Below are 117650 nucleotides of genomic sequence, written 5' to 3'. Positions count from 1 at the left end.
TATCCTAGATTATCTGGATGGACCCTCAATGCAACCCCAATTGTCTTTAGGAGAGAGAGACAAGGGGGGACTTGACACAGAAGGCATGGTGACCGCTGACGTCAGATGCTATGCTGCTGGCTTTGAAGGTGGAAGAAGGGGCCTCATGGGCCAAGGAACACAGCTCTAGAAGCTGGAAAAGGCAAGGACACTGATTTCCCCCTAGAATCTCTGAAGCAGGGGTACAGTCCTGCAGCAACCTTGGTTCCAGACTGTTTTAGAACTTCTGATCTCCAGGGCTGTATGAGAATTAATTTGTGTCTTTTTTTTTTCTTCCATTTTTAAGGCCGCACCTGCAGCAGATGCAGGCTAGGGGTTGAATTGGAGCTACAGCTGCCGGCCTACACCACAGCCATAGGAACACGGGATCAGAGCCGTGTCTACGACCTACACCACAGCTCATGGCAACGTCAGATCCTTAACCTACTGAGCAGGGCCAGGGATCGAACCCTTGTCCTCATGGATACTAGTCGAGTTTGCTACTGCTGAGCCACAATGGGAACTCCTGATTTGCGTCATTTTAAGCCATGGAGTTTGTGGTAATTCGTTACAGCAGCCACAGGAAACAAAGACAGTATATTTGAGGCAAGTTAAGGAGAGAGTCCACCACAGGAATCTGCAGAGGTAGGTCGGGCCAGTTTGTGAAAGGCCTGGTAGGTCGTGGTCAAGAATCGTGGCAGGCCATCAGGGAGTTCTCAGCAGGGGCAAGGTGACCCAGTTACATTTGAAGAGTGTCTGATTCCTGGGTGAGGAAGCGATGGGCACCCACAGGAGTGAGTGGAAGAGGACGTAGAAAGACCACCTGGGAGCCATTGCAGGGGAGAGTCAGCTGGCCAGCCGAAGGGGGCATCAGTGGAAGTGGAGAGAAAAGGATGCATTTTCCAGGGACATTCTAGAGATCCAGTCCCAAAAGTTTACAAATGGATGAGTGAGGGGCGACACCTAGTTGTTGTGTTGTTTTTTTTTTTTTTTTGGTATTTTTAGGGCCACACCGGAAGCATATGGAGGTTCCCAGGCTCGGGGTCATATCGGAGCTATAGCTGCTGGCCTACGACACAGCCACAGCAATGCCAGATCAGAGCCATGTCTGCGACCCACACCACAGCTCACGGCAGTGCTGGATCCTTAACCCACTGAGCGAGGCCAGGGATGGAACCTGCAACCTCTCGGTTCCTAGTCAGATTTGTTTCCGCTGCAGCACAATGGGAACTCCTCACATTTTAATTATATTCACCATCATCCCAGAAGAAAAAATGTCAGTCGGTATGTTTTTCCCCCCTGTGGTGCCAAAGCCAGATGCTGAACAGAACACACCCCACGGAAGTGCCATTAAGACACAAGTCAGATGAGCTGTGGCTCTGCTCTCACCTCCCCAGAACTGCCCGTCTGGTAAAGAGTGAAAGTCAAGGTCTGGGGCTGGCCTGGACCGCCCCGGGCTTTCTCTGGCTGCAGCTTTGTCATGCAGAACCCCATTCTCTGCACCCAGCCTTGACAGTGCCAGGCCACTGCTGCTTCCAGACCTTGAGCTTGTCTATTTCCTCCTCCCATGGGAACAAGCTTCCCTAGACAGCAGGCATGGCTGGCTTCCTCCTCTCCCTCAGGTCTTTGCTCCCATGCTACCTCCTCAAGGGAGCTGTTCCCCGAACAATCTACCTAAAATAGCAGTCCCCAGCCACCTCTTGTCCCCTGCCCTGCTTACTTCGGTCTCGGCATGCACCAACCGATGTTTGCTTCTTTCTTCTTTCTTCTTTCTTCCTTCTAGAAAGTTGACTCCATGAGAATATGGAGTGTGCTCACCATAGCATCTTCAGAATCTAGGACAGTGCCTGGCACATAGTAGGTACCCAAATATCTGTTGAATGAATCGAGAATTCACTTACTTACAGGGGGCAGAAGCAGAAGTCAGGGCAGATTACATCAATGCGTCCCCCCCCCCCCAACCCCCGCGCCCCCTGCCCCAACACTGCTAGTGTCTCCTTCCTAAGGGACCCAGGATCCTTTATTCCTTTAATGTATCTGCTGCTCAAAAATGGAATTCCAGGAGTTCCCGCTGTGGCTCAATGGGATCAGCACATTCGATACAGTGCCCTGACTGGCACTGTGGGTGAGGGATCCGGAGTTGCTGCAGCTCTGGCTTAGGTGGTGACTGTAGCTTTGGATCTCCTGGCCTGGGAACACCGTATGCCGAGGGGCAGCCAAAGATAAAAGGGGAGGGGTGGGGATTCCAGATGTAGCACAAAGATCCCAACGGAGATCCGAAAACCCTTCTTCTTTTCTGTGTGTTTTCTAAATCACACAGAAATCATTTGTCATTGGTCAGAGCAAACAGCTCTAACAGGAGAGCATGGATTTATAATTCAGTTGGATTAGTTTAAAGATGATTAAAGTAATCTCTTTTATCTTATCAAAGAGATCTTTTGGGTGACCGGATAAAAGGCCTCAGACAGACTGTTCAGTTGCATCTAGAGCTTTGCTATCCCTAAAAGAGAAGCCTGGAGTTCCTGATGTGGTGCAGTGGCTAAGGAATCTGACTAGGAACCATGAGGTTATGGGTTCGATTCCCGGCCTTGTTCAGTGGTTAAGGATCTGGCGTTGCTGTGGCTCTGGTGTAGGCTGGTGGCTACAGCTCCGATTAGACCCCTAGCCTGGGAACCTCCATATGTCGTGGGGAGTGGCCCTAGAAAAGGCAAAAAAAGACCAAAAAAAAAAAAGAGAGAGAGAGAGAGAGAAGCCCATCCCACAGAGAGAGGGCTCTCGACTCATTGCTATTGATGGAAACACCGTACTGGCCTATCACGGGGAAAGCAAGTATGTAAGGTATCCTTGCCCATGGGAGCGCCCGGTCCACTTAGCCTCATGGTTTAAAGTTCTGGAAGGAGTGATGGGGAGAAGGCTGGACCCACGGGAGGCTGAGTGAAAAGCTGGCAGTTGTTACTTACTGAGATGGGAACGGCAGAAGGATCTCCCTGGGAGTGTGGAATATCAGGGGTTCCCCTTTGCCTGTGTGTTAGGTTACGAAATTAGCACTGAATTGGGTGAGGCTGGAAAGAGGGGGTGGCCTCAGGTGGCCACTTGGGAAGCCTAGGGCAGAATCTCACTCATAACCATGATGTGTGCTGCTGAGGTTTTGCTGAGTCCTGACTGGGTGTTACTCTAAGTCATAGGCCCCTCCCAGGCTACCTGGAGGTCCTAGCTTCTGGGGGCGGGGAGAGAGCTCCATTCAATTCAATGGCCTTTTGTTGGGGGTCCTGCTGTGTGCAGTAAGAGAAGTGTGCAATAGAGTAGAGAGTATAGAATTAGCTCCTACCCTGCTTAATACCCTCTAGAGGGCTCCCGCTGCTTCTTTCTCTCTCTCTCCCTTTTTTTTTTTTTTTTTTTGCTTTTTAGGGCCTCATCCGTGGTATATGGAAGTTCCCAGGCTAGGGGTCAAATCACAGCTACAGCTGCTGACCTATACCACAGCCACAGCCACATGGGATCCGAGCCGCATCTGCGACCTGCACCATAGCTTATGGCAACACCAGATCCTTAACCCACTGAGTGAGGCCAGGGATCAAACCCGCATCCTCATGGATACTAGTCACATTCATTTCCGCTGAGCCACAGTGGGAATTCCTCCCACTGCTCTTGGGAAAAGACCGCTGCTCGGTCCTGGCTCACTGGGTCACCTGACTCGACCCCTGAGCCCACACTTCCTGTGCTCTGCCTCTCCCAGTTCCTTTACCATGTCACGCAATGTGTTGGGTTCCCTTTCCCTGGAGTGCTCCCCTCACCCCAGCCACTCGCCACCTCTCCTACCTCATCTTAAAGGCGACTTCCTCAAACAGGCCGGACACCTTCCAATGCGCGCTGAGAACAGTTCTCCTTCTGAGGCTCCCTCTAACCTCTCTAACCAAGTGAGCCTGTGGATTCGATCGCAGTCTGCCTTCCTTGCCAGGGGCAAGAGCAACATTTCTCATCTGCCTTTGTGTTTCCTGCCGTGGTTGTAAAAAGCCAGGGCCAGGCTGAGTGGAAAAGGATTCGGGTGATGGATAGACAGAGGTGGTCGATGCGGCCTGGAGCCGCCTGCAGAGACCCCAGGAAGTGCGTGGACTCTGGCTGGGCCTTAAATGAAAGGAGGATTGAGAAGGCAAAGAGGATAGATGGGTCTGTCCTTTCTTTCTTCTCCTTCCTTCCTTCCTTCCTTCCTTTCTTTCTTTCTTTTTTCTTTTTTCAGGGTTGCACCTGCAGCATATGGAAGTTCCCAGGCTAGGCGTCAAATCACAGCTGCAGCTGCCGGCCTGCGCCACAGCCACAGCAACGCCAGATCCTTAACCCACTGAGCAAGGCCAGGGATCCAACCTGCATCGCATTCTCATGGATACTAGTTGGGTTTGTAACTCACTGAGCCACAGTGGGAACTCCGAAGAGGGGCATTTCAGTGGGAGACTTAGTTTAAAGAGAGGTGGAAAGAGCCTTGGTCTGCAGTTAGGAGAATCAGGGTCTTAGCTCATCTGCTAGGTGAGTGGGGACACGTCGTTTTCCCTTTCTAGACCTTAATCTCCCATGTGTAAAATGAGAGGCTGGCTTACCAAGGACTGCAAATAATAGCACCATGACACTGCCCCATTTCATCCCCTGGCAGGCCTCTCTCTTCCCTGAGAGCCTGAAAACAGCTTTAGAATTGTTTTCCACACAGTGTCTTGGGCAGTGATTACCAATAGATAGGAAATGGTAACTAGATAAGCCCTGCTTATCTGGCCCGGCTTGGAAGAATAGCTCTTGGATGAAGTTGGGCCCTAACACTATCTGATTCGGGGAACCTGTAACGGGAAGGCTGAGCAAGGGATCGGACCCGAGGCATGCAGAGGTTCCCAGGCCTGGGGTTGATTCAGTGCTGTTGCCGCCAGCCTACACCACAGCCATAGCAGCACCGGATCAGAGCCTCATCTGTGACCTACACCACGGCTCACGGCAATGCTGGATCCTTAACGCCCTGCGCGAGACCAGGGGTTGAATCTGCCTCCTCATGGATGCTAGACAGATTCGTTTCCACTGAGCCACGACAGAAACTCCAGAAAGCCCTTCTTAAGCACAGGGCTTAGCAGCACCAAAGACCATCAACGCAAGGGACGGGAAGCCCAGGCGTGGCAAACTCAAACGCCTTCAGGGGCCAGCAGATGACATAAATGAAAGAGGTGTGCCAGCAGGATAAAATTGGGATTGAGAGAGTGTGGCACACTGGAGGAGAACATGCTCTGTCTAAAAGGACTCCCAGGAGCTCCCATCATGGCTCAGTGGAAACAAACTCCCCTAGGATGAGGTCCCTGGCCTCACTCTGTGAGTTAAGGATCCAGTGTTGCCGTGAGCTGTGGTGTAGGTCACAGACGAGGCTTGGATCCCACATGGCTGTGGCTGTGGTGTAGGCCGGCAGCTGCAGCTCCTATGTGACCCCTGGCCTGGGAACCTCCATATGCTGAGGGTGTGGCCCTTAAAAAAAAAGGCAAAAAAAGAAAAATTAAAAAAAGAAAGGATTCACAATCTCTCCCACTCTCCTTTCTCCTTCTCACTGTGGGTCACGTAAACAGTCTTCAGGCTGGATGTTTCTTCCAGACAGCTTGATTGTCAATTCTGAGCCCACTGACTTTTTTGGGGGTGTGTAGTGGGGGAGAATCTAGGTCTAGAAGGGAACAGGGTTGCCTAAGGCCACACTTAGCGTAAGGTTGATTCCCAAGTTACTGTTTTCTCCTGCAGTGTGATCATAGACTTGGGGGTGAGGATGGATTAAGGAGGTGTCGACTAAAGAAATGCTCAACCTGAAAGTTGAGAGTTAAGTTTTATTGGGGGTGAAATTAGGACTTGAGCCCAGGAGACAGCATCTCCTGAGAAACCGACGCGAGGGAGCAAGGGGGGAAGCTAGGACATACGAGTTTTTGCAACAAAGGGAAGGCAGTAGGAACAACAGATTTAGAGAGAACCAGATTTACAGAAAATCTGTTTCTATGGGAAGATCTAATAAGGATCTGGGCTGACTGGAATCAGTCCTTTGACATGCACCTCGGCTGTGGGCTAGTCTTCTTTGTTTCTTTCCTGAGTTCCCTCAGGGCTCACTGGCCCATCCTTGAGGGTGGCTGTTCTCACAGATGACCTTGACATCTTTTGTCCACTGAACTACAGCCCAGGAGGCAGTATTTCAGATAGCTCTGAAATAATGCCTCAAAGAGGAAAGGAGGGGTATCAAGATACGTCATAAAGGTGAAGGGGGCAGTGCCTGCAGCCATGCACGCATTTTGTTAAAGTTGGCTGCGGTCTCGTGAAGGTTACAACTAGTCACAGACATCAGTCATCCTTGATGGATTTCAGTGTTTTTCTGGATATGAGGAGATGCAAGAATTGGGCTCAGAAAATCCTCTCCTAAAGATAGCTAAGTATCCGAGGACCCGTTCTTCCAGTTTTCCCAGAGCACAGAGGGCCTCAAGTCCTGGTCTCCACCCTGAGCTCTGGGGCTGCTTCGGTTTGGCAGCATTCAGTGGCTCATGTTTTACTCCACGTAGAGACAGATGGCAAGGGCCAAACTTCAGTTCACAGAGGAGCGAAGAGTGGATTGAGGCTGAGGGTTTCAAAAGATGTCCATTTCATTCTGGGTGTTTATGGTCATGGAGATGGGTGGCTTGTTTACTAGTACTGTTAGGTAATCATTCATGTGACTTCTTTTATGTACTCAATGGTTTAAATTCCCCAGATCTTCAGAAATGTCACTTTCCACTGGGGAAATTTTCCTTCTCATGATTAAACACACACACACACACACACACACACACACACACACACACCCCTACCTTCCTTCTTCAGTATTAATCACCTTCTCCTATAATTGGTACTTAAAATGTCAAAGGAGAAGGAATTAATTAACAGGAGTATCCAGTGCAGCAAGGCATGCTGCAAGGCTCTGGGACTGCTTATAAAAAGCACTTCCTTAAATATTTTGAGCACTTTTGGGAATCAGAAACCTCCCTTCTAATTGAAAGATCCTTAACTATACCCCAAGTGCTGGCTGAGGGCCAGGGGTGCAGAGCTGAGAGAGGAGGCCTATGGAAATTCCTTCTCCACCATTCTAGGGAAACCTGTCTCCAAACTGGGAAGAGGGGGCAACAGAGGTTCAGAAACACGGGTCCCAGACAGAATCCGAGGGCGAAGAAAAGACTTAATATTGCCGAGCTCCTGCTGTGTGTCAGGACCTTCACATACGATATTTCACAATGCTCCTGTAAGACAGGTGATACGGTTATCTCCATTTTACAGATGGGGAAACTGAGGCTCAGAGTAGTTGTGAGTTCCCCATGTCTTGCAGTTGCAAAGTCATAAAAGTTCAAAGTTGAAAGTTCAAAGGACTCAAACCTAGGTCTCGTTCTAAAGCTTTGCTTTTTCATGGAATCCTAAAAGCATTCCTACCTGGCTTCTGGGTTGCTCCCCACCCTAGCCCTAAACTCGCAACCAACAGGAGTTTTGACAGCTAAGCCTGAAGCCAAGACCTGGGCCTGGGAGGTGGAACCGGGAGCAGCACAGGGCCCCGCCCTGGCTCCGGTATCAGCCAATGGTGCTACGGCACCGACAATCTTTAGTCCAATCAGCCAGAGCTCCCCGCCCCCATCCCCCATTTCTCCTCCCCGCCCCTCCGCTTTCCCTTTGGCTCCACCGAGCTTGACCGAGCGGAAAGTCCCTTCAGTCCGCTCCGGGCTGGCAGCCATTGGAGGAAGGTCTGTCACAGGGAGGCCCAATCAGAGCGTGCGCAGGAACATAGTTCTGGCGGCGATTGGTTAGCGCGACGGTTGTCCCTACCGCCCCCGCTCCCTCCCTCCCTCCCTGGGCGGTTCGGAGGCGGGGCAGGTGGGGGCGGGCCCAGGTAGCAGGTTAGGCTGCGCGGGGCTCCGCGCGTCGGAGGTAAATACTAGGGCGGTGGGTGTGGGGCGCCAGGGCTGGTCCGGGACGCGGGCTAGCGAGGCTGGGGAAGGGGCGACGCCCCGCCACCCAAGGTGAGTGAGTGAGCCGGCGGCCGAGCGGGCGAGCGACGGGCGGCCCGGCCCCTTGGGCACCCCTCCCCGGCCTTTGGGCGCCTCGAGCTGCCGCTTCGGTCGTCGGGCCCTCGGCGCCGGCCCGTTACTTGCCCCGGCCCTTAGCAGGGCCAGGCCCGCGGGGTGCTGAGCCCACTGACGTCAGCCCGGGCTTCCCCACCACCAGGGCTTCCCCACCCCCCGGGGCCTTCCTGAGAGGGCTCCCGAGTCGTGGGACCGTGTCGTCGCCGCCGCCGGGACCTCCGGAGAAGAGAGGACTTTGGGGTGGGAGCAGCGCAGGAAACCGTCTCCCCTTGGGTCCCCCCCATTTACAGGTGGGGAAACCGAGGCACCGGCCGCTGGTCGGCTCCCGACGGCCAGGGTTGGCATCGAGAGCCTAGGCTGTAATATGTCACATCGGTGCTTTGGGGCGTATCGGTCGATCGGTTTTGGGGTGTTTGTGGCTCCCGTCCAGGAAGAGCAGTCGGGGTTCTGGCCTTCTTAATGGCGTGTTGTGCTTTTTCTTTCAGTTTCCCCCTTTCCAGGGTGAGGATGGTTTTATACAACAACCTGGAGTTTTTTAGTTGAAAGGTGCGCTCTGTTGAAGCAAGGTATTCATTCTTTTCTTTCTTTTTGTTTTTGTTTTTTCTTTATTGTCAAATTAACAGTCTGTGGGGGAAAGAGTGAGGTCTTGAGGGAAGATAGTGTTCCTGAGTTTGGTTCTCAGCCGGGTCAACTGCCCAGTTATTCGTGTACTTGGCATCTTTTCTGTTCAACCCCATGGCATTTGCATGTTTTAGGATGGTTGTCATCTTCCAGCCACCAAGCCTTTCAGTCTCTCAGCCCCCATCACTCCTGTCCCCTTCTTCTCCCCAGGGTCCCTGGAAAGTTGTGAGCTTAGCTCAGCTAAGGAGCATTCCCTGCCTTGCCTTTGCGTTCAGGTTAATAGGGATCTTGCTAAGATTGTGCCTTTTGCCACCTTTGGCTCCGGAGGAAATATCCAGGCCTTGAAAATGTGTGTTCATTCAAGTGTTGGATTTCTGCACACCCCCTCACGCCCCAAGTAGATTGAATGGCCTAAGAATTTAGCCTGCCAATTCCCTGCTGGGTGGTGGGTGGATTTGAACTAGCACAGTATTAGGAGAAAATGATTTGCTAGAAATTCTTGTTGAAGTTCCTGTACTGTGAATGTTGATAACACCCAGAACATTCTCTAATGTTCTGCTAGAAAATTTTACAATACTCTTTCGAAGAAGGCTTTTTTTGGAGGCTAACTTTTGCGAAGAGCTGATAAGACCAGGGCACTTGTTATGTAAAATAAACAACAGTAGGGCAGTGGAAACGATTTCTTGTGGTCTGGCCTGCCTAAATTGATTTTGTTTAAGGAAGTCTTTAACAGGAGAGACAAGAGTAATTATCCAGTTCATCACACTATTAGTGTTTTGTTCTTGATTTTCAGTGTGATCTTATAGGCATCAGACATGGTGTGAGACTCTGGGAAACGCAGTTTCAAGTGAACCTCAAAACGAGTTGTTTTCATAAATGTATAAATTTTCCTCAGTAAAGTGGTATAAAGATTGACCATCACTTCAGTGAGCCAGAGAATTAGAATTAGTGTTTATCTAGGGAATTAGGTAAAAATCATTAAATCCTCTCAACTCCTGTAAGTCTTCTCTCCTTTTTTTTTTTTTTTTAACCTAAAAGAAGCTTTTAATCACTTAAACAGTTAGGTCGAGGAAATGGAATTTTGCCTTTCACTGTTGTCACCTGAGTGAAGCAAGTCATTCACTGATTTTGCATGAACTGCAGGTCTGACACTGTCAGGCCCTTGTGTGGGCGGTGGAAATACAAAGATGAAGGACTTTTCGAATTTACAGTTGAGAAGTGTTGGTATGAGGAAAATGAAAACTGACGGTGTCTTTTCTGGTTGTGGAATCTCTGCTGTTTAGGAATATAAACACTTGAAAGTGAGAGATGTTCTTTCCTAAAATGGTAATAATTCCAGCAATCTGGAGGCATTTGGAAAAAGCCCTATCTTCTTTAGCATTCACGCTGACCTTCTCACCTCTTTGCCATCTATAACGATGGCAGCTTTTTAGTGTTGTAATTTTTATTCTGATTTACATAGCTTCCTGTGGTTTTTTTTTTTTAACAAGTCGGGATATCTCAGGGGATGCAAAATGTCATTCAACTGCATCTGGTTTTGTTTTCTCGAGTGATGTTCTTTGAACAATAACCCGATAACTTGAGCATCACCGTGACATTGTATCTTCCGGATAAGTTAACCTTTGTCAATTTTATGTAGCTAATGGTGTTCATTTGTACCAAATATTATCTTATAGAACTAAGTTGGACCTTTAATTTTTTTTGCACAGAACTTATTTCTTTTCTTTGTGCTCATAGGAAGCTGACATTCGTGTCTTCTCACCCTCGTCTTGGTTTAGTGACTTTATTTTAATACAATTAAATTTTCCTTTACTCAGAATCCAGATAACGACAACAAGCTTAGATTCCTAGATCTGTTTTCAAATCTGTGTGACCTTCATCTCAAATATTGTTAAAAAAAAAAAAAAAGATCTGTTTAGTACGGTTTTAGGGTTAAAAATGTTATGGTATTTTCTGGTGTGAAATAAGTACTGTGGTATTTAGTGCTTTTAGATAAAAGTACTTTAGTACTTTTAGATAAATCATTTGTGATACATTTGCACTCAGTGTGAAGTACAGTATATTGTTAGAGGTCATTTTTAAACAGACCTGGAAAGTAGTAACAGAACACAAGTGAGAGCAGCCGTCATATCTTAAATCATATGTATTTTTCAGCGTCTCACATTGTGCTGAGTGCCTAAAAATACCAAACTAACAAGCCTTCTTGGTTGTTAAAGAGCTCATTGACAACATGATGTAAGTCTTTCCTACTTGGTCTTGAGTCAATTTTTGGTGCTTGGGGTTCTTTTTTTTTTTTTTTTTTTCCGCTTTTTTTAGGAGTATGCTTATGGCATATGGAAGTTCCCAGGCTAGGGGTCGAATCAGAGCTACTGCTGCCAGCCTACACCACAGCTCCTGGCAATGCTGGATCCTTAACCCACTGAGGGAGGCCAGGGAATCCTCCTGAATACTAGTTGTGCTCCTTACCCCTGAGCCACAATAGGAACTTCCTGCTTGGGTTTCTTAAGACTTAAAAGATTTAACTGTTGGGCATATCCCACTGAGAGAAGAATGTTGGCATTATATTCATTCCTATAGTGGGAGGAAAGTTGCTATTAGTGTATTTTGCTGTAGTGTGAGCTGATTGAGATATTAATGATCATTAAATTTGTTGTCTTATAAACCTCTGGTAGAGCCATAAAGTTCCCCATGCAACTTGCTCTATCAGTTGCAATGAGGAGAATCAATTTTTAATATGGTATTCCAAATCTATTCTTTTTTATTTTCATTTTTTCTTTTTTAATGTATTCTTTCCAAAAGAGGAAAGACCACATCCTTTTTATTTTTGGATAATGCTTTTTAAATATTTTGTAACTTTTGCTTTGGCTGTTCTAGTTGTCTAACATGACCTATCCTGTTAATGAGTTTAAGCTCACTCCTACTTGTGCTAAGGCAAGTTAGAAAAAAGTTACTGCTCCTTATGTAGTTCACTTTAAAATACAATTCTTAAATAACTTATTTTTTTATTTTTATTTTTTTGTCTTTTGCCATTTCTTGGGCCGCTTCTGCAGCATATGGAGGTTCCCAGGCTAGGGGTCGAATCGGAGCTGTGGCCACCGGCCTTCACCAGAGCCACAGCAACGCAGGATCCGAGCTACATCTGCGATCAACACCACAGCTCACGGCAACGCCGAATCGTTAACCCGCTGAGCAAGGCCAGGGATCGAACCCGCAACCTCATCGTTCCTAGTCGGATTCGTTAGCCACTGAGCCACGACAGGAACTCCAACTTATTTTATCTATTTATTTATTTTTGTCCTTTTAGGGCCGCACCAGCGGCATGTGGAGGTTCCCAGGCTAGGGGTCTAATTAGAGCTACAGCTGCCAGCCTACACCACAGCCACAGCAACGCCAGATCTGAGCTGTGTCTGGACCTACACCACAGCTCAGGGCAATGCCAGATCCTCTCAACACACTGTGTGAGGCCAGGGATCGAACCCGCAACCTCATGGTTCCTAGTCGGGTTTGTTTCCGCTATGCCAGGACAGGAACTCCTTAAATAACTTATTAAATTGCCCCCAACTTTTATAAACTAAAGTGGTTATATCATATTTTGCTGTGGACCATCTCCTACATGATTTGCAAAAAACCACTTTTGTAATTAAATTCATTTAAAATAGCATGTCCTAATGCCTTACATATTATAATTTAGTTTTGTCTTGGTAATATTCCGTTAGCACTGGTTTTTATTTTAATTTTTGATGTGGATGGTCAAGCTAGAGAACCAATAGCACAGGAGTTGCTGGCAGGTAATTATTAAGATTCAGGGAATTTGTTAATATTTGAAGATATAATTTGTAGGAATTAAACATTTTTCTTTTCAAAATAGAATTGCCATACTTGAAAAACAGTTCTTGGCCAAAAGTATTTAAATATGTTTTAAAGAGAACAGGAGTTCCCGTCCTGGCTTAGTGGTAATGAACCCGACTAGTATCCATGAGGTCTCAGGTTTGATCCCTGGCCTTGCTCAGTGGGTTAAGGATTTGGCATTGCTGCCTGCAGCTACAGCTCTGATTCAGCCCCTAGCCTGGGACCCTCCATATGCGGAGGGTGTGGCCCTAAAAAGAGAACCAAAAAATAAATAAATAAAGAGAACAAAACACCTTCACTTGTTTAGGAGTTGCTTTTTTTCTTTTTTTAAGGACCGCACCTGCAGTATGTGGAAGTTCCCAGGCTAGGGGTCGAATTGGAGCTACAACTGCCGGCCTACATCACAGCCATACAGCAACGCCAGATCCGAGCTGTGTCTGTGACCTACGCCACAGCTCACGGCAATGCTGGATCCTTAGCCCACTGAGCGAGGCCAGGGATCAAACTCACGTCCTCATGGATACTACTAGTTGGGTTCGTTACCACTGAGCCACAATGGGAACTCCTAGGAGTTGCTTTTTGGCTATTTCATCCTTCTGGGAGCAACCAAAATAATGTCCGTGCAATAAGGCCTAATGGTACTCCTAAAAGACCCATTCAGAAGTTATGTACTCCTCTTTTTATTGTTTTTTTGTTTGTTTGTTTGTTTTTCTAACAAACATATTTTATCCCCTGGCTTCTCAGAACTGATTAGAAGTAGTAAGTTGGAAAGCAGAAAGGCCGTAAAAGAAGTCAAATGCCTGTTACAGGAAACCACAGGAAATGGCTGATGGAAAGGGAAAACTATAGTCTATATGTCTATGGAAGGCAGACGCAGGAACTCAGAAAGCACACATGTAAAGCCTCTTACCAAAGTAACAGACATCTTTGCATTCGGAAGGTCATATGTAATCATTTCTATTTGAGTTGATGATTCAATGATCAAGGTAAAAATGAGGCTGTTTCCTTGTTGAGAAATGCTGACATTTAGGAAGTATTTTGGTCAGCCATAACAAATACTTCCTTTGGGGATTTTTCAAGGAATAGAGCCAAATTAAGGTTTGGGTTGCCATTTGGGTAGCCTTCATAAGGGGTTTTGTTTATCTGCTGCCAAGATAGGAGTTCCCACAGGTGTCTTATGTAAGTGGCAAATATAAATTGATCCTGTTGCTGCCGAAGTAGACAGTGCCCTCAAGTGGAAATAAGACAAACGCGTTATAAAAAAAAGAGAAAAAGTATAGAGAGAGAACCACTTCATGCTGCCCGTGCCCACTAAATACTGTGCATATATTTCAGTACTGTTGGTTTGAGGTGGTGCCACGCCCCTTATCCTGTCTTGGGTAATCTTCATGTCTCATTCTGGCTTGGAAAGGCACAGACTTTAAAAAATGCTATCTTGGAGTTCCTGTCGTGGCACAGCAGAAATGAATCCGACTAGGAACCATGAGGTTGCATGTTGGATCCCTGGCCTCGCTTAGTGGGTTAAGGATCTGGTGTTGCTGTGAGCTATGGTGTAGATCGCAAACATGGCTTGGATCCTGTGTTGCTGTGGCCGGCAGCTATGGCTCCGATTAGACCCCTAGCCTGGGAACCTCCATACGCTGCCAGTGTGGCCTTAAAAAGCAAAAAAAAAAAAAAAAAAGCTATCTTTTTAGAGAACCTCATTATCTGCCAATGTGTTCTAAAATGTTATTCTGTGTATAGATTTGCCACATTACGTATTTAATCATTAAGTTAAGTGATTAAACTTAAAATTTGGCTCTTTAGTTTTAGGAGTATTTATAGGAGTATTTATTTTTTAATAACAAGAATAAAATAGGTAAATATGATAGTGCTATCATCTGCTGCTGTTACCCAGAATAATGGAAATGGATCTCTCTACCTCAAAGAGGGTGGAATAAGTGCCGTATTAAGAAACCAGATAGGCTCTTCATGTAACAGAGCATACGTAAGAGCTGTTGTTTTCAGTAAGATAATTAATTAACTTGATGAATTAAAGTAACTTGAATTGATGGAATTGTATAGTTTTAAACCAGTGATTCAGGTAGGGTTACAAAAGGGTATTTTAATTGTGAAAGATTAGTATTCTTGTAAACATTTTAAATGAACATTTGCAACTGAAAAAGAAATAATCTTTTGTGTATTCCTTTCTAGTATACATAGTTGAAATTGTGGCATTTGATACTGTATTGCAGTTCCATTGTTTTTTTTTTTTTCTTTTCTTTAGGGCTGCAGGTGCAGCATATGGAAGTTGCCAGGCTAGGGTTCGAATCGGAGCTGCATCTGCTGGCCTAAATCTGAGCTGTGTCTGTGACCTATACCATGGCTCACAGCAACACCAGATCCTTAACCCACTGAGCAAGGCCAGGGATTGAACTTGCATTCTCGTGGATACTAGTCGGATTTGTTTCCACTGAGCCGCAATAGGAACTCCAGTTCTATTTTTTTGTAGTCCATGTTTTGATGGCTACAAATTGATTTTTAAGATATCTTTAATATAATCAGATTTATAAGATCTGATATTTAGGATTGAGAAAAATTAAATGATAGCTGTGATTAATATGATTAACATTTGCCTGTCTAAGGACAAAATATACAAGATTAAGGACATGAAACTGAGTTAGATGAAATGTTCAGTTATCAAAATATGGCACACAGATAAATGAATTATGGCTGAACTTTCAGAATGTGATTTTATGATATTTTTATTGTTAAAAATGTTCAATATAATAGTTATGATGGATGATTTTTTGGCTAAACCACGCGTACAGAAACAATACCTTTCTAATTTGTGCATTTTGCCCCAATACAGCAGCTTATTCATTAGACAGGATCTATTAAAAATTCTACTTTTTGAAGTTTAAAAATGTCAATATATATATATGTATATGTATTGTTATCTTTTACCAGAATTTGAGTTCATAAATTTCAGTGCCTTGGAAACAAACATACTGTATTATCTTTGGAGGTAATTTACAGTTGAATCTCCTTAACTGAATATGTAAGATTACAGCAGATACAAGTAATATTGTGTGTCTTTTAACCTTTTAAGGTATTTTTGGAAGTATGTCACTAGTGTGTGTGTGTTTTATTAGTAGAAAGAATTTAAAAAGTCTTTAACCTTGATTTTAGCTCCTGTTGAGTGAAGTGTAAAGGTTCTTTTTGCTTGTCCTGCAGGCATTTTGATTTGCTGTTTTTTTACAGCATGGACACCAAATTGCTAAAAACATGCTTTGGGGCCGCCTGTGAATTTACCTTTTGCGGTTTTGCTACACACTTAGTAGTTCCCTTTCTTTTGAGTTAATGTTCTGGAGTTAATATCACAATGAGTTCGGGCTTATGGAGCCAAGAAAAAGTTACTTCACCCTACTGGGAAGAGCGGATTTTTTATTTGCTTCTTCAAGAATGCAGTGTTACAGACAAACAAACGCAAAAGCTCCTTAAAGTACCAAAGGGGAGTATAGGACAGTATATCCAAGACCGTTCTCTGGGGCATTCGAGGATTCCTTCTGCAAAAGGCAAGAAAAGTCAGATTGGATTAAAAATTTTAGAGCCACCACATGCAGTTCTGTTTGTTGATGAAAAGGATATTGTAGAAATAAATGAAAAATTCACAGAGTTACTTTTGGCAATTACCAATTGTGAAGAGAGGTTCAGCCTGTTTAAAAACAGAAACAGACTCAGTAAAGGCCTCCAAATAGATGTGGGCTGCCCTGTGAAAGTCCAGCTGAGATCTGGGGAAGAGAAATTTCCTGGAGTTGTGCGCTTCAGAGGACCCTTATTAGCAGAGAGGACAGTATCGGGAATATTCTTTGGAGTAGAATTACTGGTAAGTTTGATTACACCATTTTAGTGGGCACTGTGTGTGTTTATATGGGTCTGTGTGTGCATATATGTATTTTTTCCCTTTTTACTCATTTTTTAAATTTAATTTTATTGAAGTAAGTTGATTTACAATGTTGTGATGATTTCTGCTGTACAGCAAAGTGATTCAGCCATACATATACACATATCCGCTCCCACGTAGGTTATCACAGAACAGTGAATAGATTTCCCTGTGCTATACAGCAGGTCCCTGTTGACCGTCCACTGCATCTACAAAAAAATGTGCATTTGCCCATCCTCCCATGCATCCCTCCTCCCACCCCACCCTTTCCCTTTGGTAACCATAAATTTGTTTCCAAAGTCATGTGAGTCTGTTTTTGTTCTATAAATAAATTCATTTCTATCATTTTTAAAAACTCCACATGTAAGTGATTCTGTATGGTATTTGTCTTTCTCTATCAAACTTACTTCACTTAGTATGATAATCTTTAGGTCCACCCATGTTGCCGCAAATGGCATTTTTTCATTCTTTTTTATGGCCGAGTAATATTCCATTGTATATATGTACCACATCTTCTTCATCCATTCCTCTGTCGATGGGCATTTAGGTTGCTCCTATGTCTTGGCTATTGTAAATATGGTTGCAATGAACTATGATGTGCATGCATGTTTTCAAATTATAGTTTGCTCCAAATATATGCCTAGGAGTGGGATTTCTGGATCATATGGTTGTTCTAGTTTTAGTTTTTTGAGGAACCTCCATACTGTTTTCCATAGCAGTTGTACCAATTTACATTCTGAACAGTGTAGGAGGGTTCTTTTCTCTATGCCCTCTCCAGCATTTATTGTTTGATGGCCATTCTGACTTTTTTCCCCTTTTAAATACAAAATACATTTTCCAAGAAATCTTCTGTAATTTTTAATATTAATAATCCTAAGATTTACTTTCTAATGGTAAAATGAGATGATGCAAAAATTTTGCATTGAAAACTTTTAAAACTATCTACTACAGTAGGAAATAATGCAAAATAGATCATGTACTTACTGAAGATTTTCATGTCTTAGAAATTTTAACATTGAATGTTAAAAATGAACTCTACCAGAGTTCCCTGGTGGTCTAGAGGTAAAGGATCCAGTGTTGTCACTGCCGTGGTGCGGGTTCTATCCCTGGCCTGGGAATTTCCACATGCCTTGGGTATGTGGCCCCCAAAAAGAACTCTACCAATTGTAAATGAGTTAATCACTTAACAAAATTATTAATTTTCCAGGGACATTATCATCCTGTACACAGTTTTTCTTAATGTGTACTATTAAGTAATGAAATTTTCAACTTGCTGATAGTTGTCCTTGATAATATACATGAAAATCATCTTGCAATTTGTTTCTACTGAAAAAAGAAGCATGAACTCTGTGATATGTTTCCAAAATTAATATCAGTTTTCAGGAACTTAAATGTCACTTACATTTTGGCATTTTTGCAAATAGAATTTCATGCCTTGTTTGCTTTTTGATTTAATTTTTAAAGCAGCAATTGTAAAAACAATTGGAGGGTTGAGTCTCAGCTATGCCATTTACTAGCAGGGTTACCAGATTATTTAACCAAGCTCCTTGTCTAAATCTGCTTCTTCATCTGTAAAATAGTATTATTAGTACACAACTTGCAGTGTTTTTATGATACATTGCTTCAGGATATAGTATGGTGGCTGGCACATAGTTGGCACTCAATAAATGAAGCTATCATTAGTGTTATGTTAAATAAATCTTTTTTTAATGACACAATTTTTTGTTAAAATAACAATGTAGAATCCAGCCCAGCTCTCTCACAGTAGAGTTATGACTTGAAATTGTCTAGGAATTTATTTCAGCCTCAGATACAGTTTCTTCCTTATTTTTTAAACACCCTAAATTCAACAGCAGCTGCTAATAATTATGTTCCTTATATGTCATTTAGAATTTTTCTCTGAAGTCCCCAGAGTGGATCTCTTTTCTCAAGAGCTCATCTTTCTCTGTCTATCTGTTGGTCATTTTTTTTTCCTTTTATTTCAAAACTAGGAAGAAGGTCGTGGCCAAGGTTTCACTGATGGGATATATCAAGGGAAGCAGCTTTTTCAGTGCGATGAAGATTGTGGAGTATTTGTTGCGTTGGACAAGCTAGAAATCATAGACGACGATGACCCTGGACTGGAGAGTGATTTTGCAGGGCCAGTGGACACAATGCAGGTTGAACTTCCCCCTCTGGAAATAAACTCCAGAGTTTCTTTGAAGCTTGGAGAAACTATAGAATCTGGAACGGTTATCTTCTGTGATGTTTTGCCAGGCAAAGAAAGCTTAGGATATTTTGTTGGTGTGGATATGGTAAGAAACTTTTGGATGATAATATCTTTGTGACTGTATCTGTTAGTTTTATGACCAGTCTAGGTACAAACTAAACATTTGGGATATTTAAAATGGACTAATTTGTAGTAATTGAAAGAACAGGTTCTAATTTATCTTCGGTATAAAGGAAGAGTGATATGAGACAGGAGTCTAGCTGTAAAATTACACTTCCTGATTTTTCCAGTTGGAATAAATTGGAATAACGTTTTCAATCTTTAAATTTGCTCTGTGATGGCTGACCAATAAGCAGAAGAAAACCCCGCCCAAATATATCACGTGATACCTTATTTTTCTTTGTTTTTAAAAGGATTTTTTTTTTTTGGAATCTGTTTCTCTTTTTATAATACGTTGTCGGATTTTATTGGCTGATCTGATTTTAATGAGTCGTGTGTAAAAATCATTTACAGAGAAGCACATTCCTTTAGCGGAAAAGACAATTCGAATGTTTTCTTAGGATGTAAGTCACTCAACAGATTTTATATGGTGGTAAAATACATGTGACATAAAACTGACCATTTTACACCTTTCGAAGGGGACAGTGCAGACACTGAGCACATTTGCATTGCGGTGCATCCATCACCCCTTTCATCTCCAGAACTTTTACTTCACCCCAAACTGAAGCCCTGTACCCACCAAGCAGTAATGCTCCATCACTCACTCCTCTCAGCCAGTGTCCTGCTTCCTGTGTCTGTGCATTTGCTGATTCTAGGTGCCGCATAGATGTGGAATCGTACAGTCCTTGTCTGTTCATTTGTGTCACTCATTTTTAATGTGACCTATGGTCATATTTGTTAATAATGGATACATCCCCATAGGGCAGATTGAGCAGTACCCGTGGGATTAAGATGAGGAGGAGAACAAGGCTTGAGCCCATGGTAATCATAGACTGAAAACTGGACAGGATTCTGTTAGGTATAATGAAGGAAATTCGTAGGGAATTATTAAAGACTCGGATGAGGGAGGATGTGAGTAATAGACTCTTGAAGTTTTCAGTGATCACCCAGGCACACTTTTTGATAGGATATGCTTGTTCTCGCCTAAGTTTCTCTTCCCCTGTGCTTGGAAATTCTAGGAAATTCTATTTGATATCCATTCATTAGACAAACATTACTGGGTCATTTAGATAGGCATTTATAGCGCATCTACCATGCGTAAGAGTTAGAGCCAGAGTAAAACATGTGAGGCCCCGGGATAGCTAGAAATAGAGAATATTTAAATATTCTTTAGATGTTCAGAATTTGTTCAGAGAAGAGGCTGTGGGCTGGTGGGAGGGAGGGTTGGCAAAAGGGCTCTTGGTTACTGGGGTTAGTTTCCTGCGGCTTTGGGTCATTTGGGCCTCAAACTTGGCAAAAGCCCTTTAGGCCGTCCCCTCCTTAGTTGTGGGAGCATCTTGTTTACTTGGGGTGGGTGGCCTTGAGGTTACACCGCCAGTGTCTCCCCCTGCCTCTGTCTGTCCTCCAGCTGGCCGGTGCAAGCATTCATTCCAAACCCCTCTAGCGCACTCCTTGCAAGGAAAGTTCTGGCAAAGGCGATCGTCTTCATCTCCTCTTTCCAGTGACACTCGAACGTTTTGTGCGTTGGCGCTCAGGGCAGTCGTCTGAGTGGGCCGTCTCTTCGTCTCACTCCACGAACAGCACTGTACAAGTGGGTGCTGCTTTGGAAAATAGAATAATTAATATAAACCTCTCCATTTTGGAGGCAATTCTTAATTCTTCTTCTTCTTCTTCTTCTTTTTTTTTTTTTGGCTTTATAAAGCTGCCCCCGTGGCATATGGAAGTTCCCAGGCTAGGGGTCTACTTGGAGCTGTAGCTGCCAGCCTACACCACAGCCACGGCAACTCGGGATCCAAGCCGCATCTTCGACCTACACCATAGCTCATGGCAACGATGGATCCTTAACCCACTGAGCAAGGCCAGGGATTGAACCCACGTCCTCAGGTTTGTTAACTGCTGAGCCATGATGGGAACTCCTTGGAGGCAATTCTTGCATACCCATAACATGACAAAAGAACAATTGAAAAAAAAAAAAAAAGACTTTCTGTCTACACAAAGGCACAGAGGAGTTCAACTTGAGGGTTTAAGTGCACAGGGAATGGAAAGGAGTGATTAGAACAAACTAGGGTTAATTAGGGGCAGATTTCTGCACAAAACTGTATGGTTAATACATCTTTCTTTGCAAATGGATGTGATTATATAGGCTAGTACTTATTGTTCAGTAAAGTATGACAAATACTTTTAATCCCTTGCTCATCTGTGGGTTTACTGTGACTTAACTATTCTTAGATCTCATTTTTTTGAGGATCCCTTTATGGACAAAAAAGACTTTTCATATTTATATTTTATTGAGGGTTTTAAAGTTTATTATTTAATTTCTAGGATAATCCTATTGGCAACTGGGATGGAAGATTTGATGGAGTACAGCTTTGTAGTTTTGCAAGTGTTGAAAGTACAATTCTCTTGCATATCAATGATATCATCCCAGGTATGTTTCCTTTGTGTTTTATATATTATTAAGGCAGAGCTTCTAAGACCTAATATTTAGTCATGCAAATGTAAGCATAAGCTTCAGGATGTGTTTTTGAAACTTGACTTTTAAGTTATGGATTTGTTATTAAATGGAATATCCTTTCTTACCCCCAGATGAAAACCACTCTTAAAGATTTTTATTTCTAAAAGTATGTGGATGTGCGGCAGCATTTATTCGTTATTATCATTCACTTTTTCATTACCTGCCTATTCTAAGAGGGTTCGAAAGAAAAAAGAGTCCTTTCTGATGATTAGAAGGATCAGAAAATGTAAGCTCAGTGGTAATGAGCCTGACTAGCATCCATGAGGATTCGGGTTCAATCCCTGGCCCCGCTCAGTGGGTTAAAAGATCCCGAGTTGCTGTGAGCTGTGGTGTAGGTGGAAGATGCAGCTCGGATCTGGCATTGTTGTGGCTGTGGTGTAGGCCAGCAGCTGTAGCTTGGATTTGACCCCTAGCCTGGGAACCTCCATATGCAAGTGCAGCCCTAAAAAGCAAAAATAAATAAATAAATAAGATCAGAAAATGTAATAAACTGTTACCTGTTTGAGTGAGAGTCTAGTTTAAACTAGAAGCCTTTAAAGTAGAAGCTGGTCCTCTAATATGATCTCATATACTGAGGAGAGGATTCTTGCCCTACGAGATGCCCTATGAGATCCCTTCCAGGTTTGAGGAGGTGTAACTGAACAGGCTTCATGACTTTGTAGTCCGAAATAGATCACCCGTTTTTACATCTTAAAAGTAATCTTAAGCAACCTTTTATTTTACCTCAAACAAGTAGCACCTACTGGCTGCTGTCAACTGATGGATAAGTTTCTATCGGTAGCAAGGTCAACATCAATGTCCCTTTGTTCTTAGTAGAATTCTAGTTATAAGCTAGTCTGTTGGTAATACGTTAATTGTGAAACAGGGAGCAGAGGCAGTCAGTGGTGGCAATTCTTATTGCGCATTATGCAATTATGAATACATTGTCAGAAAGCCTGCATTCATTAGCCACAAATTATGAATCCCTTAAGCAGATGACTTCTGCATTATTGACAAACTTAGAAGGGAGGTCTTTTTTTTTTTTTTTTTTTGTCTTTTTAGGGCTGCACCTGCAGCATATGGAGGTTCCCAGGCTAGGGGTCTAATTGGAGCTGTAGTTGCCGGCCTATGCCACCACCACAGCAACGCGGGATCCAAGCTGCGTCTGCGACCTACACCACAGCTGACGGCAACGCCGGATTGTTAATCCACTGAACAAGGCCAGGGATTGAACCTGCAACCTCATGGTTCCTAGACGGATTCATTAACCACTGAGCCACAACAGGAGCTTCAGAAGGTAGGTCTTAATAATCCCCATTTCGGTGATAAAAACTGGGCTTGTGGGGTAAGATTGACTAGGATCAAGTAGGATCTTCCTTGTTTCAGGTAGAGCCAGAATCGGAATCCAGACTTGTCTAGTTGTCAAGCTCTGCCCTTTTCAGTACCTTCTCACCCCCAGTCCTCTGTGAAGACTTAGGGTCTGAAGACTGCGTAGAAGAACAGACTTCTCAGCCTCACTTGTATACTTGGGAATATTGTTTCCATGGAGATGTATTTTGTCTCTAATTCTATAAAAGCTGAATTCTGCTATAGCAAGGATCACAGCTGAACAAAGTTTTTTTTTTTTTTTTTTTTTGCTTCCAGTGTTACTTTGTTATTGCTGGTTTTGACACGGAGCACTTTTGAGTTCCCACAAGTCATTACAGGTCCTCAGTTTCTTTTTTTGCAAAAACGAAGGGGCTAATACCAGATGATCCTTGAGATTTCCTCCTAGCCTGCACTCTTTGCCCTTTGGTTTCCCTCTTGGCTTGGCAAGTAGTGAATGCTTGTTTTGCTGAGTTACGAAATGCTTTCTACTTTAGCTTTTAGCCTGACAGCAAGAGTACATTAATCTACTTGGCGGTATGGGATTCAAATGATAGCTTAATTTCAGTTTTGCTTTGTAAAAGTCTGACATACTTGGTTTTCCTTGATTCCTTTAATTTATTACAAATTGGATTCTTAGCTCTTTCTTTGCCTCCCTTTGGAATAAATGGTTTACATTTGGAGAAAGTGCTTGATATTTTATTTGATACAGGTACTTGATATATATTTTGATAATATTTAGTTTACCTTTTCATGCCTGCTTATGAAAAAACACAATCTATAATCTTATAAATCAAAATACTTTTTTTTTTGTCTTTTTAGGGCTGCACCTGCAGCATATGGAAGTTCCCAGGCTAGGGGTAGAATTGGAGCTTCAGCTGCTGGCCTACACCACAGCTACAGCAACTCAGGATCCAAGATGCAACTGTGGCCTACACCACAGATCATGGCAACGCCAGATCTTTAACCCACTGAGCAAGTCCAGGCATCGAACTCACGTCCTCATGGATAGTGGTTAGATTTGTTACCATTGAGCCATGTCAGGAACTCCCCAAAATATGTATCAGTGTTACAGCAAGTGCTTATTGTTTAAAGAGCAGTTTTGTAAAAAGTGTGTTATCAAATACTACGAAACTCTTACTCAGGTTTCTCTTAGATGCTGAGAGTATAATAGGAAGCAAAACAGGTAAAAATTCTTCCCACATGGAGCTTTTATTCTAGTGAGTGAGGACAGACAATAAGACAGATGGCGATTGCATGGAGAATGATATGAAGGTAAGGAGAAGGGGAGTTCTGAGAGATGAGGGGTGAGGCTTTCTACTTTCTATGGGGTAGTCCCAGTGAGCCTCTCTAGTGTGATGACATCTATGCTCTTGACATGAAGGAGATTTGAAAGCTTGGCCAGCTTAAGGAATAGCAAGGGTTCCTTGTGGCTTGAATGAGGGAGAATAATAGAGTGGCGAGAGCTGTGCCATGCAGGGCCCAGTGGGCTGGTTTATGGATTCTTTGCTTTACTCTGAGGGACAAGGGGGGCTAAGGTGGGTTTTGGGTGAAGGACAACCTACCCTAGCTTACATTTGAGAATGATCCCTCTGTCTGGGTGTTAGAAGGAGGAAGCAGGGAGATCAGGAGGAGGACTGTTGGATTTAGCTGTGTGAGAGATAGAGGGTGGTGGCTTGGATTGGGGTGATATCTTGGGGTGGTGTATGAGATATTGTTTAGTTGAGCCTGTTTTTTTTTTTTTTTTTGTCTTTTCTAGGGCCGCTCCCATGGCATATGGAGGTTCCCAGGCTAGGGGTCTAATTGGAGCTGTAGCCACTGGTCTATACCAGAGCCACAGCAACACGGGATCCGAGCTGCATCTGTGACCTACACCACAGCTCACGGCAACGCCGGATCCTTAACCCACTGAGCAAGGCCAGGGATCAAACCCGTAACTTCATGGTTCCTAGTCGGATTCGTTAACCCCTACGCCACAACGGGAACTCCGAGTTGAGCCTGTTTTTAAACTTATTATAAAGAGAATCATAGGTGGTATTCTTTAATTATCCTGTTGAAGGTGTATTTTGAGCTTCTTTCCTGCGGATGAAGTACTACTATTTGCCCTCACTGCTTCATATTATATTTCATTGTATGAATATTTCATGATTTAATAACCTGTTCTGACGTTAATGGGTGTTTGGATTTCGGGTATTTCCATATCCTCTTCAACATTTCATACTGATGAAAATTTTTGCCAATCTGGTGCCTGAGAAATGGTATCTCAAGGTGGTTTTAATTGGTAGTTCCCTGATAATAAGTAGAGTTGAATAACTTTTCATATGTTTATGGATCATTTGTTTCTTCTGTTAAATACCTATTCGTGGTGTCTTTGCTCAGTTTTCTGATAATTTGTTTATTATCTTTTGAGTTCTTTAACATTTTAATAAAATATTCTTTTATCATTTTATTATGAAATTTCAAACATATAGAAAAGTTGAAAGAATTTTATACTGAACATTCCTATTCCTACCACTAGATTCTACAGTTAGTGTTTTTGTACTTGCTTTATCATATAATCATACATCCTTCTTCCATGCGCTAATCCAGCTTTTTTTTTTTTTTTAAAGCCATTTCAACATAGGTTATAAGTATCAGTACACTTCCTCCTAAATATTTCAGCATGCACAGGAGTTCCTGTTGTGGCACAGAGGAAACGAATCCAACTAGTATCCATGAGGATGCGATTTCAATCCCTGGCCTCGCTCAGTGGGCTGGGGATCCGGTGTTGCCATGAGCTGTGGTGTAGGTCGCAGATGTGGCTTGGATCCTGCGTTGCCATAGCTGTGGTGTAGACCTGTGGCTACAGCTCCAATTCGATCCCTAGCCTGGGAACTTCCATATGCCACAGCTGCGGCCCTAAAAAAAGCCAAAAAAAAAAAAGCAAAAAAATTAATCAGCATGCATATAATTAACTAGAGATAAGTATTTAGGGTTTTTTTTTTCCTTTTGAGATAAAAGACATGTGTGTCATGAAATACGTATTACATCATTTGAGTTTTGACCAATGCAAATACCCTTGAGTTTAGTAACTATCAAGTTAACCAAATAATTTTTGATAAGAAATGTATTCACAGATCTCGAATCAAAATCACGAAACAGTGTGGTAGGGTATCTTGTTTCCCTGCCTATTTCCCCTCTGCTCCAGTCCCCCTCTCCATCCCTTGCTTCCCACTAGTAACTATTTTTGTTAGTTCCTTGTATTACTTTCCAGAGTTTCTTTATATAGCATAAACACATATTCTTTCTATTCTTTTTAAGCAAGAAGCATAGTATTTATACTATTCTGTGTGTGTTTTATTCTCTTCACTTTATATCTTGGAGTTCTTGTATATCTGAATAGAGAGGTTTTTCTCATCATTTACAGTGTGTAATTTTCCATTGTATTGTGGTTCCATAAGTTGTTGATTCTTACTGGTGGATATTTGAGTTGTCTCTAATTTTTTTTTTTTTTTACTGTTACAAATAATGCTGCAGTAACTTTGTACATATATATGTCCATATATATTTTCCGCAAGTGCTGGCTTATCTATAGAATAGATTCCCAGAAGTGGGACTGCTTGGTGAAAAGCTGCATGCATTTATATTGTTCTAGATGTTACAAAATTGCTTTCCATGGTGAATGTAACAATCGATACTCCTACCAGCAGGGCGTGAGGGTGATGTTTCTTAATAGCTTTGCCATGACAGTGTATTGTTAAATTTTTTTCCAATCTGCTAGGTAAAAGATGTATTTCAGTGTAGTTTTAATTTGCCTTTCTCTGATGAATGAGGTTGAACATCTTTTTGTATGATTAAGAGAAATTTATATTTCTGCGAACTGTTTATTCATATCTATTGTCTATTTTTTATTGGATTATTGTTGTCTTTTCCTACTAATTTTTCTTTATGTGTTTGGGTTGTAAACTCTTATGATACGAGGTGCAAATATTCCCTACTCATTTGTCCCCAGTCATTTGTCACTGGTCTTTTTTTTATTGTTTATCTGCTTGCCCTTATTTTTGAAAACTGTGGTAAAATATATATAATGAGATTGACCCTTCTAACCATTTTTAAATGTACAGTCAATGGCATTAAGTACATGTACAGTGATGTGCATTCGTCACTGCTGCTTCCAGACCACTGACCCTTTTCATAATCTCAAACAGAAACTCTATACCTATTGAGAAAGAACTCATTTCTCCCTTCCCTCAGCCCCTGGTAACTTCTGTTTTCTACTTTCCATCTGTAAATTTGCCTATTCTAGATGCCTCATAGAAGTGAAATCTGTACATGTACAATATTTGTTTTTTGTGTATAGCTTATTTCACTTAGTTTACTATCTTTTGTCTTTGCTTTAAATGATTTTTTTGTCAGGCAGGATTTTAAATGATTACATAGCTGAATTTATCACTTTTTTTCTTTCCTTTTTAAAAAGAGCCACACCTGCAGCATAAGTTCCTAGGCTATGGGTCAAATCAGAGCTGTAGCTGCAGGCCTATGCCACAGCCGCAGCAATGCAGGATCTGAGCCGTGTCTGCTCAGCTCGCAGGGATGCTGGATCCTTAATCCCACTGAGCGAGTTCAGGGATCGAACCCACATCCTCCTGGATACTAGTCAGGTTCTTAACCTGCTGAGCCACTGTGGCAACTCCCACATTTATTAATGGCATCCAGATTTTGAGTCACTCCAAAGTTGTCAAGGGATTTCTCCATGTTTCTTTCTAGCACTCGAATTTATTTCTTACATATGTATCTTTGATCCATTTTTATTTTATATGGTGTATGATATGTATCTTTGATCCATTTTTATTTTATATGGTGTATGACATAAAATAATAAATCTAATATAGTTTCCACCTCCCCAGCCCAGATAGTTAATCAGTTGTCTCAACACCATTTTTTAAAAAGCCCATCTTTTTCTTCCTCCTTTGAGAACCACTTTCCTCATTCTAAATTCCCATGTGTACTTTGGTGTATTTCTGGACTTTTTATTTTGTTTTTTCCATGCTTCAGCACCACATTATTTTTAATGATTCTTTATAAGATTTTTTATTAAGAACCCTAGTCCTGTCTCATTGCTCTTTTGAGTTTTACCTGTTATTCTGTACTGTCTTCTAAAAGTTTAGTTTCACATTTATGTCTGTAATACACCTAGATTTGATTTTGTGTAGAATATGAGGTACATGTATACCATGCTTGCTGTGTATAAATTAAGTTTCAACACATGTATATGAATTTCTTTTTGCACTCTATTCTTTGTCTACCTTAAGACCTCTAGGCCTTGGGAGTTCCTGTTGTGGCATAGCAGGTAAAGGATCTGGCATTGTCTCTGCAGCAGCTCAGGTTGCTGCTGAGGTATGGGTTTGATCCCCAGCCTGGTGCAGTGGGTTAAGGATCCAGTGTTGCTGCAGCTGTGACCTACACCACAGCTGTGCCAGGGATTCAATTCTTGGCCTGGAACTTCTGTTGCTTTGGGCAAGGCCAAACAAAGAAACAAAAACCTCTTAGCCTGGGAACTTCCATATGCCACAGGTGTGGCCATTAAAAAAAAAAATAGGTGATTTGTTACCTAGTGTCCTAGGTAGAACCTGTAGAGATAGTATTGCCTAGAATTGCTAATAGCAGGCATCTTGGTCTTGCTTCCGATCTTAACGTGAATGCTTTCATCATTTCTCTGTGAAGACTGATGTTCATCATAGGATTTTATTGTTGTAGCTGTCATTTATCAGGCTAAACAAGTTACCATCTGTTCCCCATTTTCAAAGAGTTTTATCATGAGTGGACATCGAATTTTGTTTGTTGTTTGTTTGTTCGTTTTTTAGAGCCTTACCCGAGGCATATGGAGGACCCCAGGCTAGGGGTGGAATCAAAGTTGTAGCTGCCAGCCCATGTCACAGCCACAGCAACTCGGGCTCCAGCCTGTCTGCCACCTACACTGCAGCTTCCGGTAACGCAGGATCCTTAACTGACTGAGTGAGACCAGGGATCAAACTTGCTTCCTCGTGGATCCTAGTCGGGTTTGTTAACAGCTGAGCCGTGACAGGAACTCCTGGACATTGAATTTTATCAAACTTTTTTCTCTATTGAGATAGTCCTATGTTTCTTTTCTTTTAATATGCTAATTTTATAATATTAAAATAACCTTACATTCCTGATATAAGTCCAGTTTTATCATGAGTCATACATTGTTTGGTCTAGTTTGCTAATTTTTGAATGTTTAAATTGTAGTGTATATTAGTACTTCCTTCTTTTTATACTGAATAACATCCCGTTGTGCTAACATGCCGCATTCTGTTTTTCCATTCATCTGTTGATGGGCACTTGGGTTTCCTCCATCTTTTGGCTGTGAGGTATAATGCTGCTACAGTCGTTCCTGTATGAGTTTTTGTGTGGACGTATGCTTTCATTTCTTCTGGGAGAAAGTCCATCTAGGAGTAGAATTGCTGCGTCAGGTGGTAACTCATGTTTAATCATTTATGGAGCTGCCAGACTGTTTTCCAAAGTGGCTGCACCATTTTACATGCCTACCAGCAATGCATGATGATCCCGTTAATTTGGCTTTTCCATACTAGTTGGTGTGAAGTAGTGTCTCAGATGACTGTGCATGCTGAATTTTGTTAACAATCTTATTATCTTTTATTGGAGTTCCTGTCATGGCTCAGTGGTTAACGAATCTGACTAGAAACCATGAGGTTGCAGGTTCGATCCCTGGCCTTGCTCAGTGGGTTAAGGATCCGGCGTTGCTGTGAGCTGTGGTGTAGGTCGCAGATGTGGCTCGGATCTGGCATTTCTGTGGCTGTGGTGTAGGCTGGCAGCTACAGCTCCAATTAGACCCCTAGCCTGGGAACCTCCATATGCTGCAGGTGCAGCCCTAGAAAAGACAAAAAGCCAAAACAAGCAAACAAAGAACCAATCTTATCTTTTTTCACAGTCTATCTGTAGATTACTTTTTTAGTAGCCAGTTGTTATCTTCTGCAAGTAGTAACTGTTTTTAATCTCTTCTTCCTAATCTTTGTATCTTTTATTATTAAAATATAGTTTGTAGAGGTCCCATTGTGATTCAGTGGGTTAAGAACCTGACATAGTATTCATAAGGATGCAGGTTTGATCCCTGACCTCATCTGGAGTTGCCACAAGCTACAGCATAGGTCGCAGATGTGGCTTGGATCCCATGTTACTAGGCCTCAGCTGCAGCTCCAATCTATTTATTTATTTATTTATTTATTGCCTTTTTTGCCATTTTCTTGGGCCGCTCTCGCTGCATATGGAGTTCCCAGGCTAGGGGTCCAATTGGAGCTATAGCCACTGGCCTACACCAGTGAATGGCCACATTCACGGCATGTGGAAGTTCCCGCACCAGAGACTGAATCTGAGCCTCAGCTATGCCCTGTGCCACAGCTACAGCAACACTGAATACTTTCACCCACTGCTCCTGGCCAGGGATCAAACCCACACTTCCTCAGTGACCTGGGCCACTGCAGTTGGATTCTTAACCCACAGTACCACAGCAGGAACTCCTCCTTTTTTTAAAAATTTGCGTTGCATATTTAAAAATTTTTTTACATGGTGCCTTGGAATGGGTTTGCCTCAGGAGATGGCCTGTGCCTTGGAAAATGTTGGGGTAAAATTAAAAAAAAATTTTTTTTAAATGAAAATTTTATTTTTTAAATTTTTATTTATTTATTTATTATTTATTTTTTGCCTTTTTTGCCATTTTCTTGGGCCGCTCTCGCTGCATATGGAGTTCCCAGGCTAGGGGTCCAATTGGAGCTATAGCCACTGGCCTACACCAGAGCCACAGCAACGCAGGATCCGAGCTGCGTCTGCAACCTACACCACAGCTCACGGCAACGCCGGATCATCAACCCACTGAGCAAGGGCAGGGACCGAACCCGCAACCTCATGGTTCCTAGTCGGATTCGTTAACCACTGCGCCACGACGGGAACTCCTAAATAAAAATTTTAAATACATGTGTTTAAATTAAAATTTTTTTGTTGTAGTAAAATATACATAACATAAATTTACCATCTTAACCATTTTTAAGTGAAAGTTCAGTGGTATTAAATGTATTCATAATTTTATATAACAGTCATCACCATCTACCTCTTTAACGCTTTTTATCTTGTAAAAAATCTATAGCTTCTAAGGCTACAGATTCTTGCTCTGTACCTAACTATGTACATTCTATAAAATTTGATATGTTATCATTAAATTTGAAGTATTTGTAATTTCCTTAATGATTTTTTAATGTAATGGATCTTCTGTTTTAAAATGTACTACAGAATTTTTTCAGGTGTCTCATTTTTTGTTTTTGTCATTATTAATTTTCAATTTGACTGCATATGGTTAGAGAACATGATACCAATTCTTTGATATTTGTTGAGGCTGGTTTTATGGCCTAATACGTGATCAATTTTCAGAAACGTTCTGTGTGTACTTGAAAAGAATGTTTCTTTCAATTGTAGTTGCATGGATTTCATGCATATTTTATATGTCCCTTAGATCAAGCTAATTTATTATGCTATTCAAATTTTATGTATCATTACTGAGTTTTAAATTGTGACATCTAACAGTTACTGAAAGAGGTATGTTAAAACATCCCAACATGATGGTGGATTTGTTAATTTCTTCTTCATTCTATAATTGTTTGCTTTAATTTTCAAATTATTTGCTGCAACCAAGTTTAGAATTTTTAGGTGCCTAGAATTTAGAATTGTATCTTCCAGGTGATTTGAGCACTTTCTCATTACATGATGACCGTCTCCATCTCTAGTTACACTTTTTTTGTCTTAAATCCTGTTTTGTATGATATTGATAGGTTTTCTTTTGGTTAGTACTTTCCATGTGTTTTTTTCCCATCATTTATATTTTAGTTATGTCTGATAACTGCATATGGTTGGCATTCGTTATTTCTCAATCTAGTTGGACAGTTTTTATATTTTAACTGAATTTTTTAGTCTATTATATTTATCATTACTAATAATTTGATTTATTTCTACCGTCTTGTGTGTTTTCCTGCCCTCTCCCCAGTGTGTCTTTTGGACGGAGATGTCCTCCAACTCTCCTTCTTGATTCTGTTTTCCCATTCTATCCCAATTGCTTTTTTTAAGACAACATGCAATTTTAAAAAATTTGTTCTGATGATCTCTGTCTTTTCAGTGTTGTGTTTAATCTATTAACACTTAAAATAATTATCACTGTTATGGGTTTTGAACCCAATAGTATTTTATTATCTCTTTTCCCTTTGTCCCTCTGTTTTTCACTCTTATAGTCATTTTCTACCTTTTTAGTAGATTACTTGAGAAATGTAAGGAATTATGTGTTAATTCACCCATTGGATTTTAAGCTGAATTTCATTGTAATACTGCTTTTAGTGATTTCTCCAAGGATTATAATATATATCCTCGTTTAAGTCTAGTTAGGGTTAATACTGTGCCACTTTATGTAAGATGTAGAAATCTTGTAACCATGGAAGTCTAGTTACATCTTCCCCATTCTTTATGCTATTAATTGTCATATATATTACATCTATATACTTTAAAAACTGCAAAGAAAATGTTATATTCTTTGAGGTAATCATTTACATTTTAAAGCTTTAAAAGATCTTTTTATCCACTACCATTTTCCTTCATCCTGAAGAACTTCTTGTGGTATTTGTTGAATTGAAATCTTCTAGAAATGAATTTCTCTTAGTTTTCTTTTATCTGAAAGTGCCTTTAACTTGCTTTCATATTTGAAAGTGTTTTGGGTATGTATAGAATTCTTCTCTAAGTTGGTTTTCTACTATTTTCGGGCCCCCATAGTTTCTGGTGAAAAGTCAGCAGTTTGAATCATTATGTAATGTAATATGTTGTTTTTCTCTGAGTGCTGTCAAGACTTTATATTTGGTTTACAACAGTTTAACTCTGATATATATGCCTAGCATGATTTTCTGCGTATTTATCCTGGTTGGCATTTGCTAAACTTCTTGGATTTGTGAATTTGTATTTTTTAACAAAGTAGGAAACATCTAGCCATTATTCCTTCAATTTTTTTTCTATTCCTTTTAATCCTTTGTCTTTCTGTGTTTTCAGTTAGATACATTTCCTAATTTTGATATTATTCCTTATCCTTGAGGTTCTGTTAAATTTTTTCAATTTTTCGTCCTTCTGTTCTTTAGATGATTCTGTTTGACCTTCAGTTTTATTCATTTCCCCTTCTTTTATCCCCATTGTGTTGCTTAGCATATCCAATAAATTATTTTTGTTATTACATTTTTATGTTTTTAAAAGTATTTTTAAGACTTTCCATCCAGTTCCCTTTATTTTTCTGATGAGATATTTCTCTCTTCTCCTTTACCGTAAGCATTATTTGTCTTTACTTCATTAAGCAAAATTATAATAGCCTCTTTAAAATTCTTTTTTGCCAGCTCCAACATCAGAATCATTTATGGACTGGCGTCCATTATGGTTTTCCTTTTGAGACTATCAGTTTCCTCTTTTTTTTCTGGTATGTTAAGCAATTTTGGATTATATTTTTATACTGTTTCCTTCTCCAAATTTTGAGTCTCCTCCATATGTCTATTTTTCTCTTTTTGCATTCTTTTCTTTCCTTCCTTTCTTTTTTGTTTTTCTTTTGTTTTGTCTTTTATCCTCCAGTGCCTTCAAATAGTTTTTTTTTTTTTTTTTGTATTTTGTCAAATACAAATTATTTAGGAGAAATGGTCTGGTATATGCATACTCCATCATAACAATTACATTTTTAAGCATATGTCTTATAATGTAGAGCACATTTATTCAAGAAAAAAGAGGGATTTCTCCAGGTAGTTGTGAAGGATTTTATACTTAAAATTTATTTTTTATAGTTTTTGATTGCTTGAAATACGATAGTTTCACGCTATAACTATTGTGTTTTTGTTTGTAGTTTTAGTTTTCATTTTCTTTTTGGGTTAAAACAGAACCTTTAAAGAAGGTCATTTTTGGTCTAAGCCAATAATTCTCAACCTGGGGGTGATTTTGCCCTTAGAAGACATTTTGCAGTGTCTGGGGACCTTTTTGATCATCACATCTGGGGTAGGAGTAAGTGCTCCTTGAATTTAGGGGATAGAGACAGAGATGCTTCTAAACAGCCTACAATGTAGAGAGCTGCCCTCCATAAAAAAGAACTGATCCAAAATGTCAGCATTGCTGAGACGAGACTGAGAAAGCCTGTCCTAAGCAAATTCTTGTGAATTGTGCTAATTTTATAATGTTAACTTGCCATAGTGAGAGGGAATACCTTGTAAAATCAATTTTCTTTCAGTATTTATTCTTATAGGGATAACCAATTCTGTGCTAATATTGATCCTCCAGAACCACATGGATAAATGTAATTTAACTTTTCTTACCAAATCAAATATCTCTGCGTGTTTTCTTTTTCTTTCTTCTTCCTCCCTCCCTCTCTTTTTTCCTTTTCTCTTTCTTTCTCTCTCTCCTTCCTTCTTTTTTTAATTTCTAACTGGTACTTGTGAAAACTCAAATTAGTATAACCATCCTTTTTACCCTCTTTAATTGAATTTCTCTGACTTTTGCATTTTACAACTAAATGTACTTCATTGTATTGAGTGAGCTGGGAGGATGGGGAGATCGTTAGTTTAAGAAAGAAAAAGATACCTGAAGTATGAAGTTGGCTTATGTATAATCGATTGTGTTTTTCTCAGTTTGCTGTAGAGTACAGATTTGAAATTCTCTCACCCCCTTTTTTCACACTCCAGAGCTGTATTTCTTTCTGCATACTTTTTCCATATCTCGATTTGGTTTGAAATGTTAATGATCTTGGGTTCTACATTAGCACTTATGAAGAAAAGAAAAGAAAAAGCTACCATTGCTATTTTTCATGTAATGGAATTTTATATAACCTCCCAAGGAATTCATCTTCAGTGGCATTTATCTTCAAAAGCGTTTACAGTTATATTTTATTTAAATAGCAATGTAGGATTAAAGTAATGAAAATTAATTACATGAATCTCTTGAGAATCACTTGTCAGGCAAACTTTGATCGTATAGATCAGTGGCTTTCATTGTCATTGTTACTGACGCTCAGAGCAATGGCAAGCAAGAAAAATAATGAGGTTTTTTTTTTTTCTTTTAAAGCTTGATTTTCATAAATCCTGAATAGACAATAATTAAGAATGATACCAGCTTTTATAACATAATACACCAATTATACTTTTTTGCCAACAAAACGAAGCCTGCAAATAGACTTTAAAAAGCAAAGTTGTGTAAATGAAAATTAATTTCATTTATTTAAATGGGTATTCATCTATATTTCATGTCATCATTAACACCCATTTCTTGAGAGAGAAAAAAATAGTCATAATGTCTCATTTAGTTTCTTAGTTTCTTTTTCTTGCCCAATTACCTTCCTTTGTAGGACAAAATTATTGCCAGCATTAAAAAAATATTTTGGAAGCTGTTGAACAATTGATGAGATTAGGAAAGAATTCATCCTATTCAATTGCTGGTTACAGTAGGCTTCTGAAGAATACCTTTGACTCAAAATGCAGACATCTTCAACCTGTTATATAGAGTTTTTCCTCTCTTCATTGCTCTTGTAAATGTTAAAAAACTCTAACATAGCTAATTTGACATCATGTTCAGGTTCTTAAAGCTGTTGTGATCAAGCATATCAATTAGTGCCTCCCGTAAATTACACATTTCTGCTTTTTCTAGTTCAGTCTGTGTCATCTTTTTTAGTTTTGAGGGTTGGGAATGGAATGCTAATTTAATTCTGTAGATTATGTAGTATATTCACAGAATTTTCACAGAAAGTTTGCACAGAATTTTCAAAGGGTGTCTGAGACCTTTTCCTCCTAACATTGCCCCCCCGAACTACCTAATTTCCTTTTGTATCCTTCTTGATTAATTTGTGTCTTTCTTATTCAGTACTTGCATGTTTTATACAATAAGTCACATGAACTTAAAGTATATAATTCAGTATGTTTTAACATATGTATACACCCGTGGAACCTTTACCACAATCAAGATAGTGAACATTCCTTGGAGTTCCTGTCATGGCCCAGGGGTAATGCACCTGACTAGTATTCCTGAGGAAGTGGGTTCGATCCCTGGCCTCGTTCAGTGGGTTGAGGATCCGGCGTTGCTCTGAGCTGTGGTATAGGTTGCAGATGCAGCCTAGATCTGGCACTGCTATGGCTGTGGCGTAAGCTGGCACCTGCAGCTCCAATTCAACCCCTAGCCTGGGAACTTCCATATGCTGCAGGTGCAGCCCTAAAAAGACCAAAAAAAAAAAAAACAAAAAAAAGGATAGCCTTCCATCACCCCAAGATATGCCCTTTGTTTTGGCTTCCTCCTGCTTTTACATACCCCCTCCCCAAATCCCAGCAACCACTGGTCTTTTCTGCCAGTATACATTTGTTCACATTTCCTAGAATTTTATGTAAATGGAAGTAACTTAGGATGTACTTTTTTTTTTGGTCTGACTTATTTTACTTAACGTAATTATTTGTTAATTCATCCACGTGTCCTTTTTTATTTTATTTTTTTATTTATTTTTGTCTTTTTGCTGTTTCTTGGGCCACTCCCGTGGCATATGGAGTTTCCAGGCTAGGGGTCAAATCGGAGCTGCAGCCACCGGCCTACACCACAGCCGCAGCAACGTGGGATCCGAGCCACGTCTGCAACCTACACCACAGCTCACGGCAATGCCGGATCGTTAACCCACTGAGCAAGGGCAGGGAATGAATCCACAACCTCATGGTTCCTAGTCAGATTCGTTAACCACTGCACCACGGCAGGAACTCCTCCTTTTTTATTTTTCTTGTTATGACTGCACCTGTGCCATATGGAAGTTCCCAGGCCAGGGGTTCATTCAGAGCTGCAGCTTAGGCCTATCCCACAGCCACACAACACCAGATCTAAGCTGCATCTGCAGCCTGTGCCACAGCTGTGGCAACACTGGGATCCTTAACCCACTGACTGAGGTCAGGGATCCAACTCACATCCTCAAAGAGACAACACCGGGTCCTTAACCTGCTGAGCCACAATGGGAACTCCCATGTGTCTTTTTTATTGCTGAAAAGCATTCCATTCTATGGTGTGAAATAATATATATATATATATATATATATGTATAATATACATATGAACATATGGAATATAAATATGTGTGTGTGTGTGTGTCTGTCTGTCTGTCCCTGATTCTTGCTAATGTTTGGTCTTTGACCTAAGTTCCTGACCCAGAGCGCCTAAAACCCATGTAATTTCCTAATGGTAAGAAGGTCTCACACATAGCTCCTAAATCCTTTGGAATTTCCTGGATGATAGAAGTGTCTTTTGTTCTTTGTGATTTTTAGTGGGCTCCTGGATGGAGGTGCTGGTCACTCGGAAGACCAAGCCATAATTAGAGGCTTAGAACTGTCAGCCACAGCCCATCCTCTGGAGAGGGGAGAGGAGCTGGAATTGAGTTACTAGTCAATCATGCCTATATAATGAAGTCTCCATAAACAGCCCCAAAGTATGGGATTTGGAGAGCTTCCAGGTTGCTGAGTGGAGGAGCTGGGAGGGTAATATGCCTAGAGAGAGCATGGAAGCTGTGTGCCCTATGTATTTCTTTATCTGGCTATCCATCTGTACCATTTATTATACCCTTTATGATAAACTGATAAACATGTTTCCCTGAGTTCTATGATCCATTCTAACAAATTGTTGAATTCAAGGAGGGGGTCATGGGAACACTGATTTATAGCTGGTCAATCAGAATGACTGGGGACAACCTGCAATTTGCAATTTGTGTCTGAATTGGGGGCAGTCTTTTGGGACTGAGCCCTTAACTTGTGGGGTTTGCTGCTAGTCCTGTAGATAGTGTCCAAAGCAAATTGAATTGTCGTCAGTAGTATTTCTTGACTGAATGATTGCATTTATAAACTAATGAATTAATGATTACTTAGCTTAGGCTTGACTCAGATCCCCAGTTTTGGAGTTCCTGTCGTGGTGCAGCAGAAACGAATCCAGCTAGGAACCATGAGGTCGTGGGTTCGGTCCCTGGCCTTGCTCAGTGTGTTAAGGATCCTGCGTTGCTGTGAGCTGTGGTGTAGGTCACAGACAAGGCTGGAATCTGGCGTTGGTGTGGCTGTGGCATAGGCCGGCAGCTACAGCTCTGATTTTACCCCTAGCCTGGGAACCTTTATATGCTGCAGGTGCGGCCCTAAAAAGAAAAGACAAAAAAGAAAAAAAAGAAATCAGATCCCCAGTTTTGTTCACATGTAGTTCTGCTTCTGATTCTATATTTGTGTGGTTGATTTGAGGGACATATGACAGAACGTCACATTTGTCCCTGTTTAACTTCATGTTGTTAGAGCTATCCAGTCTTCCAACATTTTCAGACCGTTTTAGATACTAATTCTGTGCTTTCGTGTTTTATCTCTCTCAATATCATGTCATCTGTAGATTTTTCTCGTGTGCCATCAGTATGCTTATCTGAGCATTTAAATGGGATATATTATACTCATATTTACATAAAAATACTCATAAGATCTTAAAGATAATTGCCTGGGAATTCCCGCTGTGGTGCAGTGGGATTGCCAACATCTCTGTAACACCAGGACGCAGGTTCAACTCCTGGCCTGGCCCAGTGGGTTAAAGGATCCTGGTGTTGCTGCAGCCGTGGTGTAGGTCACAGCTGCAGCTCATATCCTGGCCTGGGAACAACATATGCTGTGGGGCGGCCAAACAAAACAAAACAGAACAAAATAGAATGAAAGAAAAGAAAAAAATAGCTTTCTGAAAGTGGACTTTCTGGGTCAGAGGGTATGTGTACTTAATGCTAAGTGGCCTTCCATCAGTCTGAATCACCCCAAATATTGTCTGTATAGGCAGGGTTCCTGTTCATATGAGATCCTTCGAGCCTATACGGTTATTTTGAAGCACTAGATCACACACAGGATGCAACTCTGATGTTATCTGTATGGGGCCTTCCAGGATTTCTTGAACAATTTTTCATATAAAAATGTCTAAAATAGAGGGAAAATATTTTGATTAATTATCTCACCTTAAGGAGGTTTTTGGATAGTTGCTGTGTATAATATGTTTGCTATTGGGCTTTATAATTCTTCATTCTACTCAAGTAAACTTAGGTTTTCTTCAGTAGATTTCACTGTAGATATTACATTACATTCTCATTTGGGTGTGAATTATGCTCTTGTGGCTGATCATGTTAAGTAGTACAGCAGTTAAGCCCTTTTTCTCAGTTTAATGGGTCATTCAAATGCAGACATTTCTGGTAGTTTGGTTGTTATTGTTCATTAGCTTATTGTTATGATTTCCAACACGTTTCTCCCAGGGATTTTTCTTCTTCTATTAAATCAATAGGAGTAATGGATAGGCTGCAGATTTTGTCTTTTGAATGCGTTCCTGCTGTGTGTGTATATAAAATGGGTACTTTGTTTCTTTTTTCAGCACAACCTCCTTGTTGTTGTGTATTTCGGAAGTTTATTTATTTATTTATTTGGCTTTTTTTAGAGCTGTACCTGCGGCATATGGAGGTTCCCAGGCTAGGGGTCCAACTGGACCTGCAGCTGCCGGCCTATGCCACAGCCACAGCAACGCAGGATCCTCATCTGTGATCTACACCACAGCTCCTGGCAACGCCAGATCCTTAACCCACTGAGTGACACCAGAGATCAAACCTGCATCCTCGTGGATCCTGGTTGGGTTCATTTCTGCTGAGCCACAGTGGGAACTCCTAGAAGTTTATTTATTTGTTTTTAATCACTGTGTAATATTCCATTTTTTCACACCCCACAATTTGTTCATCCGTTCTCCTATAGAATACATTATTCTAGCTTTTGGTTTTTATGAATAAGGCTGCTGGGAAAGCTTTATACATGCTGCTTGGTGGACATATCAAGTTCTCTCTCAATATCTTAATATCTGTTATTTCAAAAAATCGTCTGCCAAATTTATTCCTTACTTTGCTGACTTTCCTATATTTACCTTTTCCTGAGATGATAATCATTTACAATTCTTTTATAATAGAAGGCTTTGATTTTGGATCATGAATATAGTTATGACAAAGCAATAAGAATTATTGGTATGTAACTGCTGGAGGGCAAGTTAGAGATGGCAGGTGACCCTTTGTCTGCAAAGAGTTCTGCAGTACTGTCCTGTCCCTCGAAACCGATATTTGACACCCTCCGCCATCGCCCCCACAGTCTTTGGCGGAAGACACTCACTGTTTGCACCTCCGGTGTGCTCCATATTCCTGACCTTTGGAGCCCTCCCCTGGCATCATCAGCAGAGTTGTCACCACTGACTTTGCCATTTGGCCCTTTGGTACTGCGGGGCTGCCTTAGTTAAGACCATTTTCTGCCTTGATTATAATCACCAGTAACTGCGTAATGCATAAAGATTATGGTATTCCTGCAAATATCTTTTCATTTTTTTTTTTTGGTCTTTTTTTGCCATTTCTTGGGCTGCTCCCGCGGCATATGGAGGTTCCCAGTCTAGGGGTCCAGTTGGAGCTGTAGCCACCAGCCTACGCCAGAGCCACAGCAACGAGGGATCTGAGCCTCGTCTGCAACCTCCAGCACAGCTCACGGCAACGCCGGATTGTTAACCCACTGATCAAGGGCAGGGACCGAACCCGCAACCTCATGGTTCCTAGTCGGATTTGTTAACCACTGCGCCACAACGGGAACTCCTGAATATCTTTTTAAAATGGAATTCCATGCAATTAATTATAGTTAATAATGGGAATTAGTTTTCGTTAGTCAATTTATATGCTACAATTTGAAAACTTGCCAGTGGATAAAAAGTTTTACCATTCACAGTTGTTCTCACATGTGGTGGTATTTGGAGATACGTGAATGGTAACATCATAGAAATATTAGTAAATAGCTTTTTTTAATATCACTTGGTAAAATGCACAGTTATTTAGTATAATTTTTGAGTTAAAATAATATTCTATTTGATCACATTATGAGACAATTAAGATATAGTTTAATAGTTCATTCTCCCTCCCCTCAAACTGTGGAAAAAAGTTTCCAAGCACATTTATATATTAATTCAGTTTTACTTCCTCTTTCTTAAAAGAGTACTTTTTTCCTTGTGCTTAAAATGTACAGCTGGAGTTCCTGCTGTGGCGCAACAGGATAGGTGGTGTCTCTGCAGGGCTGGGATGCAGGTTCCATCCTTGGCCATCACAGTAGGTTCGATCCATTGTTGCCACAGCTGTGGCTTAGGTTGCAACTGCAGCTCAGATCTGAACCCTGGCTCAAGAGCTCCATATGCCTAGGGGCAACCAACCAACCAAACAAAAAACCAATTTCCCCTATTTTTCTCTTTCTCATCTCAGAAATCCACTGAGAGTAATGTGATTTCTGCTGATTTATCAGATATGACTCCCAAGTGTCATGTTGGACTCCACAGATGTGTTGAACTTTCCAGGGGAAAACTCTTCAGACTCACTTTCTTAAATTTGCTTATCAGTATTTGTGAATATCTTATGGAAATCACTTCCCTTTATGTTTTAAAATGTTTGTATTGGAAAACAATTTTGCCAAAATTATGCATATGTAGATAAAAAAATCTTTGTGTATTTTCTTCAGACATCTTGTTGCTATTTGTTTCTGAATTTTTGCATGATTGATTTGTACATAGTTCTCTGTTTTTTCTATTTACATGTGTTTGTACGCACACATTTGTGTTATTCTTAATGTACATGTTTTTAAAAACTGATAAATATACCTAACCAGACTTTTCCAAAATGTGTTCCATGGAGTATATTTATCTGAGATGCTATGGTACAAAAAAAGGTTATCAAATAAGTTCCCTATATCCCTTTTGAGAGATTCCCAGTGCTCATTAGCTTATTGAAGGTTCTGGTGTCATGCAATAAAATCTACTTGTTGGAGTTCCCATTTTGGCTCAGAAGGTTAAGAACCTGACACAGCGTCCATGAGGATGGAGGGTCAATCCCTGACCTCGCTCAGTGGGTTAAGGGTCTGGCATTGCCACGCGCTGCTGCCATAGGTTGCAAATGCAGCTTGGATCCCTAGTTGCCGTGGCTGTGGCGTAGGCCGGCAGCTGTGGCATCAGTTCGACCCCTAGCCTGGTAACTTCCATGTGCCGCAGGTTCAAAGAAGAAAAAAAAGTCTGTTTGTTTACCTCCGCATCTTCTAGAGATATTTGAGTGTGGGGCACCTCATAAGCCTCAGGGGTGTTCTGGGAACACTGATTTGGATATTTCTTGGTGGTATTTGAACACATCAGATAAAATTGATGAAAAGCGGTTGTATTTTCAAGAAATTAAAGCATTTAGCTGAATGGAACTTGGGTAGTGTTATCTTGTAGACATTATGTTTTAAAATATAGCAGTGATTTTTTTTTTTTGGTATTATTTCTTTTAAAACATTCAATGGCCTTGCTGTAAAAGTACTGTGAAAATGCTGCTCTTTTGTTGGAAAAAGATTTTTGTTGTTGTTATTGTCATTATTTGCTCAATTGTTTCTCTTCTCTGAGAATTTGCTTTTATCTTTAAAAAACATGTTTACTGTTTCAGATAGCGTGACACAGGAAAGGAGGCCTCCCAAACTTGCCTTTATGCCAAGAGGTGTTGGGGACAAAGGTTCATCCAGCCATAGCAAACCAAAGGCTACAGGTATGAATTAATAAAATACAGCTCTTAAGTTATTTACATTGTATTTGACTTGCCATAGCATTGAACAGAATGTTAAAATGTATTACTCCTTAATGAGTATGTAGACTTTCTTCTTTCAAACATTTTTAATAATTCACTAAACAGTGTCTGTAGGTGGATGTTGGTAAAGCCGAGTTCCCAACCTTTTTTAATTGATGAAAAGTGTCCTGTGAGGACCTGTGTCTTTTTCTGGTCCATATATGCTAGTTTTTTGGAATTCTCTATTTGTAACATTTGTATATAGAGTTCAGAGTTTCACTGTAGAAAATCATCATTTACAGACAGTATTATGTAGGATAAAGTAAACCAGAGATTATGTAGATTTTGCTAGCAGAAGTGGCATAAATTAAATTCCGAACTGCTAAGCAAAATTTTTGTCATTCTTCCAGAAACTCCCTCAGAATCCATGTGGAGTTCTTAGTTCTTTTTTGGTTAGCTTCCACATATTTCATAGACTTTTAGCATGGTAGTTATACAAGCTAAAGAGCTCAATTAAAAAGCTGAAAGAACTTTTCTTAACTCAGATGTAGGTTAGGCAAAGTATATTTTTTCCTCAGTTGTCTAGTGAACAAAACTTTCTCAGCTCGTTGAAAAGAAAATTGTACTTTAAGAAATATTTTATGTGACATTGGACCCTGGGAGACAGAATGGGATATAATATATAGGCAGTAGTATTTTAAATCTGTGGCTCTAGATAAGGATAGCTTAACCCTGTTCCTCCCACTTCAATGTAAATAACCTAAACCTTTTCTTAAGACATATTACTTCTGTTGTAGCTGATCTTAGTTATAGGTATGAAGTATGGAGTTAGCTGCTTTCAAGTGAAAATGAAATCAGATTTTGTGTGTGTTCTAGAGACCCCATTGCTCTCAACCATAGCATGTTGTCCAGGTCCTGAGGCAGGGGCATGTCTTGACCTGTCTGTGACATAGCTGCCCTGATATTTTCTTGCATTTTCTGTCTAATGTGTAAGAAAGAGCCATGGAGAAATTCAGCAAGGAATTTGTTGATTAACAATTCCAAAGCGTTGAAACTTTAAATCTTTTTTTTTTCATTTATTAAAGTTTTATTGAAGTATAGTTGATTTACAGTGTTGTGCCATTTCCCGCTGTAGAGCAAATTGACTCAGTCACCCATGTACAGGCATTCCCTTTCTTATGTTACCTTCCATCATGGTCTCTCTCAAGAGGTAGGATAAACTTTCAATCTTTTAAACTTGATTTGTGCATCGATTTATATAGATTTCAAGATTTCCTTCTTTTGGGGGCAACCGTTTTAAAATAATAGGTTACATTTGTGGACTAATAAGTTCATCAAATGAAATTAGGTAACGGTGATTGTGAACATTTGGCAATAAGCCGTCGGTTCATGAAATGAATTTTTTAAAGCAGTTTTTTTTTTTTTTTTTAAAGAGCAGGCTTTTCTTTTCTTTTAACTTAACTCCTGTTTTCTTCTTATATTATCTCTTGAAGAATGTTTTTATGTTTTTGACATTGTGAAAATGGTTACTGAATTTTTAAAAGTTGAAGACACTAATAATTTTTTGTGTTTGTATCTGTTGGTTATGTAAATAATTCTTAGCACCATATGCATATTCATTTATCTTACAGAAAAACTTTCACACCGTATTGACTTTATTTTTAAGCGAACTTTTCTTGTTCCATAGGATCTACCTCAGACCCTGGAAATAGAAACAGATCTGAATTATTTTATACTTTAAATGGGTCTTCTGTTGATTCACAACCACAATCCAAATCAAAAAATTCATGGTACATTGATGAAGGTAATCTATAATTTTAGTGTTCTTTATAATGCTTCCATCCTTTTAACTCACCAGAGGAGAAAAATGGCTTTTTTAAAACCAATATGTGTAGTTTTTGGAAACAGAATGAGTAGCACATCCTTTATTAGTATTGCTGAATTAAAGTATTATACACAGTTTTAACTGCTCTGCTTTTAAGGTTAATGTAACATTTAGAAAATGTATTAGCAGCTTGTTTTCTGCACTTCACTGAAACTGTTGAGGGTAGAAGATCTCTAGAATCAATTGAATCATGTAAAGACTTCACTCTCTTGATATCTTTAAACCTTCCTTTTTTGGGAGCTGCTTTTTAGGACCACACCTGCGGCATATGGAATGGTCAAATTGGAGCTGCAGCTGCCAGCCTACCCCACAGCCACAGCAACACCAACCACAGCAACACCAGATCCAAGCCACATCTGTGACCTACGCTGCAGCTTACATCAATGCCAGATCCTTAACCCACTCAGCGAGGCTAGGGATGGAACCCCCTCCTGATGGATACTAGCTGGGTTCATTACCTGCTGAGCCACAATGGGAACATCTAAACATTCCTTTTTAAGAACTCTGCCTTCCTTTGGTTCTGGGACATTGTTTTCTTCTGGTTTATTCTTTTTATTGTTGTTCATCCATTTAACAAATATTTATTGAGTATGTACTATGTGCCAGAACCAGGTGAAGAATTGTGGTCTTGATGCGTGTAATGAAGGCACATGGTGCTGTGAGTGTCTATTAAGGGATGCTTTATACCCAAGGGGCTCAGGGATAGTTCTAGAAGGAAGTGACATGAGCTTAGATTTAGGTGAGGAGTGATAGATAACAAATTGAAATGGAACATGAAAAACCTTTTAGGCAGAAAGAATAGCATATGCAAAGGCCTTGTGGTGAAATGGAGCTGGTGTTTAGCCAAGAACTAATAAGAGTCAGAGTACCCAGAACAGAGAGAGAGAACATTTTATGAGATGAGAATGGAATGGCCCACAGGGCCAGGGCACTGAAGCCTCGTGTGCCCTACTAAAAGGAAGTGGTGAAGTTCCTTGGTAGCTCAGTGGGTTAAGGATCTGATGTTGTCACTGCAATAGGTTTGGTCACTTCTTTGGCACAGGTTTGATCCCTGGCCTGGGAACTTCTGCATGCTGTGGGTGCAGCCCACACCCCCTCCCCCGCAAAAAAAAAAAAAAAAAAAAAAAAAGGGGATGGGAGTTCCCATCGTGGCTCAGTGGTTAACGAATCTGACTAGGAACCATGAGGTTGTGAGTTCGACCCCTGGTCTTGCTCAGTGGGTCAAGGATCCGGCATTGCCATGAGCTGTGGTGTAGGTTACAGACGCGGCTTAGATCCTGTGTTGCTGGCGTATACTGGCGGCTACAGCTCCCATTAGACCCCTAGCCTGGGAACCTCCATATGCCGTGGGAGTGACCCTAGAAAAGGCAAAAAGGCAAAAAGGCAAAAAGGCAAAAAGGCAAAAAAAAAAAAAGGAAACGGCAAGCCACTGAAGGATTTTCAGCGAGAGGTTTGCCAGGTTTGCCTGCTGCAGGTACACAGTGGGTTGAACAGGGGCTGTTGCAGGCTGTGGATGGGCTCAGCCATAGGCTATGGTAGCTGGGGCTGGACTTGTTGGGGAAGAGGTGGGGAGAAGTGGATGGCTATGAGCTATTTTCGTGCATGAATTGACAGCATTCCACGATAGACTGCAAGTGAGACTCGAGGAAGAAAGAGATGTGAGTGACGACGTTAGTTTTCTGGCTTGCCTGTGGGTGATTGTGGAGGAAGCGAATGGATTTGCTTGGACTATACTGAGTTTGAGGTGCCTTTTAAAATTCCTAGAGGTGATTTGTCAAGTGGGCAGTTGTATTTATAGATCTGGAGCTTTGAAGAGATGTTAGGAGCTGGAGAAATAAATGTGTAGGTTGCCCTCACGTATGTGGTGATTAAACTCCTGTGAGTGAATGCTATGACCTTCGGAGAAGGTGGGGGCGGAGGGGTGGGTTAAGGCTGAGCTTTGAACATCATGGCCGGGAGGAGGAGAAGTCTTCAAAGGAGACAGACAAAAAATAGCCAGGGGGACAGGGAGAAAACCAGACGATTGTTGGGTCAAGGAACTAATGGACCCTTGACCATTTGGTGTTCGAGTGCTTCTGAGAAGGCAGATAAGGTGAAGACCACACAAATGCTCATTGAATTTAGCCAGTGGAAGCTGTTGATGTTCTCAGTGAGTTATCGTTTTATGGAGCGAGGTAATGGAGACGTGAGTCCAGTTGCCCAAAATGTAAGTTGAGGCTTCATCCTGCACGTCCCCTCTTTCTCTCCTGAGTCACATCCAGATGTCACCAAGTCCTCTGGATTTCCTCCCCTTTCACGTCACTAAAATCCTTCCCCTTTTCTTCATTTCTGAAACATGCCCTGAGTTCAGGTCCTTTCCTTTGTTTGTTTTTGTTTTTAAGGCCTGTATCTGTGGCATATGGAAGTTCCCAGGCTAGGGGTCCATTTGGAGCTGTAGCTGCCCACCTACACCAGAGCCATAGCAACACGGGATCCGAGCCGTGTCTTCGACCTATACCACAGCTTCACGGCAATGCCGGATCCTTAACCCGCTGAGCGAGGCCAGGGATCGAAACCTACAGCCTCATGGTTCCTAGTCAAGGAGACTTGTTTGTGGCTCATATTTTCACTCTTGTGATGATACCTTTTAATGAGCATGTAGCTCTTAATTTTAATGTGGTCATACTGGCAGTCTTTTTCCTTTATGGTTTGTATACTCATGTTTAAGATATTTCTCTTTGCCCTAAAGTCAGAAAGAACATTCTTCATTATTGTCTTCCAAAACTTATAGTTTTGCCTTTGACATTTGTCCTTAAGCCACCTAGAAATGGTTTTGGTGTATAGTATGACTTAGGAATCCAATTTAATTAATTAAAAAATATAATTGGAGTTCCTGCTGTGGCACAGTGGGTTAAGAATCAGATTGCAGCAGCTCGGGTCACTGTGAAGGTGTGGGTTCTACCCCTGGCCTGGTGCAGTGGGTTAAAGGATCCAGTGTTCCTACAGCTCCAGTGTAGATTGCAGCTGTGGCTTGGATTCAGTCGCTGGCCTGGGAACTTCTATATGCTACAGGTGCAGCCATAAAAAAAATATATATGTATGTGTGTGTGTGTGTGTGTGTGTGTGTGTGTATAATGATCTCAACACTATTTATTTAGAAGTTTGTTCTTTCCCCACAGGTCTGCAATGCATGCCTGGCAGCTAGATTAGTTATTTTAAGGAAATAACATACAGCTATTTTAATGTATGTTTGTTTTTCATTAATTTTTATTTTTGTATTTATTCTTTTGACTACTTTTTGGGAAGCTATTCTGTTGTTTTTCTTTTTCTTCATTTAATAGCCACATCTGCAGCATATGGAAGTTCTGGACTGGGGTCAAATTGGAGCTGCAGCTGAGGCCTACACCACAGCCATGGCCAGACAAGATCCGAGCTGCATCTGCAACCTACTCCAGAGCTTGTAGCAATGCCAGATCCTTAACCCACTGAGTGAGGCCAGGGACTGAACCTGCATCCTCACGGAGACAATGTTGGGTTCTTAACCCACTGGCCACAACAGGAATTCCCTCTGTTGTTTTTCCAACTTCCAAGTTGTATATTTTGTTTTTGTTTAAGATTCTTTTTTTTCTATAGTTGATTTACAATGTTCTGTCAATTTCTGCTGTACAAGCAAAGTGACCCAGTCATATATATATACATTCTTTTTCTCCCATTATCCTCCATCGTGTTCCATCATAAGTGACTAGATTTAGTTCCCTGTGCTATACAGCAGGATCCAAGTTGTATGTTGAGTTCATTAACATTACCTTTCTCTCTTTCTAAAATAGCCTATTAAGTCTATACATGTCCTTTATAAGTATTACTTTAGTTATGTTCCACAAATATTCCTTTTTTGCTTTTTCCAAGTTATTTTAAAAATTACAGTTATCGTTACTTCTTTGATTCATGAGTTATTTAGAAGCATCTTTCTTACATATTTTGGTGTCTTTGTGTAGTAACTCAGTTGTATTTTGGACAAAGAATATAACCTACACAATTCTACTCAATGACGATATTTTTGGTTTGAACAATTGGGTGCTATTAACTGAGGTAGAAAAAGTTGGAAGTGGGGAGGAGAATCAAGAACACTGGAGATAGTTAAGTTTGCAGTGTTTACGAAAATCATACTAGAAGAGGTCAGTCAGGTGGATAGTTGGACTAGATGTTTATTTTAATTTGTAGAGCGGTAGGGCATATTTAATAGTCTCAAATACATTTCTCTAATTCAGAACACTGTTTTATAGTTGCCGAAGACCCTGCAAAATCGCTTACGGAGCTATCTCCGGACTTTGGACATGCTTCACCACCACTGCAGCCTCCTTCCCTGAATGCACTTGCCAACGAGAACAGATTTCACTCTTTACCGTTCAGCCTGACAAAGATGCCCAACTCCAATGGGAGTATTGGCCACAGCCCGCTGTCTCTGTCGGTTCAGTCAGTGGTGGGCGAGCTAAACAATGCGCCTGTGCAGGAGAGCCCACCTTTGGCCACATCTTCCGGTAACTCGCATGGCCTGGAAGTGGGCTCGCTGGCTGAGGTTAAAGAGAATCCTCCTTTCTATGGGGTGATCCGTTGGATTGGTCAGCCTCCGGGACTCAATGAAGTGCTAGCTGGACTGGAACTGGTAATTCAATTCGACCTAAAAATTGCATTTGTTTTCTAGCTGAAGTTTATATAGATTTTCCCCTATTGCATGAATAAAAAATCTTTTATTTTTCAAAAAGCCATCACTAGAGAATTTTTTTTTTCTTTCTAGGGTTGCACTCGTGGCATACAGAGGTTCCCAGGCTAGGGGTCACATCAGAGCTACAGATGCCAACCTCTGCCACATCCACAGCAGTGCCAGATCTGAGCCGCGTCTGCAACCTACACTGGCAAAGCCAGATCCTTAACCCATTGAGTGAGTCCAGGAACCGAACCTGCAACCTCATGGTTCCTAACTGGATTTGTTTCTGCTGCACCACGACGTGAACTTCCGAGAGAAATTTTATTACTATGTCACCTTACTTCCTTTGTCACCCATTAGGCATCTCATCCACTTGTTCCTAACATTAGTTGATCAATGTTTAAGGAATGAAAACAGATGTTTAGGATAATATGTTTAGGTTCATTATATTAAACAGAATACAGTAAGAAAAGCAAACTGTGATCAGTTTGTTTTTGTCCTCAGCCTCCCTCCTGCAATCAGTTCAAATATTTATATCATTGGCTTTAAGGAGAATCACCATTTTTAGTGACGTTTTGAGATCTTTGGGAGAGGGAAAGATTTTCCCTTTGGAGATTAGAAAATATAGTTTGACATTTTATAGTCAGGAGGGAGAATTTAAGCACATTTATTTAAATATATATATAAAATAAAAATATATGAATAAATATAAATAAAAAATATATAAATAAATATATATATAAATAAAAATATTTATTGTTGGTTTGCAGGCTAGTGAATATATATATACATAGTTGTTATTGTTGGTTTGCAGGCTAGGGAATGCTGTTTTTCTTTTGGGGTTGTTAAAATAGTCCCTTCTTCCCCTCTCTCCCTGGCTAGTTTTAATGCTTCTGGAAATGATGCAGGCAAGTCAGTTAATCAGAGAAGGTTTAAGCAGATATTATGAGGGGAAATACACTGAGAATTTTACGCTGGAATAAGGCATGACTTTATCAAATCATTAGCTGTGGGCTGAAACACTCATTAGTCAACCCCTTTTTCCTCGTGGAGTTCTCAGTACAGGTGTGACGAGGGAATTCCAAGAAAGAGTAAACTTGAAACAAGTCCTAGCTCTTTGTATGCTGTCTTTGCAAGATGCAAAAGTGCCCGTGTAAGCTTTATTTTTTTTTTCTTTTTCTTTTGTTTTTTTAGGAAGACGAGTGTGCAGGCTGTACAGATGGGACCTTCAGGGGCACTCGATATTTCACCTGTGCCCTGAAGAAGGCTCTGTTTGTTAAACTGAAGAGCTGCAGGCCCGACTCTAGGTTTGCGTCCCTGCAGCCAGTTTCCAATCAGATCGAACGCTGTAACTCTTTAGGTACTTGTGTGCCTCTCATTTGTTTACCAGTCTGGCATGACTCTAGTTCTGATCTCATTTTGCAGTAGGTGGAAGTGACAATGTCCTATTTCTTCCTTGCCAGTCTTCATCAAGCTTTTACAGCAGAAAAAAAAATTATTACGTGGTATATAAAAAGTTATATACAGTTATCTTAAGAGGAGATCTTTTTCGAAAAGGTAGTAGCCAGGAAACCATGTTTGGGGTTTAACCAGTGAAAAATAGTGGGATTTAATTTTTCCACTCTGTTGCTTATAGACATTTTACTTTTCAACAACCCTAGAGGTAGATATTGAAATGGCGTTCTTTTTGGCCCTGGCTTTCCTCTCACTGTCTTGTCAAGTACATCGATAAGCCTCTCTTATTGAGAAGCCAACACTGTTATAAGAAGTAGTTTTAATTGCTTGATGAAGGACAGATGTCCCTATCACTTTTTTTTTTTTTTTTTTTTTAGGGCCTGCACCTCTGGCATATGGAAGTTCCCAGGTCAAATCAGAGCTGCAGCTCCCGGCCTGCACCAGCCACAGCAATGCCAGGTCTGAGCTGCGTCTGCGACCTATACCACAGCTCATGGCAACGCTGGATCCTTAACTTACCGAGCAAGGCCAGGGATCGAACCCACGTCCTCATGGATACTAGTCAGGTTCATTTCCACTGTGCCACAACGGGAACTACCCCCACCACTTGTAACAGGTGGCAGTTTCCTGAGGCTTTCCCTTTCCTGGTTGGGTGATGATGGTGTGAAGCACCTTGAGGGTTAATCAAGTATAAGCAGGAAAGACGTCTTTATGAAAAACATTTTTTCTTACAGTTGAATAGTGCTTTGGAATTTGTTATGTTCTTTTCCAACTTGAAAATGAAACATCTTCAGGCAAATAAAATATTCGGGGAACAAAGTATTTTACTTGGCAGATGCTTTTCTGCATTACTTGATACTCTAAAGTGTTTTTGCAATTGTGGAAGAAGTAAGGTTGAAAGTGAACAGTAGCATTTTTTATAAGCCAAGCTGAATAACAGTTAACCAAAACCCACCTTTAACTTAGTCTCAAGCTGGGTGATGAATTGTGCATCAAAATACAAGACACAGGGAACTATATCCAGTCTCTTGGGAATGATGGAAGATATTATAAGAACGGGAATTATATGTATGTCTGGGTCACTTTGTTGTACAGCATAAGTTGGCACAATATTATACATCAACTATACTCTAATAAAAATTTTTTAAAAATACCAAAGACATTTTTAAGTAAACAGATATATAGGGGAATACATACTATAATAACTTAAAACAATTTTCATTTTCATTTTTATCTTTGCAGCATTTGGAGGCTACTTAAGTGAAGTAGTAGAAGAAAATACTCCACCAAAAATGGAAAAGGAAGGTTTAGAGATAATGATTGGAAAGAAGAAAGGTATCCAGGGTCATTACAATTCTTGTTACTTAGACTCAACCTTATTCTGGTAAGTTTAAAATTAATACAGTAGGAATATAGTGTCATGGGGGCAGGGGTGTGTGTCTTTGTCTGTGTCTGTGTGTATGAGACAGAGAGAAAGAAACTGCTAATTGCAGTTTCTCTGGGATCTGGGGTTCAGGAAAGAAAGGGAGATGGGCATTTCTCTGTACACTCCTTGGAAACTACTAAATGCTGTCTCGTGTGCCTGTATCCAAAAAGTTAATATGAAAAGTAATGCAGTGAATGATGAATAAGAGGCGGATGAGTGTTACAGGTGAAACACATATCCTGACAGTATGTGGGGAATCATCGGAGTGAAGAGAGTAAGTATGGGATCTCTGGGCACATGTCAAATCACAGGACTTGCCATAAGCCATTGACTAGTTTGTTTTACTAGGAGGAGGCAATCATAAAACTGCCTTAAAGGATTACTAATTAGAAGCACAGTTGCTCTCGTGTATGTGGTTTATTCCAAAGTGGAACAATTTAACATGGCAAGAATTTTTATACTCTGAAAATTGAACCAAATCCACTGCCAGTTAAATTGAGTGTAACCAGCTCGCTCTGTACAGCCATGTCCTAAGAATTAGGAAGTTAATGGGATGTTAAAATTTTAAAGGCAGAGAGAAGAATAAAAGTGGCAAGCCATTTTGGGGGCAGAATATTTTCAGTCTCAGATGTGTTGACAAAAAAAGCCAGAATTGATAGAATTGTCTTCAGGTTTTCTGATAAAAAGTCTGTATTAGCCAAATTTTCTTTTTTGTTGATAATAGGTTACCGCTCTTAGTCACTCACAAGTGATTTTGACGTTTGAAGAAATTTAGATCTCTGCAGAGAGGTGTGGGGAGAGAGAAATAGGACATCTAGAGTGAGTTACAGCTTGGCTGTGCGTTTGCCTTGGGAAGTTAGTTTCCAAACTTCCTCCCCTGTTGTCTCTGTGTAGGTTGATTCAGATTTGTGGGCGCTCTTTCAGCTTTTGCAAAGTTTTCCCCAAATACTGCAGGCATGTTTTTATCCTTTACTATTGTCAATCCATAGTTTGCCTTCTTGATATCAGTATTCTCCTTAACTTAGAAGGAACTCTAGGTCATGATGCTTGAACCATGGGAACCTTGACAGGGGTTTTGTTACCTATATTAACGAAAAACACTAAATGTACCTTATTTCTTCTCCAGAGTTTGTGGTTTTTCTCTTCATATTGTTTTCAGGATGTGTTTCTCAGAAACTAGTACATTTCTACCATAAGAAAAATGTTCCTTTTATTTCGCAGCTTATTTGCTTTTAGTTCCGTTCTGGACACTGTGTTACTTAGACCCAAAGAAAAGAATGATGTAGAATATTATAGTGAAACTCAAGAGCTACTGAGGACAGAAATTGTTAATCCTCTGAGAATGTAAGTAGAAGATAACATAGTTATTTTTGTCCTTAGATAGTGTCCTATTTGCTGTTTTTCGGTAGCGTAATTAATTTATACCCTGATTTCATTTAATGAGAAATGGGAGAGATTTGGTTCTCTTGAACTAATTAATATTAGCATTATTATTATTTTTTTCCTTTGCTTTTGAGGGCCGCCCCCGAGGTACATGGAGGTTCCCAGTCTAGGAGTCCAATCAGAGCTACAGCCGCCGGCCTACACCACAGCCACAGCAATGCCAGGTCTGAGCCGCGTCTGTGACCTACACCACAGCTCATGGCAAAGCCAGATCCTTAACCCATTGAGTGAGTCCAGGAATCGAACCCGCAACCTCGTGGCTCCTAATTGGATTCGTTTCCGCTGCGCCTCAATGGGAACTCCTAGTATTATTATTTTTAACCTTTGGTCTCTGTACTGCCTTCACTTCTGTGGGGTTTTTTTTTTTTTTTTGTCTTTTTTAGGGCTGAACCCGCAGCACTTGGAGGTTCCCAGGCTAGGGGTCTAATTGGAGCTGTTGCTGCCAGCCTACACCACAGCCACAGCAATGCCAGATCTGAGGCATGTCTTCAACCTACACCACAGCTCACGGCAATGCCGGATCCTTAACCCACTGAGCAAGGCAAGGGATCGAACCCACAACCTCATGGTTCCTAGTTGGGTTCATTTCTGCTGCGCCACAACAAGAACTCCCTTTTCTTCTTTAATATCTTAAATCTGGCCAAGATGTAGCACATAATATATGCCGTGAAATGATTAAGCCATATCTGTACATTACACTACAATTTAGCAATTGCAGTAGGTTTAGCAAAGTTGGTAGAAGGTACTTGGGATTCTTTTTCAACACTACCCCTAACAGGAATTGTGCTTATTAGTTTAATCAGTATAATCTAGCTTCTTAAACTTAATTTTAGCTGAATGAATAGGAGCAAGGGAAATTTTTTTTTTTTTGTGGAATAGCTAGTATACAATAGTTTTGTATTAGAAACAGATGAGATGTATTTTATTAACACATTTCTTGATTAAAAGAGTGTATTTCTTGGCCTCCCTCCAGCTCCCTTAAAAAGGTGATGTTTCTGGTCATTTCCTACTTTAAGAATTATAAAAATGTCTTTCTTTGGCCACAGGAAGCAATTTGTCTTGGTACAAGCACAAAACATCTAGTAAGGGCTTCTGATAAGTGGTAGGAGGAATGTGTGATAATATCACATTGTTAAAATTTAAACTGTGAAGAGTCAGCTCTCAGAACTAATCCGTTCTTTCAGGGATACAGAGAGAAAACTATGTATTTTAAAGTTCATCTAAAGATAAATCTTCATTTTGTGTCATACTTTTCTTATTCAACAATTAAAATTAAAAATTGCTTGATATAAGATTTTGAGCCCCAAATGCAGAATACTGAAACATATGATGAGCATTCAGAATGACCTGCCATACAACACGAAAGTATATTATAGGTGAATGAATTTCCCACTTGTATCTTTTGTTTTCATTAAGTTTGTAATGATGAAAATAACTGTAGTTTTTTTCCCCAAAGATAATTATGAGTATTGATTTTTACATCAATTATTTTGTGTTGTATTTGTATAAATGCAAATTTTTTAACATATTCTCTATTATTACCCCCAAGTGATTGCTATCAGAATAAGACAGATCAAATCTAAAAGGCTAAGTCATGTTAACAGTTCCTTCTTTCTTTCCAAAACATGATTAAGCCCATTAATAAACATCCTTTGAATACTATTGTCTAACTGGCTAAGAATCAGGGTTAATCATACTTTGTCACCCTGTCCATAGCAAGGAGCTTGTCAGATGGCCCTGTTGCGATCAGGGTGTCCTGTGTCTGCAGCAGTCGAGTCTAGATGAGAGCTGCCTGGTCTTACTTGATACTGAAACCTCTGCTTTTCCCATGTCAAGCATCTCACAGGCAGAGACCCTGTTTTTTCGTCTTGTTCATTCTTGTTTTCCAGTGACTGAAAGTTTAGATTACTGTTAATGGTGGATGCTCAACATATGTTGGCTGCAAAGAGCTAATGAATGAATGAAGAGTCAGTATGAAAAATGGGCGTAAGATTAGCTGGTCCTGACATGCCCTTATTAAGCCCGTGGTGGCCTCTAAGGTGTCTTCTGAAGACATTTTTTAGAATTAGAATTTTGTCAAGGATTGACACTAAGCATATTGGATGTATCCTGTGTTCATACAAAGATGATAGAAAATGTCATAACTACGATGATTGGTTTCATTGCAAATTTTAGAATTTCAGTTTCTTATCACTGCCCTTTTCCTGCCCCTGGGTGGCTGTTTCATCCGTTAGTATTAAGGGTTTCTCTCAATATTGTCTATTGTTTTATAACATAAATGTTTTAATTCCTTAAGCAAAGAGTATTAAAAGACCAGTCATCGTAACTGTAAAATATTTTTTCTTGTACTAGTACATGATAGTTATTTTCAGGATGTAATAGCACCTGGAATGATTCTGATTCTGGATTTAAAATTTTTCAAACCTCAAGAAGAAACCTATAATTGTTTTTTTCAAAATAATTGTCAAACATTGATTTATGACACACTGGATTATATAACATATATGTCAGTATTAATTGTTTTTTACTGACATAGATATGGATATGTATGTGCAACAAAGATTATGAAACTGAGGAAAATACTTGAAAAAGTTGAGGCTGCATCAGGATTTACCTCTGAAGAAAAAGGTGACTTTTAATTTATCGGATATGCATTAAAATAACTTGAAAGCATAAATGTTAAAATTATTGTCTGAAATCTTATGTCTGTGTAGTTTTGGGAATTGTATTTAAAATTTTTTTTTTCTGCATGATGTTCAATTTTCTTCCCTTTTGGTAAATGCTTTTGTGCCCTTTCCTTTTTTCCTTCCTTCCTTTCTTTCTCTCTCTCTCTTTGTTTAAGCTTTTTACGGCTGCACCCAAGACACATGGAAGTTCCTAGGCTAGGGGTTGAATTGGAGCTGCAGCTGCCGGCCTACGCCACAGCCACAGTAATGCGGGATCCGATCTAAGCTGCATCTGCAAACTACATTGCATCTCATGGCAATGCTGGATCCTTTAACCCACTGAGTGAGGCCAGGGATTGAACCCACATCCTCGTGGATACTAGTCGGGTTCATGACTGCTGAGCCACAACGGGAACTCCACTGCTTTTGCTCTTCTTAAATTGATATGTGGAATGAGAAACTCATTGGAGAAGCTGGTTGGTTCTAGAATTTTATCAATAAATAAGAAGATCTTTCCATCCAGCAGTGATATTCAGAGTTCTTTCGTTTCAGTGGTGAAGAGTTGCATGGAGTCATCCACCTTTCCCACTTAGCTTTCCTTGTTATAAAGGGAGTTACAGATGGCTGATCAGGATTAAGTTTATGGTCCGAGTCAGTGTTTTAATCTAGTCATAGCTAATGGATTTACTAGGAGATTCAACTCCTGACTTTAAATGTATTAATAGCATATTGTAACTAGCTATGATATTTACAGAATTGATAATTATTTAAATATCAGGGGAAAAAAAGGTCATTCTTCAGGGTTTATTCCACTTTTCTTAAGTCTCCTCAAAGAAATTAAAATTATTTCCCCATATGTGAATTAGTATATCCTATCTAATTTTGTTATAGCAAAAATGTAACATAATACTTTGTGTTTGCCTTTAAATATCTTTCATATTTTTTGTTAGGAAAACTTGAGAACTATGCCTTTAATTGAAGTAATATTAATTATGAAATCAAACCCCACATAGGAATATGACTGCTATAAATACAGAGAGAATGATTTAAAAATTTTGTCTGTGACTTACTCGATTTTTTTTATTTCCTCCTAGATCCTGAAGAATTTTTGAATATCCTGTTTCATCATATTTTAAGGGTAGAACCATTGTTAAAAATAAGGTAACTTTAAATTGTTGCAAGCGCATCGGAAAAATAAACAATCCTCATTTCCACTGCCGTCATTCAGTAGAAATGATTCCCTTAATGATCGCTTCATGTCGTATTTGCTTAGGGATCCTAATGTGTTAGGTTCTGCAGTGCAAATTAATTTAAATGATTGCCTTCTCCATAATATCGTACTTGAAGAATAAATTCAATATAAATTTGTGCTTTTAATTTTAACTATAGTAATAAATGCTATCACAAAATTTTTCTTATAAAACTGTATATAAATATTTTTGTAATTTAAATTAAGGAACCCTTTTAAGGTTCCTCAAACCCCATGGGAGCACTGTTTTTGACTACCCATCACTCAAAGAATTAATTTAGCCTTAAATTAACTCTCTTGTTCCCAGTTTTACAGTTTGGTCTTTTTCCCTCCTATCTCAAATGAAATCAATGAATCTAATGCAGTTAAGTTTTTAGTGAGATGTTCTAATTGAATGAACTTTTCAGATGGAAAGCTAGGTCTTTTTACATTTTAGTCTGGGTTTCTTTGTTGAAAAATCTTGCTAATAGATTTATTTCCCTAAAAACTAATCACAAACAAGTATTCTTACTTATCATAGTGTCTTTTTTTTTCTTTTAATGATTTTTATTTTTTCCTTTATAGCTGGCTTATAGTCTTGGGTCAATTTTCTACCATACAGTAGTGTCTTAAGTGATGTTCTTTGAAGCCAGTGTTGAAGTGATGAGTAAATAGGGAAGGAAGGAAGGAAGGGTGGAAAATACCACAGTTATAGTCTGATGTTGTTTTGGAAGTTCTAGCTAATGAAATGAGACAGGATGTATTTATTATCTATTCAAATATGGTGATATCTATGTATACCAAGCAGAAGGCATAATTCTTCCAGACTTCAGGCAGTGTTACAAAGCTGTGGTGATCATACATATATATAATATACGTTTTTAAATTTTTTTTAGGGCCACACTCTTGGCATATGGAAGTTCCCAGGCTAGGGGCAGAATTGGAGCTGTAGCTACCGGCCGACGCCACAGCCATAGTAACGCAAGATCCAAGATCTGAGCCACATCTGCGACTTACACCACAGCTCATGGCAATGTGAGATCCTTAACCCACTGAGAGAGGCCAGGGATCAAACCTGCATCCTCATGGTTCCTGGTCGGATTTGTTAACTGTTGAGCCATGACGGGAACTCCCAATATACATTCTTTTTCTCATATTGTTTTCCATCATGTTCTGTCCTAAGAGATTGGATATAGTTCCCTGTACTATACAGTAGGACCTCATTGCTTATCCATCCTAAATGTAATAGTTTGCATCTACCAACCCCAGACTCCCAGTCTGTCTCACTCCCTTCCGTTCCTTTCCCCCTTGGCAACCACCAGTCTGTTCTTTACATCTGTGAGTCTGTTTTGTTTTGTAAATAAGTTCATTTGTGCCATACATGAGATTCCACATATAAGTGACTTACTTCACGTATTATGAGAATCTCTAGTTCCATCCATGTTGCTGCTGGTGGCATTGTTTTGTTCTTTTTATGGCTGAGTAGTATTCCATTGTATATATGTACCACATCTTCGTAATCCATTCATCTGTTGATGACCATTTAGGTTGTTTCCATGTCTTGGCTATTGGGAATAGCGCTGCGGTGAACATAGGCCTGCATGTGTCTTTTTGAATTATAGTTTTGTCTGGCTAAATGCCCAGGAGTGGGATTGCTGGATCATATGGTAGTTGTATATTTAGTTTTCTGAGGAGCCTTCATGTTGTTTTCCATAGTGGTCGTACCTATTTGCAGTCCCACCAGCAGTGTAGGAGGGTTCCCTTTTCTCCACACCCTTTCTAGCATTTGTTATTTGTAGACCATTCTGACTGGTGTGAGATGGTACCTCATTGTGGTTTTGATTTGCATTTCTCTAATAATAAGTGACGTTGGGCATTTTTTCATGTGCCTACTGACTATCCATATGTCTTCCTTTTGAGAAATGTCTATATAGGTCTTCTGCCCATTTTTCAATCAAGTTGTTTGTTTTTTGTTATTGGGGCGCGTGAGTTATTTGCATATTGGAGATGAAAGGGCCTTCATTTTAGGAATGAAAAGTTAGGTCTGGGAGATCTCTAAGGGTCTGTCCCATTCAGGCATGTGTGCATTAGCTTTCCTGTTTCAAGCATGAAATGCAGTTGCTGCTTTCTAGCTTTGAACAGTTAAGTTGAACCAGGTGGTTTTTATTTTTACACAGTGCATCTTATTCTTCTTTTATTTTTGTCATTAAAGTAGAGTTGATTTACAATGTTGGGCCAATTTCTGCTGGACACCAGAGTGACCCAGTCATATATACACACACACATTCCTTTTCTTATCTTCCATGATGCTCCATCTCACACACAGTGCTTCTTGGTTGTGGATGTTATTGCATTATGTTTCTCTTAATCACTAAGGGAACTTTTCAGTATGGGAACTAAAATAGGAAATCATTTGTAACATCTTATGCATAAATACATTTAATTGTTTTATCTAAGTGATGGTCTTTGCCCCTGCTCTTCTGACTGTTTCTAGAGTTGCACCATCGGTTTCTGTTCTCAGATACTTCTGGAGCCAGTTCACCTTTTAATTTATGCATTTCACAAGCAAATTACCTATTTTTTTCTGCATATTTCTAGATCAGCAGGTCAAAAAGTACAAGATTGTTACTTCTATCAAATTTTTATGGAAAAAAATGAGAAAGTTGGAGTTCCTACAATTCAGCAGTTGTTAGAATGGTCTTTTATCAACAGTAACCTGAAATTTGCGGAGGTTAGTGATAATTACTATACTTTATATGCAAGTCCTGAGGATTCTTAAGAGAACAAGTAGATTCAACAGCTATTGCTTTTAACCCACTGAGAATAGTTAGAAACTCAAATTGTTAACAAAGAACAAATTAAATGCTTCAACACTGTCCATGTAGAAAATGCCTTAGAACCAAGATTGAACTTTTTGGATTTTTGGTGACAGAGAAAATAATTCTGCTATGTAACTTGAAAACTTTCATGTAGCTTAAAGCAAGGAAGATTTTCGTTTTTTTGTTGTTGTCGTCATTTCACTCAGCTTACCACTTTACCCAATTTAACATTGTGTGCAAGCACATCATCCAAATATATATATATATATATATATATATAAAAGAAATGTTTCCTTTTCCTCCTTCAATAAGAGACAAAGTAAACTCACTTGCTGTAAATGAACAAGTGATATAAATTACTTTTCTTTTACTGAGTATCTTTATGAACTTGGCAGTACATGCTTGTGGTTCCTGTTCATTGTATCCATTTCTGAAGGAGTGTTCTGGTTGAAATACAAGGAATAGTGTCCTTCAGTGATGAGTTTTCTTTATTATACTTGCAAAAACTATTTTTCCAAAACCTTTTAAAAATCTAAACCCAAAGTAGAATGTCACTGTGCATGGTCACTAAATTGTTTGAGACTCAAGGGAAGCTCTTGGACTGCCTGGCCTCAGGCTGGCTGTGTATCAGTGGATCTTGGACTGCTTGAAACCTGTAACTCTTTGGTGCTTCACCTTCCTACCCCGTGCTCACGTGCAGATGCTGTTTTACAAGCGCCACCTTATGGTGGAACCACTGCTTAGGTTAACAGCCCAGGCTATTTCTTGGAAATTTCAGGGGAATTTTTATCAGTGGTTTGATTCTAAAAATATGTATCTTTTTTTTTTTTTTAAGGCACCATCATGTCTGATTATTCAGATGCCTCGATTTGGAAAAGACTTTAAACTATTTAAAAAAATTTTTCCATCTCTGGAATTAAATATAACAGATTTACTTGAAGACAGTAAGTATAAGGTTTTGGTTTTTTTTTTTTCTTCCTTGTTTGTTTGTTTGTTTTGTCTTTTTGCTATTTCTTGGGCCGCTCCCTCGGCATATGGAGATTCCCAGGCTAGGGGTCTAATCGGAGCTGTAGCCACTGGCCTACACCAGAGCCACAGCAACTCGGGATCCGAGCTGCATCTGCAACCTACACCACAGCTCACGGCAACACCGGATCGTTAACCCACTGAGCAAGGGCAGGGACCGAACCCGCAACCTCATGGTTCCTAGTCAGATTCATTAACCACTGCGCCACGACGGGAACTCCGGTTTTTTTTTTTTTTAGTCTGTTTTTCAGAAATAATCAAGTCATTCATATTAATTGCAAATAAGTATCTGACAGGGTACAAGTTTTCTAAATGGCAATTTGGTATCTGAAGAGCCCGGAAATATTAAGAGAGGAATTTATACTGAGAAAATAGACATGTAAATCAGTATTTCATATGCAAATATGTTTATGATTAAGAAATTAGAAGCACTCTGGATGTTAACATGTGGAAAGCAGTTAATCGAATTATGGTGTATCTGTGCAACAAAACTGCTGCCATTAAATTTCATGTTTTTGAAGACCAGTGTTACATGAAAGTGGTCATGATGTAATTATCAGTGAAAAGGTAAGTATGCTGATATTTTCTATAAGAGGGGCTGAACACACACACGCATGCATGCGTGGAATTATGTAAGTATGCAGATATAAAATTATTGGAGAAAATTCACAGTATTGCCAGTACTTACTGCTTTCTGTGTGTGTGTGTGTGTGTGTGTGTGTGTCTTTTTGTCTTTTTAGGGCTGCATCCACAGCATATGGAGGTTCCCAGGCTGGGGTCTAATCAGAGCTATCCCACCGGCCTACACCAGAGCTGCAGCCACACCAGATCTGAGCACCTACACCACAGCTCACGGCAATGCTGGATCCTTAACCCACTGAGCAAGGCCAGGGATCGAACCCGCAACCTCATGGTTCCTAGTCGGATTCGTTTCAGCTGTGCCACGACAGGAACTCTGACAGTGGTTACTTCTTACTGACTGAAATTGTAGATGCTTTCGGTTTTCTTCTTTATGCTCTCATGGTTTTGAATTTTCACCAATAGACATTTATAATCTAGAGAAACACTCTAGAATATACTATTTTTAAAAAGTTGTCATTTGGTTCGAGAGACTGTCTCTAAAGATCTCCTCTGAGTCCAAGGAAATCCAACTGAAAGTTTATGGGGATGGGGCGGGCTAGACGATTGCATCGCGAACATGATCCTTTTTGAAGCTTTGCTTTCCTTTTTAACTCTCTTTAATGAAAGACTGCATTTGTAAAGGCCCTTAAACTCCCCTCCCTTGCCCCCCACTTTAGCCCCACGGCAGTGCCGGATATGTGGCGGGCTCGCCATGTACGAGTGCAGAGAGTGCTACGAGGACCCCGACATCTCAGCTGGGAAAATCAAGCAGTTCTGTAAAACCTGCAACACTCAAGTAAGTTTGACCTGACTTGCTGGATAGTCTCTTAATAAACAGTCCTTCATTCCTAGTTGGAACAGATTTCAGGTTTCAAAATGTTTTCAAAATGAGAATTACCATCTAAAAATGTGTCATCCAGTGATGTTGTTTATGCCTCTTCTGTTGATTCCCTGGGCTTCTGGGAAGTCCTGTTTATGGGGCTGGACTCAGAGTACGTGGAGTCCATTCTCTGCAAACCCCGAGGTGGGCTCCTTAATGGCATTCTTCTCTTCACGTTCCCTTGTAGGTCCACCTTCACCCCAAGAGGTTGAATCATAAATATAACCCCGTCTCACTTCCCAAAGATTTACCTGACTGGGACTGGAGACACGGCTGCATCCCCTGCCAGAAGATGGAGTTATTCGCTGTTCTCTGCATAGAAACGAGCCACTATGTCGCCTTCGTGAAGTACGGGAAGGACGACTCCGCCTGGCTCTTCTTTGACAGCATGGCTGATCGGGATGGTACTTCACAGACTTTTCTTCCACCTGGGGGGACATTAGAGTTTCCAGTGGGATAGTTCATAGAGGAATAGCCTGTTCTGAGTCATCAAATAGTGCTGGGAGAAGCCTTTCAGGAAGGGCTTGGTAACATAGTCTGAAATCTTGAAATGCATGAAGAACCCTACTACAGGGAGCTCCCGTTGTGGCACAGTGGGTTAAGAATCCGACTAGTATCCATGAGGATGCGGGTTTGATCCCTGGCTTCGCTCAGTGGGTTAACGATCTGGCTTTGCCATGAGCTGTGGTGTAGGTGGCAGACGTGGCTCAGATCCCACGTGGCTGTGGCTCTGGCGTAGACCGGCAGCTGCAGCTCTGCTTCAGCTGCTAACCTGGGAACCTCCATAAGCCGAGAGTGTGTCCCTAAAAGAAAAAAATAAATAAAAAGCCTTATTACAGGCTCTTAGGAATACTATTACTGTGATATTTTGATATGCATATAGTCTTTGTTTGTTTTTGTTTTTTTATGGTCATGCCCATAGCACATCGAAGTTCTTGGGCCAAGGGTTGAACTGAGCTGCAGCTGCACCCTATGTTGTAGCTGCAGTACCACCAGATCCTTTAGCCCACTGTGCTGGACTGGGGATTGAAATCCGTGCTGCCGCAGCTGGATTCTTAACCTACCATGCATGCCACAGCAGGAGCCCCCACATAGTCTTTTTGGAACAAAGAATCCGAAAATCCTTTCTTTAGGACTGAGAGGCTTCATTTTCAGCTTCGTTGTCTTTGGCTTTCAGGCTCCTCTCATTTTCCCTACAGGCCACAGTCACCGTTGCTTACGTGCTTGTGTGCCAGTCTCTCTGGGAGGTGCTTGAGGTCGTTATACCTGATTCCTTTGCAAGGTGGAAATGATTCCTATTTTTCTCTTATTAAAGCTGAGGTTTGGGAGTTCCCATCGTGGTGCAGCGGAAACGAATCCGACTGGGAACCATGAGGTTGTGGGTTCAATCCCTGGCCTTGCTCAGTGGGTTAAGGATCCGGCGTTGCTGTGGCTGTGGTGTAGGCTGGCGCCTACAGCTCCGATTCGTCCCCTAGCCTGGGAACCTCCACATGCTGCTGGTGTGGCCTTAAAGGAACGAAGTACAAATAACAAACAAACAAAAAGCTGAGTTTTAAGGCACCTCAGGTCTCAGAGATTGTACTTAACTCAGTCTTTCTGACCTCAGTGCTTATGTTTTTTATACTAAACCAGGTTGTCTTCTAAATGACAAAGCTAAGAATAGAAGTAAGTAGCTTCTTGGGGAAAATAGGCTTATTCTGTGTGTAGCGCGTTTCTCCTGAAGCAGGGAACACGCTGCACTTTCTAGGCCACCTTCGAGGATGTCTCGTTACTTAACAGATAGCTCATGAGTGCATGGGAAGTGCCTGGGACTCTAGTAGGTTTAGAGAGAAAACAGTCGTCAAGACAGCTGTCCGCCCGCCTGTATAGAGTTTGCAGGCAGGACCCGCCCTGGGCAAGGTTGTGAAGTGTGCCTTCCATCTTCCTCTAGTCTCCTGACACCCCGTTTTTCCTATAGCTGCTCTCTCAGGCTCGAGGCCCCAAGTCTTCCGGTGTGGCCCTCTCGTGACCTAGGACACCCCCTTGGGGCAGGGCCCAAGCTCGACACCAGATGTTCTCAACCCTTTTTCCTTCAGCTCTCAGACACTTGAAGGCTATAGCCCCATCCCACCTGTAAATGTGTCCCTACCCCAGTTCAAATTTGGATTTAACAGTAGAACTCAAAAATCACAGAGGTTCCCTAGAAGATAATAGGAGAAAAAGAATATATGTGTATGTATGACTGGGTCACTGCTGTACAGAAGAAATTGGCAGAGCACTCCACATCAACTATAGTAAAACATTTAAAAAATAAATTAAAAATATTTTAAGAATCATAGGGGGTCCAGGTGTTTTTGAGCGAGCCATTGGGAGCCTAAAGCAGAAGAGCCTTTCCTGGAATCCTTACGACCACGCCCCACAGGGTCTTTATTCAGTCCAGTGAAAAGCCAAGCAAACCTTGCAAGAGTCACACAAATACATTTTTTTTTTTTAATTTAGGAGAATAAGATGGTGTTCATTTTTACTAGATCTGCTCTAAACCAGACCGCATACAGGGCGCTCGTGTCTGGGAAGGGGTTCGGGGATGCGAGGCGCTGAATGCGTGTGCCGAAGTAGCGGTATTCCCTGATGGACCACACAGAGAAGCCTGGAAGTAGGGTTTTGGACTTTGCTCAGGATGTGTGTCCTTTTGTCAGTTAGATTCACTATGGGTCCCGGAATCCTTTCAGAAACCAAGAGATGAGACTGTCAAGAGTTAAAAAGGAGCATTTAACTTCTAGAAACCAGGAGTAAGATAAGGCCATTCAGATCCTGAAAATTAGCCTTAACTCAGCTATGGAATTATAAAGTTGCTTTGGCAGGACAGGGCAGCAACAGGGTTTCAAACTTGTCTGCCCTAAATACAGCTCTTCCTCTTTTCCGTAGGTGGTCAGAATGGCTTCAACATTCCTCAGGTGACCCCATGCCCAGAAGTAGGAGAGTACTTGAAAATGTCTCTAGAAGATCTGCATTCCTTGGACTCGAGAAGAATCCAGGGCTGTGCACGAAGACTTCTCTGTGATGCGTACATGTGCATGTACCAGAGTCCAACAATGAGTTTGTACAAATAAACGGGGTCATCTGGACAGGTGCAGACACTGAATGCCAAGTTTTAATGTTGCGTTTCACTCGAGCTGGCAGTTCTGGGCGGCATCCATTGCCGGCAATGGATGTCTCTGCGGTGATGATCCTTCAGAAAAGGATTCCTGCGTTTAAAAACAAATTGCTTTTGTGTTACTGAAGTATTTAATAAGAAGCATTTTGCACTCTAGAGAGTATGTTTGTGTTGGTTTTTTAAGAAGTTTAAATGAAGTTATTAATACCTGAAGCTTTAAGTTAAGTGCATTGATCATCATAAGATATTTTTGGAAGCATAAAATTTTAATTGTGACAGTTTAAAAACCTCTTTTAGTCCATTGAGAATGTAAATAAATGTGTCTTCTTTATGGACCAAGGATATGAAATCATCTTTCCTTTGTAGCTAAGCGGTTGCCTTGAGGAGGAAATATTTTGGTTTTATTAAGAGTCTACTTTTAATCCAGTTACTAAAGTTGTACCGAGTTTGATTTGTTAGTTCTTCCCTGTATAGTGCTGATTCCTGCATGTCTGCAATCCACTGAGTTTCTGTGTTTCTGCAGTAGTGGTCAGAAAAGTATTTAAATTCCTTTAATGGTGTTTTTTACTTGTTCTGGTTTTGAGATAAATGAGTGATTTTTGTCATAAAACGTCCATTTTTGATGTAATTTTCCTGGGGGACTAGCATATACAGCGATTGAAGCTCTTCGCTCAGAGTAGTAACTGTCAGCTGACATTTTTTTTTTTTTTTTAAGGCTCCCAAACTATTTCATGCAATGGGACACAGTAAATTTTATTGAAGAATTGGCGTGATGAATATAATATATTCCTCTACAAATATATGGTTCATCAGAAAATGAATTTGCATAGAGAATCACTCATAAAAATTACCCTGAAGAGATGTGCTGAGTGTCTAAACCTTTCCTATTTTAAATAAGACTGTCAGTCAGTCAATCCCCACACCCTAAATTCAGTCTGATTTCCCTTGAGATAATGACAGTTACGAATCAGGTATTTTATTGAAATGCCTGCAGCGGCTTCGCCCTCCTCCCAATTAAATAAGTAGAAAATGGATGTTTTTGTAGCTAATATCTGTAGTGTGTGGCAGTTTAGATAGAAGCGTAGGTTATGCGTGTCAGTGCTGTGGGACGTGTCCTTGTGTGGTGTCCTTGTCTCTCTGGAAAACTTCCTCACCGTGCAGAAGGACAGACGTTGTCATGTGTGTCCAGCATATGACTTCATGAGACATTTGATGTCCCCCCAAAAGGGAGAGAATCTTTACAAACCCTGCCATGATTTTCTTAAAGTCATGTTTACCCTTTGGTTCTATCACCCCGTTTTGCTGATTTAGTAGCTTTATACATCATAATGTACACAAATTCTTTCATCTTTGCATTTTGAAATGAAAAAGGACCTAACTTAGGCATGAGGTTGCGCTCAGTGCCTGGGGGAGTGGTTAGATGGGTATTAGGTCCCGGGGGTGGGGGTGGCCCCACCCCATCATCCTGGGGTAGATGAGGGCCCGGGGTACCAGAGGCCCAAGGTGGTCTAGCCCTGACCTTCCACAGGTCCAGTCGTGCTGTAATAAATGTGCTGAATGAATACAGGGAGGAAGGAGCCTATCAATGGGATTATAAGGGACTCTCTGGAGGGATGATGAGGGCTGTATATCTAGATAAGACTGAATTTAACAGGTAAAAAGCAAAAAGAGAAGACAGTTCCTTTTCTGTAAAAATGGAAACAAAATACAGGTTGAGGAAGGTCCTTGCTGCCCAGCCCCTTGAGGCAGAAGACGTGATGGAGGCTTCTGGGGCACATGTCCCACGGGGCAGAGGCGCTTTCCCGTGGAGGGGCCTCCGCTTTATTGGTTTCTAAGCGCAGAGCTTCCAGTCCATTTAGTGTTACCTGGGGAGGGAGCACCCAGTAAAGGGATGCGGGTCCTTCTGTGGTGGTTCTTGGGGAGGCGGGCGGGGGGGGGGGCTTCCTGACCCTGGGTCCTGCCTCCCCACTCCCCACCCCCCTGACCGTCCCTTCTTGTTGCTGCTCCAACAGAGCCCCGTGTGTCAGGTGGGCACAGGCAGGGCTGGGCTGGGCTGTGCAGTCCAGGGGCCCATGTGCCTACTGATTGATTTCATTTTTAGCCTTAAGTAGTCTTGGATATTTTCCTGTTGGCTCTTTAAATGTTTTGGTTTTCCTTTCTTCCATATCATATCTACAATCAACTGGCAATAAATAGAATTGTCTTATTTATAAAACAACTCATGTTCCCCAACCTCCATTAAATACACACGTCTAAGTGTATGTGTTTGTGTGTGAGAATTTATCTATACGGTGGCCGGCGGGTGGAGAACAGGAACCGTGTCAGAATGTGTTCAGTCCCTCCCATCAGCTTTATAAAGAAAGGAGTTTGACTCTATGCATGTTGCAAACCGAGAGAAACAGTAAGAAATCTCAGTAAGAGGTAATTGTTACACCTGCTAAGGATTATGTCCTTAAACTACTTTCGGATTTTTATAAGGCATGCTTGCCAAGTGTTCTAGGTCAGTAGCTTCTTTCAATCCCATGGCTTCATTTATTTTCACATAATTCAGGAACAAGGGGAAGACGTGGTAATTATCTTAAGGGACATGCATTGTCATTCAGACCCCTGTTGTGTGAACATGGCCCCTTCATGAATTCAGAGTTCTTACTGCCCCCCTCAAGTGGATCTCGATATCCAGCAAGATGATTTTGCATCTGCCTGGGGTGGTTGTAGGTGAGGTATGAGCTTAGAACACAGAGTCGGGCCCCAGCGGAGTGACCATCTCCCAACATGTATTTCTTAGACGCTTAGTACCTAGGACTGCGTCAGAGACACGAGAGACATAGGAGACCCGGCCCCCAGAAACCTCCCAACCCCTTGCTTCTCACCACAGACTGTCTAGGTTGCTTAGCCTGAGTGTCAGGGCGCCAGGTGCGGAGAGAGCCTTGGGAGGCGGTGGGGTATGACGGTAAAAAGTGATGGCTTAGAGGACAGGAGACCTGGTTCTGGCCCTCTCTCTGTCACTGGCTCTGTCTTGGGCACCATGTTGGCTTCTTGGGTCTTAGTGTCTTCCTCTGTGTAGCAAGGGGATGGGAATATTGAATTTTTATAGGAAAAAAAAAATAGAAATTTCTGGGTCCCCAGCCATGCCTGCTGGATCTGACTCTTCATGAATGGGGTTTATGATAATGTCAGAATTCCCACCGGGTGAAGCTGATGATCAGCCAGATTTGAAAAGCACTGAATCTCAAAAATACCTTCTCTTTGTGTGAGTGTTATTGTGTTAATTATATACACAGGAGTCATTGTATGTTTGTCTTCTTGTTTCTCTGTGTTTACAAGTGAATTTATGTAGGGAATGCATTGTGGTAACTATGCCTCAACCTACTGTTTCCTGGAGGTTTCGACCTTCTTGGGAACCTGCTTAAGAGGACATTGGGTGTGATTTACCTGGGCATCTGCTTTTCAGTTAATTTCTTTAGGGGACATTGAGTTGCTGAGAACCAAAGAAATGGAAAAACAAAATTGCTGTGTGGAGTTAAAGAAAAAAGTGTAAACTAGCTGCTGCTTTATGATGAAAATTTGAACCTTGTGTGAGATGATTCTTCTCTGGGCTAGTAGGTCCTCTTATCCTAAAGCAAAATGCCCTTGTTAAAGCAGGGGAACTGTAAGGTGTGCGATGAAGAATAAGACCACCCTCTCTAGGGGTCCGTGATGTCGCACCCACAGTGCCCCTTCAGTGGAAGTAGCCCTTGAATTCCCCAAGGCACCTGGGGGTGGAGGCGGAGGAAAGCCTATTAAAATGGAAACGTGGAGTTCCCTTCAGGGCTCAGCGGTTAACGAATCCGACTAGGAACCACAAGGATGTGGGTTTGATCCCTGGCCTTGCTCAGTAGGTTAAGGATCCGGTGTTGCCGTGAGCTGTGGTGTGAGTCGCAGATGCAGCTCGGATTCCCTGTTGCTGTGGCTGTGGCTCTGGCGTAGGCTGGCAGCTGCAGCTCCAATTCGACCCATAGCCTGGGAACCTCCATATGCCGCAGGTGCAGCCCTAAAAAGAAAAGGAAAAAAAAAAAAAAAATGGAAACGAGTGCAAGAGAGAGGACGGAGGAGGGAAGGGAAGCCTGAGAGCAGGGTGGTTCTCTGTGCCTCCTGGGGTGTGTCTCTGGGACTTCAGAGCGAGGCTTCCTGCAGGGTGTCAGCATTGCCTGGTCCGGTTGCCTTTCAGAAGCTTTCCTGGGGAGAACAGAGAGACGGAGGAAAAAAAAGACTTTCATCTTACTCTCAATTCTGGACTAGCCGAAGGGTCTCTCTTGAGTCTGAAAGTGGTGGTAAAAAGCTAACCAGCAGAGACGGCCAAGGCTAATGACAAAGTGAGAAAGGGAGACACCCCTCCTTCCCGATCGCAGTGAATGTCAGGATTTGGAGCATTTTGCTTTCTTGACCCCCTGTCTTGTCAGTGATGCCGTTTTCGTTTCACCGAATTTTAAAGTCTTTTTGTAACACAGGTTGGGGGAAAGGCCAGGTACGCGGGATGGGCCTTTGGAGGATCACAGCCTCGGATGAGATTCTCTTGCACTTTGAAGCCCTGTCCACTTTCACTTTTTATTTTTTTCAAGAGAGATTGTGTTGGAGACTCAGCTGTCCTTGGTTTTATTTTATAAAATGGCCTATAGTCCTCCGGAAGGTCTTAGCACCCCGTTAGAAACGTTCATTTAAAAAAAAGAAAAAAATCCCACGTGGAACTTCGCAGGGAAGTCGTGGGACTTTATTAGGACATTGGCAAAAAGGAGCACGTTTTTGTATTGCATTTCCTTTACTTGGTATCTCACTCAACATTTTTTTCTTTTTTGGCCTGACGAACATTCTATATTTATGAAGACATTCTTTAAAAATAAAACCACATAAACGATCCCTTTACTATCAGATTGCTCTGATTTAGCCTTAATTTTGTTAAATTTTTTAGAGATGATTGAAGTGCTGCTGTGGAAAGAAATGTACTATATACTATTTCTGTATCATTAAAATTAAATTTTTATGGTTCCTTTTCCTTGATTTCTTTGGGGAAGGGCTTTGGTTGTGGGAAACCTGGAATTGGGTGTGTCAACTCTGGGGTATGCAAAATGAGGGCTGTGGCCCCAGAGGCAGCATTGCAGGTGGCTCTGAAATTCTGCTCCAAAGAGGCAGGGGGAACACCTGTCTCTGTGTGATTTTCGTGAAGGAGGAGCTCCATGCAACTAGCACGCATTTTACAGAAGGTCGCTGCTAGTCACGAGGAGCAGACATGCAGGATTTTAGTGCTTTTCTAAATACGAGGCGATGCAAGAATTGGGCTCATAAAATCTTCTCCTGTTCTGCCAGTTCTCCCAGAGCACAGAGTGCTTCCCTCCCGATCGCCACCGGGGGCTCCTCTCACGGGGTGTTGAGGTTGGCAGGTGCAGTGGGTCATGATGCGGTCCTTGTAGAGGCGAGCGGCAAGCACCAATCTCCAACTCACATGTACAGCTTCCTAAGGTCTTGCAATAGCGCCAGGAAAGAAGATCGCTTTGGGAAGATGCCATACCAGGCCCTCCTGTGTCAAGTCTCTGTCCTCATCACTGTCGTTTCGGAAAACCTCACAGACTTTTCCTGTGCTGGGAGATGTGCCAGTGGCTTCTGGCTCGCCTCCTGGCATCCTGAGTCCATGTAGTTTCTTGAAGTAACTTGGCATCTCCATGCTCCTAATTAAAGCTTGGTTCCACCCATCTCTTAATCCACTCCAACCAGAAGTTGTTCATCGCGAAACATGGGCACAAAGCTGTTCACTTAAGAGAACAGTGTATCCTGGGAGTTCCCTTCGTGGCTCAGTGGTTAACGAATCCAACTAGAAACCATGAGGTTGCGGGTTCGATCCCTGGCCTTGCTCAGTGGGTTAAGGATCCAGCATTGCCGTGAGCTGTGGTGTAGGTTGCAGATGTGGCTCGAATCCCGAGTTGCTGTGGCTCTGGCCTAGGCTGGCAGCTGCAGCTCCAATTCGACCCATAGCCTGGGAACCTCCATATGCATGGGAGCAGCCCAAGAAATGGCAAAAAGACCAAAAAAAAAAAAAAAAAAAAAAGAAGTGAATACTGTATCCTGGTCCCTCACAGCTGTCAAAGAGGAAGGAGTACATGATGCTATACGGGTGGAAACTTTATACCTTCTTTTAGGTAAATGATATAACAAGGCTTCCTCTAAGCAGGATTTACTGCTTAGAGTTTGTCACACCTTCTGCCAAGCTAGGAAAGGCAGAAGAGTCTGAGTTGGCAGCAGTCATATTAATATAGTACATTCAAGAACTTGGCTGTTTCAAAAACCCAGAGCCCAACAGACTTGTGGTTGCCAAAGGGGAGGGAAGAGGATGGGGAGTTTGGGGTTAGTAGATGCAAACTACTGCATTAAAAATGATGAAGGTGGGAGTTCCCATCGTGGCTCAGCAGAAACGAATCTGACTCACATCCGTGAGGACCCAGTTTTGATCCCTGGCCTTGCTCAGTGGGTTAAGGATCTGGTGTTGCCATGAGCTGTGGTCTGGGTTGCAGATGTGGCTTGGATCCTGTGTTGCTGTAGCTGTAGTGTAGGCCGGCAGCTACAGCTCTGAGTCGACCCCTAGCCTGGAAACCTCTATATGCCACGGCTGCAGCCCTAGAAAGAAAAAAAAAAAAAAAAAAAAAAAGATAAGCAATCAGGTCCTGCTGTTTAGCACAGGGGACTGTATCTGGTCTCTTGGGGTAGCCGTAATGGAAGATAGTATGAGAAAAAGAATGTATATGTATGTATGACTGGGTCATCTGCTGTGCAGCAGAAATTGACCCAACACTGTAAATCAACTATACTCTTAAAAAAAAAAAAAAAACACGTAGCCCAATGACACATTGTTGATAATGAAACTTTGCCATTTTAACATCCCTCTGAGTTGCCTTTGTGCAGACTCAAGGGGTTGCGTGCTTTTTTCATCAATCCCATTTCTCTTTGTGGGTGTGTTCATGAGACAGGGATCGTTGCTATACTTGTGCCCAGCTGGGCATGTGGACAATCAAAACAAGGCCTTGTCAGAGGAGGGTGACTGGCTGGCAGAGGCCCAGGGCGACGCTAGGCCCCTTCTCCTGGGGCCTGGCTCTCGGCTCTTTAACTGACTCCCTGAGGCCTGTTGTTCCAGGATGTGCCGCCTACAGCAGCCGTTCTCAGTTCTGGCTGCACACTGAAACCTCGTCTGGAGGCTCTACATACATGCCCGGGGCCACCCAAACCCACTGGACTCTGCAGATGGTGTTGCTGAACCAAGTTCATGTGCCAGACGCACGGTGACACCACACAAAGGGCAACGTTGAAGTTTGGAGCAGAGAGAGGTTTGTTGCAGAACTGGGCAAGGACATGGGCAGCTTGCACCCCCAAACCTCTTAACTCCTGGAAAGCATTTTGAAAGGCCAGGTGAGGGAGAGTTCCCCACTGTGGCTCAGCAGGTTAAGAATCCAACAAGTATCCATGAGGATGCAGGTTTGATCCCTGGCCTCCCTCAGTGGGTTAAAGGATCCAGCAGTGCCATGAACTGTGGCATAGGTCACAGACAAGGCTTGGATGTGGCACTGCCATGACTGTGGCAGTTTTAGTTCTGATTCAACCCACTATCCTGGAAACTTCTATATGCCACAGGTATGGCCCTAAAAAGACAATAATAATAGTAATAATAATAATAATAATAATAATAGGCCAAGTGGGGGATGGGGTCCACACCAGCTGTGCGATCAGCTTGTGTACAATTTCCCAATGGGTTGACCGTGAGGTCACAGGGTCGGCATTAAACCTTAGGTGCCTGAAGGTCTGGGGGCTGCCTGCTCAGGATCATCAAATGGTGAATTTCTTCCATTTGGCGGTGGTATTTAGCATCTGGAAAAGTCAGGAAATATGCATCAGATAGTATCATCTGGGTATTTCAGCAGGAGGTAGCAGCAGAAGGTGCAGGCGAGGGATCTGCCCGGGGAAGGCCCCAGGCGGTCCCGCTGGCTCAGATGCAGCCAGACACCTGGGACCTTGGCCGGCTCTTTGCATTCGTCCAACACGCAGCCCGGACTGGGGCTCCCTCTCGGGAGGAATGGCGTTTTCCAAGGGAAACCGTATCCATGCGTCGTTTGCTGGTGGACTGTCTGCTCTGATAAAGAGATGATGGACTTGGACAAGCGCCGAAGGCGAAGCCCAACATGGTATAAAGCTCCCGGTCCAAACTCTTGAGGACGAGCCTGGGAAATCTACCGGGTCCAGGTTCTGGATGCCGAAGAAAGGGCTGGACTTGCCTACTTCTGAAGAGGGCTGGAGCGGAGATAGTCTTCAAGGGGCATAAGGAAGATGCAGTTCTGTCCAGGAACGAATCCAAGGTGTGTATACACGTAGGTGTCACGAACAAAAGCAAAACCCCATTGATGAGGCAGAAGAGGTCTCGGGAAGGGACCAGTTTTTTTTGGAGGGAGGAGCGACTCTATACGAACCTGCGGACGGTCAGGTCTGTGTGCGTGGCCCACGTGGCGGGCTCTGGGTCCGGGCTGACTTTTATGGAAAGGGGGAGTAGGTGGAGGTCTCAGGTAATAGTTGAGTGAAGACTGAACCGGATGTCGTGATAGCAGTAGAGTAATCCACCCAGCAGTGACCTCCATCTCAAAAGCGCCACTGGAATTTGGAAGCTGTGTCCCCTCCTCTGACCTTACCACTTTTCTAGGCGTTTATGGAAACCCTTCAATTTTAGGCAAACTGTCCCCTTAGAAATAACACCCAAATCTGATTGATGGGTTGATTGATTGATTTAAATTTTTTGCTTTTTAGGGCCACACCTGCAGCATATGGAAATTCCCAGGCTAGGGGTCCAACTGGAGCGACAGCTGCTGGTCTATACCACAGCCACATTGCTGTACAGCAGAAATTGGCACAATGTTTTAGACAACTTTAATTTTAAAAATCATGTAAACTTACCATCAAATAAGTTGTATTTAAATGTTATTAAAATAATCATATTTAAAAGCTCATCACTCCCTAATTATTTTACCTTTTTTTGCCTTTTTTTTTCTAGGGCCATGTCCATGGCATATGGAGGTTTCCAGGCTAGGGGTCAAATCGGAGCTGTAGCCACCAGCCTACACCACAGCCACAACAACGTCAGATCTGAGACACGTCTGTGACCTACACTGCAGCTCATGGCAATGCCCGATCCTTAACCCATTAAGTAAGGCCAGGAATCCAACCTGTGTCCTCACGGATACTAGTTGGGTTTGTAACCCGCTGAGCCACAATGGAAACTCCCCCAAGTCTGTTTTAAAGCCTGTTGTTTCCAAAACATTTTGAGGCTGAACTCAGGTCTGAAGAGCTGGATCAAAACTGACTTCCCCAGGAGTTCCCACTGGGGCTCAGTGGATTAAGAACCTGATATAGTGTTTGTGAGGACAGGGGTTCAATCCCTGGCCTTGCTCAGTGGGTTCTGGTGTACAGGATCTGGCTTTGCTTGGCTGTGGCGTCGGGTGCAGATGTGGCTCTGATTCGACCCCCTAGCTTGGAACCTCCCTTGTACCACAGGTACAGCCATTAAAAAAAGAAAGAAAAAAAGAAAGTGACTTTCCCTGGGAGGCCTCCTGAGTCCCCCTCTGCCATCCCACCCCACTTTGTGAGAAGCTTGAATGTGACCTCCAAGGTCAAACCTTGCACGTTCCATTTGATGGCAAGCAGGGTCTCACCAGGTTGCAGGATTCATGAGGTCAGGTCTTGGGCCACGACATGTAGCTTCTTACCTGTGTATCCTAAACGGCCGAGGACAGGCAAGCCTGCTCTGTGGAGTGTGCCCTGGTGGGGTTATGGTTTTGGAATCTATGTATTTGAAACAAGTGTGTGTTTTACCCTTTCTGGCCGTCTTTGAACTTCAGACTCTGTTGTGCAGTCTATTTCCATGCTGTTGCCTGTGCGTTACCCCTGATGGCTGGCACGGGCTAGGCGGCAGCAGGATAGAAGGACTAAATGCATTTCAGGTTCCCGGGCAGAGGTCACCTCCCCTGAGAGGCCCTCTCAGACCACATTAGCCAGTGGAGTGCTGGTCAATGTTAAATAGCAAACTCTCTGGGCAGGGGGATGTGGGGTGGGGGGAAGCCCTGATCTGTCTGTAGCATTTGCCTGTTTTGAGATGTAAATACGCTCCCCATGGCCGATGGCAAGCTGCCAGTGTGACACCCCTGAAGGTGGCACCGGGAAGAGAGGCAGGTAGGATTGGCACAAGAGTATCGCATTTCCCAGGAGTTCCCGTGGTGGCTCAGCGGAAACGAATCTGACCAGCGGAATTTATATACATTCCCTTTCTTATATGATCTTCCATCATGGTCTCTCCCAAGAGACTGGCTAGAGTTCCCTGTGCTGTACAGTGGGGTCTCATTGCTCATCCATAAGCTTATTATGATTAAACTTCCATAATGACTCATAACATTCCTGAAAATGGAACGGTTGCTGCTGGGAGCTGGCGGCATTTGCTTCAGCTCACCACGGCGTTAAATGCGCCCCCCGGGCACTTTCTGGCCCTTTACCTTCTCCAGGGCACCTCTCCCAGGGCCCTAGTGGTTTATTGCCGATGCTACGAGAAGCTGGGACTCTTCGCTAGTTCTTCAGGGCTCTTTCCTTAGCCCCTTGAATAAAGCTTGGCCCAAGTAGGTGCTCGACTCTGCGCAAAGAAGGAACCCCAGCCTTTGGCGCATAAGAATCCTCCCCATTCACTATTGTGGCCAGAATTGGATCACTGTCCCCACGTCTTCTGAGAAAAGACACGAGGTCCCAGCCTCTGCTTCCCCACATAATGCTTCCTCTCAGAAGAGGAGACATCGCGGAACGTCCCTCCGAAGGCTTTATGACAGGGAAGTGAAACCACGCATGCGTTCAAGTGCTTCTCACAGCCTGGTACCCAGTAACCCCGCCGTAAAGGGCAGCCACTAGGAGCAGCAGCTGTAGTGGTAGCAGCAGAATCATGCACTTAAGAGACAAAGTACAAATATAACCCACACGTCTCTTTCCCCCTCTCTTCTCCCACCAGGATCGTATTTTCAGGACACATTCTCAAGTCTTTAGATGGCTTTTTAAGATTTGAATGTTCCTGTGCCTTGTCCTCCTGGCGCGGCACTGCCATCTTGTGGCCATAATAGGTTATGACCGTGTCCTAGATCTGAGCACCCAGATAGCTCTGCAGCCAGAGCCCAGGTTTGGAAAGCAGTAGGTGATTTCTGAATAGAACGGTGGTGATTAGTCAAAGCCGCACACCAGATTACCAATTCCGTCCAGGAGGGTTTTAAGCTTCCTCTGTGTCACTTCAGGACAGCTGATTGTTGTTGGACGTTTCTGCTGGTGACTGTCCTCTCTCTGTTTCTGTCTTGCCCCCTCTCTGTCTCTCCATCTATCTTGAGCTTTCGGCCTCTTTTTATAAATGGCATTTAAAAATGAGTGAGTGCCATCTGCTGGGCGAAGGCTGTAAGATCCGGTATGAGGGCTTTTCTCGGGACTCTGCAGAGAAATGGAGTACATACAAATCCTTAGCTTTATGGGAAGAAAGTAGGTAAATAATGGGATCCTGATGTCAAGCCCCTCAATCAGTGCGTGTTTTTCCCTTCATTAGAAACATCCTCCTCTGGGGAAATGGGGTGTGGGAAAAGACTGCCAGTGTGTGTCTAGTATCTACTGGACTAACTTTAGCTAATGTTGTTGGAGTCTCACTGCAAAAATCGACCACATTCTCATCAGAGTTTCCTAAAGCGTGATCTGCAGACAAGCTGCATTTGAGTCATCGAGGCCCTTAAGAATGAAGGCTCAGCGGCCCCACACAAAACCACAGCATCGCGCTCTGAGCTCGGGGCCCTGGATTCTGCACTTTGAACACCTTCCCCTCCTCCACCCAGTGACTCCTGTACACACTCGTATGTGTTTAAGAACCATGACCCTAGACCCTGCCACTGCGGAAAAGACTTTGTCAGCAAAAGGCAGAAAGCGTTTGCATGTGGGTTAAGGCTTGCAAAAACTCTGTTTTGTGCAAGTGGGAAAAGGAATCATTTACCAAGCCATAGCTGCCCCCTTCACTCCCTTTAGTGGTGTGGGGTAAGTGACCACGGACCCTAAGCCCAGGAGCAGCGCCTGGCACAGGTGCCCATGCTGATCACTGCTGCTGGATGTTACGCTTCCCTGTCTCTCCACTCCACTTGGCAGGTGGGAAACGGCTGGTCCACACCCAGGCTGCCATCTCAGCCGGTTCTGCCCCCACCCCCCTCCACCCCCCAGGGCTCGTTTTGCAGAAAGCACGGGGCTCGTTTTGCAGAACTGGAGGTCGCCACCTTCCTGGTGGCCCCTCTCTGCACCTGTATCTCCATCCCTTAATATAGGGGGGACAGGGCTGTAGTCTCTGCTGTGCTCTGACACCCAGGAGCCCCCCCCCCCCCCCGCTTTCTAAGCCCCATCCCCATGTTCACTTCTTTTTTTTTTTTTTGGCTTTTTGCCTTTTCTTGAGCCGCTCCTGAGGCATATGGACGTTCCCAGGCTAGGGGTCGAATCAGACCTGTAGCCACCAGCCTACGCCAGAGCCACAGCAATGCAGGATCCGAGCCCCGTCTGCAACCTACACCACAGCCCACAGCAATGCCAGATCCTTAATCCACTGAGCAAGGCCAGGGATCAAACCCTCAACCTCATGGTTCCTAGTCAGATTGGTTAACCACTGAGCCACGACAGGAACTCCCCCATGTTCACTTCTGAGGGTGTCTGGGTCTGGTACATGACCCCTCCTCCGACCACTGATTTTTTGTTTTGTTCTTCCTCCACCCCCTGACCCGCAACAGTTACACACAGGTTGTGAGTCCCAGGAGTCAATTCCCGTGTGCTTATTTTTCAAAAACCTGGAGTTCCTGTTGTGGCGCAGTGGTTAACGAATCCGACTAGGAACCATGAGGTTGCGGGTTCGATCCCTGGCCTTGCTCAGTGGGTTAAGGATCCGGCGTTGCCTTGAGCTGTGGTGTCGGTTGTAGACGGGGCTCAGATCCTGTGTTGCTGTGGCTCTGGCGTAGGCTGGTGGCTACAGGTCTGATTCGACCCCTAGCCTGGGAACCTCCATATGCCATGGGAGCAGCCCTGGAAAAAGGCAAAGAAAAAAAACAAAACAAAAAAACCCTTAATGTTTTTCTTCTACCTGGCGATTCTACTGCCGGGACATTTTTCCAAGGACATGATTGCAGGGATGCCCGAGATCAGCGATAAGACCACAGGCAGCATTGTTCACAATGTGGCCAAACTTGAGAAACTTACACGGGCAGGAATTGGATCGCTTTCTGGTGGAGCCAGACTCTGGCGAGCTCTGCAGGCAGCTGTCAGAGATGCTTTGACAACATCGTTTCTCTCCTTCTTTCCTTTTGCTTTTTAGCACCGCACCTACAGCATAGGGAGGTTCCCAGCTTAGGGGTCCAATGGGAGCAGCAGCTGCCAACCTACACCACAGCCCCTGCAATGCGGGATCCGAGCCACGTCTCTGACCTACACCACAGCTCACGGCAACGCCAGATCCCTGACCCACTGAGCGAGGCCAGGGATCGAACCCGCATCCTCATGGATGCTAGTCAGATCCATTGACGTTGCGGCACAGTGGGAACTCTGAGAACATCCTATCTTAAGTGTCAGGAGCCAAGGTCCGCAATGTATTAGGTGACAAAAGTGGATTATAAGAACACGTCTCATAGTAGGTCTGAATTTGTACAGAGGTTGGTCTGAGGGCACTGAAGTTTGTTGGCAGTGAGTACACTGACTGCATAGATCAACGCAACTGCAATTTGATGTTTTTGTTTTCGTTTTTTGTCCCCTTTGTTGGCATTATCCAAATTGCAACCTGTGTGACGGGTGATGGGATGTGTAGGGAGGGTGGCTGGGCAGGGGCCATTTGACAGAAGGCGATCATGGGGGGGAAAGTCTGTGAGCTCTGAGTCCAGTGCTGCCGGGGTGTTTGGGAGCATGGGCAGTAGTTGTGGAGGTCACTGAGCATGACCAAGACAGGTGCATTGCCGCTGGTGTGGAAGGTCTCTCCTGGCAGTTGTGGGGGGCAGAGACTGCTTCTGTGAGAGGGGAGGGAGGCTGGAGGGGCTGCAGACATCAGAGAGAGTTTTATGGACCCCCCCCCCCCAGCTGCTACCGCCGCCCCGGGAGGGAGAGGATTGCAGCTGGAAAGATGGGAAGAGCAGCTGAGATCTCACCCCCTCCAAGGTGTGGGCAGGCTGGTGAGAGGATCCAGGGCTGCAGCCAATGGCTGGATCAAAGTAGAAGCTATTTGCACCCCAGGAGGACCATTCTGGGTGAGGTGCGGGGGGTCTTAAAGGGATGGCACGACCTGCCAGGATCACACTGGGGAGACTGAAGCAGCCAAGCCATCATCCGTTGTTAGGTGGCCAAGGTGAACGGTGTTTCTAGTGGTTTTGGTACTCAATCCTTGTGCCCAACGCCCAGTGAGGCAAAAACAAATGGAAACGTTGGAATTTGGAGCAGAGAAAGGTTTATTACAGGGCCAGGCAAGGAGCTAGGAGGGCTCATGACCCCCCAAACCCTGAACTCCTTGAAGAGTTTCAGCAAAGCATTTTGAAAGAGCAGGCTAGGGGAGGGCGGTAGCTTGGTGTCAGGATCCTTTGTTCTTGAGGTGGGGTCACGAAATTCCTGCCAACCTCCAACAAGACAAACATTAGGCTCTGTTCTGCAGCTTTTTAATCTCTATATGAATGGAAAACTGTGATCCCCTTTAAAGGTAGACGCCTTGAGAATGGACCATCCGTGTGTATTTCGGGCCAAAGGCAACATTCTTAACTCAGAGCAACAGAATACAAAGTTAAAAGTAAAAGAAAACAGATCTAACATGGAGTCAGATTGGTTCTTGGCTGTTAACAGTCTGGTGTAAACGGACCCGAATGGGTCTGCGCCCAGCCCTTGCCATTCCATTCTCTGCTCCATGTTCCATCCTTGGTGTAGCTGCCAGAACACTCAGAGCCTTCATCCTGACCTTCCAAATGCACAAAACAGAGAGCTTCCCTTTGGAGAACCGGAGGCCGGCGGAGCTGGGGATGTGGCAGGAGTTACAGGTTGAGCAGACTTTTACTGTGGTGCTTCCCCAAAGATGAGCTGGCCTCTGCCTCCTCCCATCCTGCAGGACCAGGATGGGAGGAGGCTGGTTTGGGTCAACACACAGAGCAGTTGTGGGTGGGACTGTGCCCCAGCACGCAGAGGTGACGGGGACCAGGAGGGAACTGAGTGTTTCTGCTTGTGGTAGAATGGGCTGGGGGCAGGGGGTGGGCGCTGGTGGAGGAACCAGCACGGATCGGCAGCCACAGGGTCCTGACACCGTGAGCGAGGCGGGCCTGTCTGTTCCCCGCCTGGGTCAGGTGCATCTGAGCTGTGTTCTCCCAGTCTTATAAGAACCTCACCCGGATTCCCAGATGACACTGTCCCTGCACCTTAGCCTGTATCCCAGGGGGCCTCACCAGGAAGCCTGCCATGCCCCCCGGAGCACTGAATGAGTCACACGAAGGTCACTTTCAAGGGCATTTCCAAAATGAATTTTTTTTTTTTAATTTTATGGCCACACCTGCGGCATCTAGAAGTTCCTGGGCCAGGGACTGAATCTGAGCCATAGCTGTGACCTATGTGGCAGCTGCGGCAACACTGGATCCTTTTTTTTGGGGGGGGGGCACCCCTGCAACATATGGAGGTTCCCAGGCCAGGGGTCCAATCAGAGCTGTAGCTGCTGTTCTACACCACAGACACAGCAATGCCAGATGCAAGCCGTGTCTACAACCTATACCACAGCTCATGGCAATGCCAGATCCTTAATGCACTGAGCGAGGCCAGGGATTGAACACGCATCCTCATGGATCCTAGTCAAGTACGTTATTGGCTGAGTCATGATGGGAACTCCAACACCAGATCCTTTTAACCCAGGGGATCAAACCTGCACCTCCGCAGTGACCGAGCCACGGCAGTCTGATTCTTAACCCACTGTGCCACAGAGGGAACTCCCCAAGCTGGATCTTCTTTTGTGCTCATACCGTTTTAGTTGTCAGGACTTCTCTCTTCCGCTGCCCCACCCGCTTCCACCACGTGCCTCAGAGAGCCCATGTGGGGTGGGCATGGGGAAGAATTTCCCCCACCCGTCACCAGCCCAATCCAAACAATCTGGGATTCGCCAGACTCAGTCTGTGTTTTCTAACTGCAAACATCCAACCTCCCCAACCTCCCCTTGGGCCCCCAATTCTGCATAGAGGCTCATGAAATCAGCCACACCGGACAGCTGGGAGCCTGGTCATCCTGTGCTCCTTTTTTTTTTTTTTTTGGCTTTTTAGAGCTGCACCCGCAGCCTATGGAAGTTCCCAGGCTAGGGGTCGAATTGGAGCTGTAGCCACCGGCCCACGCCACAGCCACAGCCACACCAGATCCGAGCTGCTTTTGCAACCTACACCACAGCTCACGGCAACGCTGGATCCTTAACCCACTGAGCGAGTCCAGGGCTCGAACCTGCATCCTCGTGGATGCTAGTCAGATGGCGTTTCCCCTGAGCCATGATGGGAACTCCCCACTCCGTTCTCTGGATGAGACTGTCCCGCTAGGCTTTGGTTTCCTCACCTGTGAAATGGGGAGGTGACAGAGACCTCGGCTCTCAAGCTCACTGCCTACAGGGACCAGGCGGGTAACAGAAGGAAAGGAGGGGTCCTGGTGTGATCAAGGGAGTGAGAGAAGCAGGCCCAGAGGGTTCTGATGATTTTTCCAAGTCAGGCATTTCCAAGAGCTGTGAGATGTCTCAAATGGGTAAAATTCTGGCAAAAGTTGAGGTTTTTGTTTGTTTGTTTTCAAACACCAGATGGGCCACCAACCCATGAGCTCTGGCCTAGGCATTCCCTGCCAGCCCCTCTTCTCCGCCACCCCGAGTCTCCGATCCTTCTGCACAGGGCAACGGCTGGCAGTGGCCGGGTGGGAGGCTCAGAAGCTCCGGGGACTGGGATTCTGCCTGCGTCTCACCCCCTCCCCAGCACGCCAGCTGTCACATCCCAGGCACCCTTTTGTAGTAAGATCGTCTTCCTTTTGGGGCGCCCGAGCTGGCATATGAATTTTTGATCAGATTGCCTTTTGAATGAGTTGACTGTCATGAATAATGGGGCAAAGGGCGCCAGCATTGTGTCTTAACTATAACTGTTCCAATTAATTATGGGTTTAATTAGCATACATCGAGAGCAGCCCCGGAAAATAATACTTCATGGGTTACAGATGCCCTGGCAGCTGTTACATGAAGTGTGACACCGGGCTGGGGTAGAGATAGTTATTAATAAATTACTCCCATTTTCAGAGACCCTTATTTATACAAATTAGCAGGGGATACATAATCAACTTTAACTGTATAATTTATAATAATTGATTTCATTTTGACTGACCACTAGTCGCTTCCCAAATACCCTCAGAAGAAAAATTGCCCTATTAGGGTAAGTTTAATCCTAAACATAGCTAATGAATCCTATTACTTTAAGGTCAGATTTGAAGCTTTTGCTAATTGTCAGAACCATTTTAAATTGATTAGAGTTAAATTAAATCAATGTAATGTTTAGAAAAACAATATTTCTAATGGATGAGGCCAGGCTGACCTCGAATAAACATATTTATCAACCGATTCCTGGTGACGAGTAGGGAAACAGCTGGGCCCATAATTCACATTTGTCTATAATATGGAAAATGTCACCAGGCAATTAGTTATGTCAGGTAATGAAGAGGGAGCCTGGGCACTCCCCTCTGGCAGTCGAGGTGGACAGGGGTAGAATGTTTTGGATGCAAGCAGCTGCTCACCTCCTAAAGGCTCCCCTTTGCCCACCCTGAGCACAGGGCTTCCCAGCTCCCTCAGAGGGCACCCGGCCCCACCAGCCACTCCAGCTTCTCTACCCCTCCTCCTCCCTCTCCTAGACTGACCTTCCCCAGGAGCCTGGGGGCTGGTGTTTGGCCTGGTTCTCACCTCCTCACCCCTCATCACCCCTCCGGGTTCCCTTAAGCATCACCAGCTCAGGAGAAATCCCACTTGCCTCCCCCAAGCTCCACTAAGTCCCCCCAGCATGGGCTCTCAGGGCCACAAGGTACCCATCCCAGCTGTCATGTTATATCCAGGTGACACCCTGAGGGCCATGCCTGCAAGCTCTGCGGGCGCTGGCATGTCGCTTTTGGCATAGGGCTCCCAGGTTCTGACCCGTAGCGGGAGCTCCACCAGGACTTGGATGAAAGGAAGGGCGAACGATGCTGGAGGAGGTCGGGCTGTTCTGCAAGCTCTGCTGGAAGGAGAAGCGAGTGTCTTTGACCATTTTCTGAACATTTACTGAAGCCAAGGATCTGACTTACATTCGGCCAGTTTTTGTGACATTCTCACCAGGTGGGCACTGGTATCCGCATTTCATAACGTAGGTAGCTGGCCCAGATGTCTCAGCTCAGCACTAGGAAGCCAGAATTCAAACTCTGGTGCAAGACACCCCAGAACCCTTTGTGGCGTTTTCATCTGGTCAGTTGGGCTTCCTGCAGGCGGTCGTGGCAGGGTTGGCATTTCCGCAGGGGTTGGGTGGATGCCCTAGCCCGACTCCTGAGAGAACAAGATCAGGGCAGGAAGAGCAGATGCGGAGGAGAGAGAAGAGATGGTTCATGCTGGTGGCCTCCTGCTACTGCTCCAGGCCAGAGGGATGATGACCCGGCCGGATGCCAGGCAGGGCGGAAGTCCTGGTCTAGGTCTAGACCTGGGGCCCGCCCTTGATTGGAAACGTATTCACCGTGTGGGTGTTCACTCTGGCCTCAGTTTTCAAGGCTGTGAAATGGGCTCCCAGCCATTCAGTGCTCTGGGGAAGGGCATGGAAGGCGGCCCTGCTTCTGTCACCCTGGCCAGGCACGTCAAGTGTCTCAGGTGTGGGCATGAGGATCGTGCACTTTTATTTACTGTCTGCTTGGGATTCTGGGCACAGAGCAGAGGAGGCAGGCAGGCTGGGATCTTTAAGCCCGCTGAAGCCTGAAAGAGGACGCCTTGAACAGACCAGGGTGCCCGGGGTAGGAAAAGCATCCAGACCCCTACCCGGGGAGACAGCTTTGGGAATGGATTGCAGGCAACTTTGTCAGGTCCTCTGAACTTGGCATTTGCCAAGGCTCTTAGGGGAGTTCCATGGTGGTCTAGCTGTTAAGGATCTGGTGTTGTCACTGCTGTGGCAATGGATTGATCCCTGGCCTGGGAACTTCTGCATGCTGCGGGAGTGGCCAAAAAAAAAAAAAAAAAAAAAAAAAAAAAAGGCAAAGCTGTTACGTATCCATCACCAAGAAAGGCAGCACATCTTCATGAGCCCCTCCCACCAAATGAGAGACTCCAGCCTAGAGGGTGACACAGCTTGTCACCCCCTCCCCCATCTCCGAGGCAGAGCCGAGGGTGGGCTGCACCCGCTTCGGAACTCTCTGTCTCTGCCAGCCTTGCCCTTCCTCCTGCACGGCCGGCCCTCTGCCCTCTGTGCTGATGGCCGGGACTGATGAAGGGACATGAGTGTACAGGGACCCCAGCCCCGCCCAGCCCTCAGCGCCCCACACTGTGCCCGTGAAAACCAGGGCTGACAGTTACCAGGTTGCTGTCCTGGAGCCAAGCAGTGTTCTGAATGCTTCTCAGATACTGTGGAAAGTATTCTTGTTTATCATAAACATCCATTTTGGGGATGTTTCAGATGCGGCATAGAGAGGTGGGCTCCTTGTCCGAGGCTACACAGCTCTTAAGTGGCAGAGCTGGGATTTGATCCCTGGTCTCACTCTGGGGCCTGTGCTTGGCATCCTTTCCCAGTACTTTCCCCTCTGGTATGGAAGATTGACGAATGATTTTTTTTTTTTTTTTTTGCTTTTAAGGCCACACCCACGGCATATGGAGGTTCCCAGGCTAGAGGTCTAATCCTAATGGAGTTCCCTGGTGGTGCAGTGGGTTAAGGATCAGGCATTGTCACTGCTGTGGCTCTTGGTTGCTGCTGTGGCATGGGTTCAATCCCTGGCCTGGAAACCTTTGCATGCCGCTGGGACAGCCAAAAAGAAAGCAAGAGAGAAAGCAAGCAAGGAAGAAAGAAAGAGAGAAAGAAAGAAGAGGGAAAAAAAGAAAATAAGGCAAGTCTGAGAGGCAGTTAAACTAAGGAGGCATGATGCTTCAGAGTGACAGGGGGCCCTGGGTGGAAGCCTGGACATTTGGGGAGTTCCCGTTGTGGCACAGGAAACAAATCCAACTAGTATCCATGAGGACACAGGTTCGACCCTGGACTTGCTCAGTGGGTTGAGGATCCGGCGTTGCCGTGAGCTGTGGTGTAGGTTGCAGACGTGGCTCGGATCCTGTGTTGCTGTGGCTGTGGCATAGGCTGGTGTCTGCAGCTCTGATTTGACCCCCAGCCTGGGAACCTCCATAAGCTGCAGGTTCAGCCCTAAAAACAAAAAAACTAAAAAATTCAAAAAAAGAAAGAAAGAAGACATTTGCATAAAATCCAGGGGGAGCTGGATAATGTCCATCAGATGGTCCCAGTGTCACCTTTCTAGCTTTGACGAATGTACCATAGCTATACCAACATTCACGGGAACTGGATGGAGGACACTACGTTTATCTTCCCAAATCTTATGTGAATCTGAAAATTATTCCCAAACAAAAATAGTTTACTAAAAAAAATCGCTCATATAATGGTAAGGTTAAAAAGATATAAAACAGTATAAAAGTGAAAGGCAAACCTTCCTCCCGCCGGTACCTCCTTGTTCCCATTTCCCTTCCCTAGGACTAAACATTTTTACAAAATATTCTGGAAATATTCTTTTCGAGAATAGATAGGGTCAGGCAAACACACACCACCATTTGGAGAACAGAAATGGGACACTCTCTGTACTTGGTTCTGTGCTTTGCGTGCTCTCTATTTTTTAAAATTTATTTTATTTTATGGTTGCACCTGCAGCATATGCAGATTCCCAGGCTAGGGGTCAAAGCGGAGCTGCAGCTGCTGGCCTACACCACAGCCACAGCAAGGCAGGATCCAAGCTGCTTCTGTGGCCTACACCACAACTTGTAGCAACGCCCGATCCTTAGCCCACTGAGCAAGGTCAGAGATCAAACCCACATCCTCAGGGATACTAGCTGGGTTCGTAACCTGCTGAGCCACAACGGGAACTCCCAGAGCACCTTGGTTTTCACACCCAGCTGCATGGAGCTCTGTTGTCTTGTAGTGCCACCATTCATTTAGCCATTTAGATTGTTTCCAGGTTGTAGCTTTTTTCTTCTTCTTCTTTTTTTTTTCTTTTCTTTTTAAGGATTGGAGTATGGCGAGAGAGTGACCGGTTTTCTCGATATTTTATAATATAATAAGCTCTCTGCAGGCTGTCTGGAAAGCCAGCCCCGATGCCAAGTGGTCATTGAGGGGAAGAGTTTTTCCTTATCCACCCTGAGTCCTTTCTTCCAAACCTCACACTTCAGTCCCTGGAGGGGCACCTGTGTTGCTTTGTGCAGAGGTGGCCGGGGTGGGCGGGAGCATGGCTGGGAGACGGGTGGGTGACCAGCTGGGCAGTGGGGCCCTGGGGAGGGGCCCAGTAGACAGAGACCCTCTGGGCTGTGGCTGAGTTGCTGGGTTCTGCAATGCAGAGGGAGCGCTTCCTTTAATCAGACGGGTGGCTTAGGTGAGGTGGTTGGGGGGCCAGCTGCACTGAGCTGGTTTCTGAGTTCCTAACCCTCTTCCCTTCACCAAGGACGGCCCTGGTCTCGGGCCCTTGCAGAAGACATCACTAAATGACTGCAGGTTTCGTGAGAACAAGCTGCTTGCTTGGCAATCAGCTGGAGCTCCCTAAACAGTTTAGTTTTGTTGGGGTTATTGAGGTATAATTTATATATATATATATTTTTTCCTGTGGTTTTGTCTTCTTTTCTTTTCTTTTTAATTTATTTTTTTCCCACTCTACAGCAAGGGGATCAAGTTATCCTTGCATGTATACATTCCCCCCCCACCCTTTGTTCTGTTGCAATATGAGTATCTAGACAAAGTTCTCAATGCTACTCAGCAGGATCTCCTTGTAAATCTATTCCAAGTTGTGTCCGATAAGCCTGAGCTCCCGATCCCTCCCACTCCCTCCCCCTCCCATCAGGCAGCCACAAGTCTGTTTTCCAAGTCCGTGATTTTCTTTCCGTGAAGATGTTCATTTGTGCTGGAGGTATAATCTATGAAGAGTGAAGGTCACTTTAAAAAGTGCACAGCTGGATGTGTTTTGATACTGTCTACAGTCATGGAAACAATCAAGACGCAGCACACGTCCTGCACCTGGAAATTTCCCCCGATGTCCCCTTCAGTCCATTCCTTTCTGACCCCTAGTCGGAGGCAACCATGGATTGGTTTCTGCTCTTAGAGATGTGCCTTTTCTGGAATATCCCATAAATGAAATAATTGCACAAGTCGGATCTAGCTTCTTTCACTTACCATGAGATGCGCTGGTTTTGTTGCCGTCATCGGTGGTTCATTCTTTTTGTGGCTAAGCAGTATCCCCATCACACCTCGTCACTGGCTAGTAGATATTTGGGTTGTTTCCAGTTTAATCTAACATAACTAATGCAGCTACGAGCGCCGGCGTATAAGACCTTGTGCGGACATACATTTTCATTTCCACCTAGGGGTGGAGTTGCTGGATCACAGGGTGTGTATTGTATATGTGTTGTGACTTTATCAAAGGTTGGCACAGTGATTTCCAAGAGAGTTCCAGTTGTCTTTCATTTTCGCCATCACTTGGATTGTCAGTCTTTTAAAAATTTATTCTTGCCAGGTGTAGAAGTGTCTTGTTGTGGTTTTAAGTTGCATTTCTTTAAGGATGGATAATGTCGAGCATCTTTTCATGTGCTTATTGGCCATCCGTGTATCTTTCTTGATGTGGTATCCGTTCTGCTTTGCACCCATTTTAAACATTTGATTCTTTGTCTTCTTATTAATGTGTAAGGAAGAGAGTTTTTAATGTACTCCAGATATAAATTTTTATCCAGTGTTTCTCAATATATATATTTAAATAGTACCCATCCCCTAATTCCAGGGCTTTTTTGGATGTTTTCCCCTAAGGCCTGCAACCCCCCCCCCCATGAAATGTAACACCACAGATAGCCTGAAAATCTGTTTACGCACTCTCGCTCTATGGAGAGACACCCACCATCATGATATTTAAAAGTTTTTTAGGAGTTCCTGTCATGGCTGTGTAGAAACGAGTCTGACTAGTATCCATGAGGATGCAGGTTCGACCCCTGGCCTTGCTCAGTGGGTTAAGGATCTGGTATTGCTGTGGCTGTGGTGTAGACCAGCAGCTGTAGCTCTGATTCGACCCCTAGCCCAGGAACCTCCATATGCTGTGAGTGTGGCCCTAAAAAGACAAACAAAAAGTTTTTTAACCCCCTGGAAACCACTTTTTACCCTCTTGAAGGTGGTAGTACCTTCACTGAGAATGTATAACCTTAATCAGATAAGCATTTTGCAAATATTTGCTCTTAGTTTTTGGCATATCTCTTCTTTCCCTTAGCAGTATCCTTTCTAGAGGAGACTTTTTAATTTTGATGAAAACTACTTCTTTTACAGTTTGAGCTTTCTTCTTTCTATCTAAAATGTATCTGTCTACACCTGGGTCACAAACATTTCTCCGATGTTTTCTTCTAGAAGGTTTACACATTTAGTTTTTTTGCATCTAGGTTTATGATCCATTTCACGTTACTTGTGGTATATGGTACAATATAATGTCAAGCTTCTCTTGCTTTTTGAAAGGAATGCCCAATTTTCCAGCACCATTGGTTGAAAATACTATTATTTCCCTGTTCCATTACCTTTGGCATCTTGTCAAAAATAAATTGATTGTTATGTGTGGGTCTGTTTCTGGAGTCTTAGTTCCGTTGCATTGATTCATCTGTTGTTATGCAGATGCTGCGCCACCTTGGTTATAGTAGACAACTAGGTATATAGCCAGTCTGAAATGAATATGGTTCCTTCAGCTTTGCTCTTCCTTTTCGAGGTTGTTTTAGTTATTCTAGGTCCTTCATTTCCCATTGAAATATAGACTCAGCTTGACAGCTTCCACAAAAACCTCCTGGAATTTTGAATGGGACTGAACTGTATCTGTAGAAACACCGGGGGGATTGCACATGGTGACAACATGGAGTCTTCTGATCCATGAGCATGGTTTAGCTCTACATTGATTTTGGTTAAATTTTTCTTTTCTTTCAGCAGAGTTTTATAGTTTTTAGCATACAAACCCTGCACATAATATTGTTAGATTGATCCATAACTATTTCATGTTTTTGTTCATTTATTTCTTTGGCCATGCCATGTAGAAGTTCCCGGGTCAGGGATGGAACCCACATTGTAGCAGCGACCCAAGCTGCTGCAGTGACAACGCTGGATCCTTATCCTGTTGCAACACAAAAGAACTCTTATGTCATGTTTTCTGAAGCTGTTGTATATGGTATTTTCAATTTTCAATTTCCAATTGTCCATTGCCAGCACATAGAAATAGCACCTTTGGTCATTTATATCTTTTAAGGCATTTGTCCATTTCATCTAAGTTATCAACTTTACTGGCATAAATTCATTCCTTTTTTTTTTTTGGTCTTTTGTCTTTTTAGGGCCACACCCACGGCATATGGAGGTTCCCAGGCTAGGGGTCGAATCAGAGCTGTAGCCACTGGCTGTACCCACCGGCCTACGCCAGAGCCACAGCAATGCGGGATCCGAGCTGCGTCTGCAACCTACACCACAGCTCACAGCAATGCTGGATCCTTAACCCACTGAGCAAGGCCAGGGATCGAACCCGCATCCTTATGGATACTAGTCGGGTTCATTACCACTGAGACCACAATGGAATGCCCTGCTATTGTTTTAAGCCACCAAGTTTGTGGCAGTTTGTGGGGGCAGCCCCGGGAAACTAAGATTGTGTAGAAAAGGGCCTGTTTGCTAGATCAGAGACGGCAGACCCCATACCCGAGGTTGTTAAGCTGCCCTAGTAAATATACCCCATTTGGCGCAGCAGCTGCAACAAGGCTACTTAGTGCTTGGTTGAGTCTTTCCCTCACCTTTGGCAAGGATAGTTCCAGCATCTCTACTTCATTAAATGTGAGCCATCACGTTTTCCAAAAAAAAAAAAAGCTTTTAAGAGCCATCTCAGCTAGGTAGTAAACCCATTTCCTGGGGTTAAATCCTGTGTCAGGAATTCTGTCGTGGCTCAGTGGGTAAAGAACCCAACTAGGATCCACAAGGAGGCAGATTCGATCCCTGGCCTCGCTCAGTGGGTCAGGGATCTGGCATTGCCATGAGTTGCAGTGTCAGTCACAGATACTGCCAGGATCCAGCAGGGCTGTGGCTGTGGCGGAGGGCGGCAGCTGCTGCTCCAATTCAACCCGTAGTCCAGGAACTTCCATATACTGCAGGTGTGGCCCTTAAAAAAAAAAAAAAATCCTGTGTTATAGGATCCTGCTCCCTCATTAGCAGACGCTTATCCAGCATTCTCTTCTGTGTGTTCCATCCAGCGCTGTAACCAGCATCCTTGGGATCCACTGCTGGACACACTCTGCCTGTCCCGCTGGGACATGTTCACGGGGTCCTGCAGCTCCTTTGGTTTTGCAACCCTTGGGTCCCTTCACAGGCCCGGCCTCGTTTGCCCCTCCCTGAGATTCGACCCTACACATTTTCTGGTGGCCAGGAGGGGAGGTGGCAGCAGAAGGTCAGGAGGATCAGGGCTGTCTTGTAAGCCCCATCTGAGGCTTTTTGGGGAGTGGGTCACTTCCACAGCTCCAGCACCTTCCATGTTCTGCAGCGCGTGTATTCAGATGACCCCCCCCACCCCAGGTTTCAGAGCCCTGCACCTTCCATATCAGGGTCCCGACTTTGGGGCAGGAAAAACTTGCTAGGTTGAGAATTGAGATTTCTCCGCAGTTCTGCTCCAGGTGGTGGGCTCTGACTCCCTCCAGCCGCAGGAGACGAGGGGCTCTAGAACGCTGCCATGGGGCTCCGGCCCTCTCATGGTTGGCTCTACTTCGTGATAATCACACTGAGCCTGGTTTTTCTTTTAAGGCATCAGTGTTGTTCACCCACGGGCTCCCAGTTCCAAGTCTAAGTCCTTTTCTTCGCACACTGCTCCAACACCAGAGCTCTCTCTCTTTCTCTCTTTTTCTTTTTGTCCATGCCTGTGACCTACAGAAAGTTCCTGGGCTGGGGATCGAACCCACACTATAGCAGTGACCAGAGCCACAGCGGTGACAACACTGGATCCTTAACCCACAGAACCACCAGGGAACACCCAAACACCAGAGCACTTTCATGAGGCAGGATACCCTGTCCCCAGGTGTCCCCTGCCCCAAGGGTCCCCCATGGGGGGACTTAGCAACTGCGCTGCTAGGGCATGCCCCAGACGAATCTCCACTCCGCCAGTCATTGCTCCCACCAGCTAGTGACGAATCTCCACTCTGCCAGTCATTGCTCCCACCAGCTAGTGACTGCAGAATTCCATTCCCTGAGTCTGCTTCCGAGAAGCGCCCCTGGGACCAACGCTATTAGCTCAGGTTCCCTAGCAGATCCTGAGATGAGGATTCAGGAACACAGGATTAACGAAGAGGGTTCTTTTCTGGAAAAACCTGTAAGGGGAGGAAGTGAAGCAGGTTACAAGAAGAGAAAGAGCAGAACAAGGAGGTAAACTCAGTAAAGCCCCGTCTTGTCTGATCCACCGTCACGGGAGGGAGTTCAAGGGCATGAACCACTCTGCAGCTGCCCGCCTTCAAGGCCAGACTCTTTTTTTTTTTTTGTTTTTTTGTCTTTTTGTCTTTTTATCTTTTGAAGAGCTGCTTCCCTCGGCATGTGGAGGTTCCCAGGCTAGGGGTCTCATCGGAGCTGTAGCCGCCAGCCTACACCACAGCCACAGCAACTCGGGATCTGAGCCTCGTCTGCAAACCTACACCACAGCTCACAACAACACCGGATCCTTAACCCACTGAGCGAGGCCAGGGATGGAACCCGAAACCTCATGGTTCCTAGTCGGATTCGTTAACCGCAAGCCATGATGGGAACTCCAAGGCCAGACTCTTTTGCGTCCCAGGATCAGCCAGTCATTGGCTATGGGCTGCCCTTGCTACATGCTGGGGTGTCACTTCCAGGGCAAAGGACCTCCTATCAGCTGAGGGCGCTTCTCCAGCTGGGGCCCAGAAAGGGGCCCTGGGGGACCACAGCACCCCAGAGATCTCAGCCAATTCAGCGCCAGCATCATTCAAGGCTAATTGTTCCATGAAATGGTGTGCATTGTAGTCTTGAAACGCACACCTCGATAATGACAGTGAGTTATTTTCCCAGCGATGTTTCTGATAGGTTACGGAGGACACGCTCCTAAATTAACTGCACTTCACGATGGTTGTGTTGGTCTTCAACATAATTTCATCCCCTCTGTTCTCTAGCCTAGAATTACGGATGTTTAGTTGTGTGTGTGTGTTGGCGTTTTCGCACAAACTTAGCACTACCACTTGAATAAATGCTAAGAGGATATTGTGAAAGGATGAAATGATATTTTGAATCACAAGATCAGTTAATGTTAATACACATTTGTCCTCAGACTTACCGCTGGAAGTTGTGATGGGAGAATAGCTGTTCAGGTGACACAGTAATGACAAAGGACAGCAGGTCCTTCTTTCCACCTGCTAAAGAGGCATCGCCATGTTGCATTAATATAAAGGGCGTTTCAGCTCACTTTGCCCTGATTTTGAAATTCCACTGTTCTGGATTAGTTGCTGCTGTGGGGCTGCACCCCACAGACCTGCAAGCCTTGGAGTGGTCCAGCCTGGGGACTGAAGAAAGGGCCCAGAAATGGCGACAGAGCCCTCAATGGTTTATTGGGTATGGGGTCTGAAGCAAAGTCCTGGAGTGGCAACGTACAGAGTGCAAGCAGGACACTGCAGCAAGTGTCAATACTCCCGGGAGAAGGAGGCTACCATTCGTAGGGGGGATGACATCAGGTTGGCTCATCGGTTACCATGGAAACCAGAGGCTGGGGTTGGGGGGCAGGCATGCAGGCAGTTGCTGATTAAGAGGAGTGGATCGTCCTGGGCGTGCAGCCGGGCCTGGTGGAGCAGGGGGTCTAGAGAAAGCAACAGAAGAACCACCTTGAGGGGCCTCATCACACCGTTGTTTCACTTGAGGGGCTTTTCAAATTTTGTATGTCACATGGAAACCTTATTATTGTTATATTACATGATTGCAAAATCACATCCTTCTAATTCACACCAAATACAGCACGTGGGAGTTCCCATTGTGGCTCAGCAGGTTAAGAACCTGACCTAGTGTCCACAGGGATGTGGGTTCCATCTCTGGCTTCGCTCAGTGGGTTTAAGATCCAGCGTTGCTGTGAGCTGTGGTGTAGGTGGCAGAAGCGGCTTGGATCTGGTGTTGCCGTGGCTGTGGCTGGCGGCTACAGCTCCAGTGTGACCTCTAGCTTGGGAACTTCCATATGCTGCAGGTGCAGCCATAAAAAGAAGAAAAAAAATTACAGCATGTGGTATTATCAAATGCTTTTCTAGATTTGTCTTTCATCTTTAGCTTCTTAGTCTGGTAGGAGGTTATGTTTATATCTGATTGAGGAGGGATCTGACTTTTGTTTTTTTCTCTCCAAATGATGAACAGGATATCACAATCTCATATATTGAAGACCCCATTATTTTCTTGATTTTTCTCTGTATCCATGTGTCTAACTCTGGACTTTCTATTCTGCTGCTTTGATTTCTTGGCCTAGTTCTTTTTTTTTTTTTTTTTTGTCTTTTTGCCATTTCTTGGGCCGCTCCCGCGGCATATGGAGGTTCCCAGGCTAGGGGTCGAATCGGAGCTGTAGCCCCTGGCCTACGCCACAGCCACAGCAACGCGGGATCCGAGCCGCGTCTGTGACCTACACCACAGCTCATGGCAATGCCGGATCCTTAACCCACTGAGCAAGGGCAGGGACCGAACCCGCAACCTCATGGTTCCTAGTCGGATTCGTTAACCACTGCGCCACAGCGGGAACTCCTCTTGGCCTAGTTCTATCTGCTTCACTTGCTTTAAAACACTTTATGATCTGTAATCATATTTGGTAGAACAAATGCCCAAACAATTTTCTTTTTCAAATTTTTCTTACATTTTTCTCTTTCAAATGAAATATGGAGTGGGCTTGTCCTGTTCCATAAAAACTCCTGTAGGGATAGTGCTTGGGTTGGGAGTGAATTTTACAGTTTAATGGGAGGAGATTTGACGTCTTTACCGTATTGAGTGTTTTCATCCAGGCCTCCGGTCGTGCTGTTCCATTTATGCAGGTCTTCTTTCATATCTCACAGTAAACGTTTCTAGTTTTCTTCTCATAGGTCCTGAGTGTTTCTTGGTAGGATGAGTCCCAGGTATTGTATACTTTTTGGTTTCATTGTCAATGAACTTGGAGGGTTTCTGGGATTGTTCAGGTTTGGTGAAAAGTCTCTAGTGATGGACTAGAGTGATGGAGGCTGTACCTCCGCTTGGCAAATCAGAGGGCAAAGTTGCCCATGGAAGTGGGTTCGAGTCCCTTTGACCTGAAATGCCACCGTGGCCCCCTGCCCCATGCCACCTTGGGGCAGGCCGACTCCATAGGCTGCACTGAAGCCTTCTTCTCAACACAGTTATTTTCCTGATGCCTCTGCTCATTTTTCCACCTCTTGCTCTCTGTATTTTTACTCCATGAACACAAAGTTTCTTTGGGTCTTTCTTTCCTTTCTCAGTGGCTCTGGCTCTGGGGGTTTGCACTGTGGTTTCCTCTGCTCCTGTCAACACCATTCCATCTGCTTCCCATCTTCCAGGAATTGTGGACAAGTTCTTGTTTCTCCAGCCTAGTGATGGATTGGCTCTTTCTTTTTAACTTTTTTTTGGTCTTTTTTAAGGCATATGGTTGTTCCCGGGCTAGGGGTCGAATCCGAGCTGCCCCCGAGGCCTATGCCACAGGCACAGCAACTTGAGATCCGAGCCACCTCTTGCAGCAACGCTGGATCCTTAACCCAGTGAGCGAGGCCAGGGATCGAAACAAATCTTTTTGGAAAGTTTTTTAAATTAAAAAAAAAATTTTTTTTGGCCATACCTGTGGCGTGTGGAAATTCCACGGGCCTGGGATTGAACCTGAGCCACAGCTGAACTTGTGCCACAGCTGCAGCAATGTTGGATCCTTCACCGGCTGAGCCACAAGGGAATGTCCCACTCTTTTTTAAATATGGATTTTCCTTTCAGGGATTTGGGGCAGGAAGCCAGGGAGATGGGAATGCCTAACTTGTCTTCTGGGTCCTATTGTTCTGTGTGTTAGCCTGTCCTTTCTTTCTTTCTGTCTGTCTGTCTGTCTGTCTTTTAGGGCCACACCCATAGCATATGGGAGTTCTCAGGCTAGGGGTCGAATCAGAGCTACAGCTGCTGGCCTACACCACAGCCACAGCAATGCCAGATCCAAGCTGCATCTAAGACCTACACCAGAGCTCATGGCAACCCCAGATCCTTAACCCACTTTGCGAAGCCAGGGATCAAACCCATGTTCTCATGGATACTAGTTGGGTTCATTGCCATGGAGCCACCATGGGAACTCCCGTTTTTCTTAGGTCAGGAGAATCTTAGACATGCTTTCATGGTGGTGCAGAGGCCAACGAGCCAGGAGAGTTGAAGGTACAGGGAAGAGGCGATGCCTAAGGTGGTGTGGCCCCCTGGGGAGCTTGAGGGGCTGAGCTCAGAGGTGGGTGGTGGGGCTGGATTCAGACAGGCAGCCAGGGTCAAGGGCAGGCACAGCTGGAGGCTGCCCATGTCTGGTGGCAGAACGTGACCTGTGTTCTTAGTGGTTCCTCTCGTGTCCCCTGAGAGCTAGGACGTGAGGTCATTGTGGGGAGAGGGAACGAGTTGAAGAGAGGCGCTAAGGGCTTCTGGAGAGAAGCGAATATTCAAAGTTATCAGTGAGGAGCGTGTGAAAGGGAGCTGATCAGGAAAACAGGCTTCTTGGGTCGAGCTGGGGGCTATCTCTCCATCAAGTGTCCAGCCCACAGGGGCTGCCCCCTGGCCGGGCCTCAGCCACTCAGAGCCGTGCTGGTTTGGAAGCTGGAGGACACGGTCAGGCTCTGGTTAGCCTTTGCCACCTCTGTGATTCTCTTTGCAAACCCAGGGGGCCCAGGACTCAGAAGGTGTGGGTTCAGATCCTTGTGCGACCTCTTGGAAGCTGTGGGACCCTGGGAACATTGTCCCCCTTCCGAGCCTTCCATTCTCGTCCGTTTGGAGGTAATGGTGACATTGACCTCATGGGGTGGCTGTGGGTGACACAGGGCATGGTGTGCATGTTTAGAAATTCTGGGGATATTGTAATAAATTGGGCTGTAATGATACCTATGGCTGTAGCATTCCTTTCTAGCATAAAAAAAAACATTGCTGGCATTCCCTGGTGGCCTAGCAGTTAATGATTCAGCATTGTCTCTGCTGTGGCTTGGGTCACTGCTGTGGCAAGGGTTCGATCCCTGGCCAATTTCTGCATGCCATGGGCAGGGCAAACTCCCCTCCCCCCAAAACATTGTTGAGATCAAATTTGGGAAGAGAGATTGAGGTGGGTCATAAAGTCACCCTCTGGTTAAACTGGGACACTGACTCTTGCTTCCATCCCACATTGAGGTCCTTTCCCCCGATTCCTAGGTGTCCCCCCAACTCATGTCCAGCTCCTCTTCCCTTCGCCACTCATAGATTGGCAGTTTAGGGACAGTTTCTTTTTTTCTTTTCTTTTTTTTTTGTCTTTTTGATATTTCTTGGGCCGCTCCCACAGCATATGGAGGTTCCCAGGCTAGGGGTCGAATCGGAACTGTAGCCACCGGCCTACGCCAGAGCCACAGCAACGTGGGATCCCAGCCGCATCTGCAACCTACACTACAGCTCATGGCAACGCCGGATCCTTAACCCACTGAGCAAGGGCAGGGACTGAACCCGCAACCTCATGGTTCCTAGTCAGATTCGTTAACCACTGCGCCATGACGGGAACTCCATAGGGGCAGTTTCTTAGACGCTTGGGTCTGGAAGGGACACAGAGGGTCTTCCTACTGATACTGAGGCTTGAATCACGCTTCTGTCCCTGGCGTTGCCTTCAGCGTGGAAGCCTCTCGGGGCCGGGTTCCTTTGGGAGATGAGCAGAAGAGGGTGCTGCCTTGTGCGCAGCATTTCTGTTCCAGACACAGCAGCGTCCCCCTACAGATACTTCTTGCCCCTGAACCTGAGGATCTGGCTGAGCTGTGGTGACAGGGCCTCATCTGCTCTGGGCATAGCTAACCATATCCTTGGAAATCTTTACTCACTGTAGATTTTTTTTTTTTTTGTCTTTTCTAGGGCCATACCTGTGGCATATGAAGGTTCCCAGGCTAGGAGTCCAATCGGAGCTGTTGCCACCGGCCTATGTCACAGCCACAGCAATGTGGGATCCGAGCTGCATCTGCAACCTACACCACAGCTCACGGCAACGCCGGATCCTTAACCCACTGAGCAAGGTCAGGGATTGAACCCGTAACCTCATGCTTCCTAGTTGGATTTGTTAACCACTGAGCCACGACGGGAAATCCTTTTTTTTTTGTCTTTTTATTTTGTCTTTTTAGGGCCGCATCCACCGCACATGGAGGTTCCCAGGCTAGGGGTCGAATCAGAGCTACAGCCGCCGGCCTACACCACAGCCACAGCAACACCAGATCCAAGCTGAGCCTGCAACCTACACCACAGCTTATGGAAATGCCAGATCCTTAACCCACTGAGTGAGGCCAGGGATCGAACCTGCGATTTCATGGATGCTGGTCAGATTCATTTCCGCTGAGCCATGATGGGAACTCCTACTCACTGTAGTCTTAAATCCAGAGAGGGCTCCAGGGTAAACTTTCCAGATAAGTGTGGGGCATTGCTGGCTGTGTCTGGACCTCACTCCTAGAAAGCAGGAGATGTTGAAAGAGAAGTTTGTGTAATCGGCGGGGAAGGTGGCATTTTGGATGGCAAAATCCGCAGCTTCTGCTGCCAGCTCTGAGCTGGGGCTCTCTGTCTGCACCAAGTCTACCACGGGGTGGGACTCCCTGGAGTGTCCCCATGGAAAGCTGTGACTTCACTTGAGGAAGGAGAAAACTGTGCCCGGTGCGGGCAAGTTGGAAAAGTTTAACAGGCAAGTTTAACGCGTGATTCGTTCTTTCCCCCCAAATTCCTCTTTCTCCCCTTATTTAATTTTTTCCAGAAAACGTGTGATTTCATATGCTTTTCTCTGCATGTATTAAACAAATTGCACAGCTGAATAGCTTTTCTTAAAACCTGGACATTCACCAAAAAGAAGTTTGCCAGCACAGACAATTAAGCTTTCTTCTTTGAACAATGGAGTGACTGACTGGCACATTTGAAATGCAAGCCTGTTTTTTTTATTCCACTGTTCATCCTTCAAGCTGATAAACAGCAACAATGGGAAACAGCTGGGACAGGAAAACATTTGAGTTTGTATTTTCAAAGCAAGCAAGAAAGAAACCCGTCAGTGTGGGCCAGATCCCGTCTTCCGCCCGAGGGCGAGTCGGCATTTGGGGAGGGAAAAATACTATACATATTTCTAATCAAACATTACATATTTATTAATGTGCAGCTGGTGCATTGTATTCCGAGGGCTGGTGGGGGGGGTGTCTCCCCCCCGCAACCCCTCACCATCCGCCTTGTTCCTCTAATGTGTCTTGTCTGGCAGGCTGGTATTGTTCTGTAACTGACATTACTTTATAAGAATCCAGAGCTGAGTACATTTCATAGGAGTCATGGAGACAATTGCTCTCTGAGCAGTTTGGGTCTGGTGACGTAGGTGCCACCTGAGCCTCAGTTTCTGTTCTGGGAGCAGGACAGGTGGGCAATGGAGGTATTTTTAGGCAGGTGCATCGCGGGTACTGTACATGGGGAAGCCACCAGCCCTTCTTGCCCCCCACTACCACCTGCTGGGGTCCCTTCTACACGGGCCACGCCTTCTGCCCACGTGTCCGTGTCCTTTCTGAACGTGGGAGCAAATTTCTTTTGATGCTCGTGGAGATACAACTTGCCGGGCGTTTCATGGGGAGCAAGGGTTGCATTTGTTCATTAGGTGAGGAGCCTCACCTTGTCAATTTCCATTGAGCGCCGGCCGCAGCGATCACTTTATCATCATTTGTCAGCAGCCTCGACAGGTTTTACTCAGCTTTGATTCCTCCCGGGCTCTGCTGTCATAACTTCATTGGCTTTATGGTAGCAGCAGGGCTCCCTTGTGTAATCGTCTAATAGATCGACTTTGCCTTAATATTGCTAATACGTTAAATGCAAAAGAACGTGGAAGAGAGGCTAAAATGTTATACTCCAGACACGCCACACATCCTTGCAACAACCCCAGCCCCACCCGCAACTCGTGGCCCCATCCATCTCTGGAAATCCCGTTATACTGAGGAAGGCAGAGACTCTGTCTCTTAGAGCTTGGAAAAATTGGAGCTGAGACTTCAGCCTCCCTCTGGTCTTGTGGCCAAAAAGAATTTAGGAGGGGTGGGTGGAAAGGGTCCTGGGCCAGGGGTTGGGTGCCCTTGGCTGCTGGGGCCTCAGTCTTCCCATCTGTTTACCGAGAGGAGTGAGGAGGATATCAAGGCTCTCATACTCAGATTCATACTGTGGCCAGGCAGCCCTGGAGATGGACGAGTGGGCTGGGTGGGGACTGTGGCAAGCTGCGGCTGAATATTGCCAGGGGTGAATGTAAACCCACAGATCTGGAGGTGTGGAGTTTTAAAGAGACACTGGAATTTTGAATTTTTAGGTCAGCTGTTTGATTTTTAGTGTTGGCATTGAATTAAAAAAAAATTGAAAAACCCCACTCTGTTGGCTTTGATGAATTACGCTGATGATGAATGACAGTTAATATTATTGAGAGCTTGTCACATATCAGAAACTGTTTTAGACGGGTTTTATCCTCATAACGATGCTGTGAGACAGGTACTGATGCCATCCCTGGTTTACAGGTGAGGAAGCAGAAGCACAGCAAGTAAACTGTCCACGGTCACTGTTCCCGCCGTCCAGCTTATCAGGTAACGGACTTCCTGTGTGGGAAACAGGGCTTGTGTCTGAAGACAGAATTCCTGGCAGAGGCCAACCTACTTCAATATTCCATTTAGAAAAAAACTCCATACTGTCCTTTAAAAAAAAAAAACCCTATTTTATGGAATTTTCTATGTGATCACCATCCTTCCGGGGTTTCCTTAAATACCAGGGAATAACCATGTCAATTTCAAAAGCTGAAGGGCAGAGGTTAAGGGATATACTTGTGATTTCTTGACTTCATTGAAACATACCTGCCCCTCCCCCCCATTTTTTTTAAGGCTGTACCTGTGGCATATGGAGGTTCCCAGGGTAGGGGTCGAATTGGAGCTGCAGCTGCTGGTCTATGCCACAGCCACAGCCACGCCAGATCCGAGCCACCTCTGTGACGTACACTGACACTTGAGGCAAGATCAGATCCTTAACCCACTGAGTGAGGCCAGGGATTGAACCCACATCCACACAGACACTATGTTGGGTTCTTAGCCTCTGAGCTACGACAGGAACGCCTTGAAACATACTTTTATTCATAGCCTAAAGCTCCTTTTTGGGTCTGAAGAAAATTCCAGCTGCCTGCTTGGCTCCCCATAACGGAGCCTTAGGCCTCTTCACTGGTCGGTTACCTGAAACTTGTTAATCCCTTAATACACATTTGTGGGAGGAAGTTTTGATGAATTAAAAATTGGAATGTAGGGCGTTTTGAACAAGGATTTCTTTTGGGGGGGCACTAATTGTGCTTAATTTTTCCTGGTCATTCTCTATGGCTGTCACTTTTGGCACTGACTCTCACATACCAACATACCCATGTGCAGTCACTTACCTGTGGTTCAACACACACCTGGGCACCGGCAGTGCTTACATGTGGACCAGTGTACACACGTGCCCACATGTACATATAGTCCAACACGAATGTATGTGTGCTTACATACGGTCCACCACACGCGTGTGAATGTACACACTTATATGTGGGCCAACCCACACACGGATGCACACACCTACAGGTGGTTCAATACACACATGTGTAGGCACTTACCTTGGTCCAACATACAGATTGCAACACGCTTACATGTGATCCCACATGTGTGTGTTGCGCGCTTGGAGTGGTTCAGACACATCCATGAGATGGGAGTTTCATTGTATCCCCGAGGGACCCCCAATCCTGCCCAGGCTTCAAAGGGATGAAGTAAGTTCCTCTTGCAGGGGGAGAGGGTAGGAGCTGTTCCTGTTGCTCACCTGAGCCAGCACCTGCGGCTGCCCCAGTAAATGTTTGATGTTCACCCTTCCCAGAGGGTGGTGGATGAGGTTCACTGGCCAGTGTGACATCTCCAGGACAACCCAGTGCGTCCATCGGGGAAGACCTGTCCCAACCTTACAGGTGGGCAGATGAAGGTGGGGTTTTCTGGGGTGTGACATGGAGGTGGACCACATGGAGGGTGGCCTTTGTGCCTGAGCATGCGTATGCATATGTGGAAGGCAGAGGGTATCGACACACATGTGCTGCCAAGGAGGGGATGCCTGGAGAAGGAAGGAGGGTCCCTTTTCATGCACCTGGCCAGGTGTGAACGCCCCCTGCTGGCTTGACCAGGGAACAGCATCCTCCTCCGGCTGAACAGGGGTCCCACCTGCCTGGCTGGCGAATGGCCTTATCTCCCTGGGGGGTGCGGAGGTTGGTCAGGGCCTGTGGACTGGGGGCCGTTAACCTTTCACCTGGGCTCATATTTCATTCCAGGGGTTTTGTGGAGGCTCTGTCTTTGTAAAGATGTGATTGAAACTCAGGCAGGTGGCAGGAGGTTTTGTTAGAGCGGGGAAGTTGGCAGCGTGGGGGATGCGGGCTTCCTGTCCCTCTAAACCCACTTCCAGGGCAAGGATGGAAGCAGGGACTGATGAGGGGAGAATAATTGAGGATAATCATCAAGGATAACAACTGTTGGTGATGCAATTTGAGCACTGACTATTTCTACGCTAGGTGATCTCATTGATAATTTCTAATCCTGGCAACCACTCCAGGACTCATAGCTTGAACATCTAGGTCCCTTTCTCAGAGGATGTAACTGAGGTTCAGAGATGCCCAATCAACTTATACCAACTTACACCACGTGAACGTGGGGAGTCAGTGTTTAAAAAACCCAGGGCTCTATGTCGGCAAAGCCCTTTTCTGTCCGAGAGGAACCTCACTGCCCATGTGCGCCCAGCCCCCGCCCCCCACCCCAAGGCTGGACCTCCTGGGACCCGCCCCGCCTCCTCTCTCTTGGTCCTGAAAGTTGACAGAAGGGCAAACTTCGCTGGATCACCAGCCTGTCCTGCCCAGGACCCCACAAGCCAGAGGGGTCCCTCCACGGTGTGGGGAGGGCCTTTGCCGATCCTTTGTCATTTCCGGAAGGAGAGGAGTTGGGAGCGGCCTCGGGCTGCGGTCCAGCGTTCAAGGTTATCCCGATAGCTCGGGGCCTCATTTGCATGGCGGGGCGCTGCGGCGAATGCCCAAGCAGCGCTGGGCGGCGGGGCGCGCAGATAAGGTCTGGCGGCCCAAGTTTCGGGGTTGTTCTCGCATTATCACCGGCTTCCTTAAGCGCGGATGAATATGTAAATCTCTCGCCGCTGCCTCCTTGTTCCACAGTCCTGGGGGCCGCCGCAATTCCGAGGGTAAAATTGATTAATATTTGTTTTCAAAATGACACGCGGTGATGTATGGGCCCTTTTACAACTTAAATTAATACTTTAAAGAGATGAATGGTCTCTACAGCGGGTGTTAAAGTTCAAGCCCGGGGAATTTGCATATTTATATTACAGCCAACTGATAGTAATTGTGGGAACGGGCTGTAATGCTGTTCGTTTGTCATTTTCAGCCGGGTGTGCTTCAGCCCGGGACCTCATTAACTCCCCAAGCCTCAGCCCCTCCGCCCCCGCAGGACACTGGCCTGTGGCTGGGCACCCAGGTCCTGTAGCCAGGCCAGCGTCTGGGCTTTTGGTCCCCAGGAGGCTGGGCCCCCTTCAGGCCTGGCCACCTGTTTGGGGGGGGGGGTCCAAAAATGCAGACAGGGGTGAAGACAGGCAACTTGAGACTATAAACCCACATCCTATTTGTCTTTTTTTTTTGGGGGGGGGGTCTGCACCTGCTGCATATGGAATTTCCTAGGCTAGGAGTTGAATTGGAGCTACACCAGTCACAGCAATGCTGGACCCTTAACCCACTGAGTAAGGCCAGGGATTGAATCTGCATCCTCATGAACACTGTTGTGTTCTTAACCCGCTGAGCCGCAGGGGGAACTCTCCATTTGTCTTAAATGTGTCCCCATTGTAGCCAGGGTCTGACCCCTTCTTACTATCTGCCATGTCCTCCCTTCCCCAGCCACCTTTCGCTCTCACCAGGGTCCTGCCATCCCTCTGTCTGAGTGAAGGGTCTCCCTGAGGCTTATCTCAGACAAGGGTGGGTGGCTCATGGTTTCTCTGGGAGGTGATCCCAGGCAATGATGCTAAGAGAAAAGGAGGTAGACCCTAACAGGTAACCGCTATGGGTCTACTGATGTCGGGCATGTGTTGGGAGTGTCCCAATCGGAAGTGGGCACATTTTTCTGTAACTTCGTTTGTCACAGGCTGAGGGCTGCTTTGTGGGTAGTCCCCAGTACCTCCCGCCCTCTAACTGCCGGCTGCAGAAGCCACCGAGATTCATAGGTGTCGCCACTGGATAAACAGCCTGGACCAGAGCCGCACAGGGCAGTGGAAGGCCAGCCTCTCCCAAGCGGCCTCCCTGCTTCTGCCCTGGCCCCCTCCATCCCTGTCTACTCTCCACTCAGCAGCCAGTTTGATCTTTTGGAAACACTAGTTAGGCCAGATCATTCCTCTGCCCCAGACCTTCCCCTTTCTTCTCTGGAGTAAAAACCAAACTCCTTGCCAGCACCAGCAAGGCCCTGGACATCTGCCCCATTCTTCCCTCCTTCCTCTCCGACCTTGCCGCCTACTTTATTCCCCTTGCTCCTTCCTCTGTAGTCACATGAGCCTCCTGTTCTGTGGATACTCCAGCCTTGCTCCTGCCTCAGGCAGGGCCTTTGCACTAGCTGTTCTTTCCTGGATTCCGCCCCCACCCCAATTCCTTGGCCAGAGATCAGTCCCTCACTTCCTTCAGGTCCTTCATCATAAGTCATCTTCGGAGTTCCTGTCGTGGTGCAGCAGAAACGCATCCGACTAGAACCATGAGGTTGTGGGTTCGATCCCTGGCCTTGCTCAGTGGGTTAAGGATCTGGTGTTGCTGTGGCTCTGGCATAGGTTGGCGGCTACAGCTCTGATTGGACCCCTAGCCTGGGAACCTCCATATGCCGTGGGTACGGCCCTAAAAAGATGGAAAAAAACAAAACAAAACAAAACAACACCTTCTCTGTGAAGCTTTCCTAGTCCACTCTAATTAGTATTCTGCCTCCTTACCAGCCCCTGGAGCTCTGCCCCCTACTTAAGTGTCTCTTTGTGCTTTGTTTCTTTGTCATAGCTCTGCTCAGTGTCTGACATAGGACGTATTTATGTATCTGATTTGTCTCCCACTCTGGAATGTAAGCTCCCTGAGGGCCGGGACTGATCTGTTCACTGCTGAATCTCTGGTACTTAGAACTGTCCCTGGGATGTAGAAGACACTCGATAAACCTGTACTGAATGAATGAATGAAGGTGGCCAGGCCAGGTGAGGAGGCTTGGTGGGCAGGGCTGGCATCATGAGCATGTGACCTGTGGGGGCCACTGCTTAGCAGGGCTGTGCACTTGGTTTGGTGCTCTGCCGTCACTGTCTTTTGAATAACCTTGGAATAAGGGACTCTGCATTTGCATTTTGCAAGAGCCCCGCAAATTACGGAGCCCTTCCTGCAGGCAGGGTTACTGGAGGTTTATTCGTTCTACAACCAGGCTAAGCACTGGGTCTGGGTAGGGACTTTGCAAGGAGTTTCAAGACAGTACTGGCATCGGCGACAGGACTTTGCTTCTAAGAGGGGTTTGGGAGGATGGAAAAGTCTGCGTGAACAATTCCTGAGTGTGGGAAGCCTGCCGTGCGGGAGAAACAGTTTATTTTTCATGTACACGCACTTTACGTACGCATGCGCATAAGGACAGACCCAGGGTCCCTCACACCTTTGGATAAATTACTTGCAAACATGGTCCCCATTCTCCGACCTCTAGGGCAATGGGATTTTTGCCACTCCTTCTGTTGGAAAGCAGATTCCACTGCTCCACCCTTTGACCTTGTGAGTTGCTTGCGCTGATAGAGTCCAGGGGAAGTGACTTACCTGTTCCAGTTTCCACTTTCTTTTGCTTGGAGGGTGTCACTGCCAAGAGAATGAGCTGAGACTAGCTTGCTGGAGCGTGGGAGACCACACGGAGCACAGCCGCCCAGCCGAACTGTCCTAGCAGGTCTCGGGAGGGAGCCCAGGTTGGATGAGCAGGGTTCCTTGTACGCAGAGAACAGCAGATGTGTCAGGAGTCTGGCTGTGCCTGGCTTCGATCAGAACTTGTGAACAGTAGGAAAGTGTTGTTAGGAGTTCCCATCGTGGCTCAGGGGAAACGAATCCTACTTGTATCCATGAGAACTAGGTTCAATCCCTGGCCTCGCTCAGTGGGTTAAGGATCCACTATTGCTGTGAGCTGTGGTGTAGGTCGAAGACGTGGCTCTGATCTGGCGTGGCTGTGGCTGTGGTGTAGGCCGGCAGCTATAGCTCCTGGTTCATTCGACCCCTAGCCTGGGAACCTCCATATGCTGTGGGTGTGGCCCTAAAAAAAAAAAAAAGAGAGAGAGAGAGAGAAACCGTTGTTAGATTAGCCACTGAGTTTTAGGGTAGTCCTGTACAAATCGTTATTGTAGCAAGAGGTGGCTCGCTGAGGCCTGACTCCCACCTGATAAGCGGTTGTTTGCACAGGAGCAAATGGCCACATATTTGCATATTCAGGCAGAACCATTCCCGATCCCGAGTGGAAGGTGTGGGCAGAGCAGGGCACAGGAGAGGGGGAGAGGGGCTGGGTGGCACCCCTCTGCTTGCCGGGCAGAGAGGGGTGGGCTGCTTCCTGTTCGAGGGCCTCGGAAGTAGTTCACCCAGGGGAGGGTGTGTCACTCTGGGGGCTGATGAGGCAGGGGCTCCAAGTTGCTCCCTTATGGATCCAAGGAGGGTAAGACAGGCTTGAAAATGCTGGAGGGATGGGTAGGAGGAAGCTGAGGAGGGGGAATGGTGACAGGTAACAAGTGCTGGGTGGCCACGCCGCTGAGGTCAGACCCACTGGGACCGGGCGAGTCAATTCTCAAAGGGGTGACTGGTGGGCGAGGACACCCACTATGAACAGGACAGAAGGCTGATGGCATTTTCTACTTAAAAATACTGTTTTTGGGGAAAACGTTCCTGCCTCTATAAAGTTGCAAGAACGGGAGCTCCCATTGTGGCTCAGTGGAAACGAATCTCACTAGTATCCATGAGGATTCAGGTTCAATCCTGGCCTCGCTCAGTGGAACAGAGATCCGGCATTGCCATGAGCTGTGGCTGTGGCTATGGTGTAGGCCGGCAGCTGCAGCTCCGATTGGACCCCTAGCCTGGGAACCTCCATATGCTGCAGGTGCAGCTCTCAAAAGACCAAAAAGAAAAAGAAAAAAAAGCATAAAGTTGCAAGAATGTACAGTGAAGGCTGGTTACTGTCACCCATAGTTACCAAGTGCTAGGCTGTTGCTATCCTTGGGTTCTCGCTCCTTCTGCACGTTTCTAGTATTCTTTTGATAACTGCTGGCTCCTTTGAGAGAAAGTACAGGTGTGACCACCTTTCACACATTACCTATTTCAGGGAATATCTACCATCAGGCACTTTTCCTTACATAGCCAAGTATCATCATATAGGGAAGTGAATGCCGACACAGGACTGTAGTCTAACATACATACTCAGTGTTCACCAGTTATCTCAGCAAGGGTCTTGAAAACATTCCTCCCCCCACCCCCCCCCCCGTCCCCAGCATAGTGTTCAGCCAAAAAGCAAGAGTTGCATGAAGATGTAGGTGTGTCTCCTTTACTTTATGTTACTTTTTAATTTTATTTCTTTTTATTTTTTTACAGCCACACCTTCAGCATATAGAAGTTCCAGGCAAGGGGTTGAATCAGAGCTGCAGCTGCCGGCCTACACCACAGCCACAGCCACAGCCACACGGGATCTGAGCTGCACCCGCACCTGCACCACAGCTCCTTTAACGCCAGATCCTTAACCCACTGAGTGAGCCTAGGATGGAACCTGCATCCTCATGGACACTATGTTGGGTTCTTAACCGGCTGAGCCACCACAGAAACTCCCACGGGTGTCCCCTTTAACTGGGGACAGTGCCTCAGCCCCAGCCTGCCTCCCCTTTTCTTTCACAACAGTGGTGTTGAGATGCTCAGGGCAGCCACTTTGTAGGACAGCCCTCAATTTGGGTCTGTCCGATTGTTTTCTCCTATTATAGTTCGGGTTATACACATCTGGCAAGAATACTGGCTACACCATGTGGTGTGAGAGCATCCTTCAAGGCTGTGGACTGTGTTGTGCCAGCAATGACATGGCTTTTTGATCACCAGCTCAAACATCCCTCCCCAGACCACTTTCTGGCCCCCAGGCCCCCTGGACGTTTTTCTTCCTTTGAGTTCATTCAGCAGAGCGATGTGGTTAAGTGGCCCAATTCTGGAGTCAGAATCCTGGGCTCAAAGTCCAGTTCCAACACTTACACCGTGACCTTGACCACATGACCTCACCCCTCTGGGCCTCACTTTCCTCAATTTTATCTATTTATTATTAGTTATTTATTTTTTGTCTTTTTAGGGCCGTACCTAAAAAGGAGGTTCCCAGGTTAGGGAGCGAATCGGAGCTGTAGCTGCCCACCTATGCCACAGCCACAACAATGCGGGATCCGAACCCTGTCTGTGACCTACACCACATTCACAGCAATGCCGGATCCTTAACCCACTGAGCAAGGCCAGGGATTGAACCCACGTCCTCAAGGATACTAGCCAGGTTCGTTAACCACTGAGCTATGACCAAACCCCTCCTCAATTTTATAATGGGAATAATAGTCCCTGCCTCTTATACTTGTTGTCTGAATTAAATATGCTAAATATACTTGTTATCTGAATTAAATAGGAGCACTATGGGTAATGCATTTGGACAGTACCCGAAAGGGTGTTTATGGTGGTTATGAAGGAAGTTTAGTAAAGATTTCTGGCGCCTGCCTTATGGAAGTGTGATAGAATCATACTTCCTGTCCCACTTGAAGATGGGTGCATGGAACTAGCTCTAGCCAATGAATTATTTGCAGAAATTCATTGCTCTAGCCAATGAATTATTATGTCACTTCCTGGGGCCAGAGTGTTGAAATGCAGATGTAGGATGCCCCTTGAACTCTCACTGGCACGGTGACCAACATTTTTTGAGACAGAGATGGCTTCCCTGTCCTGGGTTTTTAGAAACCAGGTGTTTTAGTCACTATAATAAACAGTGTCTCCTCCTCCTTGCCTCCCCCCCCCTCCACCCCATGCCAACCTCCAATGCACGAGCATGAGCAGGCCGTAGTCCTTGGCTATTGAGATTGTGGGTTGGTTTGTTACTGCAGCATACCCTGGTTTATCCTGACTAATGTGGTGCTACATGAACGGTGGATGCCATCCTCATTATGATTCTTAATATTGTCATGATTATTTCCTTGCTATTATGTTATGATCATCTGTTTAGATTCTAGCTCCCTCTTCTTATCCCTGCTTGTGAATTTCTCAAGCACGGGCTCCATGTCATTCTGTCTCTGGGGTCCTAAAATTCCAGCTCAGGGCCAAACACAGACTTACTGCTCAGTGTTCAGTGGGTGTTTGTTTAAGTCTGAGTTATAAGTAGCCTTAACCAGCATGGCTTTGATTTTAGGTGTTTTTTTTTTTTTTCTCTTTCAGGGCCGCACCTGTGGCATATGGAATTTCCCAGGCTAGGGGCTGAATTGGAGCTGCAGCTGCTGGCCTATGCCACAGCCACAGCCACAGCAACGCCATATCCAAGCCACAGCTGTGACCTATGCTGCATGCCGCATGCAGCAATGCCAGATCCTTAACCCAGGGCTCAAACCTGCATCCTCGTGAACACTATGTCAGATCCTTAACCCGCTGAGACATGATGGGAACTCCTGGATTCAGCATTTTTAATTGCACAGACAATGTTGTAGCAACAACCATGAGAATAAAAGACAAAAAGAGACATTCCAATCTCTCAGATGTTAAGGGTCTTTCCATGCTTTCTTTTGTCTGTCCTCATGAACTAGTGTTTATTTAAAGCTGCTTTTCCAGCCAGTTAGCATTTTGTATCCTGCTTCTCTCTCTGCTTAGAATACTATCGATAGGACACATTTCAGCGGAGCTTCTGAGACCTTTGTTCCAGAAGTTGCATATATTCTGTGGAATGGGTGAACCTCTGTGGCTTAGAGAGGCTTTGATTTTTTGCATGTTTAAACCTTTTCCAATTCCTTGCTGTTTCAGCCAACACTTCTGTGAGCATCTTGTCTGTGGGCTCTTCCCTCTCACCCCTACATCTTCAGGAGCGATGCATCTCAGGTCCCCCAGTTTGAGCACAACTTTCCACTACATTATGTTCCCTCCCCACCTGTCCCCCTGTGAGGAAAATATGTCTTTTCAGTGACTGTGTAGTCACATGATTGAATAATGGTATTAAAATAGGCTTTGCCTTAAGCTTTCTTCCTTCTGTTTTTTTTTTTTTTTTTTTTCTCTTCTATGGCTGCTCCCATGGCACATGGAGGTTCCCAGGCTAGGGGTCCAATCAGAGCTGCAGCTGCCAGCCTATGCCAGAGCCATAGCAACACTGGATCCGAGCCGTGTTTATGACCTACCCCATAGCTCACGGCAACACCAGATCCTTAACCCACTGAGCAAGGCCAGGGATTGAATCTGCATCCTCATGGATCCTAGTTGGGTGTGTTCATCACTGAGCCACCATGGGAACTCCAAGCTTTCTTTCTCATTCGATGAGCTGTTTCCCAAACTTTTGAGCCCCTTACCCGCAAAGCCATTTGCAGCAACGGTGGGCTCAGCATTGCTTCCTGGCCAGGTTGGGGGGATGCTGTGCCTTTTAATGTACCTTCTTCTTTGCTTCCCTAAACTGTTTCTCTCTTCATTCCCACCCCAGCCTTAGAAGGTGGCTTTTTGGCTTGGGACGCTTAGGGAGATAAGAGCTCTCATCTTTTCCCTAGAGTTATCCTTGATGGGTAAACGAGTAGAAGCCACCAGGACACATGTCCTGGAGGTGCCAGCCGCTCACCCTGCTCCCTCCTGCTCTGCGTGCTCGGTGACACGGGAGACCTCTCTGTGCCTCAGCCAAATGGTACATCAGCCACTTCATGGCTCCAGGGGCAAGAGGCCCAGTAGAAGGTATTGTGTGCTGTGTCTTGAAAGTGCCGAGCAGAGTCTGTACCTCCGGGTAGAGCGGGAGGCCGGCACAATGGGAGGGCTCTGGGCACAGGGCTGGTGTCTCTCCTGCTTCCTGCTGTGTCCCCACCACCCAGCTCCGGGCCTGGCCTGCAGCTGATGCTCCGTGACTGAATGCAGAGTAAATCATTGAATGAGAGGAGAAGGCTCCCAGGAAGTGCGGCATCTGCCCTGGGTCTGGTCAGGTGGAGTCAGTCTGTGGATGGAGGAAGGGAGGATGAAGAGGGAAGGGGACCTTAATCCATCCATAGCACTGATGCGCGCGCGTGTGTGTGTGTGTGTGTGTGTGTGTGTGTGTTGTGTGTATGTCTTGGTTTCAGTTGCATATGAGATTGGACAGAGAGATCATTCATTCATTCACTCATTCATTAATTCATCAAACATGAAGTGCCTAATACATACCAGGCACAAAAATACATCCTAGACAAAAATTCCAGCCCCCATGAGACTGACTTTCTTGTGGGGCCGGGCGGAAGGGGGCACAGACAATAATTTGAGCAGTAAACCCTTGGGCACAGTGCACGTTGAGTGAGGAAAAGCACCACGGAGGCGATGACGTGGGCGCCAGCGGCCAGGCTCCATGCCCTGCTTTGGTTGCTTTCTCGCATTTTCGTTTGGTTTAAAACATGATGCAGAAGAGAATGAAAATCTTTACAGGGTAAGAACTTCATCCAACACAGGAAGAGTGTGAAGGCCCTCAAAGCAAAGGGCCCTCCAGCCCTGCTCAGACCCTCTCCCTCCCCAGGGATCAGATGTCCATCCTTTCAGACCTTTCTCTCTGCATGTGTATCAGTATCTCCACACCCATCCAGGTATGGCAGGTTTTTTTCCCCAAACAAGTGTGACTGTTAAACGCATGGCTCTTGCTTTTTTTTTCATCAACAAGATTTCCAGGACCCCCTTTTCATGTCAGAACACACACGCCCACCCTTTCTTGAAAAATGCTGCAGATTGATTTAACCCCTTCCCCACCGAGGGACCTTTGGTCGGTCCCTAGCCTGTCGAGATCAGCGATGCTGATGCTGCCATGAGCATCCTTGGGATGTGCCTTGTGGAGCAGATGAGAGCCTCCTGGTAGGATGGGGTCCAGGACGGGGACTCACTGAGTTCAAGGGCGGGAGGGGCTTGCATGCAAAATTATACTCCAAACAGACTGCCCTAATTTCCGTCTCCACCCAGAGGGTCTGTCTGCCCTAGTCCCCCACCAATCGGCACCTCTTTATTCCCCTGTGCCATGCTGCTGGCTACACATCAGCGAGAAACAGTGCAGCTATTAGGGACTTTTGTGTCCAAGAAGGCTCATGTGGGCTCATGTCCATCTCACAGAGGTCAGAGTTGGAACGATTTTCCAAGACCATCCAGTCCAACCTGCTCACTTTGAGGATGGAGAACCTGGGTCTAGAGAGGGGACGGGACTTCCCCTGAATGCAGAGCATGTGAAGGGCAGCCTGGGACTAGAAGCCAGATCTCCTCTCTTTGCTTGGAAGACAAACATCCAGACAGGCTGTGCAGGTTCAGACTTTTGTGAGACGCAGGAGGGTATGATGACGGAGGACCCGCGCTCCAGAGCCAGAAAGCCTGGAGTCAAATTCCAGCTGTCACAACTGGGCAACTCAGGGCAAGGGGCTGAACACCTGTGATCCTCAGTTTCCTCGTCTGTAAAATGGGTCTGAAGGTAGTCCCTGTCTTAGAGGCTCTTGTGAAGAACAAGTTCAGACATGCAGGTCGCATGTCAGGCCAGGGCTTGGATACTTCGGGTTTTCATGGTTAGTCCTGCTCCTGAAGGGGAAACGCCCTTCATTCAACATCAACTCCCTAGGTAATTACTCCACGCCACACACTGTGTGTTTCACAGCACATCAGAGAGGAGAGAGTGAGAAAAGTGGGCAACTGCTGAATCCAAGGTCATGAGTATGTACCTTTTGTTTTCTTTTAAAAGGTTTGTGGTTTTGCCCTTACATTAAAATTTAATCCATTTTTGAATGAATTTTTAAATTTTTTTTTTGTCTTTTTAGGGCCACTCCTGCAGCATATGGAAGTTCCCAGGCTAGGGGTTGAAGTGGAGATGTAACTGCTGACCTACACCACAGCCACAGCAACACTGAGCAAGGCCAGGGATCGTACCCGAATCCTCATGGACACTAGTTGGGTCTGTTACCCCTGAGCCATGATAGAAACTCCCTTGAATGAATTTTTTTAAATGGCAGTATCTATGGTATTTCAAAGTTCCCAGGCCAGGGAATCCTGGCTGCATGTGCGACCTACTCCACAGAGGTGGCAATGCTGGATCCTTTAATCCACTGCATCTGAGCCAGGGATCCAACCTGTGCTTCTGCAGTGACCTGAGCCACTGCAGTCAGGTTCTTAGTCTATGGTGCCACAGCAGGAACTCCTGAATTACCCTCATTCTTTTGCTCGTGGCTGTCCACTTGTTCCAGCACCATTTGTTGCAACAACTATTCTTTCTTCCTTGGAGAGTCTTGACACCCTTGTTAAATATTAGTTGACCATAGATGGATTTATTTATTTCTGGAGTCTCAGTTATATTCTATTGACTTACATGTCTGTTTTTGTGCCAGTGCCACGCTGTCTTAATTCTGTAGCTTTGTAGTAAGTTTTGAAATCAGGAAGTGTTGCTGTACAGCACAAATTGGCAGAACATTGTAAATCGACTATAAATAATGATTTAAAAGAGGAGTTCCCGTCATGGCACAGCAGAAATGAATCCGACTAGGAACCATGAGGTTGCAGATTTGATCCCTGGCCTCGCTCAGTGGGTTAAGGATCTGGCGTTGTGGTGAGCTGTGGTGTAGGTCGCAGATGTGGCTCGGATCTGGCATTGCAGTGGCTCTGGCATAGGCCGGCAGCCGTAGTTTCAATTAGACCCCTAGCCTGGGAACCTCCATATGCTGAGGGTGCGGCCCTGAAAAGACAAAAGACATACACACAAAAAAGGAATAATAAATGCACTGTAACAAAGATTTATAAATAAGAAAGAAAAAGAAATCAGGAAGTATGAGTCTACCTACTTCGTTTTTCTTTTCAAGAATATTTTTGCTCTCCGCCATGATCCCTGGCAGTTCTTTATAGTTTTAGAATCACTTTGTCAATTTCTGTAAAGAAGTCACCTGAGATTTTCATTGGGTTTGTGTTGAATCTGGAGATCATGTTGGGAAGTATTACCATCTTAATGAACATGGGTTCATTAAGTCTTCCAACCCATGAACATGGATTGTTTTTCCAATTATTTTAGATCTTTAGAAATTTCTTTTAAGAGTGTTTTGCAGTTTTCAGTGTGTAAGACTTGCACTTCTTTTGTAATTTTATTCTCATTTTAATGCTATTACTAATATACTTGTTTTAAAATTTTGATTTGGATTGTTCATTGCAAATCTATAGTAAGACAGTTTGGTATTTATAGATTGATCTTGGGTCCTACAACCTTTAATTCGTGCTAAGAGTTTTTAGTGGATTCCTTAAGATTTTCCATATACAAAATCGTGTCATTGGTGAATAGAGATAGTTTCGCTTTTCTCTTCCAATCTGGATACCTTTTATTTCTTTTATTTGCCTGATTGCCTTGGCTAGAACCTCTAGTACCATTGAATAGAGCACATCCTTGCCTTGTTCTCGATCTTAGGGGGAATTCATCCACTCCTTTACCATTGAATATGATGTCAGCTATGGGTTTTTGGTAGAGGCCCTTTAATTGGTTGAGGAAGTTCCTCTCTGCTCCTAGTTTGTTGAGTGTTTTTTTTTTTTTTAATTGTGAAAAGATGTAGGATTTTGTCAGACGCTTGTGTTGTGACAATTGAGATGATCATGCGATTTATGCTTTTTATTTTATTGATATGATGTATTACTTAATTGATTTTCAGGTGCTGAAGCAATCTTGCATTCTTGTGATTAATCGCACTTGGTTATGGCATACAATTTTTTTATATGTTGCTGTATTCAGTTTGCTAATATCTCTGTTGAGAATTTTAACATTCATATTCGTAAGAGATATTATCTGTAGTTCTCCTTTCTTGTGATGTGCCCCCCCTGCCTCTAGCCTTCTAAGAATGCCCCAGAGTTCAGATTAGTCATCCAGCCTACCCTACTTGGGCCAAATGATCGGCTGCCCCCTGGGAGGGGCACCAAAGTATCTTTGCAAATATCTACACCAGTGCCTGTGGAGAGAAGACCCACTGGCATTGGCTGAGTGCAGGGGCCTTTTGCATGTATTCTTTTATTTGACCCTCTTAACAACCTGCTGTGAGTATTATCACTTATGCCCATTGCACGGATGGGAAAACTACATGGTAGACCTATAAACTGCCCTCAGAATGGATGCTTTTGATGACATCTCATGATACAATAAAGGTGAGTGGACTGAATGTTTATGTTGGAGCCCCCAAATCTGTATGTTGAAATCTTCATTCCTTAAAGTAATGACTTTAGGAGGTGTGGCCTTTGGGAAGTAATGAGGTTATGAAAGTGGAGCCCTTATGAATGGAAGTCATGTCCTCCCATGTCCCATCTGCCATGAGATTACAGTGAGAGGACAGTGGTCAGTGAAGCAGGAAGTGGCCTTTTACCAGACACGACCCTGCTGGTGCCTTGATCTTGGACTTTCAGCCTCTATAACTGTAAGAACTAGATGTCTATGGTTTATAAGTCACCCAGGCATGGTGTTCTCTTACAGCAACCTGAATGGACTGAGACAGGATGCACAGTCAGAGTTATTTCACTTTCTTGTTTTTATTTCCAAGAATAATATCATAAGCATCCCTAGTCTCCCTACTCAGCTGTTATCATTTCTCATATTTGCTCATAGTTTGCTTTTCCTCCAAGAAATAAGGTATTGCAAATAAAGCTCAAGATCACGTAACCCGCCTTCCCCAGCTCCCCGGTGACCACAATTATCCCTATTCTGGCAGTTAATCCTCTGAAAAGACAATTTTATGTTTTTTCTATGTCTAATTATGTACCTAAAAATAGCATATACTTTTTTGCATTCATGGGTTTAATGCATTTTATTTCATAAACACAAATATTTACACAGCTTCGTGGATTTGGAGTGTCAATTTTACCAAAAACAGGATTATTTTTATACGTATTTTCCTGCTTTTTGTTTTTCTTACTCTTCCATATCTTGAAGAAATCCCTCTAACTTTGGCATGGCTCTAATCCAGTCTTTTTAATGGATGCAGAAGATGGATGTATTCATTGATTGATAACTTGATGGGGATCTAGTGTCCAGTCACAGTGAACCATTGTGCCACAAGCACAAGTGTATGTTTTTAGGTACTGGAGTTTTTATTTTTTAAGATATATTTCTTGGAGAGAGAGGGCCAGGTCAAAGAATATATGTATTTTTACATTATAACAACTGTTTCCGGAATGCACTCCAAAAAGCCTGAAATACAGAAATGAATCCGATTAGGAATCACGAGGTGGCGGGTTCGATCCCTGGCCTTGCTCAGTGGGTTAAGGATCCAGTGTTGCCATGAGGTGTGGTGTAGGTCGCAGATGTGGCTCGGATCTGGTGTTTCTGTGACTCTGGCATAGGCTGGCAGCTACAACTCTGATTAGACCCCTGGCCTGGGAACCTCCATATGCCGCAGGTGTGGCTCTAAAAAGACAAAAGACAAAACAAAAAAAAAACCCCAAAACAAAACAAAACAAAAAGGTTGAAATAATTCCCACTTTCTAGCTTTGAGGAAGGGAACCCATTTTCTTATGTCCTCCTGGCAATAGATGTTACTTCACTTAAAATATATCATCAGTCTGATGGCTGAAAAATAACAGCCGCTTGTTATTTCAATTTATATAGCCTGGAGTTTGAACATCTTTTCATATGTTTATTGACTTGTTCTGCGATTTGCTTATTCATGTGCTTATCCCAATTTAAATTTCAAAATAATTCCTTCTATTTTTAACAATTCATCGGCATATTATAAATATTAACCTTCTATTTTCTTTTCTTTCTTTCTTTTTTTTTTTGCTTTTTAGGGCCACATTGTGGCATATGGAAATTCCTAGTCTAGGGGTCGAATTGGAGCTGCAGCTGCCAGCCTAGGCCACAGCCACAGCAACACAGGATCTGAGCCACGTCTGCGACCTATGCCACAGCTCATGGCAATGCCGGATCCTTAACCCACTGAGGGAGGCCAGGGATCAAACCCACATCCTTGTGGATATCAGTCAGGTTCATTTCCACTGAGTCTTGATGGGGACTCCAGCCTTCTGTTTTCTGTATTGTACATATTTCCCCCAGACCTATTATTTACCTAAATTGATTTTATTTGTAATCTGACACTAAAATAAAATTTTAATGTTACATCATCAAAATTTTTTGATAATAAGCAATTATTTTTCTTGTATAGTTTTGGGGTTTTCAGACTTTGGAAAATCATCT

The 117650-nt window shown here is 44.3% G+C and overlaps 1 protein-coding gene across 8 annotated transcripts; it reads left to right on the top strand.

The window, feature by feature from the left end:
* Window positions 1–7905: 7905 nt before the first annotated feature.
* On the top strand, window positions 7906–66017 carry CYLD (CYLD lysine 63 deubiquitinase). Of its 8 annotated transcripts, none has more exons than XM_047788950.1 (18): window positions 7916–8051; window positions 8600–8680; window positions 15801–16452; window positions 18501–18803; window positions 21200–21305; window positions 42295–42393; window positions 44099–44215; window positions 48559–48938; window positions 50175–50340; window positions 51678–51819; window positions 53083–53205; window positions 55841–55932; window positions 57065–57131; window positions 59797–59929; window positions 60853–60961; window positions 62342–62460; window positions 62732–62948; window positions 65449–66017. In XM_047788950.1, the coding sequence occupies exons 3-18, from the start codon at window positions 15949–15951 to the stop codon at window positions 65631–65633; spliced, it is 2862 nt and encodes a 953-aa protein (XP_047644906.1). In that variant the 5' UTR covers window positions 7916–8051; window positions 8600–8680; window positions 15801–15948; the 3' UTR covers window positions 65634–66017. The 8 variants fall into 8 exon arrangements, with proteins under 8 accessions (XP_047644904.1, XP_047644906.1, XP_047644911.1 ...); XM_047788949.1 differs by having other exon boundaries at window positions 7933–7959; XM_047788948.1 differs by lacking the exon at window positions 8600–8680 and having other exon boundaries at window positions 7906–7959.
* Window positions 66018–117650: the final 51633 nt, after the last annotated feature.

The sequence above is a fragment of the Phacochoerus africanus genome, chromosome 8 (genome assembly GCF_016906955.1).
Source record: "Phacochoerus africanus isolate WHEZ1 chromosome 8, ROS_Pafr_v1, whole genome shotgun sequence".
Classification (NCBI taxonomy): domain Eukaryota; kingdom Metazoa; phylum Chordata; class Mammalia; order Artiodactyla; family Suidae; genus Phacochoerus; species Phacochoerus africanus.
The sequence above is the reverse complement of the archived record's forward strand: the minus strand, read 5'-3'. Positions and strand labels throughout refer to the sequence as shown.

Coding starts and splice junctions, on each gene's coding strand:
- CYLD (XM_047788948.1), top strand. CDS start 15,949: ATGAGTTCGGGCTTATGGAGCCAAGAAAAAGTTACTTCACCCTACTGG. Junction 50,341..51,677: donor CGAACGCTGTAACTCTTTAG/GTACTTGTGTGC, acceptor TTATCTTTGCAG/CATTTGGAGGCTACTTAAGT. Junction 57,132..59,796: donor GAACCATTGTTAAAAATAAG/GTAACTTTAAAT, acceptor GCATATTTCTAG/ATCAGCAGGTCAAAAAGTAC.